Source organism: Ixodes scapularis, unplaced genomic scaffold (genome assembly GCF_016920785.2).
Source record: "Ixodes scapularis isolate PalLabHiFi unplaced genomic scaffold, ASM1692078v2 ptg001131l_1___fragment_2___debris__unscaffolded, whole genome shotgun sequence".
NCBI classification, from domain to species: Eukaryota; Metazoa; Arthropoda; class Arachnida; order Ixodida; family Ixodidae; genus Ixodes; species Ixodes scapularis.
The window spans coordinates 1-124,999 of NW_024610103.1; the positions used below are offsets into that span (position 1 = coordinate 1).

The 124,999-nt window shown below is 44.3% G+C and overlaps 2 protein-coding genes and 3 long non-coding RNA genes across 6 annotated transcripts; 3 read left to right on the top strand and 2 right to left on the bottom strand.

The window, feature by feature from the left end:
- Positions 1–2,865: 2,865 nt before the first annotated feature.
- Positions 2,866–18,171, top strand: LOC121834400. Its single transcript, XR_006077188.1, has 2 exons — positions 2,866–3,266; positions 17,739–18,171. It is a non-coding gene; the product is annotated as an uncharacterized LOC121834400 (long non-coding RNA).
- A 24,740-nt stretch (positions 18,172–42,911) lies between these two features.
- On the bottom strand, positions 42,912–50,187 carry LOC115320861. Of its 2 annotated transcripts, none has more exons than XM_042288090.1 (3): positions 49,674–50,103; positions 47,869–47,916; positions 42,912–43,432 (listed from the first exon to the last, which is right to left on the bottom strand). In XM_042288090.1, the coding sequence occupies exons 1-3, from the start codon at positions 49,818–49,820 to the stop codon at positions 42,968–42,970; spliced, it is 660 nt and encodes a 219-aa protein (XP_042144024.1). In that variant the 5' UTR covers positions 49,821–50,103; the 3' UTR covers positions 42,912–42,967. The 2 variants fall into 2 exon arrangements, 1 of the variants encoding a protein (XP_042144024.1); XR_006077185.1 differs by lacking the exon at positions 42,912–43,432 and adding an exon at positions 50,147–50,187 and having other exon boundaries at positions 47,603–47,916; positions 49,622–49,790.
- A 5,717-nt stretch (positions 50,188–55,904) lies between these two features.
- Positions 55,905–61,732, top strand: LOC121834397. The gene is made up of 2 exons (XR_006077186.1): positions 55,905–56,138; positions 61,300–61,732. It is a non-coding gene; the product is annotated as an uncharacterized LOC121834397 (long non-coding RNA).
- A 13,556-nt stretch (positions 61,733–75,288) lies between these two features.
- On the top strand, positions 75,289–85,924 carry LOC121834399. The gene is made up of 3 exons (XR_006077187.1): positions 75,289–75,425; positions 78,239–78,370; positions 85,864–85,924. It is a non-coding gene; the product is annotated as an uncharacterized LOC121834399 (long non-coding RNA).
- LOC121834398 lies at positions 80,079–86,512 on the bottom strand. The gene is made up of 2 exons (XM_042288091.1): positions 86,179–86,512; positions 80,079–80,665 (listed from the first exon to the last, which is right to left on the bottom strand). Exons 1-2 carry the CDS (start codon positions 86,434–86,436, stop codon positions 80,219–80,221), a joined length of 705 nt encoding a protein of 234 aa, XP_042144025.1. The 5' UTR covers positions 86,437–86,512; the 3' UTR covers positions 80,079–80,218.
- Between the last annotated feature and the right edge of the window lie 38,487 nt (positions 86,513–124,999).

Sequence of the window (124,999 nt, forward strand, 5' to 3'; positions counted from 1 at the left end):
TCTCGCACCAGGTAGGACTGTTTGTGTGTCAAAAGGGTACTAATAAGGAAGTGTGTTTTTACATTGAGACAGCTGGTCTGAAAAATTGTATTCTTGGCCTAATAAAGTCTGAGGTCTCAAAAAGAAATGAGCTGATTCTTGTTTTTCTGGCGCAGTGAAGACTCGTTAAATGAGCCACTTCTTTTTTATTTATGTCTTCAGGCCCCTGCTGTCCACCTCGGGAAAAGGTTTGTTCCTGCAGAGCTTTTTGTATACATGCCCCTAGAGTACAACTGGCCCCACACTCTTTATTTTGCCCCCTTGTGCTTTTTCTGGTGCAAGATGAGCTCGACTGAAGCACGAGTAACCTTCTAGCTTGCTATCTGTTCAGTTTGAACCCTCAAGCTAAGTCCGTTTTCACTTGACGGCCAACATCTGAACGCAGGCGCTGTTTCTACCTCGAAGCAAAACTACGCCCTTTGCCTCACTTTCACGTCCATTCTTTTGTTAAGGTGGTCTTTCCCAGAGACGGTGAGGACAAATACAGATCTGTGCCGCAAGAGGGACTCCACAAATCACTTTTGAGCTTTTTCTAGACATGCCGCCACAGTACAACCGCTCCCACACTCCTATTTTCCCCCCTTGTGCTTTTTCTGGTGCAAGATGAGCTCGACTGAAGCACGAGTAACCTTCTAGGTTGCTATCTGAGCAGTTTGAACCCTCAAGCTAAGTCCGTTTTCACTTGACGGCCAACATCTGAACGCGGGCGTTGTTTCTGCGCCAAACCAAAAGTGTGCCTTTCGTCTCCGAGGGACGTTCATTCTGAGTTATGGTCGTCTTTTCCAGAGACGGTGAGGACAAATGCACATCTGTGCTGCAAGAGGGACTCCACACAACCCTACAGAGCCCACACCCCGTAACATGTGGAGACACACTTTAATCAAAACAAACGTGACCAGAGGCTCCGGAAGTCTTTCTTTAGAGGGGGGGCTCGACATCTCCGAAATCCTCAAGGTTAGGTTGGTTTCAGGTTGACATTAATTGCCACATTTGAATGAAAACATATTAATGCACCGCGTTCGCATATTCACGCACATATCCATGGAAAACAAATTAAAACAATGGTTCAGTAAAATAACAGTAAGAAGCTTGCACTGACAACTCATAGAATGATTGGATAACCACTGAAATCAGCCGCACCATGTGTTCTTTATTTTTTCTTTCCTATACCAACTGTTACATGTCAACCGCAGCTGTGCCTATGCCAAATTGGCTATGTCTAAAAATGAAAACCTTCCTTCATTTAGGGATTCTCGGGGAAGCATGATGTATTAACGCAGACGTAGACAAACAAGTGTTAAAAGTTTTAGACAAAACCCCGAAACTCGGGGGAAAAAAGGACAACACAACACGGAGTCTCAAACACAGCAAGTTGGGCCATCGGATGTCTTAACTGGAAGCAGAGGTTGCATACATCGGTATGTACCTCAGGATCAAGTACATCGACCGTGATCGCTTCGGACTCCTGGCGTCAATACAAGTTGGGGGGCATCACAAAAGGAGAGTACTGAAGGATAATAGCTGTGTTTCAGACTTCGTGTTGTGTTGTCCTTAGTTTGTAAACATGTGTCGCCTCATGCCTCACCACCCTGCGGGCACGACGCCGCATGCGCGCAAAGCTTTCGCCATCAAAGGCGCCTTGTCAAATTTGGGAGCTCGTAGACTTTCACTGCCGAATCCCCACTCAAGCTCACCAGACCCCCCCCCCCTCCCCCTTTTCCTAATGATGGCCTTTAAGCGCCTGCCTGTTTTGTCCGCGGGCCAGAAGCACCATGCATCTTCTGGGCTTCTTGCTTCCACACGGGGGAAGCAGACAAACGCTGGCCGACGTCGTCTTGTCGGAATCCATTCATTTCGCTGTCTCCTCTTTGCTCGCTCTAAACTGGTTGTCAATCAGGCTCATGAGTCCTGCCTGTCATTTTCTTCTGGTTTTGACTTTTCAAGCAAGCCTCTCCGTCGCCCCGGTGCTTTTTGTGCTTGGCGGAGGTGAGGAGGGCGGTAGGTCAGCATGTATAAAGAGTCATTTCATTTATTTCGGCTCAGGAGATACGGAGGTACAGGAAATAGGCCGAAGGCCCATACCAGATAACCTGCAAACACACAAACTAAAAAAAAAGAAAAAAAAGAGGGAGGGGGAGGGGGGGCTCGGCAGCTCGGTCCTGAGGACAGGAGGGGCTCAAGCCCACCCTGCCCCCCCGCTTCCAGAGCCCCTGAACGTGATTTACTAAGACAGGCCTGCATTCAAATTTTGGCCGTCAGAGAAAAACGGATGGATCCAGAGGGTTGAAACTTCACAGGTAGCAAGGTACCAGAGGCCTCAAATTTCAGTAGGCATACCTTTACGAAAGGAGGTTCCAAAGCTTAGAAAAAAAAATCTTTCGGCTACAGGACCCAGGTGTGTCTTTATTTAAAATCCAGAGCAGATAAAGTTTTCTAATAACTTTCGAAAGGTGCGCTGGCCGTTGCTAAACAAGAAACAAAAACAGTTTTCTCAAGAAAACGTACGAGGGAGGAGGGCTGAGCAATATCGAACCCGAAAATTAGTGCTTTCCTGTGGAAAGTCGCATCAGTGCTCGTACAGTAAAAAATCAACTCGATCAGAGGTAAAGTACAGTCGTCGGGTGTTCTACGAAACGCCTGCTCACGTTTGACACCAACATCGCGTCTCGGAAACGAAAATTCAGCCTCGGAGGTCCGAACAAAGGTTTCTAAAAGGAGAAATGGCCGCCATGACCATGCCCACGGTAAAAGCGTCGTAGCATCGCGAAAACTTTTATTTCACACGTTCAAAGTGGTGTCCATAGAGTCTAGAAAGACCAAGGAACACATCGGTGCTAGCGGTGATGAGATACGACCAGTATTAATGAAGGGAGATCAACGAGAATGCTTCCCTTAATAAATAGTGCAAAAAATAAACAAAATAATAAAGAAAAAAATACCCGATGCGAGTGGTGTGTCTGCCCTCCACCAGGCGGCGCGATCCCCTTCCCGACTTTTTTCCTTCTCTTTCCCTCTCCTCCTCGCTCATCCTCCTCCGCTTTCCTTTGTTCCCAGAGGCCGGCCCCAGTGTGGTTTCCGTTGTGCTTGGGAGCAGTCGCGTAGTCGCCAGTGTCCAGCTCCTTCTTTGTTCTTTGTTCCGAAATCGGTCTTCTTCTTCTTCGGACCCCGAACGTCGCCTCACGCTTCCTGCCTTCGTCAAAGGGCCTCCTTTCGTTCGACACATTGGGGTAAGTGTACGTCCATTATACTATCCTTTAATTTCGAGTTTTTGATTATTTGGCAAACGAAAGTGATTTGAGTTTTTCAGCAAAAAAAGAAGAATAATTCGTTTAAAACCAAGTGCTTTTCACACCTATTGGAGAATTTCATTAGCTTTCGGAAAATATATACTTCGATATGCGTAAAAGTATTTCTCGTTGCGTTAGAGAGTGAAGCAGGTGAAGCGGGAATTAAGAATCTCTATCTCCGTTTATTATTACATTTTTTAACTTGTTTTTCTGTGCTCTTGGCGCGCACGTTTCTTTAGCGGCACACGAAATTGTCATCTCACTTCGTTCTCTTCTGTACAGAACAATTAGCAATGTCTGTCGCACGTTGTCACAGGCTCGTCCGGGGTTGGTAAGAGAAGGGTCGGGAGAAAGAAAGTTCTACGAGGCCTAGAGATTCCCCGGCATATGTCGTGACGAGGCTCGTTTCCTGGCTTGTGTAGCCGCTCAGTCCAGGGACGGGGTGGCGTAGATGCTCGTGCCTCCGCTGTTCCCTTCGCACCGTGCGTAGCTCCCGGTTCAGGTGGTCGATACCGGGACACAGCCGGTCAGATCCTCGAAGCGGTTGCCGAACGTCGCGGCTCGTGCTGTAGAAGAGAACGAAGTGCCAGGCATTTTTAGAAAATGTCATATTTCTACCTTTGCATTTGGTGAACCGCGCGCTGAAATCTTTTTTCTAACTCGACTCCGCTTAGAACGCGCACGCCGGGCCACCTAGGGTGCCTTCATGCGCGCTTTGCTTAGGGTGGTGGCATGTCGCCATTTTGTCACACACGTTTATTTTTTTGTTGAGAAGCAGGTGAAAGAGCGTGTCCCTGCACGCGCTTGTGGCGCTGACTGTGCTATGGCGACATTTTGTTTTCGTCGATTTCTATGTATTTTGCCCGTGAGCGCGTGCTGTCGGCATCTGGTACTACAAAGGGTGGCATCACCCTAAACAGGACATTCAGGCACCCTAGGGCCACCCCTTGCCTGGGCCCCCTGACCCACTTAGCTCTTTGAGACTGTATCCGTTATCTTTCCTTTCTTTGGCGTTGCTTCTTGTCGGGTGCGTTCTTTGTCTGCTTCTATAGACGCTTTGCAGCAGCTGTGAATGGACGCCGCCATAACTGACCTTCAGTTTTTGTTTCCTCGTATTTCGTTTATTTCACGTCATCATTACCATAGCAGGCCAGGTTATTGAAACATTAGATTCAACTGTGTCCTTTTCTAAAGCATCGGCCTTTGTGGAGGATCGTCAACTACCGTTTCAGTTGCTCGGCATCTCGGTAAGACAAGAGAAGGTCAGCCATGGCGGCTGTAATTTGGCGCGTGTGTAAAGCGTCTATACTTTGTTTCACCTTATCTGCGAGCGAAGCCAAAGCTAAAAGCACGAGACCAGCGCTTTTTGCGTTTCTCCCCAGCTCGCGCGCTCGAGCAAAGCCTGAACGCACGGAGCTTTCGTGCTCGCGCTTCCAGCTTTGCCCTCGCTCGCACATAAGGTGAAACGAAGTATAGCTTTGATTTTTATCGGGAGAGTCCGATTTTTAGCGGGAGAGTCCGGAGCGCGCTCGAGCCGCGATCCGATCGTCTAAGATCAGGCAAAAATTAAAAATAAAAGTGAACTACTACCTTCAGAACAGTCTCTTTTTCTGTGCTCTTAGCGCACACGTTTGTCTAACGGCACACGAAATTAAGGATCTCTATCTACTTTTATTATTACCTTATTTTAACTTAAATCGACCAGCCACCCAGAGCACCCGAAAACTAGTTTGGCTGGTTAGATCGAAATATGAAGAAGAATAATTCCGTTTAAAATCAAATAATTTTTACACCTATTGGACAAGTTCATTAGCTTTCGGAAAATATATACTTCGATATGCGTACAACTATTTTTTCTTGGGTTAGAGAGTGAAGCGGTTGAGTCCGGAAAGCGCGCTCGAGCCGCGATCCGATCGTCGAAGATCAGGCAAAAATTAAAAATAAAAGTGAACTACTACCTTTAGAACAGTCTCTTTTTCTGTGCTCTTAGGGCACACGTTTGTCTAACGGCACACGAAATTAAGAATCTCTATCTACTTTTATTATTACCTTTTTTTAACTTAAATCGACCAGCCACCCAGAGCACCCGAAAACTAGTTTGGCTGGTTAGATCGAAATATGAAGAAGAATAATTCCGTTTAAAATCAAATAATTTTTACACCTATTGGACAAGTTCATTAGCTTTCGGAAAATATATACTTCGATATGCGTACAACTATTTTTTCTTGGGTTAGAGAGTGAAGCGGTTGAGTCCGGAAAGCGCGCTCGAGCCGCGATCCGATCGTCTAAGATCAGGCAAAAATTAAAAATAAAAGTGAACTACTACCTTTAGAACAGTCTCTTTTTCTGTGCTCTTAGCGCACACGTTTGTCTAACGGCACACGAAATTAAGAATCTCTATCTACTTTTATTATTACCTTTTTTCAACTTAAATCGACCAGCCACCCAGAGCACCCGAAAACTAGTTTGGCTGGTTAGATCGAAATATGAAGAAGAATAATTCCGTTTAAAATCAAATAATTTTTACACCTATTGGACAAGTTCATTAGCTTTCGGAAAATATATACTTCGATATGCGTACAACTATTTTTTCTTGGGTTAGAGAGTGAAGCGGTTGAGTCCGGAAAGCGCGCTCGAGCCGCGATCCGATCGTCTAAGATCAGGCAAAAATTAAAAATAAAAGTGAACTACTACCTTTAGAACAGTCTCTTTTTCTGTGCTCTTAGCGCACACGTTTGTCTAACGGCACACGAAATTAAGAATCTCTATCTACTTTTATTATTACCTTTTTTTAACTTAAATCGACCAGCCACCCAGAGCACCCGAAAACTAGTTTGGCTGGTTAGATCGAAATATGAAGAAGAATAATTCCGTTTAAAATCAAATAATTTTTACACCTATTGGACAAGTTCATTAGTTTTCGGAAAATATATACTTCGATATGCGTACAACTATTTTTTCTTGGGTTAGAGAGTGAAGCGGTTGAGTCCGGAAAGCGCGCTCGAGCCGCGATCCGATCGTCGAAGATCAGGCAAAAATTAAAAATAAAAGTGAACTACTACCTTTAGAACAGTCTCTTTTTCTGTGCTCTTAGGGCACACGTTTGTCTAACGGCACACGAAATTAAGAATCTCTATCTACTTTTATTATTACCTTTTTTTAACTTAAATCGACCAGCCACCCAGAGCACCCGAAAACTAGTTTGGCTGGTTAGATCGAAATATGAAGAAGAATAATTCCGTTTAAAATCAAATAATTTTTACACCTATTGGACAAGTTCATTAGCTTTCGGAAAATATATACTTCGATATGCGTACAACTATTTTTTCTTGGGTTAGAGAGTGAAGCGGTTGAGTCCGGAAAGCGCGCTCGAGCCGCGATCCGATCGTCTAAGATCAGGCAAAAATTAAAAATAAAAGTGAACTACTACCTTTAGAACAGTCTCTTTTTCTGTGCTCTTAGCGCACACGTTTGTCTAACGGCACACGAAATTAAGAATCTCTATCTACTTTTATTATTACCTTTTTTCAACTTAAATCGACCAGCCACCCAGAGCACCCGAAAACTAGTTTGGCTGGTTAGATCGAAATATGAAGAAGAATAATTCCGTTTAAAATCAAATAATTTTTACACCTATTGGACAAGTTCATTAGCTTTCGGAAAATATATACTTCGATATGCGTACAACTATTTTTTCTTGGGTTAGAGAGTGAAGCGGTTGAGTCCGGAAAGCGCGCTCGAGCCGCGATCCGATCGTCTAAGATCAGGCAAAAATTAAAAATAAAAGTGAACTACTACCTTTAGAACAGTCTCTTTTTCTGTGCTCTTAGCGCACACGTTTGTCTAACGGCACACGAAATTAAGAATCTCTATCTACTTTTATTATTACCTTTTTTTAACTTAAATCGACCAGCCACCCAGAGCACCCGAAAACTAGTTTGGCTGGTTAGATCGAAATATGAAGAAGAATAATTCCGTTTAAAATCAAATAATTTTTACACCTATTGGACAAGTTCATTAGTTTTCGGAAAATATATACTTCGATATGCGTACAACTATTTTTTCTTGGGTTAGAGAGTGAAGCGGTTGAGTCCGGAAAGCGCGCTCGAGCCGCGATCCGATCGTCGAAGATCAGGCAAAAATTAAAAATAAAAGTGAACTACTACCTTTAGAACAGTCTCTTTTTCTGTGCTCTTAGGGCACACGTTTGTCTAACGGCACACGAAATTAAGAATCTCTATCTACTTTTATTATTACCTTTTTTTAACTTAAATCGACCAGCCACCCAGAGCACCCGAAAACTAGTTTGGCTGGTTAGATCGAAATATGAAGAAGAATAATTCCGTTTAAAATCAAATAATTTTTACACCTATTGGACAAGTTCATTAGCTTTCGGAAAATATATACTTCGATATGCGTACAACTATTTTTTCTTGGGTTAGAGAGTGAAGCGGTTGAGTCCGGAAAGCGCGCTCGAGCCGCGATCCGATCGTCTAAGATCAGGCAAAAATTAAAAATAAAAGTGAACTACTACCTTTAGAACAGTCTCTTTTTCTGTGCTCTTAGCGCACACGTTTGTCTAACGGCACACGAAATTAAGAATCTCTATCTACTTTTATTATTACCTTTTTTTAACTTAAATCGACCAGCCACCCAGAGCACCCGAAAACTAGTTTGGCTGGTTAGATCGAAATATGAAGAAGAATAATTCCGTTTAAAATCAAATAATTTTTACACCTATTGGACAAGTTCATTAGCTTTCGGAAAATATATACTTCGATATGCGTACAACTATTTTTTCTTGGGTTAGAGAGTGAAGCGGTTGAGTCCGGAAAGCGCGCTCGAGCCGCGATCCGATCGTCTAAGATCAGGCAAAAATTAAAAATAAAAGTGAACTACTACCTTTAGAACAGTCTCTTTTTCTGTGCTCTTAGCGCACACGTTTGTCTAACGGCACACGAAATTAAGAATCTCTATCTACTTTTATTATTACCTTTTTTTAACTTAAATCGACCAGCCACCCAGAGCACCCGAAAACTAGTTTGGCTGGTTAGATCGAAATATGAAGAAGAATAATTCCGTTTAAAATCAAATAATTTTTACACCTATTGGACAAGTTCATTAGTTTTCGGAAAATATATACTTCGATATGCGTACAACTATTTTTTCTTGGGTTAGAGAGTGAAGCGGTTGAGTCCGGAAAGCGCGCTCGAGCCGCGATCCGATCGTCGAAGATCAGGCAAAAATTAAAAATAAAAGTGAACTACTACCTTTAGAACAGTCTCTTTTTCTGTGCTCTTAGGGCACACGTTTGTCTAACGGCACACGAAATTAAGAATCTCTATCTACTTTTATTATTACCTTTTTTTAACTTAAATCGACCAGCCACCCAGAGCACCCGAAAACTAGTTTGGCTGGTTAGATCGAAATATGAAGAAGAATAATTCCGTTTAAAATCAAATAATTTTTACACCTATTGGACAAGTTCATTAGCTTTCGGAAAATATATACTTCGATATGCGTACAACTATTTTTTCTTGGGTTAGAGAGTGAAGCGGTTGAGTCCGGAAAGCGCGCTCGAGCCGCGATCCGATCGTCTAAGATCAGGCAAAAATTAAAAATAAAAGTGAACTACTACCTTTAGAACAGTCTCTTTTTCTGTGCTCTTAGGGCACACGTTTGTCTAACGGCACACGAAATTAAGAATCTCTATCTACTTTTATTATTACCTTTTTTCAACTTAAATCGACCAGCCACCCAGAGCACCCGAAAACTAGTTTGGCTGGTTAGATCGAAATATGAAGAAGAATAATTCCGTTTAAAATCAAATAATTTTTACACCTATTGGACAAGTTCATTAGCGTTCGGAAAATATATACTTCGATATGCGTACAACTATTTGTTCTTGGGTTAGAGAGTGAAGCGGTTGAGTCCGGAAAGCGCGCTCGAGCCGCGATCCGATCGTCTAAGATCAGGCAAAAATTAAAAATAAAAGTGAACTACTACCTTTAGAACAGTCTCTTTTTCTGTGCTCTTAGGGCACACGTTTGTCTAACGGCACACGAAATTAAGAATCTCTATCTACTTTTATTATTACCTTTTTTCAACTTAAATCGACCAGCCACCCAGAGCACCCGAAAACTAGTTTGGCTGGTTAGATCGAAATATGAAGAAGAATAATTCCGTTTAAAATCAAATAATTTTTACACCTATTGGACAAGTTCATTAGCTTTCGGAAAATATATACTTCGATATGCGTACAACTATTTTTTCTTGGGTTAGAGAGTGAAGCGGTTGAGTCCGGAAAGCGCGCTCGAGCCGCGATCCGATCGTCTAAGATCAGGCAAAAATTAAAAATAAAAGTGAACTACTACCTTTAGAACAGTCTCTTTTTCTGTGCTCTTAGGGCACACGTTTGTCTAACGGCACACGAAATTAAGAATCTCTATCTACTTTTATTATTACCTTTTTTTAACTTAAATCGACCAGCCACCCAGAGCACCCGAAAACTAGTTTGGCTGGTTAGATCGAAATATGAAGAAGAATAATTCCGTTTAAAATCAAATAATTTTTACACCTATTGGACAAGTTCATTAGCTTTCGGAAAATATATACTTCGATATGCGTACAACTATTTTTTCTTGGGTTAGAGAGTGAAGCGGTTGAGTCCGGAAAGCGCGCTCGAGCCGCGATCCGATCGTCGAAGATCAGGCAAAAATTAAAAATAAAAGTGAACTACTACCTTTAGAACAGTCTCTTTTTCTGTGCTCTTAGGGCACACGTTTGTCTAACGGCACACGAAATTAAGAATCTCTATCTACTTTTATTATTACCTTTTTTTAACTTAAATCGACCAGCCACCCAGAGCACCCGAAAACTAGTTTGGCTGGTTAGATCGAAATATGAAGAAGAATAATTCCGTTTAAAATCAAATAATTTTTACACCTATTGGACAAGTTCATTAGCTTTCGGAAAATATATACTTCGATATGCGTACAACTATTTTTTCTTGGGTTAGAGAGTGAAGCGGTTGAGTCCGGAAAGCGCGCTCGAGCCGCGATCCGATCGTCTAAGATCAGGCAAAAATTAAAAATAAAAGTGAACTACTACCTTTAGAACAGTCTCTTTTTCTGTGCTCTTAGGGCACACGTTTGTCTAACGGCACACGAAATTAAGAATCTCTATCTACTTTTATTATTACCTTTTTTCAACTTAAATCGACCAGCCACCCAGAGCACCCGAAAACTAGTTTGGCTGGTTAGATCGAAATATGAAGAAGAATAATTCCGTTTAAAATCAAATAATTTTTACACCTATTGGACAAGTTCATTAGCTTTCGGAAAATATATACTTCGATATGCGTACAACTATTTTTTCTTGGGTTAGAGAGTGAAGCGGTTGAGTCCGGAAAGCGCGCTCGAGCCGCGATCCGATCGTCTAAGATCAGGCAAAAATTAAAAATAAAAGTGAACTACTACCTTTAGAACAGTCTCTTTTTCTGTGCTCTTAGGGCACACGTTTGTCTAACGGCACACGAAATTAAGAATCTCTATCTACTTTTATTATTACCTTTTTTCAACTTAAATCGACCAGCCACCCAGAGCACCCGAAAACTAGTTTGGCTGGTTAGATCGAAATATGAAGAAGAATAATTCCGTTTAAAATCAAATAATTTTTACACCTATTGGACAAGTTCATTAGTTTTCGGAAAATATATACTTCGATATGCGTACAACTATTTTTTCTTGGGTTAGAGAGTGAAGCGGTTGAGTCCGGAAAGCGCGCTCGAGCCGCGATCCGATCGTCGAAGATCAGGCAAAAATTAAAAATAAAAGTGAACTACTACCTTTAGAACAGTCTCTTTTTCTGTGCTCTTAGGGCACACGTTTGTCTAACGGCACACGAAATTAAGAATCTCTATCTACTTTTATTATTACCTTTTTTTAACTTAAATCGACCAGCCACCCAGAGCACCCGAAAACTAGTTTGGCTGGTTAGATCGAAATATGAAGAAGAATAATTCCGTTTAAAATCAAATAATTTTTACACCTATTGGACAAGTTCATTAGCTTTCGGAAAATATATACTTCGATATGCGTACAACTATTTTTTCTTGGGTTAGAGAGTGAAGCGGTTGAGTCCGGAAAGCGCGCTCGAGCCGCGATCCGATCGTCTAAGATCAGGCAAAAATTAAAAATAAAAGTGAACTACTACCTTTAGAACAGTCTCTTTTTCTGTGCTCTTAGCGCACACGTTTGTCTAACGGCACACGAAATTAAGAATCTCTATCTACTTTTATTATTACCTTTTTTTAACTTAAATCGACCAGCCACCCAGAGCACCCGAAAACTAGTTTGGCTGGTTAGATCGAAATATGAAGAAGAATAATTCCGTTTAAAATCAAATAATTTTTACACCTATTGGACAAGTTCATTAGCTTTCGGAAAATATATACTTCGATATGCGTACAACTATTTTTTCTTGGGTTAGAGAGTGAAGCGGTTGAGTCCGGAAAGCGCGCTCGAGCCGCGATCCGATCGTCTAAGATCAGGCAAAAATTAAAAATAAAAGTGAACTACTACCTTTAGAACAGTCTCTTTTTCTGTGCTCTTAGCGCACACGTTTGTCTAACGGCACACGAAATTAAGAATCTCTATCTACTTTTATTATTACCTTTTTTTAACTTAAATCGACCAGCCACCCAGAGCACCCGAAAACTAGTTTGGCTGGTTAGATCGAAATATGAAGAAGAATAATTCCGTTTAAAATCAAATAATTTTTACACCTATTGGACAAGTTCATTAGTTTTCGGAAAATATATACTTCGATATGCGTACAACTATTTTTTCTTGGGTTAGAGAGTGAAGCGGTTGAGTCCGGAAAGCGCGCTCGAGCCGCGATCCGATCGTCGAAGATCAGGCAAAAATTAAAAATAAAAGTGAACTACTACCTTTAGAACAGTCTCTTTTTCTGTGCTCTTAGGGCACACGTTTGTCTAACGGCACACGAAATTAAGAATCTCTATCTACTTTTATTATTACCTTTTTTTAACTTAAATCGACCAGCCACCCAGAGCACCCGAAAACTAGTTTGGCTGGTTAGATCGAAATATGAAGAAGAATAATTCCGTTTAAAATCAAATAATTTTTACACCTATTGGACAAGTTCATTAGCTTTCGGAAAATATATACTTCGATATGCGTACAACTATTTTTTCTTGGGTTAGAGAGTGAAGCGGTTGAGTCCGGAAAGCGCGCTCGAGCCGCGATCCGATCGTCTAAGATCAGGCAAAAATTAAAAATAAAAGTGAACTACTACCTTTAGAACAGTCTCTTTTTCTGTGCTCTTAGGGCACACGTTTGTCTAACGGCACACGAAATTAAGAATCTCTATCTACTTTTATTATTACCTTTTTTCAACTTAAATCGACCAGCCACCCAGAGCACCCGAAAACTAGTTTGGCTGGTTAGATCGAAATATGAAGAAGAATAATTCCGTTTAAAATCAAATAATTTTTACACCTATTGGACAAGTTCATTAGCGTTCGGAAAATATATACTTCGATATGCGTACAACTATTTGTTCTTGGGTTAGAGAGTGAAGCGGTTGAGTCCGGAAAGCGCGCTCGAGCCGCGATCCGATCGTCTAAGATCAGGCAAAAATTAAAAATAAAAGTGAACTACTACCTTTAGAACAGTCTCTTTTTCTGTGCTCTTAGGGCACACGTTTGTCTAACGGCACACGAAATTAAGAATCTCTATCTACTTTTATTATTACCTTTTTTCAACTTAAATCGACCAGCCACCCAGAGCACCCGAAAACTAGTTTGGCTGGTTAGATCGAAATATGAAGAAGAATAATTCCGTTTAAAATCAAATAATTTTTACACCTATTGGACAAGTTCATTAGCTTTCGGAAAATATATACTTCGATATGCGTACAACTATTTTTTCTTGGGTTAGAGAGTGAAGCGGTTGAGTCCGGAAAGCGCGCTCGAGCCGCGATCCGATCGTCTAAGATCAGGCAAAAATTAAAAATAAAAGTGAACTACTACCTTTAGAACAGTCTCTTTTTCTGTGCTCTTAGGGCACACGTTTGTCTAACGGCACACGAAATTAAGAATCTCTATCTACTTTTATTATTACCTTTTTTTAACTTAAATCGACCAGCCACCCAGAGCACCCGAAAACTAGTTTGGCTGGTTAGATCGAAATATGAAGAAGAATAATTCCGTTTAAAATCAAATAATTTTTACACCTATTGGACAAGTTCATTAGCTTTCGGAAAATATATACTTCGATATGCGTACAACTATTTTTTCTTGGGTTAGAGAGTGAAGCGGTTGAGTCCGGAAAGCGCGCTCGAGCCGCGATCCGATCGTCGAAGATCAGGCAAAAATTAAAAATAAAAGTGAACTACTACCTTTAGAACAGTCTCTTTTTCTGTGCTCTTAGGGCACACGTTTGTCTAACGGCACACGAAATTAAGAATCTCTATCTACTTTTATTATTACCTTTTTTTAACTTAAATCGACCAGCCACCCAGAGCACCCGAAAACTAGTTTGGCTGGTTAGATCGAAATATGAAGAAGAATAATTCCGTTTAAAATCAAATAATTTTTACACCTATTGGACAAGTTCATTAGCTTTCGGAAAATATATACTTCGATATGCGTACAACTATTTTTTCTTGGGTTAGAGAGTGAAGCGGTTGAGTCCGGAAAGCGCGCTCGAGCCGCGATCCGATCGTCTAAGATCAGGCAAAAATTAAAAATAAAAGTGAACTACTACCTTTAGAACAGTCTCTTTTTCTGTGCTCTTAGGGCACACGTTTGTCTAACGGCACACGAAATTAAGAATCTCTATCTACTTTTATTATTACCTTTTTTCAACTTAAATCGACCAGCCACCCAGAGCACCCGAAAACTAGTTTGGCTGGTTAGATCGAAATATGAAGAAGAATAATTCCGTTTAAAATCAAATAATTTTTACACCTATTGGACAAGTTCATTAGCTTTCGGAAAATATATACTTCGATATGCGTACAACTATTTTTTCTTGGGTTAGAGAGTGAAGCGGTTGAGTCCGGAAAGCGCGCTCGAGCCGCGATCCGATCGTCTAAGATCAGGCAAAAATTAAAAATAAAAGTGAACTACTACCTTTAGAACAGTCTCTTTTTCTGTGCTCTTAGGGCACACGTTTGTCTAACGGCACACGAAATTAAGAATCTCTATCTACTTTTATTATTACCTTTTTTCAACTTAAATCGACCAGCCACCCAGAGCACCCGAAAACTAGTTTGGCTGGTTAGATCGAAATATGAAGAAGAATAATTCCGTTTAAAATCAAATAATTTTTACACCTATTGGACAAGTTCATTAGCTTTCGGAAAATATATACTTCGATATGCGTACAACTATTTTTTCTTGGGTTAGAGAGTGAAGCGGTTGAGTCCGGAAAGCGCGCTCGAGCCGCGATCCGATCGTCGAAGATCAGGCAAAAATTAAAAATAAAAGTGAACTACTACCTTTAGAACAGTCTCTTTTTCTGTGCTCTTAGGGCACACGTTTGTCTAACGGCACACGAAATTAAGAATCTCTATCTACTTTTATTATTACCTTTTTTTAACTTAAATCGACCAGCCACCCAGAGCACCCGAAAACTAGTTTGGCTGGTTAGATCGAAATATGAAGAAGAATAATTCCGTTTAAAATCAAATAATTTTTACACCTATTGGACAAGTTCATTAGCTTTCGGAAAATATATACTTCGATATGCGTACAACTATTTTTTCTTGGGTTAGAGAGTGAAGCGGTTGAGTCCGGAAAGCGCGCTCGAGCCGCGATCCGATCGTCTAAGATCAGGCAAAAATTAAAAATAAAAGTGAACTACTACCTTTAGAACAGTCTCTTTTTCTGTGCTCTTAGGGCACACGTTTGTCTAACGGCACACGAAATTAAGAATCTCTATCTACTTTTATTATTACCTTTTTTTAACTTAAATCGACCAGCCACCCAGAGCACCCGAAAACTAGTTTGGCTGGTTAGATCGAAATATGAAGAAGAATAATTCCGTTTAAAATCAAATAATTTTTACACCTATTGGACAAGTTCATTAGCTTTCGGAAAATATATACTTCGATATGCGTACAACTATTTTTTCTTGGGTTAGAGAGTGAAGCGGTTGAGTCCGGAAAGCGCGCTCGAGCCGCGATCCGATCGTCTAAGATCAGGCAAAAATTAAAAATAAAAGTGAACTACTACCTTTAGAACAGTCTCTTTTTCTGTGCTCTTAGGGCACACGTTTGTCTAACGGCACACGAAATTAAGAATCTCTATCTACTTTTATTATTACCTTTTTTCAACTTAAATCGACCAGCCACCCAGAGCACCCGAAAACTAGTTTGGCTGGTTAAATCGAAATATGAAGAAGAATAATTCCGTTTAAAATCAAATAATTTTTACACCTATTGGACAAGTTCATTAGCTTTCGGAAAATATATACTTCGATATGCGTACAACTATTTTTTCTTGGGTTAGAGAGTGAAGCGGTTGAGTCCGGAAAGCGCGCTCGAGCCGCGATCCGATCGTCTAAGATCAGGCAAAAATTAAAAATAAAAGTGAACTACTACCTTTAGAACAGTCTCTTTTTCTGTGCTCTTAGCGCACACGTTTGTCTAACGGCACACGAAATTAAGAATCTCTATCTACTTTTATTATTACCTTTTTTCAACTTAAAGAAAAAAGGAGCAGTGTGTTTAACCCTCCTGGAAAAGCGAACGCCGGCATCGCGCGTGACGGGCGGCGTGCTTTCAAGTTTTAATTAAACGCGTACAGAAGCTTATTTAATCGCAAACTAAGGCGCTAATTGTTCGCTGCCTATCGTCCGAGGCAGGCACTTCTAGCACGAATTGGTGATTTTTTAGGATTTTTTGAAGGAAGGTTGTCTAACCTGGAAGGCAGAAAGTAAACAAACGGGCGCGACGGGATTTCTAGATCGAATTAAACGCAGATAGCAGTTATTCATTCGTTGTTCCACGCAAGAAATGCGTGTACATGACGCTGGGAATAAAAACAAAGATCATTTCATGATCTTTGTTTTTGCCCAAAGTCGTTTGTGTGAGCGCGTGCGTTTTGCGAGGAGATTAGAAGAGCGTTTGTTGTGCTCGGCGGTTGGTAGATGGAAATGTTCTTTTCGGAGCGAGCGATGTCGGCAAAGAAGGCTTTTAATGGGATCTACTATATTGAGCGTGATATAGGCGCGCAAGATGAATTGAATTCTCGGCGGAGCGGCTGGTCGTTTTTTTGAAGGCTCTTTACCAGAGCGCGAGCAAGATTTACCTATGCATGTTTCATGGAAGTGCTTTTTTTGATAGGTCCATGCTCGGCAAAGATATAAAGTGTATTAAGCTTTGAAGCGCGTATTCCATCGCGAAATGATGGAATACTGCCTCGGAAAAAGAGAGGAGTGAGCGATCAAACTATAATAGGGTGGGAAAAAGGCATTCCACAATTATGCAAGCGTGACCTGCACATCCTAGGCGTTTGGGCAGTTTTCGTTAGGCAAAATTCGTCTTTTGAACTCGTGTCGATTTCTCAGTTGGCACGAAATAATAAATAAACTGTTGGCTTTAAAACGGTATGTGTACATACCGTTTTGAAGCCAACAGTTTATTTACATTTTATTTACTAAGGTTTTACATACCGGCTATACGTGAAGTTCAGCGTGTCTACCTACGTTTATTATTTTTTTAACTGATAAAACGAAGTCAGCCGCTATTCGAACGTCCGATTAAGGATTGCGCAATATTGTTTTGCTCGTATTTCTTAATTTCTTGCTGTAATAGGTTTGGTAGGGTCCAAATACGTTTTTTTTTTATTATCTTGCATCGTAAAATCAGCGTTCGAGCGTGTTGGGTTTTCGCTGGGCGCGCTGATTAATTTCATCGGCGCTTCGGTAATCGAGTTCGGTGCTGTTCGTTTGTAAGTTTCTAAACGCAGACGGTGTTCATTAACGGTGCCGCGAAAGAAGTGTGTGTGTTTGCTAGACGCGGGGAAAGAGCTTTTAAAGCAAAGAATAGCAAAAAGAAAAACGCCCCAGAGTAGCTATTGCACAAAGAGGAGCAGTCCCCGCTGCAAGGCAGGGAAGAAGAGATTAAAGCAGACCGCCAGACAGAGGCTGTCAATCAAGTCGGGCGCCAAGAACGCAGCCGACAAGAAGCCCAAAAAAAAGATACTAGCGTGTCCCGAAGGAGGGAAAGGAGGAGCGGTTTCGGCGGGCGGGCAGCAGCGCCAGGCCAGGCTTTGCTAGTGGCGTGAGCTTTCCCCGAAACTCTGCCGTCTGCTACAGCTCGTTTGTCCCTTGGGCGACCGTTGGAGCCGACTTCTTGCACGAATTCTTTTGTTCTTTTCAGGGGAAACACGGAATTCGGCGGCGCCGAGCTAGGAAGCCGGCCTCTACGAACTCAAACGTTTCATCACTCTCTGACGCACGGAAGAAAAGAAAAAAAGATATGTGTATGGCGTAAGAACGTTCGGTGCATCTTTAATGTAGGGCGCTAAAGATTGTCTTTTTGTGCAGCGCAAGAGCGAGTTGCACGGCTGGCCCTCCGTTTCAAGTGACCTCCTTCAGCTGCGGATGACCTGTGCTTAATCAAGACCGCTTGAATGGCAACTGAGAACTTGCTCCAAGCAAAAAGTGTTTTTATGAAATCGTGTTAGCTCGTGCGAATTCACTGAATAGGAACAAGTGTGTTTTCATCGAGACAGCTCGTCCGGAAACTTGCATTGTCGGCCTAATAAAGTTTGACGTCAAGCCTAATAAAACGTGAGGTTAAAACGGAGAAATCTGTTGTTTTGTGTTTTGCTGGTGAGGACGAAGCCCCTGCTGTGCACACCTGCGGAAACGAAGTAAGTCCCTTATCAGTTTGTTCAGAGATTTGATTTTTTCCCGTGGTAATCGTGAAAAAAAAAAAAAAAAAGCGCGAGGACATAAATTTTTCTTTCTTATGTTTGAGCTTATTGCAAGACGCTATGAGCGGCGTTCTGTTATATCTATACATAGCCTTTGAACTTGTGTTTTTTCTTTCTTTTTGTGATCTCCAGTGTACCAGATTTGTCGGTTTACTGTTATTTTTTTGTTCCTTCTCGTCGCACCCTGCTTGGGGATTGGAAATGGCCTGCAGTGTAAATGAACAAAAACCAAATATAAAAAAAAAAAGAATTTAAATACTTCCCGACGCCATAGGGTCTTGATCTGCTTACAAATGCATTTAAATACTCTTTTTCCCAGAACCATAACAGAATGAAACAGCCTACCTCATCGCAGATTTGTATCTGACAATGTTTTGCAGTCGATGGAGTGTTTGTTTGATGTGTAACCCTTTGCATGGTGTTTTAATTTTTCTCTTGCCCACTACTGCCACTCCTCCCAACTTTGTTGTGAGCTATTACATTACAATTTTCCCCTGTTCCGCTCTCCCATTTTACGGATTACCTGGTGTTGCGTTTTTAATATAACAATCTGAGGTTAAACGGACACCTGTGCACACCTGCGGAAACGAAGTAAGTACCTTATCAGTGTTATTCAGAAATTTGATTGTTTCCAATGGTAATCGTGAAAAAAAAAAAAAAAGAAATGTGTTTTTTTATGTGTGTGCTCGCCCAAAAGCGAGCACATACATTCTTTTAATGTTCTCTGTTGCGCTTATTGCAAGACGCTGTCAGCGGCGTTGTATTATCTATACAGCCTTTGAACTTGCGTTTTCTCTTCTTTTTTTGTATCTCTGTACTTTGTATTCAAGTATATCAATCCACAAGTGCTAGCTGGGTCATTTATTTTAACCAGGCGAGTGGGATGTTCCGAGGAACATTATAGGCGCGTCTCATCGATGTAGCTAATCTAATAAGAAAGTGTTGATTAAAAAGTTTACGTGTAAGGCTTCATTCTGTGGTGTTGTGATTTGGCATATCCTCGTATAAAGAAAACTACGATAGTTGGAAGGTTCTAATTCGCAGCGAATGATCGCGCTCTGAATTTAGACGCACTGTTAAATTTTCATCGCTCCAGCTCGTCTAGAACTCGTTATACTCGCGAAAACAGGTTTTTGGGACTCTGCTTGGAGATTAAGAACCCCGACCAAGTTCAATCGTTCACCCGTGAATATTCAAGACCGCTGGAGTGCATTCATCGATCGTGGTCGTGAAAACAACATCGTAGGAAAATGTGTGTGCAGTGAAACCGTGTCAGCTCATCTCAATCGAGACTTTTCGATCAACAGGGACGGTCTCCCGAGCACGAGTGGATTGATATTCTTCAAAGAGCTGCCGCCCCCGCTCGTAATTAGAAAACAATTATAGGTACAACTATCAAATTGTTGGGGAAGGGTCTCGCACCAGGTAGGACTGTTTGTGTGTCAAATTTCTTCGAGATAGATAACGCAAAAGTTGTTTTATCGACCTATTAAAACCGCTCGGAGAACTCGGCTGATTTCTGGTGTTTTTTCTGTTTTTTTTTTGTTTTTTTTTGCGTGTTTTTTTGTAGTGTTAATTCTAAAAGAGAGATGCCGTAAATATCGCCCAATACCTCAACAAAAAACAAAAGTCCGAAGAAAAAAAAAAAAAAAAACTCTCTCGGGGGATTGAACTAAGATCCTGCTGTGTACGAAGCGCACATCTTACCCACTGAGCTAATCCACAGCTGGGAATAGGCGTGTTTACAATCCGTTTTATACGAGACCCAATAGGCGACTACTGCCGGCACTTGTTCCCCCGCCGGTTATTCTGCCGGCTGCCGGCAGAATAGACACTTCCTTCATTAATACTGGTCGTATCTCATCGCCGCTAGCACCGATGTGTTCCTTGTTCTGTCTAGACTCTATGGACACCACTTTGAACGAGTGAAATAATAGCTTTCGCGAAGCTACGACGCTTTTACCGTGGGCATGGTCATGGCGGCCAATTCTTATTTCCGAACCTGTGTTCGGACCTCCGAGGCTGAATTTTCGTTTCCGAGCCGCGATGTTGGTGTCAAACGTGAGCACGCGTTCCGTAGAAGACCCGACGACTGTAGTTTGCCTCGGATCGAGTCGATAGATTACTGTACGAGCACTGATGCGACTTCCCGCACGAAAGCAGTCATTTTCAGGTTCGATATTGCTCACCGCTTCATCATTTGCTACCACAATTTGCTTTTTTGTTCTGAAGCGCTCCCTCGGGTAAAAGGAACGTTCGCTATGCGCGCGAGATTATTTTAATTCATTCATCTGGTGCGGCGCGCGCTCGGCGGAGCGGCTGGTCGTTTGAAGGCTCACCAGAGCGCGAGCAAGACTTCAAAGAGCTGCCGCTCGCTCGTAATTAGAAAACCATTATAGGTACGTACAACTATCAAATTGTTGGGGAAGGGACAAATACACATATGTGCTGCAAGAGGGCCTCCACACAACCCTACAGAGCTTTTTGTAGACATGCCCCTACAGTACAACTGGCCCGACACTTTCTATTTTGTCCCCTTCTGCACCTTCTGGCGCAAGATGAGCTAAAGTGAAGCACGAGTAACCTTCTAGGTTGCTATCTGTTCAGTTTGAACCCTCAAGCTACGTCCCTTTTCCCTCGACGGCCAAAATTTGAACGCAGGCATGGTTACTGCGGAATACAAAAAGTCTGCCTTTTGTCTCCGAGGGACGTTCATTCTGTGTTATGGTCGTCTTTTCCAGAGACGGTGAGGACAAATACACATCTGTGCTGCAAGAGGGCCTCCACACAACCCTACAGAGCTTTTTGTAGACATGCCCCTACAGTACAACTGGCCCGACACTTTCTATTTTGTCCCCTTCTGCACTTTCTGGCGCAAGATGAGCTAAAGTGAAGCACGAGTAACCTTCTAGCTTGCTACCTGTTCAGTTTGAACCCTCAAGCTACGTCCCTTTTCCCTTGACGGCCAAAATTTGAACGCAGGCATGGTTACTGCGGAATATCAAAAGTCTGCCTTTTGTCTCCGAGGGACGTCCACTTTGCACAGCCAGGATAACGCTGTCCGCAGTCGTGCTGGGACGTCCTTGCTGCGGCTTGGCCGACACATTTGTTTTCTCGGCTTCCGTACTTTCCCACGTCGGCTTGTTTCAAGTCCAGCTACAGCATTCTTGTCGAATGGTACCTGTGAGTTCTGAAGGCTTGATGTCGACCTGTATTCTCTGCACAGCCCCCTACGGGGTTCTGCAGAAAGCCCCGTCTTAGTAAATCACGTAGGTTTTCAATGAAGTGTGTCTCCACATCTTACGGGGGTGGGCAAGCAACACCGAGGACACAGTCTTCTTGTCTGCAGTGCCTCTTTATTCTCAGACACTTCAAAACCCCACGCCCCTGTTCAAAGGCTCGAAAAATCAGGACTACCTTCAGCTTTTGCGTTCGTACATAAACTTTGACACCAGCTCTGTTAACCAACCTGGGCTCGTTCATTACAGGAGGAAAGCAAGCACTCGTATCAAAAATGAATCGTCGCTCTAGCACTCTTCGTCCCATCGTCCCATCTCCATGAATCGTCCCATCTCCATGACTTGCACGGCCTGTAAATTACTAGAACATATCATAACCAAACAACTCGTTTCTTTCTCAGAAATGCATAACGTTCTAAACCCCAACCAACATGGTTTCCGCAGTGGCCTGTCAACGGTAACCCAGTTGATTGAATTTCACCATGAATTAGCCACTTACGTTAACAACCGTACGCAGGTTGATGCAGTTTTCATCGACCTGTCGAAGGCATTCGACCGGGTACCTCACCGCAGACTGATTAAGACATTAATAGATCTCGGAGTTCCCTTTTCTTTGACTAAGTGGATCAACGCATATCTTTCAAACCGTCAACAATTTGTGGATATAAATGGTACTTACTCAGGGCTGTTAGATGTTCATTCTGGGGTGCCCCAAGGTTCTGTCTTAGGGCCCCTACTTTTTTTAACTTACGTTAACAGTTTGTTCCCATCCAATGAAGATGTCCCAATTAAGCTAAGAATGTTTGCCGACAACTGCGTCATTTACAGTCCCGTTGTTGAAATACAAGACCAGATAAAAGTGAGTAAAGCACTGGCTAACATTCCGTCTTGGTGTCGTGAAAATAACATGAAGATTAATATTAGCGAAACTCAGTACATGCACATAACAACAAAAAGAACTGTCTTAAACTTTAGCTATGAGGTTGCTGGCGTAGTATTGACTGAAGTGGATAGTTACAAATATTTAGGAGTGATTTTGTCTTCTGACCTCGGGTGGAAAAGGCATGTGGAGTATGTTAAAAAGCGGGCAACTAACAAATTGTGGTACCTGAAGAGAACGCTGGGTAAAACTCCCCCTTCCGTTAAAATTCTTGCGCACAAGACAATTACTAGACCTGTGTTAGAATACGCGTCTGCAGTGTGGAGCCCATGGCAGAGCTCTCTGGTCAGAGAACTCGAAGATATTCAGTCGCTAGCTGTGCGTATAGTTTTTTCAGATTTCAGACGAACTACGTCTGTGACCGAACTTGAAAGGAGAGCCAATATAAGCCCTCTGTCAAACAGAAGAGAGAGCCAACGGTTGAAGCTGTTCTTTCAGATTTTCAAGAACTGTATAAAAATTGATGGCTCCGTTTACTTAAAACCAAAAAGTTTTTACTCGGAACGCTTGCATCACTCAAAGACCGTAGCCCCCTATTAAAGCTTGAATAAATAGCTATAAACAATCTTTTTTTTGTGCATACAATTGATTTGTGGAACAGCCTTCCCGGGGATGTTGTCGATATTGATTCACTCTGTTCTTTCGAAAAAGCCGTAGATAATATTTTTCAGTGCCGAGATTGCTTTTATTGCTCTTATGAAATTATTTTACTGTCTTTATTTTTTATTACTGCTGTTACATTTACTGCTATACTGTTATTGTTATTACTAGTATTACATTTGGTTACTGTATTGTTTCTCTTCTTTCGAATATGTCGTAGATATTAATTTTCGGTGCTAAGATTGCTTTTTGTTTAGAACTGTTGTGTTTATAATGTGCATGTGTGACACTGTATCACCCCACTCCTGCCTTGGCCCTATATTGGGCTGGCAGTATTGATAAATAATAAAAAAAAAAAAAAAAAAAAACATGCCAAAATTAATGTGCTCTTCTGGTTAAATTATGAAATAATCGCAATAGAACCATTTGTATTTACTGTGCAGGCCGTTTCTTTAATGCAACTTCTCAATTACCTAAAAGAAATGGTAATCTGAAGAGTCATCTTTTTTCACTAAAAAAAACAACAAAAAAAAACAGAAAAAACACCAGAAATCAGCCGAGTACTGACAGTGCTTTTATTAGGTCGATAAAACAACTTTTGCGTTTGCTATCTCGAAGAAATTTGACACACAAACACTCCTACCTGGTGCGACACCCTTTCCCGACAATTGGATAGCTTAATGGTTTTCTAATTCCGAGCGAGCGGCAGCTCTTTGAAGTATATCCATCCACTTGTGCTCGGGACACCCTCCCTGTTGATCGATGAGTCTCGATTGAGATGAGCTGACACGGTTTCACTGCACACACATGTTCCTATGATGTTGTTTTCACGACCACAATCGATGAATGCACTCCAGCGGTCTTGAATATCCACAGGCGAACGATTGAACTTGGTCGGGCTTGTTAATTTCCGAGCAGAGTCCCAAAACCTGTTTTCGCGAATATAACGAGTTCTAGACTAGCTGGAGCAATGAAATTTTAACAGTGCGTCTAAATTCAGAGCGCGATCATTCGCTGCGAATTAGAACTTTCTAGCTATCGTAGTTTTCTTTATACGAGCATATGTGAAGTCAAAACATCGTACAGTGAAAGCCTTACTTACACGTAAACTTCTGTTGATAACTTTCTTTTTAGAATACCTACATCGATGAGACGCGCCTCGAATGTTCCTCGGAACATAATCTTACTCCCTGGTTAAAATAAATGTCCTAGCTAGCCTACTTTCCGAGCTTCGTGCGATTGAATCACCTCCGGTTGCGAGCAAAACACGCGGCAGCCATTTGCTTTTTTTGCAAAAACCAAACCAGAACCACGAATGGGCGGTAAATTTCTAAATACTTGACCTAAATAATTTAAACTTGTTGTGGAACACGGGTCTCGACGACATCGTTTTCAAAAATAAGACGATTCCCGTAATTCTAAGTTTGGTTTTATTAAACCAGGGCTGTGTTTCAAATCTCACCCTAATAAACCCGAGTTACTCGGGCGGATCGTGTCACGTGACAGCAGAAATGAAAGAACGCTGGACGCAGGCAGGTTTCAAAACGCCAGGTGTACAGAAGCTTTACCTCGCAGTATGATTTCGTTAATTTTAAAACACGGCCAGGAATGAAATTTTTTATGAATGAATAGATAGATGACCCGTTTTGAATGAATGGATCCATGAGTGCGGCTGAGCAATTCCGACCGGTCGGTAAATCCCGCCACCTGGTGCCTTTTGTTTTACCATTGAAAATATTGAATTTCTGAAATCTATATTACGACCTTGAATTTACGATATCAAATGGGGGACACTTGTTCCCAGCCGCCCCTGGACTGGACAGAGACCGATTTCTTTTCTTGTGTGATGCGAGTTTCGCGAAATAAACGGCGTTTGAAAGTTTTCACATCGAAGCCAGCCATTCGCTTTCCTCACTTTAGGCACCGATCCTTTCTTCGATCTCGCTTCATTAATACTGGTCGTATCTCGTCACCGCTAGCACCGATGCGTTCCTTGGTCTTCCTAGACTCTACGGACACCACTTTGAACGTGTGTAATAAAAGGTTTCGCGATGCTACGACGCTTTTACCGTGGGCATGGTCATGGCGGCCAATTGTACTTTCCGAGCCTGTGTTCGGACCTCCGAGGCTGAATTTTCGTTTCCGAGCCGCGATGTTGGTGTCAAACGTGAGCACGCGTTCCGTAGAAGACCCGACGACTGTAGTTTGCCTCGGATCGAGTCGATAGTTTACTGTAGGAGCACTGATGCGACTTCCCGCACGAAAGCAGTCATTTTCGTGTTCGATATTGCTCACGGCTTCATCATTTGCTACCACAATTTGCTTTTTTGTTCTGAAGCGCTCCCTCGGGTAAAAGGAACGTTCGCTATGCGCGCGCGATTATTTTAATTCATTCATCTCGTGCGGCGCGCGCCTTCGCCGGAGCGGCTGGTCCTTTGAAGGCTCACCAGAGCGCGAGCAAGACTTCAAAGAGCTGCCGCTCGCTCGTAATTAGAAAACCATTATAGGTACGTACAACTATCAAATTGTTGGGGAAGGGTCTCGCACCAGGTAGGACTGTTTGTGTGTCAAATTTCTTCGAGATAGCAAACGCAAAAGTTGTTTTATCGACCTATTAAAACCGCTCGGAGAACTCGGCTGATTTCTGGTGTTTTTTTCTGTTTTTTTTTTTTTTTTTTTTTTGCGCGTTCTTTTTGTAGTGTTAATTCTAAAAGAGGGATGCCGTAAGTATCGCCTAATACCTCAACAAAAAACAAAAGTCCGAAGAAAAAAAAAAAACAAATTTTCTCGGGGGATTGAACTAAGATCCTGCTGCGTACGAAGCGCACATCTTACCCACTGAGCTAATCCACAGCTCGGAATAGGCGTGTTTACAATCCGTTTTATACGAGACCCAATAGGCGACTACTGCCGGCACTTTTTCCCCCGCCGGTTATTCTGCCGGCTGCCGGCAGAATAGACACTTCCTTCATTAATACTGGTCGTATCTCATCGCCGCTAGCACCGATGTGTTCCTTGTTCTTTCTAGACTCTATGGACACCACTTTGAACATGTGAAATAAAAGCTTTCGCGAAGCTACGACGCTTTTACCGTGGGCATGGTCATGGCGGCCAATTCTAATTTCCGAACCTGTGTTCGGACCTCCGAGGCTGAATTTTCGTTTCCGAGACGCGATGTTGGTGTCAAACGTGAGCAGGCGTTTCGTAGAAGACCCGACGACTGTAGTTTGCCTCTGATCGAGTCGATAGGTTACTGTAGGAGCACTGATGCGACTTCCCGCACGAAAGCAGTCATTTTCAGGTTCGATATTGCTCACCGCTTCATCATTTGCTACCACAATTTGCTTTTTTCTTCTGAAGCGCTCCCTCGGGTAAAAGGAATGTTCGCTATGCGCGCGAGATTGTTTTAATTCATTCATCTCGTGCGGCGCGCGCTCGGCGGAGCGGCTGGTCGTTTGAAGGCTCACCAGAGCGCGAGCAAGACTTCAAAGAGCTGCCGCTCGCTCGTAATTAGAAAACCATTATAGGTACGTACAACTATCAAATTGTTGGGGAAGGGTCTCGCACCAGGTAGGACTGTTTGTGTGTCAAAAGGGTACTAATAAGGAAGTGTGTTTTTACATTGAGACAGCTCGTCTGAAAAATTGTATTCTTGGCCTAATAAAGACTGAGGTCTCAAAAAGAAATGAGCTGATTCTTGTTTTTCTGGCGCAGTGAAGACTCGTTAAATGTGTCACTTCTTTTTTATTTATGTCTTCAGGCCCCTGCTGTCCACCTCGGGAAAAGGTTTGTTCCTGCAGAGCTTTTTGTATACATGCCCCTAGAGTACAACTGGCCCCACACTCTTTATTTTCCCCCCTTGTGCTTTTTCTGGTGCAAGATGAGCTCGACTGAAGCATGAGTAACCTTCTAGCTTGCTACCTGTTCAGTTTGAACCCTCAAGCTAAGTCCGTTTTCACTTGACGGCCAACATCTGAACGCAGGCGCTGTTTCTACCTCGAAGCAAAACTACGCCCTTTGCCTCAGTTTCACGTCCATTCTTTTGTTAGGGTGGTCTTTCCCAGAGACGGTGAGGACAAATACAGGTCTGCGCCGCAAGAGGGACTCCACAAATCACTTTTGAGCTTTTTCTAGACATGCCGCCACAGTACAACCGCTCCCACACTCCTATATTCCCCCCTTGTGCTTTTTCTGGTGCAGGATGAGCTCGACTGAAGCATGCGTAACCTTCTAGGTTGCTATCTGAGCAGTTTGAACCCTCAAGCTACGTCCCTTTTCCCTTGACGGCCAAAATTTGAACGCAGGCATGGTTACTGCGGGATACCAAAAGTCTGCCTTTTGTCTCCGAGGGACGTTCATTCTGTGTTATGGTCGTCTTTTCCAGAGACGGTGAGGACAAATACACATATGTGCTGCAAGAGGGCCTCCACACAACCCTACAGAGCTTTTTGTAGACATGCCCCTACAGTACAACTGGCCCGACACTTTCTATTTTGTCCCCTTCTGCACTTTCTGGCGCAAGATGAGCTAAAGTGAAGCACGAGTAACCTTCTAGGTTGCTATCTGTTCAGTTTGAACCCTCAAGCTACGTCCCTTTTCCCTTGACGGCCAAAATTTGAACGCAGGCATGGTTACTGCGGAATACAAAAAGTCTGCCTTTTGTCTCCGAGGGACGTTCATTCTGTGTTATGGTCGTCTTTTCCAGAGACGGTGAGGACAAATACACATCTGTGCTGCAAGAGGGCCTCCACACAACCCTACAGAGCTTTTTGTAGACATCTAGAATAATTAATCATCTTCATAAATACCGACTAATTTCTGCAAACCAATATGGATTTCAGAGAGGTAAATCCACTGAGTCAGCTTTACTTAACATTCGAGGAAAACTTATCAGCAATATAGAAAATCAATCCTACACTATAGGCATCTTCGTAGATTTCAATAAAGCTTTTGACTCTATCAAGCATAATATTCTCTTTGATAAACTGCCACACTACGGAATTAGAGGCATTTCACTTAAACTATTGCGCAGTTATCTGACAAATCGTAGCCAGTTTGTGGTAGCTAATAGTATAGAATCGGACACTGAACATATAAAATTTGGTGTTCCGCAAGGATCAATATTAGGACCTATACTATTCCTTCTTTATATCAATGACATTGTTGCTATCCCCCATACGCCAGACATAGCACTTTACGCCGATGACACGAGTGTTTTTTTTTTCATCCAGGGACCTATCATCTCTTATTCCTGTCACAAACGCATGGCTCAAAAACTTATCGAAGTGGCTTGATGCGAATCAGCTGCTTCTAAATGTTAACAAAACAAAATATATTGTTTTTTCCTCAATTAACAGACCAGTTAACCTTACTACCGAAATAGTATTCCAGTCACGGTCACTAGAAAGGGTTACCGAATACAAATTCTTAGGCATACATTTTCATGAAAACCTTCGCTGGACATGTCATGTGAATTTTGTGAAGCGTGACATCGCACAGTCTATTGGCATGCTGAATAGATTTCGTGCCTTATTACCAATGTGGCTAAAACGTCAGCTCTACTTCACTACTGTTCATTCTCGACTGCACTATTGTTTACTTGTCTGGGGGGTTACATCTAAATGTAATATGACTAGTTTGTACTTAATGCAGAAAAAAGTATACGATTGATTGAAAACCTATCAAGCCGCGATCATACATTCCAATACTTTGAGAAACATCGTATCCTGAATATTGAGGCACTGTATAATCAACGTTTGTCTGAGGTTATATTCTCCCAAGTTAAAACTGACCGTGAATTATTCCTTTCTACATATACGAATACTGATACACACTACAATTTTAGAAATACAAACTTTATAAAAATCAGAACCAGAACAAATTACGGTACGCAATTACTATCTTGGCAGATTCCCAATCTTCTCAACCTCCACCCTGGCTTGATCGATATAATCGATCATAATTCAAACCTCTTGACTTTCAGAAAAAAATCAAAAACAATATTTTTTACTTTCCGCATAATACTGTGGTCTTCTAAATTATGTGTACAGATGTAATTGTAGTAATGTAGTTCATATATTTTTGTTGCATGTTGCGAATTATTTATTTTTCATTGCAAGAGCGTATGTAGTGTAGTGATCTAGTTACTGCGTATTTTTTGTTTTTGTTTATGGTTAACTATAGCACTCTACCACTAGTCTGCCTGCTGCATCTGCTGCATCTGCTGCAAGTGTAGTCTGGTGCTAGGGGCCTGGTCAGGTGACTTACTGTCACCTTTTGCCTCAGCACCATGACAATCCTGTATTGTCAAAAGTTCCAATAAACAAACAAACAAACAAACATGCCCCTACAGTACAACTGGCCCGACACTTTCTATTTCGTCCCCTTGTGCACTTTCTGGCGCAAGATGAGCTAAACTGAAGCACGAGTAACCTTCTAGCTTGCTACCTGTTCAGTTGGAACCCTCAAGCTACGTCCCTTTTCCCTTGACGGCCAAAATTTGAACGCAGGCATGGTTACTGCGGAATACCAAAAGTCTGCCTTTTGTCTCCGAGGGACGTCCACTTTGCACAGCCAGGATAACGCTGTTCGCAGTCGTGCTGGGACGTCCTTGCTACGGCTTGGCCGACACATTTGTTTTCTCGGCTTCCGTACTTTCCCCACGTCGGCTTGTTTCAAGTCCAGCTACAGCATTCTTGTCGAATGGTACCTGTGAATTCTGAAGGCTTGATGTCGACCTGTATTCTCTGCACAGCCCCCTACGGGGTTCTGCAGAAACCCCCGTCTTAGTAAATCACGTAGGTTTTCAATGAAGTGTGTCTCCACATCTTACGGGGGTGGGCAAGCAACACCGAGGACACAGTCTTCTTGTCTGCAGTGCCTCTTTATTCTCAGACACTACAAAACCCCACGCCACTGTTCAAAGGCTCGAAAAATCACGACTACCTTCAGCTTTTGCGTTCGTACATAAACTTTGACACCAGCTGTGTTAACCAACCTGGGCTCGTTCATTACAGGAGGAAAACAAAGCACTCGTGTATCAAAAATGAATCGTCGCTCTAGCACTCTTCGTTTCCTAGACATGAGCAGTACATAAAAAACAGCCGACTCTCTTATTGGGCCAACATTAATGTGCTTTTCTGGTTCAATTATGAAATAATCGCAATAGAACCATTTGTATTTACTGTGCAGGCCGTTTCTTTAATGCAACTTCTCAATTACCTAAAAGAAATGGTAATCTGAAGAGTCATCTTTTTTCACTAAAAAAAACAACAAAAAAAAACAGAAAAAAACACCACAAATGAGCCGAGTTCTCCGAGCGGTTTTATTAGGTCGATAAAACAACTTTTGCGTTTGCTATCTCGAAGAAATTTGACACACAAACACTCCTACCTGGTGCGACACCCTTTCCCGACAATTGGATAGCTTAATGGTTTTCTAATTCCGAGCGAGCGGCAGCTCTTTGAAGTATATCCATCCACTTGTGCTCGGGACACCCTCCCTGTTGATCGATGAGTCTCGATTGAGATGAGCTGACACGGTTTCACTGCACACACATGTTCCTATGATGTTGTTTTCACGACCACAATCGATGAATGCACTCCAGCGGTCTTGAATATCCACAGGCGAACGATTGAACTTGGTCGGGCTTGTTAATTTCCGAGCAGAGTCCCAAAACCTGTTTTCGCGAATATAACGAGTTCTAGACTAGCTGGAGCGATGAAATTTTAACAGTGCGTCTAAATTCAGAGCGCGATCATTCGCTGCGAATTAGAACCCTCTAGCTATCGTAGTTTTCTTTATACGAGCATATGTGAAATCAAAACATCGTACAGTGAAAGCCTTACTTACACGTAAACTTCTGTTGATAACTTTCTTTTTAGAGTACCTACATCGATGAGACGCGCCTCGAATGTTCCTCGGAACATAATCTTACTCCCTGGTTAAAATAAATGTCCTAGCTAGCCTACTTTCCGAGCTTCGTGCGATTGAATCACCTCCGGTTGCGAGCAAAACACGCGGCAGCCATTTGCTTTTTTTGCAAAAACCAAAACAAGAACCACGAATGGGCGGTAAATTTCTAAATACTTGACCTAAATAATTTAAACTTGTTGTGGAACACGGGTCTCGTTTTCAAAAATAAGACGATTCCCGTAATTCTAAGCTTGGTGTTATTAAACCAGGGCTGTGTTTCAAATCTCACCCTAATAAACCCGAGTTACTCGGGCGGATCGTGTCACGTGACAGCAGAAATGAAAGAACGCTGGACGCAGGCAGGTTTCAAAACGCCAGGTGTACAGAAGCTTTACCTCGCAGTATGATTTCGTTAATTTTAAAACACGGCCAGGAATTACATTTTTTATGAATGAATAGATAGATGACCCGTTTCGAATGAATGGATCCATGAGTGCGGCTGAGCAATTCCGACCGGTCGGTAAATCCCGCCACCTGGTGCCTTTTGTTTTACCATTGAAAATATTGAATTTCTGAAATCTATATTACGACCTTGAATTTACGATATCAAATGGGGGACACTTGTTCCCAGCCGCCCCTGGACTGGACAGAGACCGATTTCTTTTCTTGTGTGATGCGAGTTTCGCGAAATAAACGGCGTTTGAAAGTTTTCACATCGAAGCCAGCCATTCGCTTTCCTCACTTTAGGCACCGATCCTTTCTTCGATCTCGCTTCATTAATACTGGTCGTATCTCGTCACCGCTAGCACCGATGTGTTCCTTGGTCTTTCTAGACTCTACGGACACCACTTTGAACGTGTGTAATAAAAGGTTTCGCGATGCTACGACGCTTTTACCGTGGGCATGGTCATGGCGGCCAATTGTACTTTCCGAGCCTGTGTTCGGACCTCCGAGGCTGAATTTTCGTTTCCGAGACGCGATGTTGGTGTCAAACGCGAGCACGCGTTCCGTAGAAGACCCGACGACTGTAGTTTGCCTCTGATCGAGTCGATGGTTTATTGTACGAGCACTGATGCGACTTCCCGCACGAAAGCAGTCATTTTCGTGTTCGATATTGCTCACGGCTTCATCATTTGCTACCACAATTTGCTTTTTTGTTCTGAAGCCCTCCCTCGGGTAAAAGGAACGTTCGCTATGCGCGCGCGATTATTTTAATTCATTCATCTCGTGCGGCGCGCGCTCGGCGGAGGGGCTGGTCGTTTGAAGGCTCACCAGAGCGCGAGCAAGACTTCAAAGAGCTGCCGCTCGCTCGTAATTAGAAAACCATTATAGGTACGTACAACTATCAAATTGTTGGGGAAGGGTCTCGCACCAGGTAGGACTGTTTGTGTGTCAAAAGGGTACTAATAAGGAAGTGTGTTTTTACATTGAGACAGCTGGTCTGAAAAATTGTATTCTTGGCCTAATAAAGTCTGAGGTCTCAAAAAGAAATGAGCTGATTCTTGTTTTTCTGGCGCAGTGAAGACTCGTTAAATGAGCCACTTCTTTTTTATTTATGTCTTCAGGCCCCTGCTGTCCACCTCGGGAAAAGGTTTGTTCCTGCAGAGCTTTTTGTATACATGCCCCTAGAGTACAACTGGCCCCACACTCTTTATTTTGCCCCCTTGTGCTTTTTCTGGTGCAAGATGAGCTCGACTGAAGCACGAGTAACCTTCTAGCTTGCTATCTGTTCAGTTTGAACCCTCAAGCTAAGTCCGTTTTCACTTGACGGCCAACATCTGAACGCAGGCGCTGTTTCTACCTCGAAGCAAAACTACGCCCTTTGCCTCACTTTCACGTCCATTCTTTTGTTAAGGTGGTCTTTCCCAGAGACGGTGAGGACAAATACAGATCTGTGCCGCAAGAGGGACTCCACAAATCACTTTTGAGCTTTTTCTAGACATGCCGCCACAGTACAACCGCTCCCACACTCCTATTTTCCCCCCTTGTGCTTTTTCTGGTGCAAGATGAGCTCGACTGAAGCACGAGTAACCTTCTAGGTTGCTATCTGAGCAGTTTGAACCCTCAAGCTAAGTCCGTTTTCACTTGACGGCCAACATCTGAACGCGGGCGTTGTTTCTGCGCCAAACCAAAAGTGTGCCTTTCGTCTCCGAGGGACGTTCATTCTGAGTTATGGTCGTCTTTTCCAGAGACGGTGAGGACAAATGCACATCTGTGCTGCAAGAGGGACTCCACACAACCCTACAGAGCCCACACCCCGTAACATGTGGAGACACACTTTAATCAAAACAAACGTGACCAGAGGCTCCGGAAGTCTTTCTTTAGAGGGGGGGCTCGACATCTCCGAAATCCTCAAGGTTAGGTTGGTTTCAGGTTGACATTAATTGCCACATTTGAATGAAAACATATTAATGCACCGCGTTCGCATATTCACGCACATATCCATGGAAAACAAATTAAAACAATGGTTCAGTAAAATAACAGTAAGAAGCTTGCACTGACAACTCATACAATGATTGGATAACCACTGAAATCAGCCGCACCATGTGTTCTTTATTTTTTCTTTCCTATACCAACTGTTACATGTCAACCGCAGCTGTGCCTATGCCAAATTGGCTATGTCTAAAAATGAAAACCTTCCTTCATTTAGGGATTCTCGGGGAAGCATGATGTATTAACGCAGACGTAGACAAACAAGTGTTAAAAGTTTTAGACAAAACCCCGAAACTCGGGGGAAAAAAGGACAACACAACACGGAGTCTCAAACACAGCAAGTTGGGCCATCGGATGTCTTAACTGGAAGCAGAGGTTGCATACATCGGTATGTAGCTCAGGATCAAGTACATCGACCGTGATCGCTTCGGACTCCTGGCGTCAATACAAGTTGGGGGGCATCACAAAAGGAGAGTACTGAAGGATAATAGCTGTGTTTCAGACTTCGTGTTGTGTTGTCCTTAGTTTGTAAACATGTGTCGCCTCATGCCTCACCACCCTGCGGGCACGACGCCGCATGCGCGCAAAGCTTTCGCCATCAAAGGCGCCTTGTCAAATTTGGGAGCTCGTAGACTTTCACTGCCGAATCCCCACTCAAGCTCACCAGACCCCCCCCCCCTCCCCCTTTTCCTAATGATGGCCTTTAAGCGCCTGCCTGTTTTGTCCGCGGGCCAGAAGCACCATGCATCTTCTGGGCTTCTTGCTTCCACACGGGGGAAGCAGACAAACGCTGGCCGACGTCGTCTTGTCGGAATCCATTCATTTCGCTGTCTCCTCTTTGCTCGCTCTAAACTGGTTGTCAATCAGGCTCATGAGTCCTGCCTGTCATTTTCTTCTGGTTTTGACTTTTCAAGCAAGCCTCTCCGTCGCCCCGGTGCTTTTTGTGCTTGGCGGAGGTGAGGAGGGCGGTAGGTCAGCATGTATAAAGAGTCATTTCATTTATTTCGGCTCAGGAGATACGGAGGTACAGGAAATAGGCCGAAGGCCCATACCAGATAACCTGCAAACACACAAACTAAAAAAAAAGAAAAAAAAGAGGGAGGGGGAGGGGGGGCTCGGCAGCTCGGTCCTGAGGACAGGAGGGGCTCAAGCCCACCCTGCCCCCCCGCTTCCAGAGCCCCTGAACGTGATTTACTAAGACAGGCCTGCATTCAAATTTTGGCCGTCAGAGAAAAACGGATGGATCCAGAGGGTTGAAACTTCACAGGTAGCAAGGTACCAGAGGCCTCAAATTTCAGTAGGCATACCTTTACGAAAGGAGGTTCCAAAGCTTAGAAAAAAAAATCTTTCGGCTACAGGACCCAGGTGTGTCTTTATTTAAAATCCAGAGCAGATAAAGTTTTCTAATAACTTTCGAAAGGTGCGCTGGCCGTTGCTAAACAAGAAACAAAAACAGTTTTCTCAAGAAAACGTACGAGGGAGGAGGGCTGAGCAATATCGAACCCGAAAATTAGTGCTTTCCTGTGGAAAGTCGCATCAGTGCTCGTACAGTAAAAAATCAACTCGATCAGAGGTAAAGTACAGTCGTCGGGTGTTCTACGAAACGCCTGCTCACGTTTGACACCAACATCGCGTCTCGGAAACGAAAATTCAGCCTCGGAGGTCCGAACAAAGGTTTCTAAAAGGAGAAATGGCCGCCATGACCATGCCCACGGTAAAAGCGTCGTAGCATCGCGAAAACTTTTATTTCACACGTTCAAAGTGGTGTCCATAGAGTCTAGAAAGACCAAGGAACACATCGGTGCTAGCGGTGATGAGATACGACCAGTATTAATGAAGGGAGATCAACGAGAATGCTTCCCTTAATAAATAGTGCAAAAAATAAACAAAATAATAAAGAAAAAAATACCCGATGCGAGTGGTGTGTCTGCCCTCCACCAGGCGGCGCGATCCCCTTCCCGACTTCAGAGCCGTATATTGGGAGAGTTGGGCCATTGGGAGGCGCAAGGGCCGCCGCCAGTGCCAATTATTCCCCAAGCGGTTATAGCTTGAACTTTATGTAAGCCATTTGCACCAATCAGCAAACCGTTACGTCACAACATTGAAAACGACATTGAAGGCGTGTAAGTGAAGCGTTCAGTCTGGGTTCAGTCGGTGTAGCCGGTAGCGGTCGGTGACACAACCGGCGACAGAGCAACGGTGGTCGCCGATTGAGTGCGGCGTGACTGAGGTTACGAACAAACTGATAGAAACGTTCCCATAATCGAGACGGTAGTCTCTCTTCCGTGGAAATTAGACTTCCTTTTTTGTCGATAACAGGTGAGTGAGCGCCAACCTAATCGAAGAGAGAAGGCATCGGGATTTCCGCTGTCACCTAACGGCTCTGTGCAGCGCCTTGCTTACAAGCTGCATGTACCAGAATTTATATTCTGCACCAGAGTGGACTGTAGTACATCCCGCCCGGTGTCGGAGTGCGTAGTGAAAAGCAACTCGCAACCGGCGGAAGCTAGCGGTATCATGCTATCCTGCGAGGGCGAGCACCTCGCTTTTGTACCCACCTGCGCTGCTAGAGTGTTCGTCGTGGACCGAAGTGGTTGATGCATCGATCAGAGCCCCGATGAGCGGCGCCGGAAAAGAAGCTACACCTCTGAGCCACACAAGCGGCTTGTTTGATTGAAATTTCTCTACCCCTTTAATAATTTCTGCCCCGGAAGTATGCTTAACAGACTCCGCTACCACACCGGGAGTAAAGAAGCTAGATTGAGATGAAGCTCCCCGGGTGTTGCGGTTTTGTCCAGTGGAGGTTGCCTTTTACACCAAATTCGCGTCATATAAAGTCACTCGATCGTTTAGGACAAAGACAACTCTCATTTGGACCAGTGCATAGAGGAAGCTGGGTGTAGTGTCAGTAAATATTTTAGAACCACTACTTCGTCTGGGCGACATCAGTTAATTTGAAATGTCATTTCTTTTGCTCACGAGAGACGGGGGTAGAGCATGTAGGCCGAAGGCCCGAACCAGGTGGCTGTCATAGTGTGTGTGCACTGGATTGGTTACAAGTTTAATTACAGCAAGAGATACTTATAAGTGAAGCGAGCACTGGAAAATGTATCTCACTTTGTTGCTGTAATAAAAACAGTCCCATCACATTTAGTTGGGTGTATTTCTTGTCTGCAGTTGCCTATGCGGTCAAATGAGTACCATCCCAGGCTCTACGAGCTACACCACTCAATCTGGCTTTTTGGTACTGTTGCGATTTTCACAAGCGATCTCCAGAGTAGAGAGTTTGGGACTGAAACTTCGTATTCCAGTCCTACTCTTAATCATAACTTTAAAAACAGGAAGATATGTGGCAAAGAAGCAAAAAAAGGCTATGTTTAATTAACCTGAGACGGGTATAGAAGAAACATCAAGACGTAGAAGGGACAGAAAATAGACAGGACGACGTCTCAAACTCACGTAACTTATTTATTTAGTCCACCTCCTTATATAGTCTCAATCTCAAGGTCATCTCCACCAACACAAAAGGACGAAATCTATACAGATCAAGCGCCACAGCCTTCATCGCACAATGCAAGAACGTTGACAACGTTTACAGGTCAACGCGATAAGGCAACATCCATCCACCCTCAAACTTGAACAAAAGGATCTCTTCCACTACTACTATTCTATACACAGTTCATACTTCTGTTCAAGTTTGAGGGTGGATGGATGTTGCCTTATCGCGTCGACCTGTAAACGTTGTCAACGTTCTTGCATTGTGTGATGAAGGCTGTGGCGCTTGATCTGTATAGACTTCGTCCTTTCGTGTTGGTGGAGATGACTTCGAGATTGAGACTATATTAAGAGGTGGACTAAATAAACGAGTTAGCTGAGTTTGAGACGTCGTCCTGTCCATTTTCTGTCCCTTCTACGTTTTGATGTTTCTCTCTACCCCAGTCTCGGGTTAATTCAACATGGTTAATATTCACCAGCTCGCCTGCACCCTTAAGATTTTTTTTAAAAAAAGGCTGTTGTAGCTCATTGTTTGCAATCAAGTAAAAAGACAATTGGCGAAGTACCTTTTTACATGAGCGGAGCATAAATCCTTCCATATCAGAGCTAAAATGTAAAGTTATGTTTGGGCACACAGGCATGTGCACAAAGTTTTGTGTCCATGTACCTTTTTTGTGCCTGTGCCTTACTCACCTGCTGCAAAACTTTTGCTTCGATGTGCTGGCAGTGCGTCAGTGTGATTATTTTTTATTTACCTTCTGTCCAAACGAGGTGAATGGGCCAATAATTTTTCAGCAACACATGCATCGTGCCAAATGTTTTATTAGCACCTCCATAAAACTTGCACTCCTGGCTTTAACAAAAAAAAATCTGCATTACAGAGGTATGCCCACTATATTGAGAGTCACATCTTAGTATGCCTAAACTTCTCTTTCATTAGTCATGGAGTCTATTATAAACTACTCCCAACGAATTATAATGTGGTGGTACATAAAAAGAAACACACACAGCTACCAGTATGCAAATTTATTTCGAGAGTCACTCACAAAAGGTATAAAATATGCTTTCAGAGAGAGCAAAGCAACTTTGTTGGTTAACGGTCAAATGGCGCTGGAAAGAGTGCAGGAAATTGCACCAATGATGATACATAGAAGAATAACATTGTTGTTTTGGATGCTCAATTATATCGACAGCGTGTCCTTGGTGGATGCACCTCCTAATTATTGTGCTTACGGAATCACTACGCCACTCTTCTACCATTATAAGCGCAACTTCTTGTGCACACTTTTTTTTTTTTTAAATTGGTGACAAACGGCAAACCTTTAACAATAAATCCTGAGAGCCTATTGCCCCTTCATAAATTTTGGAGTACATTACCTTTCTCCACTTGGTGATCCAGACATCCAATTAGAGTTACAGAAAGCATTAAGGCATGTACCACACATTAGAGGGGAAACAGTGTACCACAAATGTTAAAGCAAAAGCATGACATTTTATTATAAAGAGTGTGAGGCAGTGTCAGTTATCCGAGTACCAATCTTCAGTAAAGCCTTTAAGCTTCTTAGAGAAGAATGATTTGTGCACTCCTTAATTTAAAATTGGCAAGTTTTGATATTTGCTTTCAGACTTGCAGCCTACAGTAAAAAGAAGTGTTAGTATAAACAAGTCCTGTGTCTTTCATTAGTAATAAAAAGTTTATTTAAAATGTATTAAAAATTACTGAAAAATAATTAACAGTGAAATTTTAAGCCTTATATTGTTCCCATTCAAGCAAGGGGATTCCACTCAAAACTCATCCCAAAAAGAACAGAAGAATGATAAATACTCAAGATAACTTACCATGCTCAGGTGTCCTGTTAATTTTGCAGTAAATGGCATGTTATGCATGTATGATATCAAAATGTGGTTAAAAACAGCTTCCCAAGATCAGTGTTATTGTGCTCTTGGCATAACAAACAAATCTTACCACAATCGCTTTATGAACAATGGGTTAGAATCATAATCCCCAAGTTTGTCAATGGGTTTTCAAGAGTTTCGCAGGTACTCCACCAGCTGGTGTTTAAGACAAAGAAACTGGCATTCCTACCAGAAGCTATGTGCCGTAAAATATTGAGAAAGCGCTCATCAAATGGTTGGAGATAATTGTAAAAAATATGGGATGGGCACTTTGCAGGTTCCAGCGCTGAAAGTAAGAACGGTGCAGGAGCAGTGTTGTAGTCTGGTGGGACCCCTATTTTCTTAAAGCAGTTGCACCGCTTGCATCCAGCCAGCTTTGTGCTGGCACTCTCATGTGAAGCTTCATTGCTTCTTACCGGAGTGAGCATGGAAAGCTTCACCGCTCTGCACCAGCGCACTGGGAAATGTGGTTGATGCGGAGGAGCACCTTGTTTCATTCAATACATTCAGAAGTTTACTGGCCTGGGTGCTTGATATGTTCTTAATCACTTTTTAAATTTTCAAAAGTGGGGTGGACACCTATTGCGATATGAGCACATGCTCATCATTTTATGGCACATGGAATGGCAGAGATAAAAAAGTAAGGCAAATATTTTGCCTATCACAATGGCGGGTAGTAGAAATGCATCGAAATGATGTGTTATGCGTCACGGAAAGTTAAAAACATGAATGGTTAGTAGTGACTACTGCTGCATTAGAAGGAAGAAGGAAGTGCAGAAAGGAAGGCAAAGAAGTTACCTTGGGGCATTTTATGCTGCATCAGGTAAGTTATAGTAAATTTGATAAAACACAACATTTTAGAGACAACATGCCTCCTATAATTTATACAATTTTCGTCATGGCAACATACCCCCCCCCCATACACATCCCACACATTTAAAACACTATTGCATGCCATTATAAATAGGGTGCTATGGCAACTATTTAGGCATCTCTCTTGACTTGTAACATAGCAGACATTGTAACATATCACGGCACAGGCAAGACCGTGAATTTCAAACATTACTAAATCTTAGGCGCAGGAAGACCGAAAGGAGAAGACACAAAAAAAAGAGTGACAACACTGAACGGGATGGTGTGTGTGTTGTCTCTTTTTTTTTATCTCCTCTCTGTCCCCTTGCATCTAGGTTTACTGATGCTATGACATGTTCCAATCAATATATCAAGACTTAATCATTTCTAAATTGAGAAATATAACATGCAAAGCATACTGCAAGATCATAGGCGTGCACAGGGTCCTCCTATAGGGGGGGCCAAATTCACTGCAGCGCCCCCCCCCCCCCCCTCACCCCCGTCTCACCGAGACCCTTACGCCGTAGGGGTAAGGCTCTGGGGGTAAGGTGTTCTAGTGTACCCTAGTAGGAGTGCACTAGAACACCATATTTTAACCGCGAAATATGACTTCCAAGTTTACTTCAGTGTCACTATAAAACTACCTTTCAGTTTACTTTCCCGCAGATTACTTGGAAGTCTAATTATTGCGGTTTACGAATGGGGCCCGGAGAATGATAAGGCTTGAAATATGTTTGAACCTAAAAATTAAATCTGAGCTGTGACACCGAACATGACGTAATGCCACAAAACGTCATACTTGCCACTGTTACGTGTCATCGTATCCATACCCTCGTAGACCGCAGTAATTGGATTTGCGAGTGCTCTGCGTGAAAGTGGACTTACATGCGCTTTGAAGTGTGGGAGAAATAAGAAGATGAGATAACTTTTCTAACAACAAAAACGATTTATTGCCAAGCAAAAGTGGAGACCCCCACGATAAAGAAACCACAGCTTGCACTCGTAGGGCACAAGCGCCATCACAAAACACAGAAAGAAAATGAATCGCACGAGGGCTCAGACGATACACAATTTCAGTTCACAAACGGTACTCTAAAAAAAAATTTAACACAACACAACAACAGGGCTGGTGCAAATGAAAACAGTAACACACAGTAAAATTAACTACACTATACAAAAGTACTATTCAAGCTGAGCTGTGCAAAAATACTATCAGTGTGAGAGGCGAACCTTAGTTCGGACAGAATTGGCTGTAAAGCACCCTCTTCCGCCGGCTGTCAACCAATTAAAAAGTAGAATTATGTGACATTGTAGGTTAATGCGAGAGCATATCCTGCGAAATTAAAACACATTCATAACAAAAGTTTGCGCGTTTTAGTCGTAAAATGCTTTAAGATATTATCAAAACTGATGGATGTTGCTAGGTCCTGCTCCACAAAGGGCAGCATCAGCCAACGAAGCCGTTCCTGCGACATCATGGATCTTAACTTGGTCTTTACATGTGCGAGCTTCGAAAATGTCCTTTCGCACGAGCAACTGGTTACAGGAATCGTGAAAAAAAGTTGAAGAGTGCGAGAAAAGTCCTTGAATACTGACTTGTCCAACCCATTTTCTTTGAGTGAATCCAGCCAGTCATAGGCGGTCATGCTGTTTGCTTTTTCGTCGCTGGTTCGGGACTTCAGGAGTTGCATTTCAGCACCCAAGCTGTCGGGATCTACCTCAAAAAGCTACAAATAAGAGATATTTGTTCGTCGCTCACAGAGAGGCCCAAAAGGTTCTGGAGAGCACACACAAGCTCAAAAGTTTCTTGTGTGAACCTTTCCTCGATCCCTCGAACACAGGAGTCGGGCATCGGAAAGAAAACACAGACACGAAATTCCTCCTCTTTTGTCGCATAGAAACATTCATTCGCCCAGTTTTGGTCAAATCGCTTCGATACCTTTCTTCTTCGAACTTCGGGAATCTCGATTTCATTCATCTCGCAGATCGAAGAAGCTTCCGCAAACATCTTTTTAAAGACTGTCCCATCTTGCCTCATCTCTCGCAGCGCTTTTTGCAGATGCCTGACTTCATTGAGTGCAGTGGTAAGGTTAATTTTAGGGTCCTGAAGAGCTCGGCTAACCTTCAAAATAAGCTGTAGAATAGGGTGAGCTATTTCCATGCTGCAGACAAAGTCAAAGCTCATCACCTGGGAAAGGAGTCCCTTGCCTTTTGCTTTCGTCTCCGGGTGCTTTGTGGAGTCCACAATCGTTCTTACTGCACTCGACAGTTCGCTGTAGCTCTCACAGCGAACTGGCCTTTACTGCTTCAGCACGACATGCCCATCTGGTTGTAGACAAAGACTTCAAAGTTTTCAGCTGTGTGCCGACAGTTTGGAAAATTCGCTCAAAAACTGCATGGCGCACAACACTGTTTTCAATAAAGTTGTACGCAAGTTGCACAACGCCAAAGAAATCAAACATCATTCTGTTTTCTGCTCAGGACAAGCATGCATCGACAAGCACCAGGTTTAAGCTGTGGGCCTAGCAGTGAACGTAGACGAGCTTGTTGTTCTGCTCTTTGCACTTTGCTTGAACGCCAGCAACGTGCCCTGACATAGTAGAAGCCCCGTCAAAGCAGACGGAACTCGCAGAATTCCAGGAAACATTGATGGTGTTGAGAACTGCTTGCAAAGTGGAAAACACAGAGTCGCTGTCTAAATTTTTAAGCCTGTCGAGAGTAAGGAAGACCTCCACTGGCCTGTTCTTAATTTCGCAGAAGTACCTAATAACAACGGAGAGTTGTTCATGATGACTGCAGTCACTTGTTTCGTCGCACATGAGCGAGACTGTTTTACCTTCTATGCGGTGGACAATCGAAGAAAAAATGGCTGCATGCAGTGACTCTAGGATGTCCTTTTTTATTCTGTTGCTGATGTAAGAGGCGTTTTTTGGGCCTGACTCTAAGTGGCCCCGCAAAACGGGGTCGTACTTCTTTAAGATATTAACTATCTCTAAATATAGACCTTGCTCTGCGCTTTCCTTATTTTCACTGTGCCCTCTGAATGGCCTTCCTCCCTTTGAGAGAAGAACAACGATGTCAGTAAGGCGCTTTAGCACCTCACGATTTTGTTTTCGTTTTTCTTCAACTTGAGACGCTCGTCGTTCAAAGCTTTCATCCAGCATTGAACCAATCGATCTGTTTGCTTTGGAGCAATTCCATGACACAACACTGTTAAGATGGCCCTCAGACCTTTCATACTGATTAAACCTTCCTATCGCTTTCTTCCAAGCTCGAAACCCAGTTGAAACAAAGGATGGGTCTAAATGTGCTTTGGTACCACTGCCCGGCGGAAACGCCCGACCACAAAAGCAAAAGGCTGCATCTTTTGCTGGACTGTATTCAAGCCAGCTGAACTTTGCAAACCAGTGTTCACAAAAGCTGCGCTTTCGATTATTCGTTTCTGTTTGGGCATAGCTGCCCAGATGAGGCTGAAAAGGACCCCGTGCTTGCCTGGCTTGCTTGTCCAGGTCGTTAGTCGGCATTGGCAGCGACGGGTTGTCGTCAGACATTTGGTTCTGGTTGGTGGAAAGCGTTGAGCAAAATCTCGGAGGCTCATCTGGTGCATCAGCGATGTGGCTTGGCGTCGTGGCACAGCTTGGCGTTGGCACACAATTTGGCATCGTGGCACAGCATGGTGAAGTGGCGCAGTCATCAGCTTGCTGGTGGCTGGGCATCTTTTCCGGTTCATTTTGTTCATGCTGCTCTTTGCAGCTTGTTGACTGTGCTGCAAACAAATAAGAGAAGTATAACTTTTTAGTTTTCTTTTTACCTGTTAACATGGCTCTTGGAACACGCTCGAAAAGAAGTCTGAGTAAACAATTACAAAACCAACTGCGCCAATAATAAATATATATTTTTGGAAATTTTACGACAGCTTTCTCATCGACAGCTCAGCATAGTCTCTCCAAGCTAACAACTAGGGATGCCGCAAACTTTTTTTCGAATCGAAGTTTCGATGATCGAATCAAGCGGTTCGAGAGGTTCGAAAGATTTCGATTTTTCGAATTGTCTATATCGTGAAATTCGACGGAGGTCGAATTTTCGAACTTGTTAAGCTAAGAAGTTTGACGCTTTTCGAACCGTCGAACTTATTACGCTAAGAAATTCAATCTTTTTCGAACTTTCGAACTTGACTGACCAAAAAATTTGATAAATTTCGAACTTGTTTATCAAGAGTATTCGAAAAGTTTCAAACTTTTGAATTCAGAAAAGTCAGAAGTTCGACGAACTTCGAACTTCTAGGGTAAAAGTTCGACGTTCGTCGAACTTCGAAAGACCGGCGGACGGTTTCATTTGATTTAAAGTAGTGGGGTACATTCGTAATTTTTTTTTCTCGCACTTTTACACGCGGTGTTGCGTTCCTTACAAAAGACAATGTCGTTTATTTCAATTTTCTGGCATGCTTAGGTTTAAAGAAATAAATCCCCGAAGGGGCGAGGAAGGACGACGGGTTTTTGACGATTATCGTTTGTGCCAGATTTGAAGCACGCTGCAGCCGGAGCTATTTATGGTAGACATGTTATACTTTTTTAAGAATGATCTATGTATAGCTTAGGCAAGTGCCGTCTTAAGATGTGATTATTGTTATTCAACGTGAGTTTCGAAGAAATGTCCAAACATTTATCTGCATGCAATTTTGACCTAAACTTGATATTTATTTTCGTCTAAGTTGTTTGAGGTATCGCATTTAAATTAACACCACAGACAGTACATATCATTGCCATCTGCAGAATACAAAATAATATATTTATTGTTTTTTCACGTTAAGGAATAAATTAACTCATGGGAGAAGGTGTCTAACAGTGTTCAAGTTCAGCAAAGAAAAGTTTTTTTTTTCTTTTTCGCTTCACGCTTTTGGGACGTGTTTCTTTTAGCCTGTACACATCTTGGTAAAAGAAACTTGTTTCGAAGTTCTAAACCTCTGAATATGCAAGAATAGAACACTTCCGACGAATTCTTGATAGTTTTTTTTTTCTCCTGCTTTTTATTTCCGCATTTATTCTTTCTTGTTTTTTTTTTCTTGTTACTATCGGCACAGGTATTTAGGTCGAAAAGACAGCTTTGAACTTCCGAACCACTAAGCATGTGACGAGTAGTGCCTTCCGACAACGAGTTTCTAACAATGACCTTTTATGCAGTGAAGAGCGACAGTATCTATAGCTATACATAGGCATAAATAATTTCAGATTAAAATAAGCTCGACCACGCCCTCTTTCCCCGTATTGCTTTCTTTAACAGTCCGAAATACCTGCAAGGTAGAGGAGGAGGCTGAAGCCCCCTCCCCCTCCCCCCCCTCCCCCTCCTCCCCTCCTCCTCCCCCCCCCCCCCCCCCCCGCTACCCTCTTTCCCCCCGTCTTTCCTCTTCCGACGCCACTTGTATGGTAGAACGCTCCTCGACCTCGAGTTGTGTCGGCTTTCATGCTTTTTGCGAGGCGATTCCTCCGTCCCAGAAAATAAACCTCCAGGACAATTATAAACTTCACCGGGTCGGATTACTACCAGCGTGCAAGGGGTGGCGAGCAGGTTTGTCAGGTCGCTTCAAAGTTTTTCTGAGCCTCAACCTCCTGCTCGCCCCTGGCCGTTTCGAACTGGATGAGTCTCGTAAAACAGTGTGTTCGTGTAATCACAACTGCGTGATGCAGGTGTTCAACTTTTGTCCTAGAGTTTGCTGCATGGACCTCATCACTGAGACCCAGGAGCCAAAGGTAGACCTGGAAAGACCTAGCAACCTTAAAGAAAGCAGCCCTGTTTTCGAAAGAAACATGGGAGCTGTAGAACAATGGGGACCAAGATCATCTTCCAGGTTGTCGAAAACTGCATGACTTTGGTAAAATCCACCATGGCACAATGAAGCACCACCTGGGCCAGTTGTGCCCCAGACGCTTTAACTCAACTCATTTCTAGTCAGATGATGAAATTACCACTGGGCACTAACTTGATTGGCAGTTAACAAGTGAAAAAACCAGGCTATGGACCAGGAACTGAGCAGGCATTTTAAGCAGTGCAAGGATGCCCCACTCAGGCACGGGGGACACCAACCAAGATGAACCTTTAGCTTGTGCGGCAAAGTGTTGGATCAGGCCACCACCAGGGGTCAGTGTTTCTGGGGGCTTCCCTGTGCAACGGCCATGGGCTTTCTCTCTTTTCCCACACTTTCCAGTGACCATGTAACAAACATGTATGACACGGCCATGTCAATTATTCCCTAAGAAACAAATAGGTATGATCCTTGCACTCCATGGATGAAGCAGCCACCAACAATTTCAACATTGGTCTGTATGGAGTCAAAAAACAAGGAAATAAAGGAACTTCTGACACACAACTATTCTTGATGCATGCACACAATAGACTACTTCCATAAAGCCCTGCATGCAACACGGCGCGCGTTGCACTCTGGGAACTAGTTGGCCAGGGAGGAGAGTGGCATGGTTTCGGTTTCGATCGACACGTCGACCAGAGATTACACACAGAGCGTGGACTATAAACGGCCATTATCTCATGTTTTCTGGTCCCGGGAGCGTCATTTGTGGTCTATAAACTAACCTAAATGGCCAGACCTCGAAGCTTTAGCACAAGCCCGAGACGTATATAGCTTCTCTTAACACATGCTTGTTCTATTTTTGTACTTGAGCCTTTTTGTTAGCGTTTCGAGGTATCTGGACGAGCCAGTGCTGGGAATCTCGACGCTGCGAAGCTCGGGGATCTTGCTTATGTACGAATCAACAGGCTGTAGCAACCAATAAGTATGCATACATCGAGCTCGCGCCTTTACATTATATGTTGTTGATCAGGAAGTTTGTTCGTTTCGTGCGTCCATAGATGAAATATTACTTATTGCAATTACTGTTTTCTTAATACGCCTGTGTACGCGAAGTAAAACTCGGAGGTGCCATTGAAAAGCTCAATTATAACACACTTCTTATCTCTTATCTGTACTGACCCGCAGCACTGCACGAAGCGAAGTCCCCACCCACTTGCATTTTACTAATATTCAACATCGCGTATGCACGTAAAGTTATCCTGCAATCGTATAGGCACATTCGCGCATACAAACCGTTTTAAGAAAGCAAAAGTCGAGCACTTGTGTAAAAAATGTTGCACCATTCGCCAGAAGTACGCCGGACGGGTATGAACCCCTATGCGGTGCGCCAAACGAACGAAATTATTCAAAGTGCATTTGATGGTTGCTAATGGCCATAATATTTGTCATGTGTTAGCTTTCTTCCTGCCTGAGTATGCTGCGATAATTACGGACACACCGTTCAGGCACAGATCTTGGACGTCAGTAAAAGCTCGTCCAAAAAGGCTTAGCGAGGAGTAGGGGACGCTTGTTAGGGCCTCCGTCGTAGCTAGCCCATCTCCGCGTTTGCGAAAACTTAATTTTCTATCAGCATAAAATTTGAGTGGGAGATATATGATGACACGAGGAAGACATCATAGTAACTTTGGTGCAGTAGTGAGGTCGAATTTATTGCGTTTCCTTAAAAGTTTACGCGTCAACGCTGGGCTCAACTTTGATACTCCTGTGAGAATGCGGCTTGCTTTTCGCCCAATGAAGTAACAAGAAGCGGACATTTGGCAAACAAAATATGTGTAATGCTCCAGGTGACTGAATTTCACTTGTAGTTCAATGGTACTAGACGGGATTATTGAAATTGAACTCAAAGATGATGTGACTAAGCCACGTCCTACTACGTTTACATACGCACTCAAATATCCGGTGTTTCGGGAACCAAAAAAAGTGCCCCGGCTTTCGTTTTATACCGCTCAAGAATGAGTATATTGTACATTCGTAAAAAAGTCAGATAATCGAAAACGCAAGCAGTGCGTTCGGTCGCGGCGTGATAGCATGAGATGAATCTGCTCAGTCGAAACCGAAACTGAGTGGCCAACTAGTTCCCAGAATGCACTGCATGGTATTTCGCCGCAATGGGGCGCGTCGGTTTTGGAAGAAGTCCATTGGCCAGCAGTCTCCTTGCAACATCCTGGACACAGCAACAAAACCCAGCCCTTGCACCTGTTACACTGAGTACGAGCGTCTGACAAAAACTAACTCACGGAAAGGAAATGGCGGCAGTTAGGTCTACTGCAAACGAACAAACACACAGATACCTGACAATAATTAAGTCTGCAACTACAATGAAATAAAATGAGACAGACCCAAAAGCTGCAACCGATGACCATGGAGGGGACATGGGTCTCGTGCCTCTGCAAGAAAAAACACAGAAACTGCAAAATTAAAATAGGCAAGTGGATAAACCAAAAGGGTCGGAGGCCAAGCATAGGCTCCCAGAAGCGTAAAGGTGCTGCACGGTGAAGGCTCACATGGAAAGCTCATGAAGTAAAGGGATGGCTTGCAAATGTCTTAAGCAAGTGCAGAAGTGAAAAACTTAAGGATACAGAGAGAGTGCATATTTCGAGGTGTGCGAATGACACGAGGAAAGTTAACAGAAGAATGACGGGAAAAGACAAGCTAACATGGGCAGGAAGTCTCTGCATAGGCTTTCATGCAAGACACCAGGAAGGAAAGTGTAGGCTACAAACATCCACATGAAGCAAAAAAGGATGAGTGAAACATAAGCAGTGCACAGCACAAGAAGGAGGACAAGAAAAAAAAAACATGATACAGAAGAGCAAGTTTGCATGACAGCGAAAGCTTCACATAGGCCTACACGCAGAGCAGAAGAAAAAGTGCTCCCCACAAAGAACCGTAGCAAGCGTAAAAAAATTCAGAGGCTTCATGCAGCCATACGCACAGAGCACAATAAAAAGAAAAGCTTCCCACAAACATCTGAAGCAAGCGTAAAAGTAAAAGAATATTCTGGGACTTCACTCAGGCTTACATGCAGAGCATAAGAAAAAGCAAGCTTCCCACAAAGAGCTGAAGAAAGTGTGAAAAAAATTTAGATGCTTCACGCAAACTTACACGCAGAGCACAAGAAAAAGAAAGGATTCCCACAAACATCTGAAGCAAGCATGAAAAAACACCAGAGGCTTCATGCAGGCTTGCACGTAGAGCATAAGAAAAAGAGCTTCCCATAAACATCTCTAGTAAGCGTAAAAAAAACTCAGAGGCCTCACACAGGTTTACAGGCAGAGCCTAAGAAAAAAAAGCGTTCCACAAAGACCCATAGCAAGCGTAAAAAAAAATTCAGAGGCCTCAGGCAGCACACAAGAAAATGGGCTTCTTTACAGACCCATAGCAAGCATAAAAAAATTACAGATGCTTACAAGCACAGCACAAGAAACTTCCCACAAACATCTGTAGCAAGCATAAAAAAAATGCAGAGGCTTCACGTAGGCTTACATGGAGATCACAAGAAAAAGGGCCTCGCACAAACAACCGTTGCAAGAGTAAAACAAATTCAGAAGTGCCTCGGTAAACAAGGAACGTAAAAAATGAAAGCTGCCCTTAACACAAAGAAGAAAGCAAAGTAAAAAAAAATGAGAACGGGACAACAGTTTCATCAACTAAGGCAATCTAAAACACTAATTAGTTCTCCGAGGTCCTGCCATCGACTGCCGAAGTCCCTGCGTTCAGCTGCCCCAGCCGCTAACTCGCGACTTTTTTCCCGCAGGAACAGTTGCAGCCGTGCATGGCAGAATCGCCTGATGAGCTTCATTTTGATTTCATGGCAGTCGGGCAGCTGAACACATTGGCTCTCTGCAGCCATCCTCGGCGATAGGCCGTCCAGGATGCCCCGTGCATGCATCAAATCCGCAATGAGGCTGCGAAAGACACTTTCACAAATTGTGAAGAGGGCGCGTGCAGCTTCAGAGGGGCAGGTCAGAGCGTCAGGGACATAACTCTTTAGCCTGAGGAGGCTATTTGCAGGTGCCATGGGGACTTGAACAGCTGCAGCACACGTGTCACATGTAGCATTATTTTTTACAACTCCTTCGTACCACATACCCGCGTAATAGTCAAAGCTATTCTCCTCAGGTTGTGACATGGTGAGTTCTACCTCCTCAAGAAAAATGTCGGTGGGCACAGCAGGTTGTACATCCAAGTCTGCGAGGTCAGCCAGGTGAAAGGAGGCATCGTCCAGTTCGTAGGACCCTGCCTTGGACGCCTTCAGGTACTGCGAGTGTGTGATGATTTTCAAGGTCATCTTAAACTCCAAGAAGTTGGGATAGGGTTGCCCTGTCGCACTACCGAAAACAAGTTTTCATGGCAGTCCTGCGTGAATCTGGATGTGAGCACAAATGAAAAAGAATGTCTCTCAATGAGACTTTGCTGCAGGTCCAGAATGGACTTGGCAGAGAGGATTACCCCCGCCTGCACTGGCTTGAACGCCCCATCGCCAATAGTGAGGTGGAGAAAAAGATCCTTAAATTTGACCAGAAAGTCAAGGGTGTTCTTGTAGCAGGCCTCATTTTGCCTGCTGATCACAAGGACTGGGTGCCTGCTGCTCATAAGATCAAACCATTTGTTGACCTGTTCCAAGAACCAAGCCGTGGTGAGGAAGTTGGTGCTCCAGCCATGATTCTCCACCAGGAAGCGCAGGGCAGTGGCCGTGGAGTGACTGAGGACCCGTAGGGCAGTGCTCACCTACAAACACAGAACTGCTTTAGATCATCAAGTGTATGCAATGTTTGGTAAACTCGACTGAAGGAATCAATGATTTGAAACTTCCCCCTCAGTCAATAAAAGAACAGCATGGGCACTAAACGAAGAAAAGGCTGCTAACTTCCATTATTGTTGTTCATACGAATGGTATTTGCTGGTTTTTTACTAGTTTTTGCCACTCTCTTAAAGTTGGCAGTTCCACTTCATGAGCAAAGGTGATGAATGCCAGCACTGAAGTAAAGTACACTCCATGGTTACTTTGGTAGCTGTGCGTTGCTAAAAGTGTCACCGACTCCGATTTGTGAACCACTGACTGATTTTGTTGAAAACACTTTAAGGGAAGCTAAAGAGGTTCTCCAAAAAAAATGAGTTAGAGGTAAATTCTTCCGTATTTGTATCCTGCAAATTTGAATATGCACTATTTGCTCAAGAAGTATCACCCAACGCAAAGAAATATTTAAAAAATTCACTCGGCATGATGTCACGTCGAGAACTTTCACCTGGCCACCGAAGCTCAAGCACCATCTCTCGTGCAGTGTTCCGGCACATGTGACCAGCCTTGCCCAATGCAGCGCTTTTTTTATTCTCGTGAAATGGTGCGTCATCTGCTACAGACGCCTAGTTCCCGCTACAACCTTTCACGCCTGACCAACATCCGCTAAATCTTTTATGAAAGTTTATAGGTGTACTAAACTTACGTCAAAACAAACAGGCGAGTGAAAATCGTGAGCATGAGGTGAATCGCACACAATTTGTCGACCACTCAAATAAGCTTGCAATAGCTGCAGAGATTCCGAGGATCCTTGTTGCGACGCTGCTGTCTCTCAGAAATTTCCTCCTAGCTTCTTACACCTCGGGAGGGCGGGGCTTCACCGCTATGGTCAAAATGCTTTGATGGCTACTCCGGGCCTCAAATTGACAAATAATTTTAATATTCGTGATACTGGAGGCCATATGAAGATGATGCAAGTGTTTTTTAAAGGTACAAAACCGCTTTAGTTTCCCCTTAAGCAGGCACGTGCGAATAACGAATTTTATGTTTCAAGCGAATAAGAAGCTAATAGTGACTTGGGTCGAATAATTTCGAATCGCATATTGAATACTTGCTGTGCCTTTCTGATACTGCCATTGCGCTCAGCTTCCGCCATCTTGACAGTGTTGATGTCAAGATGGCGGAAGGTAGCTTAGCTTAATGGAAGCTAACCTAAGTTAGCTTCCAGTCGTGTGTAACTAGCTTAGCTAGCTATAAACAAGCTGAGCTACATGCTAACTTAGCTTAGCACTCTTACCTTAGTACACATTTTTCAAAACATGATAGTATTTGAGTGATGAATAAGTGTGAACGAGTATGAATAAAAAGTCATTTTAGATATGATATAAAGACTATCATACCTAAAACACCTAATATCAAGGGGCACACAGTAATCCACTGAAATGAGGTTAGACAAGAGTAATTTTGAGTATGTTTTGTTCACATTCTCAAGGATGTGCGTAAATTCTGCAGTTGTTAATCGAAGCAACAAATGAAGCTTGTCATTTAGTTCTCCTTGTCAACAGCATTTTTCCTGTAGAGTAGTGCACAAACTCAGCATGTGAGCAATGATTATACTTTGTAAAGGAAAATCTAGCTGGTTTCATTTAGGTTATTCTCAAGTATCTGCCTACCCACTGCCAAGGCTCAGTTAATTCTGATATAAATTACTGAATGACTCTCGCTTCAAATAAATCAAGCCTTACATAGAGATTGTAAGTAGATGAGAGATTTGTCAGTCCTCTTGCTATACCCAAATATTCGTTTTAAATTTTAGACTAAAGAAATGATGAGCAATGATGCACACTGCTTGACAGGACCTCACTTGTAGAGTAACACATATTCATGGTAAAAGCCAGTTTTTTTTTTTTTTGGCCTTGAGGTAAGCACTCATATTGACCAGGAACATGAACAATCATTACGCTACGTTACAATGTTTTCCTGAATTCGTCGCACACGCGCGTGACCTCTTCTTCTCTGGAGGTGTGCCTTCCACTCAATGCACAATCGCAGTGCCTGCAAAATACGCACGATCATGGTGTTTTCTCTGTAAGTGTCGCTTCTGCACAGCACACCGGTGCTCGTTAAGAAGCGCACTCAACTGCGCTAACTCGCTGCAATCGCGACTTTGCCAGCACTTAGAAACTGTGCACATCACCGAACGAACGGCACGCGGCCAACTCATTGCGAGTCCCAAGGGCAACTGATAAGAGCGCTAGAGCGATCTCGACATCACAGGACACAGGACACACACGATTGGTAGGTGAGATGATGACGTTTTATTCTAGTAGGGCCGGGCCAATCACGGGATGCAGATTAGACCTACCTTCCACTACATTAATGGGACGCTTAGTACCTGGGAATGGTGACTAGAATGACGTCACGTGAGAACTGTGTATAGCCATAGGCCGGGGATGGCAACATGTGCAGCATGTGCTGAGCTGTAAACAATGTTTAATTTTGGCCATTCGTGTGCAGAGATTAGTCATGAGCTGCCCAAATGTTTGCCGAGGCACTTATTGTCACAAACCCAAGTCAAGTGTTCATGCAGTGCTCGTATGGAATCCATAAGCCTCATTCGACCATCATCACCACAGTGTGCTCTCCTAGACACCGTCAGCATAATTACCTCCATGGTCACATCAGCAAGGTTACAAAAATTGGGAGTGAAGGAAACACTCCCCCTCTAAACTTGAATTCACATCTCGACACGTGCAAGATACTGAGGTCAAACTAGTGCTGTATGCCTGCGATGAGAGAATCATTCCAACACAATATCAATAATCTACCCCTTCATACCACACTGCAACTAAGTGAAAAAGGAACCATGACACCAACTTATCATTTAAAAATAAATTGTGTAAAATACAAAAATACTACAGTTACTAACAAGGATATTATATCTGCAAATAATCAACAGGGAGCTTTGAAGCATTTGAGTAGCCTGACAACAAACTTGCCTTCAAGCCGCTGCCCCAGAGTTCTAGACGACGGCAATGGGAAGCTCCCCTCCAGTAGCAAGTCGTAGCCCAAGCTGCCACATGCAGATCGCATCTGCAGCGACTTCTTCACCGTCTCATTAGACCGCTTGGACCCCCTGTTGCTGGATCTCGATAGAGCTGCCAGTTGGTCCGCAGTGAAGAACTTGTGCAAGTGAGACCGGAATGTCGCTTCCTTTGTCTTTTGTAAGGCAGCCTGCCTCACCAAGCGATGATTCTCGTTCTCCAGCTGCTTGATCTTCCGGCTCATCTGAAGAAAGACATCTTCAGTGAGCCTAGGTGAAACAGGTGATGGAGAAAGAGGCTGTAGGGTTCGCTCAGAAGTCTTGGCCGCTGGTTGCCACAAACACGGTACAAGAATTGGGTGTTGCCCACCTCATGAGATCACTCCAAGCAGTGCAAGAACCATGACACACACCCAGCTGGTGGAGGCCGCCCACACCAAGGTGCCGAGGGCAGCTGCGCTGGCCTGGCCGCGCTGGTTGTCACTGGTCACCTGCAGCGAAGGGTGCGGTGGTATTGCTACACGGGGGTACGCAGGACCCTGGAAGATGCTTGCGAAGCACGCCCCGCTGGTGGTGGGGAGCGGCTGCGCTAGCAGGCCGCCCTGCAGGGCCGCTCCAGAGGTCCTGGCTGCTGGTTGCTGCAAACACGGTACGAGAATCGGGTGATTCCCACCTCACAAGATCACTCCAAGCCGTGCAAGAACCACATACCCAGCTGGTGGAGTCTCCGACACCAAGGTGCCGCGGGCAGCTGAGCTGGCCTGGCCGCGCTGGTTGTCACTGGTCACCTGCGGCGAAGAGCGTGGTGGTATTGCTACACGAGGGTACGCAGGACCCTGGAAGATGCTTACGAAGCACGCCCCGCTGGTGGTGGGGAGCGGCTGCGTCAGCAGGCCGACCTGCAGGGTCGCTCCGGAGGTCCTGGCCGCTGGTTGCTGCAAACACGGTACGAGAATCTTGTTTTGCAGAAATATGGGTTCGAGAATAAATGTATTTGCCGCCCTTTCTCTCTTCATGCTGGCCGAGCGGAGAGGGACGAAGGCTTCTTTGTATTTACCTCGGGGTGAAAGATAATCCTCAAGGGCGACAAAAGTGGTTTTGGGGGAGCTCTAAGTCACTGCGACACAATAAGCCAACGGGACGCAGTGGACGTGCCTGCGGCCAGGGAACTCTCGTCTTTTAGCCATGCACTCTCGAACCACTAATTCTGCAAATGGTCCACTGGGTGTTGCCCACCTCACGAGATCACTCCAAGCCATGCAAGAACCATGACAGATACTTAGCTGGTGAGGCTGTCATAACATTACAAGGCAGCTGAGAGTGATGAATGCCTCATGCATTAACTTAATAGAAGCAACAGAATATGAGTTATTGGGTTTTGACTTACATTTCCATGAGGCGGGGTTTTGTGCTGTGTCAGGCTGCAACACTGAATGATGGTGTCTCATGCACTCTTGCACAAGGACCACTCCGATTTAAAAAAAAAAAAAAAGGTCTCTGACATGGAACAGAGATGTCAACAGCCTACCAAGTCCACATTATTATAGGTCACCTGAGCCTCTTTCAAATCATATCAGTAAAAACATCTTAACACAAGATAAATTATTGCTTTTAATTCACTCTCATAATCTAGGTAAACACCAAAAGAACAAAAATCTCACTTATCCTAGTTACACACACTCACTTGACTTTCAGAATGCAGAAACAAGCTCGGAACAGCTGTGGCTTTTAGCCTCCTCCAGCCGTCAGAGCACCTCGTCTGGAATTGAGAGGGCTCGAAGTGGTCCTGCAGCGAATAACGTTTTGGTAGACGTCAAAACTGTGTATTCAGCCGCTCGCGTCACAGTACAGTTATTCCGCTGACGAGAGGCTCACGCTTTCAAAATACGCGATCTTACAAATCCATCATCGCACGACCGCCACAGGCCTGAACCACTCGTCTTTCTGCGGTGAAGCGAAAGCGCACAGGACGCTTCCACGGCAGTAGACAATAGATCACAAAATACACGGTTTTGTCACAGTGCACTCGCGTCCACCGTGCTCGCGTCACAATATTAACAATGAACAATACCTCACCTCGCAAAAGTACGTTCTGTCGGGAGGTTTCCACCCCGCGCCACGCTTGATTCCTGAAAGCCACAGTTTCCGTCTCCTCGGGGATTTCGGCAGCTTGAACAAGCGAATTCCCCTGGAAGCTCTGTTCCGGCACTTCAGAGCACAACAACGACCCATTTTTCAAACAAGACCGGAACGGCGGAACTCCCGCGGTTACACAAACTTTTGTTTACGTTATTTCAACGCACGTGTCCGCGTGCGCATTCGTTTATTCTACCATTAAAGAAGGCTACGACGAAAAGCTCACATGCACCAAGTTTTCAGTCACCAAGCGTTAACTTTTTTAACTCTAGCGACGCTAAAATGAAATTACCGAACCCTGCTTTACTTTTGAGGCTCACGACCACCGCTAGGGGAGGTTTTGCGGCTTGTGATTGGCCACGAGCGGCCTGTCAATCAACTATTCGACCAATAGATTTTCGCCCCATTGATACCAATGAATGGCCAAACTCTCCCAATATACGGCTCTGCCCGACTTTTTTCCTTCTCTTTCCCTCTCCTCCTCGCTCATCCTCCTCCGCTTTCCTTTGTTCCCAGAGGCCGGCCCCAGTGTGGTTTCCGTTGTGCTTGGGAGCAGTCGCGTAGTCGCCCGTGTCCAGCTCCTTCTTTGTTCTTTGTTCCGAAATCGGTCTTCTTCTTCTTCGGACCCCGAACGTCGCCTCACGCTTCCTGCCTTCGTCAAAGGGCCTCCTTTCGTTCGACACATTGGGGTAAGTGTACGTCCATTATACTATCCTTTAATTTCGAGTTTTTGATTATTTGGCAAACGAAAGTGATTTGAGTTTTTCAGCAAAAAAAGAAGAATAATTCGTTTAAAACCAAGTGCTTTTCACACCTATTGGAGAATTTCATTAGCTTTCGGAAAATATATACTTCGATATGCGTAAAAGTATTTCTCGTTGCGTTAGAGAGTGAAGCAGGTGAAGCGGGAATTAAGAATCTCTATCTCCGTTTATTATTACATTTTTTAACTTGTTTTTCTGTGCTCTTGGCGCGCACGTTTCTTTAGCGGCACACGAAATTGTCATCTCACTTCGTTCTCTTCTGTACAGAACAATTAGCAATGTCTGTCGCACGTTGTCACAGGCTCGTCCGGGGTTGGTAAGAGAAGGGTCGGGAGAAAGAAAGTTCTACGAGGCCTAGAGATTCCCCGGCATATGTCGTGACGAGGCTCGTTTCCTGGCTTGTGTAGCCGCTCAGTCCAGGGACGGGGTGGCGTAGATGCTCGTGCCTCCGCTGTTCCCTTCGCACCGTGCGTAGCTCCCGGTTCAGGTGGTCGATACCGGGACACAGCCGGTCAGATCCTCGAAGCGGTTGCCGAACGTCGCGGCTCGTGCTGTAGAAGAGAACGAAGTGCCAGGCATTTTTAGAAAATGTCATATTTCTACCTTTGCATTTGGTGAACCGCGCGCTGAAATCTTTTTTCTAACTCGACTCCGCTTAGAACGCGCACGCCGGGCCACCTAGGGTGCCTTCATGCGCGCTTTGCTTAGGGTGGTGGCATGTCGCCATTTTGTCACACACGTTTATTTTTTTGTTGAGAAGCAGGTGAAAGAGCGTGTCCCTGCACGCGCTTGTGGCGCTGACTGTGCTATGGCGACATTTTGTTTTCGTCGATTTCTTTGTATTTTGCCCGTGAGCGCGTGCTGTCGGCATCTGGTACTACAAAGGGTGGCATCACCCTAAACAGGACATTCAGGCACCCTAGGGCCACCCCTTGCCTGGGCCCCCTGACCCACTTAGCTCTTTGAGACTGTATCCGTTATCTTTCCTTTCTTTGGCGTTGCTTCTTGTCGGGTGCGTTCTTTGTCTGCTTCTATAGACGCTTTGCAGCAGCTGTGAATGGACGCCGCCATAACTGACCTTCAGTTTTTGTTTCCTCGTATTTCGTTTATTTCACGTCATCATTACCATAGCAGGCCAGGTTATTGAAACATTAGATTCAACTGTGTCCTTTTCTAAAGCATCGGCCTTTGTGGAGGATCGTCAACTACCGTTTCAGTTGCTCGGCATCTCGGTAAGACAAGAGAAGGTCAGCCATGGCGGCTGTAATTTGGCGCGTGTGTAAAGCGTCTATACTTTGTTTCACCTTATCTGCGAGCGAAGCCAAAGCTAAAAGCACGAGACCAGCGCTTTTTGCGTTTCTCCCCAGCTCGCGCGCTCGAGCAAAGCCTGAACGCACGGAGCTTTCGTGCTCGCGCTTCCAGCTTTGCCCTCGCTCGCACATAAGGTGAAACGAAGTATAGCTTTGATTTTTATCGGGAGAGTCCGATTTTTAGCGGGAGAGTCCGGAGCGCGCTCGAGCCGCGATTCGATCGTCTAAGATCAGGCAAAAATTAAAAATAAAAACGAACTACTCGCTTCACAAGAATCTTATTATTCTGTGCTCTTAGCGCACACGTTTCGCTAACGGCACACGAAATTAAGAATCTCTATCTACTTTTATTATTACCTTATTTTAACTTAAATCGACCAGCCACCCAGAGCACCCGAAAACTAGTTTGGCTGGTTAGATCGAAATATGAAGAAGAATAATTCCGTTTAAAATCAAATAATTTTTACACCTATTGGACAAGTTCATTAGCTTTCGGAAAATATATACTTCGATATGCGTACAACTATTTTTTCTTGGGTTAGAGAGTGAAGCGGTTGAGTCCGGAAAGCGCGCTCGAGCCGCGATCCGATCGTCTAAGATCAGGCAAAAATTAAAAATAAAAGTGAACTACTACCTTTAGAACAGTCTCTTTTTCTGTGCTCTTAGCGCACACGTTTGTCTAACGGCACACGAAATTAAGAATCTCTATCTACTTTTATTATTACCTTTTTTTAACTTAAATCGACCAGCCACCCAGAGCACCCGAAAACTAGTTTGGCTGGTTAGATCGAAATATGAAGAAGAATAATTCCGTTTAAAATCAAATAATTTTTACACCTATTGGACAAGTTCATTAGTTTTCGGAAAATATATACTTCGATATGCGTACAACTATTTTTTCTTGGGTTAGAGAGTGAAGCGGTTGAGTCCGGAAAGCGCGCTCGAGCCGCGATCCGATCGTCTAAGATCAGGCAAAAATTAAAAATAAAAGTGAACTACTACCTTTAGAACAGTCTCTTTTTCTGTGCTCTTAGGGCACACGTTTGTCTAACGGCACACGAAATTAAGAATCTCTATCTACTTTTATTATTACCTTTTTTTAACTTAAATCGACCAGCCACCCAGAGCACCCGAAAACTAGTTTGGCTGGTTAGATCGAAATATGAAGAAGAATAATTCCGTTTAAAATCAAATAATTTTTACACCTATTGGACAAGTTCATTAGCTTTCGGAAAATATATACTTCGATATGCGTACAACTATTTTTTCTTGGGTTAGAGAGTGAAGCGGTTGAGTCCGGAAAGCGCGCTCGAGCCGCGATCCGATCGTCTAAGATCAGGCAAAAATTAAAAATAAAAGTGAACTACTACCTTTAGAACAGTCTCTTTTTCTGTGCTCTTAGGGCACACGTTTGTCTAACGGCACACGAAATTAAGAATCTCTATCTACTTTTATTATTACCTTTTTTCAACTTAAATCGACCAGCCACCCAGAGCACCCGAAAACTAGTTTGGCTGGTTAGATCGAAATATGAAGAAGAATAATTCCGTTTAAAATCAAATAATTTTTACACCTATTGGACAAGTTCATTAGCTTTCGGAAAATATATACTTCGATATGCGTACAACTATTTGTTCTTGGGTTAGAGAGTGAAGCGGTTGAGTCCGGAAAGCGCGCTCGAGCCGCGATCCGATCGTCTAAGATCAGGCAAAAATTAAAAATAAAAGTGAACTACTACCTTTAGAACAGTCTCTTTTTCTGTGCTCTTAGGGCACACGTTTGTCTAACGGCACACGAAATTAAGAATCTCTATCTACTTTTATTATTACCTTTTTTCAACTTAAATCGACCAGCCACCCAGAGCACCCGAAATCTAGTTTGGCTGGTTAGATCGAAATATGAAGAAGAATAATTCCGTTTAAAATCAAATAATTTTTACACCTATTGGACAAGTTCATTAGCTTTCGGAAAATATATACTTCGATATGCGTACAACTATTTTTTCTTGGGTTAGAGAGTGAAGCGGTTGAGTCCGGAAAGCGCGCTCGAGCCGCGATCCGATCGTCTAAGATCAGGCAAAAATTAAAAATAAAAGTGAACTACTACCTTTAGAACAGTCTCTTTTTCTGTGCTCTTAGGGCACACGTTTGTCTAACGGCACACGAAATTAAGAATCTCTATCTACTTTTATTATTACCTTTTTTTAACTTAAATCGACCAGCCACCCAGAGCACCCGAAAACTAGTTTGGCTGGTTAGATCGAAATATGAAGAAGAATAATTCCGTTTAAAATCAAATAATTTTTACACCTATTGGACAAGTTCATTAGCTTTCGGAAAATATATACTTCGATATGCGTACAACTATTTTTTCTTGGGTTAGAGAGTGAAGCGGTTGAGTCCGGAAAGCGCGCTCGAGCCGCGATCCGATCGTCTAAGATCAGGCAAAAATTAAAAATAAAAGTGAACTACTACCTTTAGAACAGTCTCCTTTTCTGTGCTCTTAGGGCACACGTTTGTCTAACGGCACACGAAATTAAGAATCTCTATCTACTTTTATTATTACCTTTTTTCAACTTAAATCGACCAGCCACCCAGAGCACCCGAAAACTAGTTTGGCTGGTTAAATCGAAATATGAAGAAGAATAATTCCGTTTAAAATCAAATAATTTTTACACCTATTGGACAAGTTCATTAGCTTTCGGAAAATATATACTTCGATATGCGTACAACTATTTTTTCTTGGGTTAGAGAGTGAAGCGGTTGAGTCCGGAAAGCGCGCTCGAGCCGCGATCCGATCGTCTAAGATCAGGCAAAAATTAAAAATAAAAGTGAACTACTACCTTTAGAACAGTCTCTTTTTCTGTGCTCTTAGCGCACACGTTTGTCTAACGGCACACGAAATTAAGAATCTCTATCTACTTTTATTATTACCTTTTTTCAACTTAAAGAAAAAAGGAGCAGTGTGTTTAACCCTCCTGGAAAAGCGAACGCCGGCATCGCGCGTGACGGGCGGCGTGCTTTCAAGTTTTATTTAAACGCGTACAGAAGCTTATTTAATCGCAAACTAAGGCGCTAATTGTTCGCTACCTATCGTCCGAGGCAGGCACTTCTAGCACTGATAAAACGAAGTCAGCCGCTATTCGAACGTCCGATTAAGGATTGCGCAATATTGTTTTGCTCGTATTTCTTAATTTCTTGCTGTAATAGGTTTGGTAGGGTCCAAATACGTTTTTTTTTTATTATCTTGCATCGTAAAATCAGCGTTCGAGCGTGTTGGGTTTTCGCTGGGCGCGCTGATTAATTTCATCGGCGCTTCGGTAATCGAGTTCGGTGCTGTTCGTTTGTAAGTTTCTAAACGCAGACGGTGTTCATTAACGGTGCCGCGAAAGAAGTGTGTGTGTTTGCTAGACGCGGGGAAAGAGCTTTTAAAGCAAAGAATAGCAAAAAGAAAAACGCCCCAGAGTAGCTATTGCACAAAGAGGAGCAGTCCCCGCTGCAAGGCAGGGAAGAAGAGATTAAAGCAGACCGCCAGACAGAGGCTGTCAATCAAGTCGGGCGCCAAGAACGCAGCCGACAAGAAGCCCAAAAAAAAGATACTAGCGTGTCCCGAAGGAGGGAAAGGAGGAGCGGTTTCGGCGGGCGGGCAGCAGCGCCAGGCCAGGCTTTGCTAGTGGCGTGAGCTTTCCCCGAAACTCTGCCGTCTGCTACAGCTCGTTTGTCCCTTGGGCGACCGTTGGAGCCGACTTCTTGCACGAATTCTTTTGTTCTTTTCAGGGGAAACACGGAATTCGGCGGCGCCGAGCTAGGAAGCCGGCCTCTACGAACTCAAACGTTTCATCACTCTCTGACGCACGGAAGAAAAGAAAAAAAGATATGTGTATGGCGTAAGAACGTTCGGTGCATCTTTAATGTAGGGCGCTAAAGATTGTCTTTTTGTGCAGCGCAAGAGCGAGTTGCACGGCTGGCCCTCCGTTTCAAGTGACCTCCTTCAGCTGCGGATGACCTGTGCTTAATCAAGACCGCTTGAATGGCAACTGAGAACTTGCTCCAAGCAAAAAGTGTTTTTATGAAATCGTGTTAGCTCGTGCGAATTCACTGAATAGGAACAAGTGTGTTTTCATCGAGACAGCTCGTCCGGAAACTTGCATTGTCGGCCTAATAAAGTTTGACGTCAAGCCTAATAAAACGTGAGGTTAAAACGGAGAAATCTGTTGTTTTGTGTTTTGCTGGTGAGGACGAAGCCCCTGCTGTGCACACCTGCGGAAACGAAGTAAGTCCCTTATCAGTTTGTTCAGAGATTTGATTTTTTCCCGTGGTAATCGTGAAAAAAAAAAAAAAAAAAAAAAAGCGCGAGGACATAAATTCTTCTTTCTTATGTTTGAGCTTATTGCAAGACGCTATGAGCGGCGTTCTGTTATATCTATACATAGCCTTTGAACTTGTGTTTTTTCTTCTTTCTTTTTGTGATCTCCAGTGTACCAGATTTGTCGGTTTACTGTTATTTTTTTGTTCCTTCTCGTCGCACCCTGCTTGGGGATTGGAAATGGCCTGCAGTGTAAATGAACAAAAACCAAATATAAAAAAAAAGAATTTAAATACTTCCCGACGCCATAGGGTCTTGATCTGCTTACAAATGCATTTAAATACTCTTTTTCCCAGAACCATAACAGAATGAAACAGCCTACCTCATCGCAGATTTGTATCTGACAATGTTTTGCAGTCGATGGAGCGTTTGTTTGATGTGTAACCCTTTGCATGGTGTTTTAATTTTTCTCTTGCCCACTACTGCCATTCCTCCCAACTTTGTTGTGAGCTATTACATTACAATTTTCCCCTGTTCCGCTCTCCCATTTTACGGATTACCTGGTGTTGCGTTTTTAATATAATATAACAATCTGAGGTTAAACGGACAAAGAGGCCCCTGCTGTGCACACCTGCGGAAACGAAGTAAGTACCTTATCAGTGTTATTCAGAAATTTGATTGTTTCCAATGGTAATCGTGAAAAAAAAAAAAAAGAAATGTGTTTTTTTATGTGTGTGCTCGCCCAAAAGCGAGCACATACATTCTTTTAATGTTCTCTGTTGCGCTTATTGCAAGACGCTGTCAGCGGCGTTGTATTATCTATACAGCCTTTGAACTTGCGTTTTCTCTTCTTTTTTTGTATCTCTGTACTTTGTATTCAAGTATATCAATCCACAAGTGCTAGCTGGGTCATTTATTTTAACCAGGCGAGTGGGATGTTCCGAGGAACATTATAGGCGCGTCTCATCGATGTAGCTAATCTAATAAGAAAGTGTTGATTAAAAAGTTTACGTGTAAGGCTTCATTCTGTGGTGTTGTGATTTGGCATATCCTCGTATAAAGAAAACTACGATAGTTGGAAGGTTCTAATTCGCAGCGAATGATCGCGCTCTGAATTTAGACGCACTTAAATTTTCATCGCTCCAGCTCGTCTAGAACTCGTTATACTCGCGAAAACAGGTTTTTGGGACTCTGCTTGGAGATTAAGAACCCCGACCAAGTTCAATCGTTCACCCGTGAATATTCAAGACCGCTGGAGTGCATTCATCGATCGTGGTCGTGAAAACAACATCGTAGGAAAATGTGTGTGCAGTGAAACCGTGTCAGCTCATCTCAATCGAGACTTTTCGATCAACAGGGACGGTCTCCCGAGCACGAGTGGATTGATATTCTTCAAAGAGCTGCCGCCCCCGCTCGTAATTAGAAAACAATTATAGGTACAACTATCAAATTGTTGGGGAAGGGTCTCGCACCAGGTAGGACTGTTTGTGTGTCAAATTTCTTCGAGATAGCAAACGCAAAAGTTGTTTTATCGACCTATTAAAACCGCTCGGAGAACTCGGCTGATTTCTGGTGTTTTTTCTGTTTTTTTTTTGTTTTTTTTTGCGTGTTTTTTTTGTAGTGTTAATTCTAAAAGAGAGATGCCGTAAATATCGCCCAATACCTCAACAAAAAACAAAAGTCCGAAGAAAAAAAAAAAAAACTCTCTCGGGGGATTGAACTAAGATCCTGCTGTGTACGAAGCGCACATCTTACCCACTGAGCTAATCCACAGCTGGGAATAGGCGTGTTTACAATCCGTTTTATACGAGACCCAATAGGCGACTACTGCCGGCACTTGTTCCCCCCCCCCCCCCGGTTATTCTGCCGGCTGCCGGCAGAATAGACACTTCCTTCATTAATACTGGTCGTATCTCATCGCCGCTAGCACCGATGTGTTCCTTGTTCTGTCTAGACTCTATGGACACCACTTTGAACGAGTGAAATAAAAGCTTTCGCGAAGCTACGACGCTTTTACCGTGGGCATGGTCATGGCGGCCAATTCTTATTTCCGAACCTGTGTTCGGACCTCCGAGGCTGAATTTTCGTTTCCGAGCCGCGATGTTGGTGTCAAACGTGAGCACGCGTTCCGTAGAAGACCCGACGACTGTAGTTTGCCTCGGATCGAGTCGATAGATTACTGTACGAGCACTGATGCGACTTCCCGCACGAAAGCAGTCATTTTCAGGTTCGATATTGCTCACCGCTTCATCATTTGCTACCACAATTTGCTTTTTTGTTCTGAAGCGCTCCCTCGGGTAAAAGGAACGTTCGCTATGCGCGCGAGATTATTTTAATTCATTCATCTGGTGCGGCGCGCGCTCGGCGGAGCGGCTGGTCGTTTGAAGGCTCACCAGAGCGCGAGCAAGACTTCGAAGAGCTGCCGCTCGCTCGTAATTAGAAAACCATTATAGGTACGTACAACTATCAAATTGTTGGGGAAGGGACAAATACACATATGTGCTGCAAGAGGGCCTCCACACAACCCTACAGAGCTTTTTGTAGACATGCCCCTACAGTACAACTGGCCCGACACTTTCTATTTTGTCCCCTTCTGCACTTTCTGGCGCAAGATGAGCTAAAGTGAAGCACGAGTAACCTTCTAGGTTGCTATCTGTTCAGTTTGAACCCTCAAGCTACGTCCCTTTTCCCTCGACGGCCAAAATTTGAACGCAGGCATGGTTACTGCGGAATACAAAAAGTCTGCCTTTTGTCTCCGAGGGACGTTCATTCTGTGTTATGGTCGTCTTTTCCAGAGACGGTGAGGACAAATACACATCTGTGCTGCAAGAGGGCCTCCACACAACCCTACAGAGCTTTTTGTAGACATGCCCCTACAGTACAACTGGCCCGACACTTTCTATTTTGTCCCCTTCTGCACTTTCTGGCGCAAGATGAGCTAAAGTGAAGCACGAGTAACCTTCTAGCTTGCTACCTGTTCAGTTTGAACCCTCAAGCTACGTCCCTTTTCCCTTGACGGCCAAAATTTGAACGCAGGCATGGTTACTGCGGAATATCAAAAGTCTGCCTTTTGTCTCCGAGGGACGTCCACTTTGCACAGCCAGGATAACGCTGTCCGCAGTCGTGCTGGGACGTCCTTGCTGCGGCTTGGCCGACACATTTGTTTTCTCGGCTTCCGTACTTTCCCACGTCGGCTTGTTTCAAGTCCAGCTACAGCATTCTTGTCGAATGGTACCTGTGAGTTCTGAAGGCTTGATGTCGACCTGTATTCTCTGCACAGCCCCCTACGGGGTTCTGCAGAAAGCCCCGTCTTAGTAAATCACGTAGGTTTTCAATGAAGTGTGTCTCCACATCTTACGGGGGTGGGCAAGCAACACCGAGGACACAGTCTTCTTGTCTGCAGTGCCTCTTTATTCTCAGACACTTCAAAACCCCACGCCCCTGTTCAAAGGCTCGAAAAATCAGGACTACCTTCAGCTTTTGCGTTCGTACATAAACTTTGACACCAGCTCTGTTAACCAACCTGGGCTCGTTCATTACAGGAGGAAAGCAAGCACTCGTATCAAAAATGAATCGTCGCTCTAGCACTCTTCGTCCCATCGTCCCATCTCCATGAATCGTCCCATCTCCATGACTTGCACGGCCTGTAAATTACTAGAACATATCATAACCAAACAACTCGTTTCTTTCTCAGAAATGCATAACGTTCTAAACCCCAACCAACATGGTTTCCGCAGTGGCCTGTCAACGGTAACCCAGTTGATTGAATTTCACCATGAATTAGCCACTTACGTTAACAACCGTACGCAGGTTGATGCAGTTTTCATCGACCTGTCGAAGGCATTCGACCGGGTACCTCACCGCAGACTGATTAAGACATTAATAGATCTCGGAGTTCCCTTTTCTTTGACTAAGTGGATCAACGCATATCTTTCAAACCGTCAACAATTTGTGGATATAAATGGTACTTACTCAGGGCTGTTAGATGTTCATTCTGGGGTGCCCCAAGGTTCTGTCTTAGGGCCCCTACTTTTTTTAACTTACGTTAACAGTTTGTTCCCATCCAATGAAGATGTCCCAATTAAGCTAAGAATGTTTGCCGACAACTGCGTCATTTACAGTCCCGTTGTTGAAATACAAGACCAGATAAAAGTGAGTAAAGCACTGGCTAACATTCCGTCTTGGTGTCGTGAAAATAACATGAAGATTAATATTAGCGAAACTCAGTACATGCACATAACAACAAAAAGAACTGTCTTAAACTTTAGCTATGAGGTTGCTGGCGTAGTATTGACTGAAGTGGATAGTTACAAATATTTAGGAGTGATTTTGTCTTCTGACCTCGGGTGGAAAAGGCATGTGGAGTATGTTAAAAAGCGGGCAACTAACAAATTGTGGTACCTGAAGAGAACGCTGGGTAAAACTCCCCCTTCCGTTAAAATTCTTGCGCACAAGACAATTACTAGACCTGTGTTAGAATACGCGTCTGCAGTGTGGAGCCCATGGCAGAGCTCTCTGGTCAGAGAACTCGAAGATATTCAGTCGCTAGCTGTGCGTATAGTTTTTTCAGATTTCAGACGAACTACGTCTGTGACCGAACTTGAAAGGAGAGCCAATATAAGCCCTCTGTCAAACAGAAGAGAGAGCCAACGGTTGAAGCTGTTCTTTCAGATTTTCAAGAACTGTATAAAAATTGATGGCTCCGTTTACTTAAAACCAAAAAGTTTTTACTCGGAACGCTTGCATCACTCAAAGACCGTAGCCCCCTATTAAAGCTTGAATAAATAGCTATAAACAATCTTTTTTTTGTGCATACAATTGATTTGTGGAACAGCCTTCCCGGGGATGTTGTCGATATTGATTCACTCTGTTCTTTCGAAAAAGCCGTAGATAATATTTTTCAGTGCCGAGATTGCTTTTATTGCTCTTATGAAATTATTTTACTGTCTTTATTTTTTATTACTGCTGTTACATTTACTGCTATACTGTTATTGTTATTACTAGTATTACATTTGGTTACTGTATTGTTTCTCTTCTTTCGAATATGTCGTAGATATTAATTTTCGGTGCTAAGATTGCTTTTTGTTTAGAACTGTTGTGTTTATAATGTGCATGTGTGACACTGTATCACCCCACTCCTGCCTTGGCCCTATATTGGGCTGGCAGTATTGATAAATAATAAAAAAAAAAAAAAAAAAAACATGCCAAAATTAATGTGCTCTTCTGGTTCAATTATGAAATAATCGCAATAGAACCATTTGTATTTACTGTGCAGGCCGTTTCTTTAATGCAACTTCTCAATTACCTAAAAGAAATGGTAATCTGAAGAGTCATCTTTTTTCACTAAAAAAAACAACAAAAAAAAACAGAAAAAACACCAGAAATCAGCCGAGTACTGACAGTGCTTTTATTAGGTCGATAAAACAACTTTTGCGTTTGCTATCTCGAAGAAATTTGACACACAAACACTCCTACCTGGTGCGACACCCTTTCCCGACAATTGGATAGCTTAATGGTTTTCTAATTCCGAGCGAGCGGCAGCTCTTTGAAGTATATCCATCCACTTGTGCTCGGGACACCCTCCCTGTTGATCGATGAGTCTCGATTGAGATGAGCTGACACGGTTTCACTGCACACACATGTTCCTATGATGTTGTTTTCACGACCACAATCGATGAATGCACTCCAGCGGTCTTGAATATCCACAGGCGAACGATTGAACTTGGTCGGGCTTGTTAATTTCCGAGCAGAGTCCCAAAACCTGTTTTCGCGAATATAACGAGTTCTAGACTAGCTGGAGCAATGAAATTTTAACAGTGCGTCTAAATTCAGAGCGCGATCATTCGCTGCGAATTAGAACTTTCTAGCTATCGTAGTTTTCTTTATACGAGCATATGTGAAGTCAAAACATCGTACAGTGAAAGCCTTACTTACACGTAAACTTCTGTTGATAACTTTCTTTTTAGAATACCTACATCGATGAGACGCGCCTCGAATGTTCCTCGGAACATAATCTTACTCCCTGGTTAAAATAAATGTCCTAGCTAGCCTACTTTCCGAGCTTCGTGCGATTGAATCACCTCCGGTTGCGAGCAAAACACGCGGCAGCCATTTGCTTTTTTTGCAAAAACCAAACCAGAACCACGAATGGGCGGTAAATTTCTAAATACTTGACCTAAATAATTTAAACTTGTTGTGGAACACGGGTCTCGACGACATCGTTTTCAAAAATAAGACGATTCCCGTAATTCTAAGTTTGGTTTTATTAAACCAGGGCTGTGTTTCAAATCTCACCCTAATAAACCCGAGTTACTCGGGCGGATCGTGTCACCTGACAGCAGAAATGAAAGAACGCTGGACGCAGGCAGGTTTCAAAACGCCAGGTGTACAGAAGCTTTACCTCGCAGTATGATTTCGTTAATTTTAAAACACGGCCAGGAATTACATTTTTTATGAATGAATAGATAGATGACCCGTTTCGAATGAATGGATCCATGAGTGCGGCTGAGCAATTCCGACCGGTCGGTAAATCCCGCCACCTGGTGCCTTTTGTTTTACCATTGAAAATATTGAATTTCTGAAATCTATATTACGACCTTGAATTTACGATATCAAATGGGGGACACTTGTTCCCAGCCGCCCCTGGACTGGACAGAGACCGATTTCTTTTCTTGTGTGATGCGAGTTTCGCGAAATAAACGACGTTTGAAAGTTTTCACATCGAAGCCAGCCATTCGCTTTCCTCACTTTAGGCACCGATCCTTTCTTCGATCTCGCTTCATTAATACTGGTCGTATCTCGTCACCGCTAGCACCGATGTGTTCCTTGGTCTTTCTAGACTCTACGGACACCACTTTGAACGTGTGTAATAAAAGGTTTCGCGATGCTACGACGCTTTTACCGCGGGCATGGTCATGGCGGCCAATTGTACTTTCCGAGCCTGTGTTCGGACCTCCGAGGCTGAATTTTCGTTTCCGAGACGCGATGTTGGTGTCAAACGTGAGCAGGCGTTTCGTAGAACACCCGACGACTGTAGTTTACCTCGGATCGAGTCGATAGTTTACTGTAGGAGCACTGATGCGACTTCCCGCACGAAAGCAGTCATTTTCGTGTTCGATATTGCTCACGGCTTCATCATTTGCTACCACAATTTGCTTTTTTGTTCTGAAGCGCTCCCTCGGGTAAAAGGAACGTTCGCTATGCGCGCGAGATTATTTTAATTCATTCATCTCGTGCGGCGCGCGCTCGGCGGAGCGGCTGGTCGTTTGAAGGCTCACCAGAGCGCGAGCAAGACTTCAAAGAGCTGCCGCTCGCTCGTAATTAGAAAACCATTATAGGTACGTACAACTATCAAATTGTTGGGGAAGGGTCTCGCACCAGGTAGGACTGTTTGTGTGTCAAAAGGGTACTAATAAGGAAGTGTGTTTTTACATTGAGACAGCTCGTCTGAAAAATTGTATTCTTGGCCTAATAAAGACTGAGGTCTCAAAAAGAAATGAGCTGATTCTTGTTTTTCTGGCGCAGTGAAGACTCGTTAAATGTGTCACTTCTTTTTTATTTATGTCTTCAGGCCCCTGCTGTCCACCTCGGGAAAAGGTTTGTTCCTGCAGAGCTTTTTGTATACATGCCCCTAGAGTACAACTGGCCCCACACTCTTTATTTTCCCCCCTTGTGCTTTTTCTGGTGCAAGATGAGCTCGACTGAAGCATGAGTAACCTTCTAGCTTGCTACCTGTTCAGTTTGAACCCTCAAGCTAAGTCCGTTTTCACTTGACGGCCAACATCTGAACGCAGGCGCTGTTTCTACCTCGAAGCAAAACTACGCCCTTTGCCTCAGTTTCACGTCCATTCTTTTGTTAGGGTGGTCTTTCCCAGAGACGGTGAGGACAAATACAGGTCTGCGCCGCAAGAGGGACTCCACAAATCACTTTTGAGCTTTTTCTAGACATGCCGCCACAGTACAACCGCTCCCACACTCCTATATTCCCCCCTTGTGCTTTTTCTGGTGCAGGATGAGCTCGACTGAAGCATGCGTAACCTTCTAGGTTGCTATCTGAGCAGTTTGAACCCTCAAGCTACGTCCCTTTTCCCTTGACGGCCAAAATTTGAACGCAGGCATGGTTACTGCGGGATACCAAAAGTCTGCCTTTTGTCTCCGAGGGACGTTCATTCTGTGTTATGGTCGTCTTTTCCAGAGACGGTGAGGACAAATACACATATGTGCTGCAAGAGGGCCTCCACACAACCCTACAGAGCTTTTTGTAGACATGCCCCTACAGTACAACTGGCCCGACACTTTCTATTTTGTCCCCTTCTGCACTTTCTGGCGCAAGATGAGCTAAAGTGAAGCACGAGTAACCTTCTAGGTTGCTATCTGTTCAGTTTGAACCCTCAAGCTACGTCCCTTTTCCCTTGACGGCCAAAATTTGAACGCAGGCATGGTTACTGCGGAATACAAAAAGTCTGCCTTTTGTCTCCGAGGGACGTTCATTCTGTGTTATGGTCGTCTTTTCCAGAGACGGTGAGGACAAATACACATCTGTGCTGCAAGAGGGCCTCCACACAACCCTACAGAGCTTTTTGTAGACATCTAGAATAATTAATCATCTTCATAAATACCGACTAATTTCTGCAAACCAATATGGATTTCAGAGAGGTAAATCCACTGAGTCAGCTTTACTTAACATTCGAGGAAAACTTATCAGCAATATAGAAAATCAATCCTACACTATAGGCATCTTCGTAGATTTCAATAAAGCTTTTGACTCTATCAAGCATAATATTCTCTTTGATAAACTGCCACACTACGGAATTAGAGGCATTTCACTTAAACTATTGCGCAGTTATCTGACAAATCGTAGCCAGTTTGTGGTAGCTAATAGTATAGAATCGGACACTGAACATATAAAATTTGGTGTTCCGCAAGGATCAATATTAGGACCTATACTATTCCTTCTTTATATCAATGACATTGTTGCTATCCCCCATACGCCAGACATAGCACTTTACGCCGATGACACGAGTGTTTTTTTTTCATCCAGGGACCTATCATCTCTTATTCCTGTCACAAACGCATGGCTCAAAAACTTATCGAAGTGGCTTGATGCGAATCAGCTGCTTCTAAATGTTAACAAAACAAAATATATTGTTTTTTCCTCAATTAACAGACCAGTTAACCTTACTACCGAAATAGTATTCCAGTCACGGTCACTAGAAAGGGTTACCGAATACAAATTCTTAGGCATACATTTTCATGAAAACCTTCGCTGGACATGTCATGTGAATTTTGTGAAGCGTGACATCGCACAGTCTATTGGCATGCTGAATAGATTTCGTGCCTTATTACCAATGTGGCTAAAACGTCAGCTCTATTTCACTACTGTTCATTCTCGACTGCACTATTGTTTACTTGTCTGGGGGGTTACATCTAAATGTAATATGACTAGTTTGTACTTAATGCAGAAAAAAGTATACGATTTATTGAAAACCTATCAAGCCGCGATCATACATTCCAATACTTTGAGAAACATCGTATCCTGAATATTGAGGCACTGTATAATCAACGATTGTCTGAGGTTATATTCTCCCAAGTTAAAACTGACCGTGAATTATTCCTTTCTACATATACGAATACTGATACACACTACAATTTTAGAAATACAAACTTTATAAAAATCAGAACCAGAACAAATTACGGTACGCAATTACTATCTTGGCAGATTCCCAATCTTCTCAACCTCCACCCTGGCTTGATCGATATAATCGATCATAATTCAAACCTCTTGACTTTCAGAAAAAAATCAAAAACAATATTTTTTACTTTCCGCATAATACTGTGGTCTTCTAAATTATGTGTACAGATGTAATTGTAGTAATGTAGTTCATATATTTTTGTTGCATGTTGCGAATTATTTATTTTTCATTGCAAGAGCGTATGTAGTGTAGTGATCTAGTTACTGCGTATTTTTTGTTTTTGTTTATGGTTAACTATAGCACTCTACCACTAGTCTGCCTGTTGCATCTGCTGCATCTGCTGCAAGTGTAGTCTGGTGCTAGGGGCCTGGTCAGGTGACTTACTGTCACCTTTTGCCTCAGCACCATGACAATCCTGTATTGTCAAAAGTTCCAATAAACAAACAAACAAACAAACATGCCCCTACAGTACAACTGGCCCGACACTTTCTATTTCGTCCCCTTGTGCACTTTCTGGCGCAAGATGAGCTAAACTGAAGCACGAGTAACCTTCTAGCTTGCTACCTGTTCAGTTGGAACCCTCAAGCTACGTCCCTTTTCCCTTGACGGCCAAAATTTGAACGCAGGCATGGTTACTGCGGAATACCAAAAGTCTGCCTTTTGTCTCCGAGGGACGTCCACTTTGCACAGCCAGGATAACGCTGTCCGCAGTCGTGCTGGGACGTCCTTGCTACGGCTTGGCCGACACATTTGTTTTCTCGGCTTCCGTACTTTCCCCACGTCGGCTTGTTTCAAGTCCAGCTACAGCATTCTTGTCGAATGGTACCTGTGAATTCTGAAGGCTTGATGTCGACCTGTATTCTCTGCACAGCCCCCTACGGGGTTCTGCAGAAACCCCCGTCTTAGTAAATCACGTAGGTTTTCAATGAAGTGTGTCTCCACATCTTACGGGGGTGGGCAAGCAACACCGAGGACACAGTCTTCTTGTCTGCAGTGCCTCTTTATTCTCAGACACTACAAAACCCCACGCCACTGTTCAAAGGCTCGAAAAATCAGGACTACCTTCAGCTTTTGCGTTCGTACATAAACTTTGACACCAGCTGTGTTAACCAACCTGGGCTCGTTCATTACAGGAGGAAAGCAAGCACTCGTATCAAAAATGAATCGTCGCTCTAGCACTCTTCGTTTCCTAGACATGAGCAGTACATAAAAAACAGCCGACTCTCTTATTAGGCCAACATTAATGTGCTTTTCTGGTTCAATTATGAAATAATCGCAATAGAACCATTTGTATTTACTGTGCAGGCCGTTTCTTTAATGCAACTTCTCAATTACCTAAAAGAAATGGTAATCTGAAGAGTCATCTTTTTTCACTAAAAAGAAACAACAAAAAAAAAACAGAAAAAACACCAGAAATGAGCCGAGTTCTCCGAGCGGTTTTATTAGGTCGATAAAACAACTTTTGCGTTTGCTATCTCGAAGAAATTTGACACACAAACACTCCTACCTGGTGCGACACCCTTTCCCGACAATTGGATAGCTTAATGGTTTTCTAATTCCGAGCGAGCGGCAGCTCTTTGAAGTATATCCATCCACTTGTGCTCGGGACACCCTCCCTGTTGATCGATGAGTCTCGATTGAGATGAGCTGACACGGTTTCACTGCACACACATGTTCCTATGATGTTGTTTTCACGACCACAATCGATGAATGCACTCCAGCGGTCTTGAATATCATCAGGCGAACGATTGAACTTGGTCGGGCTTGTTAATTTCCGAGCAGAGTCCCAAAACCTGTTTTCGCGAATATAACAAGTTCTAGACTAGCTGGAGCGATGAAATTTCAACAGTGCGTCTCAATTCAGAGCGCGATCATTCGCTGCGAATTAGAACTTTCTAGCTATCGTAGTTTTCTTTATACGAGCATAGGTGAAATCAAAACATCGTACAGTGAAAGCCTTACTTTCACGTAAACTTCTGTTGATAACTTTCTTTTTAGAATACCTACATCGATGAGACGCGCCTCGAGTGTTCCTCGGAACATAATCTTACTCCCTGGTTAAAATAAATGTCCTAGCTAGCCTACTTTCCGAGCTTCGTGCGATTGAATCACCTCCGGTTGCGAGCAAAACACGCGGCAGCCATTTGCTTTTTTTTGCAAAAACCAAACCAGAACCACGAATGGGCGGTAAATTTCTAAATACTTGACCTAAATAATTTAAACTTGTTGTGGAACACAGGTCTCGACGACATCGTTTTCAAAAATAAGACGATTCCCGTAATTCTAAGTTTGGTTTTATTAAACCAGGGCTGTGTTTCAAATCTCACCCTAATAAACCCGAGTTACTCGGGCGGATCGTGTCACGTGACAGCAGAAGTGAAAGAACGCTGGACGCAGGCAGGTTTCAAAACGCCAGGTGTACAGAAGCTTTACCTCGCAGTATGATTTCGTTAATTTTAAAACACGGCCAGGAATGAATTTTTTTATGAATGAATAGATAGATGACCCGTTTCGAATGAATGGATCCATGAGTGCGGCTGAGCAATTCCGACCGGTCGGTAAATCCCGCCACCTGGTGCCTTTTGTTTTACCATTGAAAATATTGAATTTCTGAAATCTATATTACGACCTTCAATTTACGATATCAAATGGGGGACACTTGTTCCCAGCCGCCCCTGGACTGGACAGAGACCGATTTCTTTTCTTGTGTGATGCGAGTTTCGCGAAATAAACGGCGTTTGAAAGTTTTCACATCGAAGCCAGCCATTCGCTTTCCTCACTTTAGGCACCGATCCTTTCTTCGATCTCGCTTCATTAATACTGGTCGTATCTCGTCACCGCTAGCACCGATGCGTTCCTTGGTCTTTCTAGACTCTACGGACACCACTTTGAACGTGTGTAATAAAAGGTTTCGCGATGCTACGACGCTTTTACCGTGGGCATGGTCATGGCGGCCAATTGTACTTTCCGAGCCTGTGTTCGGACCTCCGAGGCTGAATTTTCGTTTCCGAGCCGCGATGTTGGTGTCAAACGTGAGCACGCGTTCCGTAGAAGACCCGACGACTGTAGTTTGCCTCGGATCGAGTCGATAGTTTACTGTAGGAGCACTGATGCGACTTCCCGCACGAAAGCAGTCATTTTCGTGTTCGATATTGCTCACGGCTTCATCATATGCTACCACAATTTGCTTTTTTGTTCTGAAGCGCTCCCTCGGGTAAAAGGAACGTTCGCTATGCGCGCGCGATTATTTTAATTCATTCATCTCGTGCGGCGCGCGCCTTCGCCGGAGCGGGTCCCTATCATTTCGTCGAAACTCGTTTCGTGGAATTACGTTTCGTGGACAACTTTTCGTGGACACACGTTTCATGGACACACGTTTCGTCGACACTGTGACGTTTCGTCGAAAATCGTTTCGCGGACAGCACCACCCTGACACGTTTCGTCGACAAACTTTTTTTGTGCGTGTGGATTGCAGTGGATTCTATTGGATTACTGGCATTTCCTCTGCTCGCTTTAAGTACACCGGAAGTTGTGACAGCGTTCGTGGTTCGCACCAGGCAGATCTCGTCAATTTTAGAGAAAAAACCTATTTTTTCTTAATCTGGAGGAAACGTAAGTGCATTCTATTGTTCAAGCATCAAACAATTTTACAGCTTTTTTTTTTTTTATGTGAGGCAGAGGAAACCTTTTTGAGATTTAATATGTTATTTCGATAAATATTTGTTTGGTTTTGGGTTTTCCCGTCATTTCATGATTTCATCACGCACAGCTGCTTGCCTGTGTTTACATCGGCTCACCGTCGCGGCTGGTCTACTCTGCGAGGAGCGACTGAGACGATCTTGACGCTTATCTTAAGTACCTTATGCGATTAGAATATCGTGAACCACACGAGAATCGTCGTGTTGGTAAGTTTGCGTGTTAATCTGTTTTGCACTTAAATACGAGCTAAGGCAACCTGTGCTTCCAGTACGAGCGGGCTTCCGCCCGCTACATTACCATCAATCCATCCATCCAGCTGCCTTAATTATGCTGAGCAATGCTGCCTGGGCGCATTCCGAAGCAGGAGCTCGCGCACGCTCCAAGTTCACGCGATGACTCGCGCTAATGTCAGGGCAGCTGAAAGACGCCCCCGTCTTTCCTGTATTTCTCCTCCGAACTGATGGGTGTTAGAGATGTTTTGAAATCTTTAGCAAGCTTCAGTCATGTGCTCAAACCCGATAAACCTTCGAAGCAGGCGGCAATCAGTCAAGTGGAGTTAATTTCGTCTTAACGTGAACTGGTGTTCCCCGATTTTCGCTAGTAACACTTTTAAAGTCTACATGACTAACCAACCAGTTCAGTTTGGCTAGGGTCAAGTGATCAGTGTAACCATCCAGTCACTCTAAAAACGTGCAGTCCCACTAGCTCGAACTTCCAGAGTACATTAAACACTTCTGGTACGGTGCTCATTTGATTTACCTGCACCTCCTGCACCAGTGCAAAAACGTGTAGGGCACTGTACTTTCGGTATTTGTATTGAGATACGACTGGAAGTGCACCGCCCTACACTTTTCTGCACCGGTGCAGGAGGTGCAAGTAAATCGAAGGAGCCTATACACCTTTCCAAAAAACACTCGACCCCAGGGGCAACAAACCGTTTTCGAGCCGAGTCACTTAGTTTGAGGCAATGTTACTAGAACCCCTCAGTTGGGAAACTGCCATACAGACTGCTCTGAAAAAGTGGCCCCAATGTCTCCACAAGAACCGAGCTAATGGCAAAAACAATGCCGCCATTTTTCCCGCAGCGGCCACTCGAGGAACTGTACGTTACTTCTATTTTGGCTTTAATCGGCCATTTTGGTGCCGAAACAGATACAGCGGAAGAGGTTACAGGGGTGCCACCCCCGTCTCCCCAGCGAACGCGCCGCAAATTTCTGCCGAAGTTAAAATGCACCTAGGTCGGGACGCGCTACCCGAAAGGACCGCTGAGGCATGGTTGTATAAAAACAATATTAATTGTTCCGCAAAACCTTGCAAACTAAAGATTATAAAAACATCACGTGCCCATCATTCTGTACTAAACTCCAACAAATTTCATAGAAAAAGAGTCTTTTCCATTTTATTTATGCAAAAACATGCTTTCTAAAAGCTCAAAGTGACCACAGTACAGACAAATGATAAAGAGTGGCGCTGTTGTCGTATTTAGCTCGGTCTCGGTGGACGCCACCGGCCCAAGTTTCGACGGTGAGTTTCCCAACTAAGTGTTCTAGTAACATTGGTTTGAGGCTAGACTCTCACCGGCATCCCTCCTAACCCTAACCGAGTGGACTGTGATTTCAATAGGCGCAGCCTGCGTAGGCGCAGTTTCAAACGCTGCTGGCGGCTAAATTCTCGTCTTTTCCCGCTATATTTTGTATTTCATGATACATGTATTTTCCCGAGGACATTAAGAAAGCATTGTGCCACATTAAAAAAAAAATAAAAAAATGCAAAAAAAAAAAAAAAAAAACTGTAAACGTTTTGTTCGGTACGCGCGCGACAGAACGAATGCGACCGGAATGTATAGTTCTAGTTATGTTTTTTCCTTACGATAAGTTTTGACGGTGCCGCGGGATTTGCCGCATGTGAAACGACAAAGCGATTTGCTGAAAAAAATAAATTGCAACAGAAGAGGGCCGAAAGGCAAGCATTTTTCACGCTCACAAATAATGTGTTTACCGGTGAACAGGACACGGACATACAATTGAGGAAGTGTTAACATTCAAACAATATATCCTACGTACCACACGATGCAGCGTTATCCGAAAAGAATTTATTTGAGAAAGATCTCAAATAACACAGTCACAGTCGACAGTCAGATCTTGACGATCGGACAGAATCCGGGATGACTTTGTTTTGGGGCACGTTTTGGGGAGAGCTTTTTTTCACAACCGCACGAAGGCAAAGAAACAAACGCGACTGACCTGTTTCTCACCCCAACCCGGACAACTATTTTTGGAGAGGACCGAGGATTCTACGTAGATTATCTCTTGGAGGGGGAGGGAACAATGTTCGCAAAATCGCGTCGAGGGTCGTTCGACGTCCTTCACCTTCTTAGTTTCCCGTGAATGTCGAGCAGAAAAGCTTGAATGGCAGGCACATACCAGCCTTATTTCTCACAGTGGAAGATAACACAGAAAGGGTACGCAGCACGCATAAAAAAGTAAGTGGAAACTTTCAAGAGGGGCAAGAAAACGTTGAATGCAAAACTGCAAAAACGTAGGTAGAGAACCGTGCTGAGCGGGTCTTCACAGTTCCAGAGAGTCGCAGAAAATTTCTAGCTGATAGAGGGCGCGAGAGTCACACCAGCCGCATCAGCATCAGCAACATGGCAGCGGCCTAGGAGCGTTTTTTGGAAAGGTGTATACCTCTGGGCATGCACGTAGCCAGGATTTTGTTTCGGGAGGGCCCACCCATGACAAAATGCTGTGTGAGGGGGAGGGGGGGAGAGGAGGTCCCAGCAAAATGGAAAATATTTTTTTGGGGGGGGGGGGGAAGTGGGCCCCGTGGCCCCCCCCCCTGGCTACGTGCCCGCCTCTGGGGCCAAGTATTCTTAAATAACGTAGGAAAAACAAGTCATTTTAGCTGAGCAGTTTTAAAGTTGTTTGTTCATTCAGCTTATATGTGTGGGGCATTCGAAATTTGACGCATATATTGCCTCAAACATACTCATGAGGTTAACTATGTTTTTTCTTGGCAGGTTCCTATTGAAAGGTGTGACGGTACTGTTCTGGCTTGTGTATCCAAAGTAATTCCAAGGCACAAGTGCCCATTGTGTGACCAGGACTGCAAAAGAAGGCCCCCATCGCCCCAATCAATCGGATATTATCACGTGAGAATGCTATTTACTTTCAGGTTTCCGACAAATCAGGGTTGGCCAGTGCCCGAATGTTAGGATTGGTGCTTCAAAGTCAATCAGTGCAGGATGTTGGTCGTATTCATCTGGAAGCCCGTTTGTTGGGGTGTTTCTAAGATATGTGCAGTGTTTTCAGTGTATTGATGAGCCTAGCTCATTGTTCCTAATGTATAGCAGTCTCAGATGATAGCTATCCTTCTGTTACTATGATGCGTAAACCACACGTTGATGATTTATCGTGCCAGATGAGTTGAAGTCACTTCTTAGTTGACACACAGCTGGCTCATAACCTACGTAGGACCCTCCAGTAAATGTGGCTTTATCACTTATAAATTCATTCTGATCCTGGAACTATTAAAGAAGCTGTACAACAGTTTTAGTGCTTTGCTTAAATAATTTGGGAATTGGTGTCTCGACCTCTCTGAAGTAGAGAGCAAAAAACCGCTTTTGCCTGCGTGTCCTAGTTTTTATTTTAAAAATGGACAAAGATTGAGCTTTTCGGCGCCTCTCAACTCCTTCACCATCTTCCGAGTCACGTGCACCTTGACGTCAATGGGGGTCGCACGGGGTTCCGGTGAAGCTCTCTCTAGAGCCATCAGTGAGCAGCGAGAACTCATCTGCTCGCGACTGCGTGACCACGTGCTGGCACAGCACGAACAATATGGTGAATGAAGGAAAGTCTCATCCGGGTCTGGCCATCCCTGTACGACTCTGTCCCCCTCCGGCTTCTGGCGGCTGTTCCCAGTAGCAGATAGAGCCGACGGTTTTGTGGACCTAGGATAGATGGCGCCACTAAAACTCCGTATAATAAAAGATTTGTCGATGATACCAGGTTTTTGACACATTTATATTTATGTTGAAACAACAAGATTTATAGAAAAAATACCTTTTATCGAGCAGGTATTCGCACAACCTACTATTTTTCTACAAACCCCCATTGACGTCATGCCTCGTCGTTCTTATGGCCTCGACTTGCGGCTGCAGGTCGGGTAATATTCTAATTTTTGCCTCGTGATTACGCGGCGGAATCGCAACATTTTTAAGGAAAAGGGTTTTTTCTGTCCTTTTTGACAAGATGAACAATATCAAAAGTAGAAGATGCCGATTCTTTCAACGTTAAAATCGTTGCACAGCTCCTTTAAAGTCTGTCAGAACATTTTTTTTCTCTTTGTTTCTATTAGGTTTTGGAGTGTTAGTGAAGTCTTGCCATGTGTTACTAATTCCTGAGCTTGCCATGAAATATATCTTCTTAGCAATGGACAATCAAAGGTGTTGTGAGAATAACACGATGCAGAGCCAGTGGGTGAATTAATAATATCAATATTAATCATCCTATGCATTAAATACAACTGTCGGGCATTGTAACACTGGAGCATGGGGAGGGACATCACAAATTTAAAGCTGTGTTCAGAATTTTGTTTGTGCTCTCCCTCTTTGTACTTCAGGCCGGGGTTACAATGTCTTCTCAAACGGCTTGTTTGCATAGTCACTTTGACTGTGTATCTTCAGTTCTTGAATCAAAATGAATACTTGTATGTCAAACTCACTTTCTTCAAAGGTGACTCTTTAGGTCTACAATGAAGACCCACAATAAAAAAAGCAACTGAAATCTGTTTGAGAACACTATGAATTTAAATCTTTATTTACATCAACATTTTTAAGTCCTGTCTATTTACAGGTTGACTGTGAAAACCAGTGCCCTATGATAAATTACAGCAACATAGAAGGAACAAAGGAGTAAAAAGCATTTTGCTAAAAAAAATGTAAAAAAATAAATAAATAAGCCATCGGCCCTTTCTTTTCTGAACCATATGCCTGTGTGGCTTAGAGGAGAGCATTACTCATGACCTCTAGGTACTCGCGCACTGGGAGCTCTCCTCGTCGCTCAAACACTGCCCTGATTTTTTTTTCGCGTTCGACTGTGGCTTGGCGGGCTGCTGGCAGCTTGCCCCCCCCTCGCACCAGTTCCATGAGGGCTTTTGTCTCCTGCTGCTCACCCCTGAGCACCGACAGGAACTGGTAGAGGGGAGGGTGTGCAATGCGCATCAGCACACCAAGCCTCCGGTGCCATGCCTCTGCACCGTTGGTACCACGGGGCAGCTTGTTTCGCACCAGCTCTTCCACCGACCACAAATCGGGGCTGAACAGGGGTGGGCTTCTCAGCCGGATGCCCAGCCTTTCCTTGGTTTTCCCAAGGACATAGTAGTCCTCGAACCATCGGAGCAGCTCAGCAGCCTCTGGTGGGAACGTTGCGCTGATTTCGAGGTAGGCCTAAAAAAGAATGGTATGAAACTATTAAAGCCAAGTAATTTTGAGGAACGAAAAATTTGTGTGATTTTTTTTTTGTGCGATTCTCTCTTGTGCGAGGGAATGCTCCAGGCTAACTCCAAGCAAAGTATGTCTTCTCCCTCATAAGTCTCAGTATATATCTCTAGATGTGTTGTTTTTCATGCTTAAGTATTTTTTTTTAATTAGTCTGGATTCAAAAACACAGGTTTCCGAGCAGTGCGGAATTTTTTTGCCATTTTATTTTAGATATTGAGGAATCACACAATTGCATTGGTTCTGCTTTTAATTTTTAGATGCGGAGCATCTCTTGCTCGGGTCTATGTCCCGTGGCGTCGTAGTCCGCACTCACACTACGCATGCGCAACTCTTTTCCTTCCCTCTCTCCAACAGCCGCTTGTTACTCTCTCCACTCTTTCTCTCTACCAGCTACGTGCACTTCGCGTGCGTTCGCTTCTACTCACACCGCGCGTGCATGCGCAACTCTCCTCCTCTAGTTTCCTCTCCTTCAAGTGTGAATATAAGCAGCGGTAGCACGCTGCGTGCGTTCAGTTCACCCACTGTTGACTCCACTTCACTCCGTTCTTCTGATGAAGTGTGATGGAAGCAACAGTCCCGTCAGTTAGTAGGTTGACGCAAGCAAACGTCAGCACCACCCCACAAACTAACACCGTTAATAACGATCCGCGATGCTCCGCATCACCCCATGGTTCCCCTCGGGAAGATGGTATAATTTTTTGTGTTTGTTTTTTGCTACATTGGATGCAACTATTTGGCATTTATTTATTAATGCAAAAGCATCAACTATCCCATGGAGCAGAGCCGGCGGCATCTCTAACCGCGAAGGAAACACCCATTCTCCAACTGGCTGAGCGAAACGGCTCCTAAATAGCCATTAGCGGCTGCTTCGCTAGAGCGTGTGCTTGGGCACCGCTCTCGTGTCTGGCATTGCTAGGGGGGGAGGGTGTGCTTTTGGCAGTTTCTGGGCCAGCGTGCTAGGACAGCGTCTCAGCTGAGACTCTGTGAAAGAAAGCACTGCAAAGGCTGAGGCGCATGAGCATCTTGAGACGCGGCCAGAGTCTTGCTCAGCTTGTGCACTGGCTCTGGCAGTGCTTTCTTTTCCCCAGTCTCAGCTGAGGCACTGTTTCTAGCAAGTCGGCCTCAGACGGCGACAAGGAACATGGCGCCGCCTCAGGCATCTACATCGGCGGCAGCTGCAACCTCAGCAGTAGTGAAATGTGGCCCTCCACGCCACTACACCGCAGAGGAACTAAGGGAGCGGAAGAACAACATTCATGCTTTCGCATTCACAACTCGTAAAAAGTGCTTAGGTGTCCTCGGAATTTTTTTTATGCACTTATGTATATTACTACCTTCCCCGTTGTCCTCCTCTATTCTTTCTCGCACTCTTCTGTCCTCTTCCAAAACGAGTTGGTCTTTGAGCTACTCATCACTGAAAGGAAGAGGGTTTCCTTTTTTTTTCGAACAGAATGGAGAAATTGAGGGGCAGTTTTCTCCTTTCTGGCTCCTTGTTGGCCTTTAAAGCCCATACTTATAAAAAAAAACTAATATAATTTGCACTGCAGTACCAGATGCACTCATGAAAATTTTGTAAAAGAAGCTCAGAGTTATACACTGGAAAATACAGTACTTGCAAACCAAGTGGAAGAATGCCATCTAATTGAATCATTATAAGTCGTATTTAAAAATAAACAAAGAAAAAAACAGATATAATTTGAATTGTATAGTCCAATTCACGATAACTCGGCGAACTGTGGAAGCTGCAGCCCCTGCAGGCCAAGAAGAGCGTCGGAGCAAGGCATGTTATAACCCATCAGGGTCAAGGCCACGGAAGCCTCGTTACCACCACAGCAACAACGCCATCTGCGACAAAAGGTAGTTCTAGACTTCTTTTTCATTCAACGGCATTTGATCTCGTGCGATTCCATTTCTATCAAGAATATATGAAAAGCAGAAATTATGTATTTAAGATGGTATTGACTTCAATTACAGGGGTGGAACTCATGAAATGTATGTGGGAGCAGCCACGGCTGTTTGGGAGCAGGTTGGGAGCAGCTAAAACTACATTCTGGAGCAGGCTAGAGCAGCTCAGATCAGTTTTCATTGCACTTCAGCTTGTGTCTTAGACAAGCACAGGAGCAATTTCAAGTGTGCTTAGCAGCACATAAATATGAGGGGTTATGAACCTAGGTAGATGGGATAACAGTGTAACAGATGCAAAAACTTGGAACTTTGTGAGCCTTAATGAGAACCAAAAAGCAAGTACCATATGTTTCTGAAGGTAGTGTCTGATAATTTCTGAGTGACTTTCAGCTGCTCAAAATGCAAACCACCACTGCTTATCGCACAACCCACACGTGCTCAACATAGTAGTTATGTGTGTGAACCTCGTGATGTTTATCAGAAACAGACGTGCAGTTGTGCGGAGGAACAGGGCAACAAATTTCAAGTTTATACTATTGTGCAACTCAATATCGAAGCAGCAGACTATGATTAACGGAGTTATTGCATTCTAAGCGATAAGCTGGAGCAAGGTTAAAGTACACCGAGCAGATCTACTGCTCGCGTGTGAGCTGCTGGCCGGCGAAGTTTCGAATCGGACCGCGTTTCGGTTCTATCAAATCACGATTTACCTTGCAGGAATGCGGTTTAACTTCTAACAATGAAGTACTAAAAGGAATCTTTTGCTCATTTGTTTTCAACTGGCTGACGTCCGGATCTCGGGCCACAGAGCCTCAGGCAATCTGACGCTTAAAGGAGTGGTGCAACGATATTCAATATGAATGTTTTTTTACTTTACACGTGCTTACTGGCACTAGTGGGACTCTGGGATACTCGCAGGCAACGCCACTGGCCAAGAAACTCCTTTGTTGCGGTGCAATCTCTCCTTTGCGAAATTTGATGACGTAACATGGGGATCACAGTGATGATATTTGAATGTGGTTCATAGATTGGACCCGAGCATTGCGTGGGCACTCGATTTGAGCTCGTGATAATTACTGGCTCGAGAAGCATCCGGGTAGTGGCCCATGTCCAATCGCTGCAACGACGACAATAGCCGAGCCATAACAATGTCTGGAACTCAGCGCATGCCCTGTGCTTTGCCAACACCAGGGCGTGGCTATGATCAACTTTGGCGGCCTATAATCGGCTCCAGATCACGTGGCTGCTTGTTCTGGCTGCGAGTTGAGGGGGTGAACGCTGCTCGTTTTTCTTTAATTTTTTCTGCAACTTCTATTGCGTGGGGTGAAAAACGAACGCGTGTTTCGTAGCTCATTAATGTCAGGGATCCATTTTAAGTGGTATTTGCACGAAGTACAATTGTTGCATCACCCCTTTAATAACTCGACCTCACCTCGGCCGACTTGCTTATCTGCTCATGGTTGAAGGATAACAATCCAGTCGCAGGTGGTGTAGTGCTTGGAATCCGACCCCCCCCGAGATTTTTTGCGCGCTTCCGGTTCGGGATACACAGGGAGAATAAATGCAACAAAGGATTGCAAGGTTGACCAAGCTAAACGCACTCATTGTTGCCACTCGAGTCAATAAAAACCGAAACCAAGACAAAATACAATTTTTGGCGCACGTTTTGCGATTTGGTGCATAATGGAGCGAGGTATTGGTTCATGGTAATAAAACCCGAGACTCAGGAACACAGAAGGGGACGAACACAACACAACGTTTTGTGTTCGTCCCCTTCTGTGTTTCTGAGTCTCGGGTTTTATTACCATGAATCATCACCAGCTCGCCTGTTTTTTAAGTATTATTGGAGGTATTGGTTGTGGCAGTTTCTGCAACATGGCACAGGATGGCACAGACAAATGAGTCTGGTGCAAAATGGCGCAAATGGCACAGCCGTTCCACACCTGCAATTATCTTTAAACCAGAAAAGTGATGCCACACCCATACCTGATCCCGATTCTTTTCTCCTTGTAGCGCCGTGGTCGTTGGCGCCATTCTTTCCTTGTTTTGCTCAACCGGTTCGCAAGTTTAGCCCAAACTCTTCTGACCGCGACACGAAAGAAAGAGTAAGATGGGTTACTTTTGAACAATATTTAATTCGGATTAACCATTTTCTGAGAATAACATAGCTTTTGAACAATGTTTGAACAATCGCAGCCATGTAATCGACCGCTTCCATTCAAAACATTGTCCTGACTTTAACACCCGCGATAGATTCGCAGGTAAATTGAGCGTATGGTTGTATCATGAACTGTTCCCTAAGAGCTCGCTGCTCTAGCGGACTGCAATATTGTGGTGATGGACGTTCATCCGAAGTTGGTTGGTTCTGCAGCAGACGACAGTCGGTTCCTCCGGGCCTTGCATATGACGCAAGGAAACAAATGTGCTTGTGATGTGTGTGTGTCACGTGCCTCTCTCCGAAGCTCTTATTGATCGTGGGGACCGTAGCTTCCAGAGTTTGCCAAGTTATTGTGAAACCAATTATAATAAAAGACGCACTAAAAAAAATTTTGGAAATAAAACCGCTAGTTATACGTTGGAAAATGCAGTACATTGCAAACCAACTAGAAGGTCATCTGACTATATAATTGTAACAGTCGTATTTAATATTCAACTAAGGTGTAAAGGTTGGTGCACCCATTTTTGCTTCCTCTATAATCACCCTGCTTTTGCTCTACAAATTGAATTTGTTGCACCATAAGATGCAACCACTAATATGCTTTGGCGTCATGCAATGCAGGTATCTCTACACCAAAGAAATCGAGGCAGTGAATAAGTGACAAATAGGGACAGCAACTTACAGTTGACCTTAGTGCTGTATGCCTGCAGGGCCACATAACATGTAAAACATACAGCAGTCTGACGGCACAGTATTTGTTAAAGGTCATTAATGAAAGGTGTGCAGCTGTGACTGTGATCTATTCAATATATATACAGGCTCCAATCATTGCACAGTGCATGTTTCAATACTTCTCGCATGAAGCTTTTTTAGTTGGTAACTTTATACAGGGACCCCCTCACAACTGTTGTGAGATTTGTGCACTCTGAAGCAATTCGTTGAAAAGAAAAGTTATTTTTGGCGAGAAACTGCATGACTATAGTGCAGCAAAAGCAAGACAAATATTAAAACTGCTTAGTCTTTGAATTTTTTTCTTCTGGCTTGACCATTTTTTTGTGCTCGTTTTAAATGAATTTCGCAGTGTCCGGACTGCTGTTCGTTGCTCCTTTCCCTCAGCACCCGAGCATGCACAAAGAAGGCAGGCAAGTACATGCACGTATTGGCACTCGCTATACTGACTTTGTAAAAGTTGTGTTTACTTTGCTCAGCAAACTTCTAAAAGAAATGTGATCATAGGTACAGATAGTCTTTGTATCAGTTAAACACAGACACATCAGGTTCAACTTATATGAATTTCTTCTGTCAACCCGGCCACTAGATTGAGGGATCAATTGGCTTTCATATTTTTATAATATCACTTAATTTTGGAAGTCAAATGGGCAAAGGTCAGCCTCACCTCTCTGATCCTCTCGTATGGCAAAAAAGCCAGTGCCGTCAACATCCGCACGGACGTCGCGAAGCTCTTGTCGCGGTTATACCGAGGTTGCAGCTTGTATTCTTGTACGTGTTTGTAGATGGCTTGTCCTAAGTGAAACAAGCACCCGTGGCGCTTTGTGTCTGGCAAGACCTTCTGGATCGCGTTCATTGCAGCCTGCTCAAAGTCCGTCAAAAAAAAAAGTGGACTCAGTTGGTTCCCAGTAGCTTCCTCAACCATATCTGAGAGGTCCTGAAACACAGTAAGTTCAATCCATCACTTGTAGCCATATAGAGGAGAAACTTTTTAGCGTTTATAATTTGCAGGGCACAGGCAGGTATTGTGTTGCCCCCCAAAATCCTTAAAAATCAATTTATCCATACAAATATTCTCTCGTGATCTTACTTTAAAATAACAGTACAAAAATTATTGGTATTTTGCAGTAAACAAACAAAAAATGCCAGTCCTTTTTTTTTGTAATATAGATTTGATTTAAGTTATAATCAATTATATCCTGATGACAAAAGAGTGCACACAAAGCATGGACAATGAACAGGAATGTACAGTCATGAAGATACTAAATAGCTCCACACGAGGAAGCATTTTTTTTCTGAGGAGTGCTTGACTGGTTGCTTGCGTGTGAACTAGCGCTGATGTCGGGACTTGTCGATATGGAGCAGATAGTGGGAACCCATCAACGCGAACTGCCATTTTCATTTGCACCTGTGTCACCGCAGTCCGATTGAAAGGGCAGGGGTGGTCCAGCTGTGCCAATGGCACCATTTTGATAAATTCCCCTTTGCCTGCACGTTGCTGCGCCTAAAGGCACAATTTGCATCAAACTGCTCCAAACTGCGCCAAAAAGAACTAATCAATCCCTAAAAGAATCCTTTTTTTTTATGATAAAGTTTTTGACTGGCAATACGGTGGGTGTGGCGTTTTCGACTGGGAGCCCGGTGGAAAATAGCCATCACAATCCAATCCAGCCTTCCGGCTATGTGGCATTATTGTGTTCTTGCGACCCTTGTGATATGCGGCGTTGTGGCTGCTCATTTGTGCATCGCCGCTGCTAAGTTGTACTGAAGGGGAGCAAACATATTTTTTTTTTTCGTCGCTCCACTGACAGTGCGGGGGTAAAGCCTGATAACTTCTTTCCACCACAGTCCTGTAGAACGCTTATTGAGGGCCTCTGCTAGCATATATCGCAACAAACAAAACGCTACTCTGTGTTTAAGAGGTTAGTGGTAATGTATTATGTTGTGGACTTGTTTGAAAGCTGCAGAGGGGCACTTTGCCAGGGCAGTACTAGTGCTAACCTGCGGTTTGTGATGTGCTGCACGATCTGATTTAACGAATGGGCACTGGTACCACCAATAAAAAACACCACAGAATCGCTATATGTTCATACAGCTCCAAAATGTTTAGTTTTCCTGATACCACGGTGCTCCAAAACAATATTTTCCTTTTTCCAGAAGGGGTATTTATGTGATACAAATTGCTCCCAAATTGGATTTTTCTTGCTCCAAAACCTAAAATGGCGGGACCACCACTAAAAGGGGGACAGGATTCTCGAAACGGCAGATGATAGCAGCAGTTTGCGTTGATGGGCTCCCTAGCTCCCCCCATCTGCTCCACATGGACGAGTCCTGACGTCAGCGCTAGTTCGAACGTAAGCCACCAGTCAAGCGCTCCTCAGAAAAGAACGCCCGCTCACGTGGAGCCATTTAGTATCTGTGTGAACGCATAAACACTGTGTCGCCATTGCAATCATGTCAATAAATATTGGCTCGCACAAAATCAGTATGAAAGTTGTGTTGATAAAAATGGAATTTAGAGCCATCACAGCTATCATAAAGAACTCTGTTCTTTGTTTCCACTGTCCTTGTATTGTGTGGGCCATCGTACCATCGCAGTCGACTACCAACTAACCCAGTGTGCAGTGTGCTGGTACTATTTTACTGTACACCATTTTGTTTTTGCCAAAATTTTAATGCAGAGTAATAAATTCAATCTGACTTTGCATAAAATATAAATGCAAGAAATGTTGCTGTTTTCACTAATAAGAATGTACAGTGCTCCCAATGTTTGAGTGGGCATGTACTATTTTGTTGATGAATATCCTATGGACAACTCTTCATAAAATTTGTTCTACCATATGCTACGTGACGTTTCAACAACTAGAAAAACAACTAGTAGGGCAGTTTAGTGCTTGTTTGATTAAAATGAATGAGTCTAACTAGTATAGTCTTATATATGCATTGTCACATTCAACAATTATCACTTTGCTGTCCCAAACATAATATATTTTACCATACACACTTGTATTTTTAAAATTATAGGCTGGTTAGGGTTCCTGTGCACCCTGAATAATTAAAATAACAAAGTTTTCTAATTATGTGCCAGTGAAGTGGATTTTTCAGAAGATATCTGTCGATGAAACAATCTGTTGACTGCATCACAATGTAGACGAAATGGTTTCATTATGAATTACATTTGACAACACATCCGTCGCAAACTTTTTTCTACAATATGTAATATTTGAAGGGTGTCAACCAAAATTTTCAAATTCCCTGACTTTTCCAGGCTTTCTCTGTCAATTTTATCAGAATTCTCTGACCAACCCCATAAAAGGACAGGACGTGTCTGGACTGAAGCTTTGTTTTTATGTGAAAAACACTGGTATATCTGTTGACCAGCAGGCTGGTGTCCAAGCATTGGATCCTATTACCTTGTCAGTCTATTCTTTATTATTATTTGTTGAATAAATATCTGTTTTTAAATAAACCACTGGACAAACAAGTTACTTAAAGTGCAGAAAAAGAAGTTTGCAGGGTGTGTAGCAAATTATCATTTTGAAATTCCCTGATAATTTCCGGTGAAATTCCCTGACCACTGCAGAGGCGGTTAAATATATAAGACCATTAACAACACAAGGCAGTGACCATTGAGCACTATGAGGATCATTTTGCACGGGCTTAATCCAACTTGCATATTCCGAAATATTCGGGTTCGTCCAGTCCGGGTTAAGCCGGCAATTTCTTGCCGCCGACATCGTCAGTGAAGAGTCCACTTTTGAAACAAAATGAAAACACGACGCTCAACCACACACGTTCATAACCGAATGGCAGCATGGCCGCCAGATGCACACTTTCGGATACTTTTGGCTTAAGGTTTGGATTGGATTGGGGTCTGCGGCTTTCCTATTTGTTACTAAATCTAGTTGCTCCAACTGGATCTAGCCTAGTGTTGCGTCCTCTATGCAATCTAATCCGAGGTTTGGACTGGATTTGTCGGCTATTTTCGTTGCATCGGGTTGTACACTCTACACCGGGTGAGCAGAGCCCGCACTCCGCTCTAAGCAGAATTTATTGCCTATTTCTCTGCCCCCAAGTCTTTCCTCAGGGCACTCGATGGCGTTTCCGGCTCATTTTTCCTGACTAGGCTTGCTTTTTGACAATATCCCTGACTTTTCCCAGTAATTAAAATTTCCCTGACAATTCCCGGTTTTCCCGGTCGCTAGACGCCTTGAGTTTGTCTTAGTGCAAGCATTTCAAGAAGGTGCGATTCAGGTACTGCCAAGACTAGTTTCCGAACAGGGATTTGTGTCAGCACGCCAGTTGAGCCGCATGCAACGTGTTTCACACCACAGACACCTTGTTTGCAGTCGCTCAGACAAAGGAAAGCTCAATTTCCCTGACCGAGGCTGATTGGAGTGGAACTGAATTTTTCCTGTTTTTTCTATATTCACCAAATTCCCTGGCAATTAAGGTTTTCTTTGTTTTCCAGGTTGGTAGGCACCCTGTGTATGGCACAGGATCGTTTATGTACCCAAAGTGCTATTTTCACAGGAGCATGTAGTTGAGAGTGTGGGAATGGGCTTATAAGGCTTCAGCCAGGCCAGCCCTCCCAAAGTCTAGGTGACCTTGTATGCATTATGTCTGAGCCTCCTCTAAATGGAGATCAGCTCTCGCCTTTTTGCTATACTTCATTTTAGCTTAGGTCCAAGCGCGGCCTATATTATGAGCCGAAGGGCCAATCATACAGCGCAAAAAGCTCAGTGTCATGGTGTGCTCTCTGCGCTTTATAGAACAAGCTGGCAGAAGAGCATGCACAGAGAAACGGTGAATACCGGCTGGTCCTATCAACTGCAGAAAGCATGCCATGACGTTTTGCCTCTTTCGCTGTTTGATTGGCCCTTCGGCTCATAACATCGGCCGCACTCGGACCGAAGCTGGAACGAAGTATAGAGGCTTGCATTTCGAAAAGAGGCCTGTTTATGCCAGCCAGAAGCAAAACTAACCTTAAAAAGGCGGATGTACGCTGCCTCAGTCTTTCGCGTCATTAGGACATAGACCAGTGGCACGGACTTGTTGTTTTGATGGAAATCTTCGACCCTTGCATGGATTGTGTACAACTGGGCAAATATCCTGGGGACGGTCTTGAACGTACCATCGCCGAGCAAGGTGACTGCCTGAAAAGTGGGAAAATATTTAAGATTACTAAGGCATTAACAACTGGTTTAAAATAAAAAAAAGGGAAAATAAAATTCAAAATTGACATAAAGCTCAGTCGAAAAGTTAAAAAGAAAGGGATTGGTTTAACACAAATCTATACTCTTCGGCATTCCTTAAAGCCGATGGTGAAAACCTTTCATCATAAAAAAGAACTCCAGAAAGGGGAAAAAGTGAGGCACTAGTGGAGAATTGGTGCAGTCATCTCCAAGCTCATGTATGCTTCACTTCTTTTTTAGCTTTAGCAGTGCTTCAGCTGTACGTTTCATGACAGCGGAATCACTTTAGATGATTTTGTCGTCATTGTGGACGGTGCAAGTGAGAGTATTTGTACTTCGCTGCTGTTCCCTATGTTTGTATCTTCCCTTGAGGCCACCTCTGTACATCTAAGTCCTTGCTACTTGCGCTGTTTCTCATACAATTGGCAAACCAGCAGTCAGAAACCATGTAGGTGGATATAAGTGTGATGTTTGTGGAGTTCTATAGAAAAATGGTCTTGCCAGTTGGAAAAGCAATATCATATTCGATTTTCTCATAGACTTATCTGTTCCTCTGAACTACTGGAACAAAATTTCAATTGAATATGTTGGTGATAGTTCTGTGGTACATGTACAGTACAAGACACAGTGAGCAGAAACGCTCAACCACCGGTTTTGTGTTTTTTTATGGCCTTTAGGAGCCGTGTATGGACGAAATCAGACTGCGGGAAAGTACTCTTTGACAGTGACATGTATGAGTTGAATACAAGAGAGTGCCTATCCTATACTTCAGCTATTGTGCATATATGTGCACGTCAAAGTGTAAGAAATGTTTTACAAGCACCAAATCAATGACCCAAGTTGTGGACTTTTTTTGTGAACAGGGGATGATAATACTTATATATTTCTGTTTTACCAACACTTTTTTTATTAAAGAAAAGCTTTGAGGTCATCAGTTATTATATAAATATTGATTATGCCATGGTTCATTCACATACCCTTTCATTAAAATGAATATTGATTTGTTTGCTTTGGTTTATATTTAGCTTAATGTTCTTATTGACCTTGACAAACCATTCAACAAAATCTTATAATCAAATAGTTATTTTTAATCAATATGTTACATATACATAAACAATGCTTTAATAGTACATCTAGGTTTTGTTAATTTTTTGGTTTGATGGAATAACACTTCTGCACTGTTTGGTGTATCAAAAGCAGTATGTCTTAATGAAAAGTACCTGTGATAAAACCTCTAAATTTTCCTGCGTTGTGAAAATCAACGTCCTTCCTTCATCTGCTCCTGTTCGGTCCAACCAGAGGAACTGATCCCCGTCGCACGTCTTCGCAAATGTCCAGTCCAGGACAAAGCTCTCAAGGGAAGCTGGTTCGTCTGGCAGCTGACGTCTTCGTGCCCTCCTCACCCTTTGGCGAAGGCTATTGCCAGAGGGTAAGGAGGCTCTTGACTGGGGTGCCACTGACTGCCGTACAGTCTGGAAAAATAAATCATTTCGCTGTGTTTCAGCTATTGTCCAAACTAGTTGTGGTATTCAACCGTAGCACTACAAGGATAAGGGCAAGGACATCTTTCCGTTGTCCGGCCTCCAGCATAAGCTTCCCATTTTTGATAACACTTCGAAGCCTTCTGAGCTACCGGCCTTTACTAGGTGAGTCGTGCCTTCAGCAACTGTAAACTGCCGCCCCTTACAGTAAAGTGTCAAGTGCTCGAGCATATCATCCTGCTCTCCACATGCCCACCACATGCTATGTCTATTTCCCGATATCTAGTGTGCACATGTCAGCTCGCAGTACCGTTGCATTCCCCAGTGCGAGATTCATATTACCAACACATTCGTCCTGACTCTAAGGAACACTTTTCTTCAAAAACGGAAAGTGTGCTCCAGCAAACCAATAATAATAAAAAAAAATATTGATGTTTGCTTTGCGGCTGCCGCTTTCCCACAGTGCATATGTGCACGGGAAGAAGCGCACTCAAAAGAGTTAACTTACTCGCCTGAATAGACCGCACACATTGAGAAATATAGTTTAACTTCCGTGTGGGCTGTCCGTTTTTGCGACAAAGATAAAACTGAATAGGTTATTCAAAGTGATTGTTTTTGTGTTTTCCAAGTTCTCAGGAACCTATGTAATCATCCAGCAGTGTAACAGGGCCCCTTCGGTGTAACGTTAGCGCAAATTCATCATGCATTGTATATTTTGGTGAAACATGGAAGTGTGAAGCAGGCTATGAGTACTTTGCCAATGTTTGCCGTAAATGACTCAGCAGGTCTATCACTGCACGACTGCAACCGAAACACACTCGCAGGTAATACAATTTTTTTTCTCTTTCCCTCCTTCGCTATTGTTCTGTAAGATTCGCCTTTGCCTCAAATCTAGATTCAGGCAGAATTGACCGTTGTAAATGGAAAATGAAAACACGTCAAAAGAACAGGCGATTGAAAAGCGCAAGCCAACATTACACTTCTAAAACCATTCTGCCGCGAAGTCAGTATAACCACCATACTTCATGAAAAGTTTAGCGTATGCTATTGATAAAATACTCAAACAGGCAAGCTGATCTTCAGTCTCAAGGTTTCTGAAAGATGCGTTTATTATTATTATTATAGACACTTCTGAACAGTTTGCGGGGGGGGGGGGGGGGGGGGGGGGAGGGCATGGGGTGGACAGTGGTTTGGGTGCCTGCAGCATGCAATGCGCCCCTTCGCGAAGAGCAGTCTCGTCGAATTGGATGTTGCTAGTCACATGACTGTAGCATAACGTTGGTTTTGCTATCGTGCCTGGAGCGCGTCTTCGACTGGTGTGGTTAGCGTCCCATTCTGCCCATACATCAAAAGTGGTCCTGGCTGGACTTCCGTAAAAGCTTTAAAATTGCATATATTTACTATAATGTGTAGACATTGATTATTAGGTTACAAAATAATCTATAAATTATTTATTTCCAACAATTTACAAGTTTGTGTGTAGAAGTCTAGCAACACTGTCCATAAGTTGAACCCAGGGGGGTAAAGGTGGGTGAGGAGGAGTGGAAAATCCCGCGCGCCGACATCCTGGGTCCCGAGTGAAAGAGATCAACTAAACACGAGAGAGAGAAACCAATGTTGCCAGCTGAAGGACGACAGTCGCAATGGTAATCGCGAAGACTGAAAACTCTGAGCAATATAAACAGTGATAATTTAACGTTGCAAACTAAATTCTAAGCTATTCTAAGGTTTATAAAAAGCAGCATACTCATTACGCTGCATTAACTTCCCTTCTGTCGAAATCTAAAAAATCTGGTAGTTGCGCGGTTTCGTATTTCCGGGCGCGGGTCGCTGCGCCCGGAAATACGAAACTAAACCAGATAACCGAAGCCGGTTATCTGGTTTAGTTTAGTGTTGACGGGAGGCCGTACATCTGTGTGCTATGCAAAAAGAAAGCTTCGAAAGGAACGCGAATATCTTTCCACCGGTAAGTTCGTGGATTGTTGAAGTTCATGAAACTGCTCTGATGATATATTTGTGAAATCGAAGGCAGTTGGTAACCATGTGGGACCCCGAGGGTCTGCCTGCATACTCCGCCGCTTGCTGCAACCAGAATGTATGGGAAAATGGCGGACCTTTTCCTCTAGAGTTAGTATGTATGATCTCTATGGTTGAACCAGAACTAAATTTCAGTAGACAGACACCGCCTGCCCAGACGCCTGCTCAGAGCCTGCGCCTGCCATAATGAGTGCGAGACACTAGAGCACTTTGTTTCGAAGTACACGGGGCTTTGCCCCGCGCACCTTGAAGGGGTAACGGACTTGGCCGGGGCCCTAGGTTCTACTGGCGGCGATGGAAGGACGGAAGAGAAAAGGATTACAGTGACAAAGAGACGATTAGAATATTGGTGGAAATTATGTAGGAAAAAATAAATGATGGGCAACTAACTAGCACAGCTGGGGAGAGGTGGGACAGAGGAAAATTGGGGCTCCCTCCTGCGTGGCTCCGGCCCAAAGTCTCAACCCTGTCTCCCAGTGGGTCCGGTGCTCGGGTAATGCCGACAAGGTTTGACCAGAGGAAAATTAGCGCGGCAACGTCACGGCGACGTCACAGCGTTCACGTGACCCGCTCCGGCTAACCCAGAAAGTCCCATCGCTGCGCACAAAAAGCGTCTGCTTCAAACGCAATTGCCTTGGAAATTGCATTCTCCAAATTTTCATACGCATCCAATATTATGGAAACTTTGATAAAGTGTTTAGTGCTTTACCAACTTCACGACAGACTAGTTTCGAAGAGTGCCAGCTCGGCGTTTATTTTTTAATCAGCCGTGTTGTGTCGATCTCCATGTATTCTCCCATAGGGCGGGCCGCCTCCTGGAACCCTGAGTACCACGTGACTCGCGCCGAGCTGCTCTCTCGGCCATGTTGTCGACGAAACACGCGGATCAAAAGATTGCGCTACTCTGCTCCATAGGAGCTATATATACTCTTCCGCGGGTGCATGTACAAATTCGTTTTGCGCCGTAAATATAGCTCTGAATTTTTTTCTCCATTGTAAAATCGTTTTATAATATTTTTCCATCTAGCCTGTTTAAAAAAAAAGCTTCTTTTTTTTTTTCCTTTGCACGAATCTAGAGGAAAAGGTCCGCCATTTTCCCATACATTCTGGCTGCCGCAAGCGGCGGATGCGGCGGTAGTGCGGCGGACCAAGCAGCCAGACCAACGAGGTAGAGGGGCTTAGAGTGATAAACCGGAAGTTCGGAAGTGGCACCCGCCCGGTTGCCGCCATATTTTACGCAAATGTGACCACTCGTCACGTGACCTCCCAAGAGCCGTGACGTCACAGGTAAGATGGCAGCGCCCAGAGCTGGCGGATGCGAGTTTGTTCTGTGCGCGGTAGCCGTGATTTGCAGCTGCTTTCCGACGACTTCGGGCTTCTTCGTGCTCGCTGACGCAGGTATAATGTGAAAATATGAAGGAATGAGACTTTATACCGTTTTTGCGCAAGATCGCTCTGGATCATCTGGATATTAACGCCTGTGAGACAGCATCAGCCGCCGTACCAGTGCTTGGATTCCGGAATGTGTCCGAGGATCGATAGACCTTTGCGTGCTTTTAACACGAAATTTTCGCATTCTCTTAGCTTTGTTTGAACGTTGAATTATCTAAGAATCTACGCGAAATGTATACGTCGCGTTAGGGCCTAAGGGAAGTTGTTTCAGCCCTCCGTCACCGAACAACCATAGCAACTTTTAGCGAGGAAGCTCCTGCGATTTTAACCTTTTGTGCTAATCCACGATTCTACATTCGATCGCTTTTCTCCTTTTTTTTTGTGTGTGTGTGTGAGTGCGAAGTGCACCCTTATTTTCAGCTACGAGGTTGGCGTTTTATTGAGTATGGGGAAGAATAAATCGTTGCAGGCACCTGCTTCAAAGCTATTCGACTTGCTATAAGAACAACTGTTTTGGTGCATGCATAGATTAACTGCGCATTTTTTCTGTTTTGTAGGATTCATTGCAGCTATACTCTTCCATCAAGAGTGCATTGTATTAGTCGGTCAATTATTTAATTGTTCTAATTACCTGGATAAGATGATTCATATTTGTGTTCATCCCTTGCCTGGAGAGCAGTCTTGTTGAAAAATGTTGACTACCATTCCTTTCGGTCTCTTCTATAGACTTTTTTTAAAAGTGTGGGCTGTCTATACTTCGCATCACCGTAACTTGGAAAAGGCCAACCGCCACAGCCCCCTCGAGCCAATCAGAGAGACGGAGCGAAGGTGTACGACAAATCTGTGCAGACGAGCACTCTGGTGATATGCTGTCATGTGCCTCTCTCCAATGTGTGTATTGACTCACCGAGACCGTAGCCTTTGCCGTCTGCCAAATTCTGATAAAACAAATTACAGTAGCTACTACTGTAATTACCCCAGGCTTTCATACTTTGGGTATTTGTTTGGCAAGAATGTTATGTCCGCCATCCCTGTGAATTCGGCTCAGCACCTATTGAACTCGAATGCTGCATTGGCGTTCGACGTGAACTGGGGCCCATTCGTGTGCTTTGCGCCGAAAAAAATGGTGATGGTTGTGTTGCTTGATAAGGTGTCATACATATAGGAAGTGTCATGCTATATAACAATGCATCAACACATACTATTAAACTATATGCTCAGAGGTGTGTTTGTTTTTCCAATTAACAAGTTACAGCAGTGTGCTTTAATGCTATTATCATGTGTGTAGTTTTAAGTATCCTCTCTGCAATGCCTACGAAGGCCCCTGGAAGGAATAAATTAATAAATAACATTTTCACATCACTGGAGTTGATTTTCGGGTGCACCACATGTTCAGGGAAGGTTGACTGAGTGCAGCCCCTTGCAAAAAGTCTGCCAGTCTGGTATGACCCCTTAATTAATATTGAAGGGTCAGAGAAGCGAGTGTCCTCGTAAGGTCCAGAGCGTGCAATGGACACAATTCTCGGTGTGTAGACTCTCAAGGCATGAAGGCAAGCGGAAATATGTTTATCTGGTTAGTGTATCAAATATGTTTATTTCCACTTGATTACAAAATTAATGATTCTTAGTAAATGGTTCCATAACGAGTTCTTTCTGCGACAGTCTCGTGTCAGGCGTTCAGTCGTAGTACCTGTGGACCTTGTTGTCGGATGACGCTCCTGGCACGTCGGTGTTCTGTTTGGTCGAGTGGCAACTTTGACCGACTAATGCTGTCTTGTAATCATACGTCATGTGCACTGAAGCTGCAGGGCTGGCTTCTAATCCGAAAATTCTCCTGGTAGTTTTCGGCATCAATGTAGCAAGTTCGGGCATGTATTGCTTACGTGGCTGGGCCTTTTGCTGTACCGTTGACTTGAAAGCTGGCAACAATTTTTGTTTGCTATCCAAGTCTGGTGATGCTTGCAGTTCACTTTTGAGCGCAACCAACCATTCTATTCCTTCAAGTCACTCAGGGGCATTCTCCCTCAAAGTTGGAAATTGTGTGCTTCGTGGAGTGGACGCAGAAAATTGGTGTCAGCAAATTTTTAGGTATTGTCCTTGGACGACAACCGACACCAAATCCACTGTCACTGCATCGCCGCTCACCTGCTTTGTCGTGCTTACCTCTTGTTGAGGTGATGGACATGAGGAGCTTTGGGGTAATCAGGGATTCAGAATCTTCGATTCAGCACCTTCGGCATCAGGGACAAAGGTCGCCGAAGGTAATCCTTAATCTCCCGTGGTCGCTCCTCGAGACGTAATCGAGGGTCGTTTGGCACGAACCCTCGCTGACCAATTCATTGGTACGGGCTGCTTTGGTAGACATGGTAGGCTTCATGCAGTGGTAGCAAAGTGCTTTTCGGTCGCACATTCGCATCACCTACGTTTTCCTCGGTGTACTTTGTTGAGCACAGTCCTACACACGATGTCGGGAATGCTTCGGCGTTAGAGTGTCTCACTGAATTGACATTGAGTACTAAGGGGCAGCCGGTGGCGGTCGTCGTGCCATTGTGGCGTAAGTTGCCCTCGGTTTGTCAGATGCCGCTTCGCTCGCAGGAGTCTCGGTTTAAATACCTGTCAAACTTGTTCCGAAACAATCTCGGCAATCAAAATAAAAGCCGGGCAACTGATGGCAGGAAGTAGCTTCCTGATCTCCTCCCAGACAACGTCGTGGGTGATGTCGTGGATGCCTGGGAGGCTGGCGTCGAAGTAGTAGCTGGACAACTCAAGTGTCGAGACGCCGGGAAGTTGTTCATAGTGGCAGGCTCGGGCATGCAGTGCACATTCCATGTTGGAAGCCTCAGTGATATGAACACTTCGACTGTTGTTGGGGGGTTGCGGACAAGGCTGCCGAAGGTGTTGTCCCTCACGTGAGGTGCATGGGATTCTTAGGTTCTTGTCTTCTGTAGCATCAAGGTCGGCGTGGGCGCTCGATCAAGCGCAAAGCATCCTCCACGAGTGCGGTGGCGCTCTCATCGGGGCAGTGTCCTGGACAGAATCAAGAATGCGGCTCTCTTTCGTTGATGTTGGCTGACGGATGCGCGCTTCGGCTTGATTTTGCAAACTTCCCATGACGTTAAGGAGGATTCATGGTTCTCAGACCAGCGCCGGCAGTTGCTTCCACGAGAAGTATAGGTTCTGCAGGAGCTGGTTGTCTGTCCACCCATTGTGGCGGGCGACACTGTCATATTGTTCAATCCAGTCCTTGACGTCTTCATACAGCTTGCGTGAAAAAGCGTCGGAGTGTGATTTGCGACGGGCATGCAAACAATGGTGGGAGGGGACACGGTCTGCTGCTACAGGTTTGTCATTGTTGGCTTAGTCAGCTTCGGATTTTCTGACAGGAGACCGAATTTCGGTGGTTTTTCCTGGTAGCAGCAACTGGCTCGGATTTCAGGTGCTTCGTGGTGTATTTCCGAGTTTACTCCTTGAGGTACTCGGTCGTCTTGCGGTTGTTCTGCCAGGCTCGGGTCAGGACTTTGCCTACGGCTCGACAGGGGTATAGGGGTACGGCTCGACAGGGGTATGCGCCCTGTGTCGTTGTCAATCTACTCTTTGTCCGTGTAGCGCCCTGTGTCGTTGTCAATCTACTCTTTGTCCGTGTTTTTTTGCCGCTTATTTTCCCACGATGTACCAACTGGCCCATCTAAGCATTTTATTGCAGGGGTATAAGACGCAGAATAGTCCGCCAGCTGTGTCCCATTATCGGGTAACTCGGCTGAAGAGCCGCCGGGTTCACACAGAGTGAAGGGCTACGGGTAAAGTGCCCAGTACCTCCACCTGAACATACGATTACAGCTGAGCATGACCTGCAGTGTCCCAGAATAGTGAATATTGATAGAACATAGGACTGGAACAAGGATCCGTGACAGTATAACAAAACTAGCAGAAGAGAATCTATCCTGACCACTGAAGAAGCTGCATTGCTTTAGTGGCATTCTGTCTGAATAAATCCTCTCCTCCGGGGTTTGGCGACTGCCGTGGACGAACTGAACTGAAATGGATGTGGGACCACTTTTCTGGTAATGAGCCACTGCAGACTGTTGCCACAAAGCGGCGTGAGCTGGGTACGTAACACGCTCGGTGAAATGTCCGGACAGCTTGCAATTCGCGTAACGAGTGTGGATGAAACGTTTGTGTTGACGAAACGTGCGACAGACCAGCGGGATCAATACCAACTGCAACACCTGTGCTCCGTGAAAGTGCACGCCTACGCCGGAACAATTTCGGAAGCAGCACAGCATCACCTAAAGCATGGCACAGGAACTACCAGCTTGAAGGCAGCTCTTCGGTGCGCCGCACACCTGTGCTCCGCGAAAGTGCACTTCTACGCCGGAACAATTTGTAAGCAGCACAGCATCATTCAGCACGGCACGGGAACTACCAGCTTCAAGGCAGCCTTCCGGTGCGCCGCACAACCGAAGTGAGCCCTCGGTCATTTGATCGAAGCTGCACCGCGATTGCACACCGCCAAGCACGACTCAGGCAATTTCCGTCGCTAAACTGTGTATCCAAATATATTGCACACGCTTCACTGCAAACCTCGAAGATTCCGATGGTCAACGAGAGCACAGAAACGTCGCCTTAAATTTTATCCTAGCGGTATCCGACGCAATCCGAGGTCCGAGCAACGTAGGTCAGATTGTCTCTTCCGTGGCAATATCCCGGTCGGTCACCAGCGAAATGCACACCGTTTCTCCGTATGTTCACGTTATACCTACGTCAAACACCACGCTGAACTCTGAACTCGCTTTCGACCGGCCTCATATGACGGCTTCCGCGTCTGAAATCAACTCGCCGAGACGAACGACAACCAACGAAGCATCCGACAAGCTCCGGCCCAGCTGGGGCCAACCGCTGCATGGGCGCTGCCATCTTTCCTGTGACGTCACGTATTTGGTTTGGTCATGTGACGTGTGGTCAAATTTGCGTACAATGGCAGCCTCCTTATGGGGGTCACTTTCGAGTGCAGACCGGAACCCCGGTTTATCGCTCTAAGCCCCTCTACCTCGTTGAGGCAGACCCTCTGGGTCCCAAACACGGTTACATCATCAGAGCAGTTTCGTGAACTTCAACAATCCACGAACTTACCGGTGGAAAAATACTCGCGTTCCTTTCGCAGGTTTCTTTTTGCATAGCGCGCAGATGTACGGCCTCACGTTAACGCTAAACTAAACCATATACCCGGCTTCGCTGGTGGGGCGCGGCTGGGCGCGGTTGAGGAATACGAAACTGCGCAACCACCAGATTTCCGAGATTTCGACAGAAGGGAAGTTAATGCAGCGTAATGACTTTATTGCTTTTTATAAGCGTTAGAATAGCTCAGAATTTAGTTTACAACGTTAAATTATCACTGTTTATATTGCTGAGAGTTTACACTCTTCGCGTTTACCATGGCAACGTTGCTTTCTTTCTCTCGTGTTCTGTCGCTCTCTTTCGCGATCGTTCACTCGGGACCCAGGATGTCGGCGCACGGGATTTGCCACTCCTCCTCACCCACCTTTACCCCCCTGATTTCTTCCGCCCTTTCCTTTGAAAGGGCGGAAGAAATCGTTTTTGTCTTTTTTAGACATAGGCTAGGTGACGCAAGCTACCGCCCGTTACAAAGGTTATTGCCATTAGCATTTATCCAGTTCCGCATTTATCTCATCCATCCAGTGAGTTTAACTTTGCTAACGAGTCAAACCACAGTCAAATGTTCGGCGAACCCCAAGGTCCGAAAATACTTCGCGGTGCCTCTAGTACATCGACTAAAACCTGAAGTACGGAGATGTTTTTTTATGGTGTTTCCCTAACAGCCCGCCTGCATACTTTCGCTTTTTGCACGGGAGGATCGGGGCTCACCGCGCTGTCTGCAAGCCTTGACATGGGAAAATGCGCGCGGATTGATTCCAGGCCAAAAGAACAAGCGATCGAAAAGCAGAAGCCGATTTCACACATCTCAAAACCATTCTGACGCGAAGTCGGTACCATGAGTTAAACCGAAGCGCGGGCTTCTAGCGCGGGAGTGTGGGGGGTTCGGCGCTCGCTGCGCCGTCTGCAAAATGGGAGACGAGAACACCGTGCACATGACTTCTACGACAAAAGACGGGCGAATGAAAAGCGGAAGCCGACGTCACGCTTCTCAAGACCACTCTGTCGCGAAATCAGTACAACCACAGCGCTTCCTATAAAGTTTAGGGTTTATTAAACCCCCCTGAACAGTTTGCGGGGTGCTTCTGCAGCAGACGACGCGACCCTACGAAACGCTCTCGTTGCTGTTGCTGGTCACGTGAGCGCGGGTTTCGCGCGCTTTTCGAGCGCGGGCTTCTAGCGCGGGAGAGTGGGGGGGTTCTACGACGAAAGAACGGGCGATTGAAAAGCGCAAACAGACGCCACACTTCTCAAAACCATTCTGACGCGAAATCGGTACAACCACAGCACTTCCTATAAAGTTTAGGGTTTATTAGATCTCCCTCAACAGTTTGCGGCGTGACACTAGGAATCTGCAGCAGACGATGCGCCCCTACGAAACGCTCTCGTTAAATTGGCTGTTGATGGTCACGTGAGCGCGGGTTTCGCGCGCTTTTCGAGCTATGTTAAACCGAAGCGCGGGCTTCTAACGCGGGAGGGTGGGGGGTTCGGCGCTCACTGCGCCGCTTCCAACCCTTTAATTGGGAGAATACGTGCACATGAATTCTACGACGAAAGAACGGGCGATTGAAAAGCGAAAGCCGACGTCACACTTCTCAAAACCATTCTGACGCGAAATCGGTACAACCACAACACTTCCTATAAAGTTTAGGATTTTCTCTGAATAGTTTGCGGGGTGACACTAGGAATCTGTAGCAGACGACGCTCCCCTGGCGCCCCTGCGAAACGCTCTCGTGGAATTGGCTGTTGCTGGTCACGTGAGCGGAGATTTCGCGCGCATTTTTTGTTAGGCGCGCCGGCACTTGTGTCGTTATCCACAGAGCGCCGTTTAGGTAATTGTTAAGAATGAGAAACGCCTGAATTTAAACAATCCTTAACACTAACAAAAGTAATTTTATTAAGAAAAAGTTTTCGTCAAGATTGCTTTTTTTTTTATTATTTCGCTATGGTGCCCGTATCTGCAATTTAACCGGCGATATAACATTCGCGCCAACTGTTCCCCTTCAACACAATTTCGGTTAGTATTTTTTTTTCCTTTTTTTTTACTGCATTTAAGGCCTGCGAGAAATACACATCCTGTATATCCCGTTAAACATATGAATATGCAATTCCATTCAAGCAGCAAAATGGACATGAAACTTACGTTTACTATCAGGCAAGCTGGGTCACTAGAGCAGGTGGCCCTGTGATTGAGGTCGTCTCCTGCCATCAAGACGTCCTTCAACGATGGTTCTGATGGGTGGCAATGTTCTTTCATCGAGACAATGCTGTCTCCTTGGGTCGTCAGGCGTCCGTGGCACCCGTCAACAGATGTTCGGTGGCACCTCCAGTACGTTTTCTCATTCCGAGTTTTATCTTTTACATATGCAAAAGACTCAAACAATAGCTTCGTATGTCCGCGCTTGGTCTTGAAAAACTCCATTGACTTAGTTTCCCTTATTGCAGAGAACGACGGCACATCTTACGACTTACGTTCGCCTGGCATATTTGACTGAAATTTGGCAATAATTTTGCGCGCGAATTGTTGCAGTGGTGATGGTACGTGCATGGATGATTGGTGCAGTGACTCTCTTTCTCATGAGTTGGAGGAGCTGCGATTGGTTGGTGACTTCGAAACTATGGTCTCCACCAATTACTTTATTCACAGCTCCTTCCCCCCTCCCTTTCCCCCCCCCCCCCCCCACACACACACACACGCGCACACGCGCACACACACTGCCGTTCCCCACCCTCTCCCTTATTCCAAGAGACTACTTCCATTAATCCCTGCAAGCAACGCTCTGCGCGTTGCACTCTGGAAACTAGTTGGCAAGGGATGAGAATGGCATGGTTTCGGTTTCGATCGACAGACAGCCGTTATATCATGTTTCCTGGTCCAGAGCGCATCGTTTTCTGTCTCCAAACTAACCTAAACGGTCAGACTCGAAGCTTCAGCACAAGCCCGAACCATACGCAAAGCTTGTCTTGACACATGCTTGTTTATTTTTGCACTCAAGCCAGTGCTGGGAATCTCGACGCTGCGAAGCTCGGGGATCTTGCTTGTGTACGAGTCAACACACTGTAACAAGATAATTTCGCGTTCACCGAGCTCGCAACTTTATATTGCTGGTTAGCAAGTTTGTCTTGTGTTATCGTCCATTGACAAAATTACCTTTTTTCAATTACTGTTTTTTTTTTTTTTTTTTTTTTTAAATACGTTTGAGCATGCCAGGTAAAACTGGGAGACGCCGTTGGAAAGCTCAATTCGAACACTTATTATCCATGATAATGCAGCGAGTGCGCAGGCGAGCTGGTGGATGTTAACCATTTTGTTCTTTGCCTGAGACTGAGGCAGGAAAAGAGGAAAGTGAGGAAAATACTTTCCTCTTTTCCTGCCTCAGTCTCGGGCTAAGAACAAAAGGTTATTATCCCTTTATAGCTCTACTGACCCGCAGCACTGCACGAAGTGAAGTCCCTACTACCTTGGATTCGCCAAATTCAATATCGCATGAAGTTATCCTGCAATCATATAGGCACATTCGGACATACAAACCGTTTCGAAGAAAGCAAGTCGAGCACTTGCGTGAAGAATGACGCTCTGTTCGGCGGACAACACGTATACACCGTGAACCCCTATGCGGTGCGCCAGATAAACTAAAGAATTCCAAGCGTATTTGGCGGTTGCTAATGGTCATAAGACTTTTCATATGTTTGCTTTCTTCCCGAGTGAGTATATATATGCCGAGATAATTTCGGAACCACCGTTCATACACAGATATTGGGCGTCGGGAAAGGCTCGGGAAAGCCCATTCTCTTCCTTGCAGGTATTTCGGACTGTTAAAGAAAACAATACGGGGAAAGAGGGCGTGGTCGAGCTTATTTTGATCTGAAATTATTTATGCATATGTATAGCTACTGTCGCTTTTCACTGCATAAAAGGTTGCGTAGATGGTCACTGATAGAAACTCGTTGTCAGAAGGCACTACTCGTCACATGCTTAGTGGTTCGGAAGTTCAAAGCTGTCTTTTCGACCTAAATACCTGTGCCAATAGTATAAAAAAAGAAGAAAAAATAAATAAATAAATAAATAAATGTGGGAATAAAAAGCAGGAGAAAAAAAAAAACTATCAAGAATTCGTCGGAAGTGTTCTATTTTTGCATATTAAGAGGTTCAGAACTTCGAAACAAGTTTCTTTTACCAAAATGTGTACAGGCTAAAAGAAACACGTCCCAGGAACGTGAAGCGAAAAAAAAAAAAAAAGTTTTCTTTTAATGACGTGTTGAACTTGAACACTATTAGAAATCTTTTCCCATGAGTTAATTTATTCCTTAACGTGAAAAAACAATAAACACATTATTTTGTATTCTGCAGATGGCATTGATATGTACTGTCTGTGGTGTTAATTTAAATGCGATACCTCAAACAACTTAGACGAAAATAAATATCAAGTTTAGGGCATAATTGCATACAGACACATGTTTGACATTTCTTCGAAACTCACGTTGAATAACAATAATCACATCTTAAGACGACACTTACCTAGGCTATATCTACCATAAATAGTTCCGGCTGCAGCGTGCTTCAAATCTGGCACAAACGATAATCGTCAAAAACTCGTCGTCCTTCCTCGCCCCTTCGGGGATTTATTTCTTTAAACCTAAGCATGCCAGAACATTGAAATAAATGACATTGTCTTTCGTAAGGAACGCAGCACCGCGTGTAAAAGTTCGAGAAAAAAAAAATTACGAATGTACCCCACTACTTGAAATTAAATGAAACCGTCCGCCGGTCTTTCGAAGTTCGACGAACGTCGAACTTTTACCCTAAAAGTTCGAAGTTCGTCGAACTTCTGACTTTTCAGAATTCGAAAGTTCGAAACGTTTCGAATTCTCTTGATAAATAAGTTCGAAAGTTCGATATTCATCGAATTTTTTGGTCAGTCAAGGTCGAAAGTTCGACAAGCATCGAACCTTGCAGCGCAAAAAGTTCGAAAGTTCGAAAAAGATAGAATTTTTTAGCTTAATAAGTTTGACGTTTTGAAAAGCGTCGAACTTCTTAGCTTAACAAGTTCGAAAATTCGACCTCCGTCGAATTTTACGATATAGACAATTCGAAAAATTGAAATCTTTCAATCCTTTCGAACCGCTTGATTCGATCATCGAAAATTCGATTCGAAAAAAGTTCGCGGCATCCCTAATTAGTTCCCAGAGTGCACAGCGTGATATTTTGCTGCGATGGGGCGCTTCGAGTTTTGGGAGAAGTGTACTGGTGGCATCGGTGGCACTTTACGCGGGTTTCTGAATATATCAGGTTAGATCTGTTAAGAAAATATTCATTATTGTAATTGTTACTTCATCTCATTGAAGTGTAACAATTTTCACTATCTATTGGAAGTTACCCAATATTAGAACGACCTATGCTGAGCAAATGTTATCTTATACGCTTACAAACCTACTTAATATTCTTAGCTTCAAAAATATTGGTCCTATTAAGTCAACCAGAAACGATATTCGAGAATTTTTTTCCAGTGTGGTTTTTCAGTAGTACTTTCCAGAGCTTTGAGATATATAATACTTCGTGTTTTCTGTGTATATATCTAATAGCGAGTTCGTTTCACGGCACTCGTGCCCACGCGTGCCCACTCGCAGCGTGGAACGGGTTCGTTTCGGCCGGCACTCCACGAGTGGTTGCACTCTCCGAGTTCGTTTCAGCGCTGATACCCCACGCGTGCATGCACTCGCTGCACCGAGAAAATCGGGAGTGCGCCAAAATGCAATCCCGTCATGCCTCGCTCCGGCGGGGCCGGCGAGGAGCGGGAGCAGACGACGAGGGTTCGTCTGCTACGATGTGTCGCGGAACCGAACGGAACAAAAAGTAGATTTTCTGATAGAAATCGCGTCCCGCGGGCCACGAAATCAAACGCGAGCTTGAATTGTGAGCGTCTGCTATTTCCCGAAGGAAGTAATTGACAACCCGTGATTTATTTGCAGGTTTTAAATCGCTCTGTTGCCGTACAAACGCTGAAATATACCAGTGTGTAAAGAAATGCTCAGAACAAACGTAACAGCGGCCCCCGAGATGTCTATCATCATCCGTGTGCGGGTGGAAAATTTAACATTTGTCGGCAAAACTCCCCCAGCAGAAACCTCTGTCTGCCCAATAAGCATCAGAGAAAGCTAAAGATGGTAACTTTACCCGAGGATTGGGCAACATCATCATGTTTAACATTTACCTACGTCAGCTAACTTGCCCCGTCGTATTTTGTTCGAGAAAGCTCTCGTTCTTGACGCCCTCACCAAGGCTAATTTCTGATCCACCTATAATGACGATCCAAATCGAAAGTCCCAGTTTTGCTGGATATTCCAACAGGCTAGTTTTAAGCCGTACCCTTTCAGTGGTTCACGCATAATACCATGCTCAAGCGGATCAAGCTTCTGCTCGGACAGCATCATCAGTTTTCTTCAGTGTAAACGGTTTAATTGAAAGGTCGTAACCAGCTGCTTTGTATAAAACTGGGTGCGGAAATTTACGCCGTCTGTAACTATCTCTACGGCAGCCGAGCTGCTTGAAGTCATCGCAACTATAAACTACAGGTTGCAGCGACCAACGTTTGTAGATAAACGTTGGTAGCCGACTGCATTCTCGCATTCCCACGCATCACTCCGAACAGAAAGGCGCTAGTTTCGGTTTGAAGTCGGTACCTTTTCTACAACATAGATGGCGGCAACATCAGTCTTCTGCACTCGGTGCATTTGGCGAGTTCGTTTGAGTCCAGTTTTCCGTGCAACACTCTGTGAGTGCGATGCATTCTGGGAGAGAACTCGAACGGTGCCAGTGCGTGTGAAACGAACTCGCTATAAATGTATATATGATGACATTTTCTATGTATGTATCCTCACAATGTATCTATTAGCGAGTTCGTTTCACGGCACTCGTGCCCACGCGTGCCCACTCGCAGCGTGGAACGGGTTCGTTTCAGCCGGCACTCCACGAGTGGTTGCACTCTCCGAGTTCGTTTCAGCGCTGACACCCCACGCGTGCATGCACTCGCTGCACCGAGAAAATCGGGAGTGCGCCAAAATGCAATCCCGTCATGCCTCGCTCCGGCGGGGCCGGCGAGGAGCGGGAGCAGACGACGAGGGTTCGTCTGCTACGATGTGTCGCGGAACCGAACGGGAAAAAAAGTAGATTTTCGGATAGAAATCGCGTCCCGCGGGCCACGAAATCAAACGCGAGCTTGAATTGTGAGCGTCTGCTATTTCCCGAAGGAAGCAATTGACAACCCGTGATTTATTTGCAGGTTTTAAATCGCTCTGTTGCCGTACAAACGCTGAAATATACCAGTGTGTAAAGAAATGCTCAGAACAAACGTAACAGCGGCCCCCGAGATGTCTATCATCATCCGTGTGCGGGTGGAAAATTTAACATTTGTCGGCAACACTCCCCCAGCAGAAACCTCTGTCTGCCCAATAAGCATCAGAGAAAGCTAAAGATGGTAACTTTACCCGAGGATTGGGCAACATCATCATGTTTAACATTTACCTACGTCAGCTAACTTGCCCCGTCGTATTTTGTTCGAGAAAGCTCTCGTTCTTGACGCCCTCACCAAGGTTAATTTCTGATCCACCTATAATGACAATCCAAATCGAAAGTCCCAGTTTTGCTGATTCCAACAGGCTAGTTTTAAGCCGTACCCTTTCAGTGGTTCACGCATAATACCATGCTCAAACGGATCAAGCTTCTGCTCGGACAGCATCATCAGTTTTCTTCAGTGTAAACGGTTATAAGAATTGAAAGATCGTAACCAGCTGCTTTGTATAAAACTGGGTGCGAAAATTTACGTCGTCTGTAACTATCTCTACGGCAGCCGAGCTGCTTGAAGTCATCGCAACTATAAACTACAGGTTGCAGCGACCACAGTTTGTAGATAAACGTTGGTAGCCGACTGCATTCTCGCATTCCCACGCATCACAGAAAGGCGCTAGTTTCGGTTTGAAGTCGGTACCTTTTCTACAACACAGATGGCGGCAACATCAGTCTTCTGCAAGCGGTGCATTTGGCGAGTTCGTTTGAGTCCAGTTCTCCGTGCAACACTCTGTGAGTGCGATGCATTCTGGGAGAGAACTCGAACGGTGCCAGTGCGTGTGAAACGAACTCGCTATATGGTATGTATCATGTATTACATGAATACATAGTTACATATAACTCTCAATGTACGTATCACGTTACAACAAAAACGTTAATATTGCCGCCTGATTACGTTTTGAATGTCATTGCGTCTTGTTTATTTTTTCTTGTGCCACTGCTGTTTGTGTGAGAGGGGGGTCGGGGACTCGTCAAGCTGCATGATGCAGCTTTTTTCACCGGTCTCCCTCCATCATTTGTTTGATGGAATAATAAACATTATTATTATTATTATTATTATTATTATTATTACATATAACATATAACATATATAATATAACATATAACATCCGAAAAATAAACTATTATTATTATTATTAATATTATTATTATTATTATTAAAACGTTTACTATCTCTCTCTCTCTCTGGCACGCTTTTACTTTCACCACAGTGTTTCATATATTTTTTTTTTTGGTGTGTGCGTGGGGGGGGGGGGGGGGGGGGGCGGAAAATTAAGAGCTTCTGTGGAATCGCTTTCTTCGATGGACGAACTGCTCTTAGCAGCATAAGTTTGTTCCTTTTGCGATTCCAAGTGATGCGGACTGCCGCAAAGACAGCCAAAGGAATGGCGCGCCAAAAAACCAAAAGCAAAAAGGATTTACAAAAGTAACACAAACAAACAAGTTATTGGCCTCGAGATCGACCTAAAGGTGGCACTACTATAACGCTATCATCATCATCAAAGTGGGGATAGAAGCATGGCCGCCCCATAGGCTATCCACGTTCGCGCACGAGACGGTGTAGATTCTTGCGTTTATTTTGTCCCATAGTATCGGTGGGAAAACAATTTTAGCGGAAAATGGCGCGGTACCGTCCGGTAATTCAGTCAAGATCGAATCGTGTTACCACCGCGCGACCTAAGTTTAAAAAATCGCTTGTGTGGATGCGTCGTCTGCTCTATGCAGACGTTGCGAAGCATGGATCACCACGACGGATGCCTCTTTCCGTCGTGGATCCCTGTCTCCGTCCGTCGTCACATAAATCGTGGAGTTCCGGGCGAACTTCACAATTTATGTTATACATTTGTTTCTTTTGAAATAGATGTATCAGTTCACCAGCGTAAGGATAAAAAAAAGAAATAAACCAATGAATATAACATAATACGGGTACTGTGGGCTGTGAAATCGCAGGTTCTACGCATTTTGTTTTTGCCACTTTTAGCTTTTGCAGTAATATAAATATTTAGCATGAAGAGAAGTTAGTGCTATATGAGAAATTATCGTGCTATTGAGTTCCGCTGCAGCCGATGTTTCCGTTCACTGTGACATGAGTGACACGATGTGGGCAAGTTTTTCTAAATCGGAACAATTCTACTAGGTTGCAATGAGGAGAGAGTGCCTCTTCTAGTTACGACCCGGAAAACGTTCGCTGGCAGGACAACTGAAACAAGGGAAACAAACTATTCTAATATATCTGCCGCGAGTGCAAAAAGCGGGTGTAACCGAGCAACGCAGTGGCGTGCGTGTTATTAGATGTTTTTTCTCGGTAGTGTGGGTTCACCCGCTTCAATTTTGTCGGTGAGGGCCGCGGATGTCAATAGGCTAATATTATGGTTTCTCGCTAAATAATCTATGCAAACATAACAGACTCTGCAACCCCAACAAACGACCCGTACCACGACACACACGGCATCGGCCACAGCGACTCTTTTACTGATGAATGCTAGCGACCCTCACGAGACTTTCCCATCACACTCCGCCCCCACCTAAAGCATATCAGGATTGGGCAGTCCATCGGTTAACCGTCAGATTATTCAAATTATGCTTTATTGCGATTTTTGTTTTCCGTTTAATCGAGATTTTTGTACTGGAGAAAGTCAGGAAAAAGTAAACAAATTACGGCTTTAATATTTCTGACGACTTTATTTCTTTTTAGACACAGTCTGGCACAATAAACCACTTCAGCATGCCTGTGATTGTCATTGAGGGTGATTATACTGTTTAAATAATAACTTAAAAATTACCTCACTTTTCCCGTGTTCATATTTCTGTAGGCATCACAACGTGAAGTTTAAAAGGGGAATGCAATATGCCATTTATGACAAACTAAAGATAGTAAAAAAAAAAAAAGTAGTTTCAACGTCTTTTATGCAATATGACCAGTGAAAAAAATCAACTAACGGATTTATCCATTGAATAGTCTATTAAAGGGGTAGCGATCAGTCGGATTAATTTCTTAATCAAACGAAAGCTCCGATCAACATTCAATGTTTTATAAAAGCTATGGTTTGTGCGATATGTGGGACCAGCTGTTCTACACAAACCACAGCACTAAGATTATGGAAGCACCCGACTCAGGCACGCAGCCAGGATTTTGTTTCGGGAAGGGCCAGCCCATGACAAAATGCTGTATGAGGGGGAGGGGGAGAGGAGGTCCCAGCAAAATGGAAGATTTAGAGGGGGGGGGGGGGGGCGGGGCGGCGGGCCTTATGGGCTACCCCTATGGCTACGTGCCTAACACGACTTATTAATAATTGCTTTGCTGAATTTCCACGCATGTGAAACAATAAAACAGAACCTTTAGTAGGAAAAAATGACAACACAAACAACAATAGTTTAACGAGGAGGGCTCAGCTTAGCCGAAAACGGGCTTCCGTCGTCGATATCCATGCTTCTGATGCTTCTGAACGTGCGCCGGTGCGCCCGTAACAGACGACGCACGGCGGTATCCCGCTTTCGCATGTTTCCAATTTCGGCCGCACGTTGGCGACACAGTTCGCACTAAAATACTAAAGTACAGGGCGCAAATAGTATTCGTAACACAATGAATATTTTGAAATGATTTATTTGTAAGTTACTTTTGTTAGATAAAGAATATAACGACAAGCACTTGTCTCAAATTTGTGTGCAAATATGGGGCACGGTTTTTTTAGATTATAGGGTAGGTGGCGCAAGCTACCATTCTTTGTAAAGGTTGGTAAATAGAGAGTCGCCAAATAACCCAAATAAAGCTACGCTCTAGGCCCTCTAGGCTGTGTTCCAAATCTTACCCAAATGAATCCGAGTTACCCTGGCGGGTCGTGTCACGTGACAACACAGATTGAAAAAGGGTAGGCCAGGTCGGCCAGGTAGGCTGGGTGGGCTTTAGAACGCCAAGGTACGAAACCCTTACCCTGGAGTGGGATCGAGTAAATTTTGGAACACCACCAAGAAGTTGAACAAGTGAACAAGACCAGAGCAAGACCGTTGGCTCCTGCTACTGAACGAAGTACCCGAAGTTGATGTACCAGAAGTACTTGTTTACCAGGCAGAGACAGTTTATTCTGTTGAATCCAAGATGTTCACCTTTCAAGGTAAGTAACGTCGTGCTACTAACAAAAGAAGAAAAAAAAAAAAAAAGGAGGCTGCTTCTTTACAGTTTGCTGAAAGGTTGGTTTGTTCTCATAAGGCTTGCCGTTTGTATCCGAAGGATAGAGAATAACCAAACAATAGAGAAGATACATGCAAGGCAGGCTCTGATGCAGGCAGTGCAACAATCTAAAGAAGAGCTCCCAAGGCAAAGCTCGTGCGCGCTCGCGACCGCGGCGCGCCAGAAGACGTGCAAAACCATAGACTCCTTTATACTGATATTGCCGGTATTGATGTCGCTGGCCTGTAATAAGGCGGAGCCTGCGGGGCAGTAACGGGGGCGCGCGTTAACCCATCCGCCGCGCTGCGCTTTACGCCGCTTCGCGGCGACAGTCTGCGGCGGTTCATTACAAAAAATGTGAACCCACATGTGTGTATGTATTGGCCCACACGTAAACGCCGCTTCGCGGCGCCCACCTATTCGCTAAAGTATCATTTGGTGAACCGCCCCCTCAGGAGGTTCCGCCTTATTACAGGCCAGCGACATCAACACCATATTGCCTGCCCAATGGTTGGCTTCCCCACGCTTCGTCGTCGTCGCGCCTGCCTCACATATTTGCTACAAGTGTCTGAACCGGCCCTAAAGGCAGTTTGGCCGGTTCACACACTTGCGTTTGACTGCGTTGCGTCGAGAACCGAAAACGAGTCACCGGCATATCTGTGCTTCTTATAAAGCGTGGAATCCAATTCAAGGAATCATTTTGGCACGCGATATAAGCGGCAGGGATGTCCTGGTTTCTCGCAGCCGCAACGCAGTGAAACGCAACTGTCTTAACCAGGCTTAAGAGTATCCACCGCAGTATCACCAATGTATGCTAAGGCTTTTTCAGCATATGTGACGGTGTCGCGTGAACGCTGGAAGAAAAAGGAAAGGAAGAAGAAGATAGAGCTGAAAAAGAAAAAGAATGTCACCACGCCTCAACCGAGCCGAACATTAAAAGATATATTTCGACGACCAATCGAGCTTCGTCGCAGCATATTTTGTTTTTTTCTGTGAAATCTGTACAAAGTTCTTCAGCGCATGCAACACCGTCATTAGCTTCTCTGATGGATAGTATAGTCCTCCCCCGTCCTGGTGCCTGAGGAGGGAATTACCAGGAGCCATAGAAGCCTGTTTGATGACCATTAGGAAGTGCAACTCGCGAGTCCGAGTTGCACATTGGCACACACCAGTAGGGTATCATGCGACTTAGAATGCAGCACAAGGAGTTTGGGCTAAGTACAAGGGGCTGATGTGCCCATGATCAATAAATGGAATGAAATGATCGTGCCTGTACGTGTGGCGTCGCGGTGCGCGTGCCACGAGCCGCAGACGGCTTCGTGCTATTGAGCTATGCCGGCAATCGCTAAGCGCTCTATCTGCCGGTCGAACGACGACCGAAAAAAGTTACTCGCGTCACAAACATTACGTGATCAAGTGACCTATTTGATCACGTAAGGTCATGTTACCGCTTGACTTAACATAGAAAACTTACGTTATTACGTAGCTTAACGGATAACGTAGCTTACGCTAGCTACAGTGAACTGTAGCAGCAGGCAGCGGACAAGCGTCGTCTGCATTTCTGTATGGGGTTTTGGCGCCCCTAGTACCAAATCTGTGAAGTAAGCGCAACGACGACAAAGCGACGAAAGGAAAACGGTACACGCGAGTTTATGCTGCCCGTGTTTTGCAAAACACGGGCAGCATAAACTCGCATGTACCGTTTTCCTTTTTTTTTTATTATTATTATTTTTTTATTGAGAATATATATATATATATATATACATATATTTATTTAATATCTTTTTCTTTTACAATATACCGCACGGCATAAGATGGAAGGTGTCAAAGAAATGAGTACATTCCTGCGCCGTGCAGGAACTTAAAGGGCAACTCCGCTCAATTCGGAAGATTTCGGGATAATGAGTGATTTCAAATTAAAAAGCCTTAGTAAAAGACACTACGTCATTTGCTTCGCGAAAAATGGGATATATATTTTTAAATTTAATTTTAAACACGAAACCGAAACTTCGGCTCCGCCCGGCAACATTGGCCTTGGGTCGCCAAGTACATGGCCATCACGTGGTACGAGATGTCACGTGATCCTCGGCCCAACGATGGGCGGGATGGGGGCGGGCGTGCCGCGTGCGGCAGGCGCGAGTGTCGTCTGCACCGCACTCTTCGCCACGTTCTGGTGTCTACGGCATTCGACGATGTCTGCGCAACTGCGACATAAGTCTGCGACTCTGCGCACGTGGTGTCCATAGTGTGGACGAAACTCCGAGAGGCAATAATCACAAACGGTAAGACGACGACGGTGATTGTGACGCGGAAGACGGCGGTAACGGCGGGACCACGGCGGGTGGTTGGTCTGCTCCCAAGAAGCGCGCTGCGCAGGCACGTACGCCAATCACGTGGACACCGCTGAGTGCCGAGAGGCAACGTTGCTGACGTCACGCGCTACGCTCGATCGGAGAAGTAAAAACAAGCAAAAGGGGGCCATGCTGATGACGTTTAGCTCAATGTTGGCTCCGCCCATGCGGTAGCCTTGACTGCGCTGTTGGTTGCGCCTGAATTCACCCGCTTGAGTCAGCCGATTTCGGCAACTTGGCGAGTTGCAAAGTTTGCCGGAGCGTTTAAGAAACATTTAGACATAACTGTGTCGTAATATTTGACGTGTGGTCTTCCTAGGCGATACTGAAGAGGACTGCATTGTTTTTTCAAAACCAAAAATGAAGCGGAGTTGCCCTTTAAAGGGGCCCTGCAATCATATTTAAGGGTCTACCTTTTTTGCGGTTTCCACGTCCTTTGGGGTTCGGGCAACCCAGCGGGCATGGAGAGAGTAACTAAATAAATAACACTGCGTCATATTTCAACCGGATGACGCGGAAACCTCCTCCTCCTACGGTGCTGAGTACCCGTGGTGCCGAGTGTGCGTTGCATGTGACGAAATCGTGATGTTGTTGGTCCTGGTCAGCTCCTGCCTTACGACTGGTCAGAGCTGCTGAAAGCTGTTTTTTTAGTCGAAATACAAAACATAAGTGGCACAAACCGTTTCAAATATTTATGAAAGTAGGTTTTGGCCAGTATTTTAAACGAGAAAATAAACAAATGCAGTTTATAAAGTACAAATAAAGAAATGACCCGACAACATACCCCCTCTTGGAGCATGGCCTCCGAGCTCCCGAAGCCGCGAATCCCAGCAGACGACGCTTGACGCTGGTGACACATTTTGCAAGAAGTGAAAGTACAAATTTGCCTCCTCGCAAGTCCGTGCGGGTTGCCCAAACTTGCCCGGAGCTTGAGTGTCGTCGAGATGGGGCCGAGAGGCTTCGCCAGCGCACTCCGGACACTTACGAGGAGTGTCTGTTGGGACGCAGCGTAGGCGAAAAAGTATTCACGTGAGCGTCCCAAGCTCAATAGACCGATCTCACCAGCTAGTTTCAGAACGCCACCGCTGCCACCATGCATCGTGGGAGCTGTAGTCTTTCTGCATGCGCGACAACCCCGCAGGAGGTCTGCGCGAGCGGAACACGAGGTGGTGTGAGCTGTCTCATGAACTGGCATCTACCTCCTATGAACTACAGTTATGGCGGCGACAGGCATGCTTGGAACGCTTGGTGAGATTGGTCTATTAATTTTTATTTCCTAGTTCTGCCCCGTTCCCGGGCAGCTCTCCTCGGCCTTGCTTCCTTTCCCCTTTTCCGTTCTGCTTCCCCACATTCCTCGGTCACCGCGGGCAAGGGGAATTCTCCGGCACGGGAAAAGGCTGGCCAGGCCAGATACGTCGGGCAGCCGCGTGTGTGTGTGGCGTGATATGATTACATGTCCTCGTATGGTACTACTCGAAGCTCTGCACTTCTATCGAGGGTTTGGAGCTCTAACTCCCACAGATCTGGTAAATTCATGCCGGCAAGCAAGGTAGAGGGCTGAAGCAAGCAACGAGTCGTTGATGCACAGGTGGCTGCAGGGGAAGCAGCCATCAACGTAAGCCGATTGGCCAGTCGCTTCGCTTCTACCATTGGCAACCCAAGCCAGGACCAGGGACGTCACAAAGGAGGTTATTTTTTGCTTGTTTTTGTAATTTTAATGTGCCTATTCGCGACTCCAGCAAAACGAATGCCACGAAGCGGGAAAAGCGGGAACCAGCCGGACCAGGTCGCTCCACGTGCCTCCGCGTCTCTGGTGGCTTTCGGGGACACATGCTGTCGGCGCGGTGGCAAACAATGTAATCTGACGAAGGTCCAAAAATTTCTTATGTTTGCATGAGTGTTCATTAGTGTGGTGAAGCCTCAGTAAATTGTTTCCTTCCATCACGTATTTGAAAGCCCGTTTACTCCGCAACACACGGTCGCATGCTGTCGATTTCTTGGATGGGGAGGAATCATGGAAAAACGTTTTGATTTTTTGTCTGTCTCGAATCATATTCAAAGTGACGACTACTTGGTAACTGATAAGTGGTTTCTTTATAAGGATGTAGAACAGTGGACTGAGGACGACAGACGAGGTGTTTTACTAGAGGGAACACCAATGTTGCAGTCAAGGGAATGGGAAGGTTCGATAGCTGCCTTTCTTGAGTTTGGTTGTGTTCGATTAGCTTCAAGTTTGAGCCACCCACGCCGGTCGGTGCATTGGCTATTCATGTTGGCTGCTTTTCGTCGAAAAAACCTTTGAACCACACTGAAGGAGTTCGGCTGATTTCGCCATTACTTGATTCAGGAAAACCTGCTCCCTGCATATGATTAATGAGGGAAATTATCTGCTTCCAAAAGGTGGGGGACGCGTCTCGCAAAGTTAGAAGCTGTCACGGCATTATGTCCTATCGTGCCTCCCAATATTTATAATATACCCCCGTCGAAGCCCGCAGTAATATATGTTTACATTGCTCAGGTTGACCGGTTTCAAAAATAAACATTTTCTCCGTTCAGGATTCGAAGTCAAGTTCATTGCAGAGAGGTTCTGCGTGAATCTCTGATGAAGACTCTCTTCAGTTCGTCCGCTTTCGTCTCCGTGCTACCGGCTAGAACCATTTGGCTAAGTTTAAAGGGATACTACAACGAAATTTCGGCGCTCATTTTTTGGTCTATATGTGTTCAAAGGAGCAGTATCGCATCGAACACACCAATATCTTGTGAAAAAAGTCTCGAAAAAAAGTTTTAAAAGGAATTAAACGATTAGCAAAGGGCACCTGGTGGATGTTGCTAACGCCTTGTTTGTCATGCCTGTCTGGGAACCTTGACAGCTAGAGATGGTGAGTGTCTTGCCTCCGGCCACAACGAGAGGAGAGGGGAAGGAGGAACTCCCCTCTTCGCAAGAATGCCTTTTGTGTGTCGCAGAAGTCACTATTGTCCCCCTACAAGATTATAGAAGATTAACCCGTCACTCAGAATTCGTACAAAAGCAGCCGCTTCAGTGGCTGGAACGATTAGGCCATCCTCTCGACGTCAGCCTCGCCTTAGCTTTGCTCGTCCTGAGGCGACCTATGTCACGATTGCGCTGGGCCTTCTCCGAGCGCTTGCCAGAGTGAGCCGTTTATAACCAAAAAATACAGCCTTGAGGCTCAAAATACAAACGTGCGATTGTCATTTACGGATATTGTGGATCATATTCAACCTATTTTTGAACACGACGGGAATATTCCAAATTTCGTTGAAGTATCCCTTTAAGTAGTATCTCTCTGTCTGCCAAATATACTTTTATTCAGCTAGTCAACTAAGCTCATATTTCAACCCAAAGAATATACAAATATCGCTTTAGTGGGACATAGTACGTAATATAATACATCACCTGCTCGTCAAAATGACTTTTCGATTGCTACTAAAACCGGAATTGAAATAAGAGTATTAGCTGCCTAGTGGGGTGCCAGCGGGTTAACATGCTCCTTGGCTCAAGAAGCGCTTGCCTAATTTTCATAAGTTTCCTGCAGCCTGTGTTGTTGACCAAGCAGACGACTGGAGCTGTTTCTTAAACGCGGATACGCACAAAAGCTAGATTTTGCGGACAGATAAGTCACATGGTCGAGGCATGCGAGTTAGCCGAAAATTACTCTCGGTGAAACAATTCTGTAGTCATCGCCGCTTTCCTTAGCTGATCGAAACTGATTAGAGTCCCCCTCTCCGGAGCCCATAGTTTCGGTTTTGAACGAAATCTCCAAAACAAAAAATTGACACGAAAAGAAAAAAAAAACACCGGGAAAACAAAATTATGCTCTGCAAGTTTATGTGCACTGGCTACAGTTAACCGTCTCAGTTCAAATACCCATGAAATTGGGCAATAAACGAAAAAAAATCTGTTAAATTGAATGCACCATCCGTTCAGGCGGCCCGGCTGAGCCGACGCGACCTGGACCCAGCCGCCATGTTTGTTGTGTGGTGGCGCCCCCTATAGGCCGCTGGAATCGCGAATAACTTAAAGCGAATTTTGAGAAAAGAAAAGTTTCAGTAAGGGAGTGCACACTCAGTGCACTCAGGTTCGGTGCAAATTAAAAACCAGTAAATAAGTCAATGCAGGGCCCCTTTAAGGCAAATGAATTACTTTTTTTTTTTTTTACCTCGTGAGGCACCTGTGGCTTTGACATCATGACCCTATCGACCAATCAGAATTTTCACATCACGCCGGCTTTTTTTGCCACGCCACCACGGCCGGCTTTTTTTGCAACACCACCGAGGCCGGCTTTTCTGTGACACAAGCTCCTTAACGCTATTGTGTTAAAAGTCTACTAGCTACAATAAAAGATTGTGATATCATGGGAAGGCAGGGGTTCACTCTTTAGACTGTAAACTTTGCTCCCAATCGATTACTGGCAGTTTCATGGTGTCAAATGAATGCTTTGGAAGCTTGCGCCAGCGCCCACACAGCAGCACAAAACAAATGCTCGGCATTGTCCATTTCTAGACTGCCCGCTCGACCTAGAAGCCTGACTTCCCTTGATGTCACAGCACTAAAAATAGAGGGTATATTTGATTCTTGGTTTTGGCTTCATTTTCACTTGCCGATTTCACAATAACTATTTTGAATTTTGTGATACTAAATAGCATACTGGAAAAAGCAAAGGCCGGTGATTCTGAAAATATAGTTAATTGAGGTAGCTCAAAAAATCGCCGCAGTACCCTTTTATGGAGAAGTTTGCAATATTCTCTGGAAAAACAAAATACACACCCATGGTGGTGCATGTTGAAGTAATAATTCACACGTGAAGAAATAACACTGCAGAATCTCACTTCATACTTGCATCAGGTTGCGAATCTTTGGAACAAACAGTACAAACCGTGAAGAATACTTCACGACACTGGCGACGATGCACCGTTGTATCCCAACAAAGCACACCTTTTCAAGCGCTCGGCTAGCGCGCGGACGAAGTCGAAGCGAAACAGACAAAAAGACAAAACTATCCACTTGGCGACGTAATGACTAGTGATGGACCGAATCTGCCGAACTTCAAATTCGGCAAATGCCGAACTTTTGAAGGAAAGTTCGGCAAAGATTCGGAAATGTCTGCGCACGCGCGAGAACGCGATGGAGTCATGGATTGCAAATGGACGCCGTGCAGTTGTGCGGTTACCATCGTGCAGTGTAGTACAACCAGCGGTTACAGCGCGGTGTGGACTAGGCAACACGGTAACTTTGCGTTTGTGAACGAGTGTCGTTCTCGTCAATATTTTCTGCCCCAAGAATAGACCAGACCAGTAATTTGTGCAGTCCACTGCGGAAGTCACAAATGATGCGGTGCATTCTGAAACATTGGCCGACAATTACTCTAAATCACTCCTCGCAATTATAACAATCCTGTTTTCGGCTCAGGAGTAGTGTTCCAAAACAAAATGATATTGCTTTTTCAATTAGTGTTATTTCGCGATTTTCGTGTACCTGCATAAACCTAAGCACAGAACTATAATGCTCGACGTTGCACATCCGACATTCCTAACTCTCCCTATCTTCCTAAACGTTTGTGTGTGTCCTAGCACCAGAAACTGGCATTTTAAAGATTAGAAACGATACGTTGCAAATATGGGACGCACACTTTCATGCAAAGCTGACGTCAAGTGACTCGAATCGAACAACATACATGCCTATTTACAATATTATTATTATCTCTTTTGGTGAAGGCTCAGCAAAAGTTGCATTCTTTTTGACGCACAAAACAGTGACTCCCAGAGAAAGCAAGAACGCAGCGTTATTGCCTTCATTTTAACAATGTACACCAAGGGGGTTGATGTTACACACACATGCAGGCTTGCACTGGTGATGCCTCAGAACCGAAACTCTCGTAGCGTCTGAGCAACGCTCGCTTCTACGCAACCTCATTGTCACGCCACTTCTGCAAGGAGTCACTAAAATTGCCAGTAAACACACAAAAACGACACCGATACAATTATCTTGTCGAATATCGCCTTATTTAGTAATAACTATGTCAATATGCATTATATGTTGCATTTAAGTTAATAAAAAAGAAACAAAACCTTTTTTCGCCAGAAAAAACGAAATATCAACTTTAAGTCTGGTAACAATGTATTTTTGCCGAATCTTTGCCGAATCTTTAGAAAAGTTCGGCAAAAGTTTGGCTTTGCCAAATCCTAAGATTCGGCGCTGAATTTTCGATTTGGCAAAAGTTCGGCCCATCACTAGTAATGACTGGCGCCGTAAAGGTGGAAGACATCAGCGACCGTGGCGGGGTTGCAAAAGCCACGCAACCCGCATGCAACACGAGCGCTAGCGCCGCGATTGCGGTGGGGGCAAGGACTACTTCTGAGTGAGGGAGGTCAGTGAGTGTGTGAGTTTACGAGTTTGATGAGGGGCGTGAGTTTGTGAGTTCATGAGCTCGGTGAGGGGTGCGAGTTCATAAGTTCGGTGAGGGGCATGAGCTCGGTGAGTTCATGAGTTCGGTGAGGGGTGTGAGTTCATGAGTTCGATGAGGGGCATGAATTCGGTGAGGGGCAAGTTCAGTGAGTTTATGAGTTTGGTAAGGGGCTTGAGTTAGGTGAGCTCATGAGTTGGGTAAGGGGTGTAAGTCTGGTGAGTTCGTAAGTGAGGACTTGAAGGTGAGTGTGGCTGCGTGATGGTGAGGGCGAGTTAGTTTCTAAGTTTGTACTTTGAACTGGCTGTGAGTGAGTGAGTTCAACCAAAAATGCCGACCTCTGCTTTAGGAACAACTTGAAGAACTTGTTATCTTCCACCCATCGGGTGTAATTGTTGTGTGGGTAAGTCCATAGTCCTGTCTCGCTCAGTGTCTGCTTAGTGTCTTGGTCCCAGAGCAGCCACAACAGATGGCGAGCATCAGTCGTAGCCACAGAGGCAGTACACTTAGTGCAGGTTCCCAGCTCGGCCAATGTGGTCGGCGGACGACACGTTGGGTTTCCAGTGTGTTGTCCGCCATCCGGGCTGGGCAGGAAGAACGCTGGTTTGCTCCTCCAGGTAGAAATTGTTGGGAGTCCAAATCCTTGGTATGTTCTATCGGGGCATCAGGTGATGTTGCTGGCTGCCGGACAAGGGAGGCTGTGACCGAAGTCCGTTGTGGCTGCAGTGTGACGTCAAAAGAGCAGGCAAAGGGTGTGGCACCGAGGACGGTGCACTCCAAGCTGCTGTGGTTGCTTGCAGAGCCTACAGTATAGAAACAATGATCCGTCGGTGTCAGCCATGTTCAGTGATGGAAATGCATGCTTGTGGAAGTGGAACTTGTGAGCCCTATATGGGCTAACGTTCTTTTTAAAACGAGGCAAAACTGCAGAGTGTTCGTAGGGGAACTCCTCAACTCGAAGAACACGAAGCTTCTTCAAATTTGAGTCACTTTCACGGAAAGGTATATACTCTCTGACAAGTTGGTTTCAGTGCTTCCGAGAATGTGTGGGTTTCAATTCCAATTGAGTAACTCCTACATATTAACAGGTGTGTTTAGAGGTTAGTTGGGGGTTTATTTTAGAATTTCAAGAAAACTGTTAATCAATAGAAAACATAAGGCTTCGGTGTTCAACACTAACCTTTCTGGCAGACAGATCCAGCGCAGATCTTTTGTAAGGAACCTTGGTCTCTGTAAGCTTGATTTTCACCAGCATATTTTAGATGTATAGTTAACCAATCAATATGATGCCTTGGTGCAGTTTCATGCCTGACAAAAAAATTTGCAGCCCTCACTATCTTTGCACTCTTTATTGTTCTTTTGTTAAGCCACATCTGAAGTTTGCATCTGTAGTGTGGAACTCTGCGCCTCTTTCTTGCAGCAATTTAATTGAAAATGTCAAGCAGTTTATTTAATTAAGGTAGCCATGCAGTTGAGTTGGTTCATGGTGTCGTATACAAAATCCCATTGTCATGCTGCTGAGTTTATATAGGGCAATCGAGATGATGTGTTAAAGGGATACTACAACGAAACTTCAATGCTTATTTCTTAGTCTATTTGTGTTCAAGGAAGCATTATCACATCAGACTCACCAATCTCTTGTTGAAAAAGGCATGAAAAGGAATTTTAAAACAAATTAAATGATTAGCAAAGAGTACCTAGTGGATGTTGCTAACGCCTTGTTTCTAATGCCAGTCTAGGAACCTTGACAGGCAATGACGGTAACTGTCTCGGCTACGGCCATGACGAGAGAAGAGCTGAAGGAGGAACTCCCCTCTCCCCGAGATTCTCTTTTATGTGTCCCAGAAGTCGCTATTGTCCCTCTGCAAGATCATAGGACATTAACCCGTCACTCAAAATTCGTACAAAGACGGCTTTGGGGTTACTTGCAGTGGCCGGATCGTTGGTGTGCTTCGGCTGCTTTTAGCGAATGCTAAAAGCCATCGGGGCCTATCCGAGGCTGTGTGAATGTCACCTGACCTTGGAGAGGGGGCGCAGCGATGTGCCGAGAGCATATCACGGGCTATGTCCACAAACTGAGATTGGCTAGGCTAGCCTCCGTCCGGACGTAAGGTTGGTAAGGTCCCGAGACAAACTATGTCACAATTGCGACGGATCTGATGTGCTCTCCACTGGCTGCTCTACGAGCGTTTGCCAGAGTGGGCCGTTTATAACAACAAATAATCATCAGGCTCAAAATACGAACATGCGATTGTCATTTACGAATATTGTGGATCTTATTCAGCCCATAAACAACCGGAAAGAATAAACACAAAGTTTGGGACGCAAACAGAGGATACGTCCCGAACTTTGTGTTTATTCTTTCCGGTTGTTTATGTATTCACCAACACGCTCGTTTTTAATGTTATTCAGCCCATTTGTGAATACAACAGGTATATTTCAAACTTTGTTGAAGTATCCCTTTAATGAAAGAATGCGTGAGCATGCCCTTTCTTTGCAGTCAATGACCGAAGGCCACTTCTACATGTGACGCCATCTTCGAATATACCATAATCATTGGCAGGGGACGCACAAACGTGGAAAGAGAGGTGCTGGAAGCACATGCAATAGAAAAAGCAGGCACGAGGCCCTGCGTAAGACAGTCAATTTACCATCATAAAAAAGAGGTAAATTTTATCGATGCCTGGTGAGCAACACATCATCGTTGTGCAGCGTTTCTTTGATTTTAAAATGGTTCCTGGTTCGAGCCATTTGTTTCAATAATGTTCAGTTGATAGTTCAAAACTCGTCCAATATGCTTCTCTTTTTGTCACTGTCTTGTGCTTTTTTTAATTTAATCAGTTCATTTATATTGTTTTATTGTTTATAATAGACACATTGGTCACTGCTCTTTTTTTTATAATTATACCTCTCTCCTGGCAGACCCATGTGTTTTTATGACTGGGCTTGCACGTGACATGAAATGATTACGCCAATTTGTGCAGGGTACGCTTCTACATGTGATCAGCTGTTGGCATCGGCGCAGTTCCAAGTCTTGTATTTTCAAGGATTAGTGTTCTTGCATCTGGTGTGCAATAGTCATTAATGAACGTGAGTCAAACCTAACTAGCGTAACCTCAGGGATGCCACCGGGTTCCGTTCTTGGTCCGCTGCTTTTTGTTATCCTCATTAACGACCTTTCACGAGACATCTCGTGTAAAATATGTTAAGGTATTCGCAGATGACTCTGTCATTTTCTATTACATCATCTCATTGGAAATCGATAATGTCACGCTTCAAAGTGATCTCATAAAAATTAATGACTGGTGCGAAAAATGGCTAATGTCACTTAACAAATTGAGGTACAAACTAATCCAATTCACTCGTCAAATGTCTTCTTTAACCTTTCGATGTACCACTGACAAAGACATGATTGAAGCTGCTCCAGTGTGTAAATATCTTGGCATAAGACTAACGCCTAACCTTTCATGGAAACCTCATATCAAAGCTATTGCGGCGGAGGCCTCATGGACACTCAAATATTTCAGGGAATTTACGAGACGCCCCATCTTATGTCTGAAAGACGGCTTACGAAACCTGTGTAAGACCTAAATTAGAATATGCGTCCACCATCTGGAGCCCTTAATCAAGTCTACTTAGTTGGCCGTCTAGAATCGGCCCAAAACCAAGCCGCCCTGTTCATCTCGTAATCGTATAATTCCCCACTGGTATTTCTTTTAAAAAAAGTCAACTGGGACTCCCACCCCTTCAAACCCCAGAGGAAGCTATCTCGCCTTTACCTTCATACAATTTACTACCCCTGTCCAGAGCTAAAAAGTGCCCCCCTCTCACCCTCTGATAGAATATCATCCCGCCTGAATAACTTTTGCACAATCAAATGAATCTTCGGTAAAACTAATGCGTTCAGTGAATCGTTCCTTCCTCG

Excerpts from the sequence above, each read along its gene's own strand:
- LOC115320861 (XM_042288090.1), bottom strand. The coding sequence starts at position 49,820 with ATGACCTTGAAAATCATCACACACTCGCAGTACCTGAAGGCGTCCAAG. Across the intron at positions 47,917-49,673 it reads CCGACATTTTTCTTGAGGAG|AGGCACGAGACCCATGTCCC; the intron begins GTAGAACTCACC and ends TTTTTCTTGCAG. Across the intron at positions 43,433-47,868 it reads TCATCGGTTGCAGCTTTTGG|CACAGTCAACAAGCTGCAAA; the intron begins GTCTGTCTCATT and ends ATTTGTTTGCAG.
- LOC121834398 (XM_042288091.1), bottom strand. The coding sequence starts at position 86,436 with ATGGTTGAGGAAGCTACTGGGAACCAACTGAGTCCACTTTTTTTTTTG. Across the intron at positions 80,666-86,178 it reads CATACGAGAGGATCAGAGAG|GCCTACCTCGAAATCAGCGC; the intron begins GTGAGGCTGACC and ends ATTCTTTTTTAG.